Raw genomic sequence first — 144179 nt, forward strand, 5'->3', positions numbered from 1 at the left:
CCCTAGAGTCGCCCCTCTCCCGCAATTGCCCCCCAAGACTTCATAGGTGATATGTGGTAGACAGCCCGCCTGAGACCGACTGTCCTGCCGCTGTTTGGAGTATGGCTTGAAGCTGTATTCTAATCCACTCCCTCGGCGTTCCGGCCACCGGTATTGCGCCTCAGCAGGGTGCTGCCTCTTTCAACAAAACCCCTGCTGGTATTCTCCTTCTGCTTGATCTCGTTTCTCACTCAGCACAATCTATCTCGCTTCTAGTCCTTTCTTGAGTCCCGCCGCTTCCAGGAGCCTGCGCGGACCCGTTACGTTCTTTCAATGCCAAGCCTCTGCCAGGATCCCACCCCTGGCAGAGACCCTACAGTCTCTCCCTTCACAACACCCCCTGCCACAGGGTGTTGCTCCGTTCGATCCCGTCAGCGTTCTCTCTAACTTCCTGCCTGACCCCCAGTTTACCCACTATGGTGGGGAGTGGCCTAATGAATAGCACCCTTAGCTCCCCCCAGAGGCCCAGCTGTGAAATATATTGGTGTCTGTGATACCTGATTGGAGGAACTCCTTCGGTGCCATCGAACGTACCATGGCTCCCCTTAGCGGCGAAGCCACAGTACTGCAACGACCAGAACTCTGGGGCGCTGCACGATCATGCCGGATGTGTTAACTCTTCACATCCGGGATGATCGCTCTCTCCCATAGCGCCCTGTGATATGCCTTGCGGGGACGCTGCGTCCCCGCAAGGTGTACGGACATGCTGCGATCTGAAAAGACGCGCAGCATGTCCGGAGTCGCAGGGCCGCCGCGTGCGGGTTTCAACGCATAGTGGAGACGGGATTTCATAAAATCCCCTCCACTATGCTGGAACATCTGGACGCTGCTTGTTTGACGCTGCAGCTCTGCGCAGCGTCAAACAAGCAGCGTTTCCTGACCGTGGAAACATACCCTTAGGGTATGCTTCCACGGGCACAAACTGGCAGCGCTTTGGACACAGCACATGTCCCCTCCATCCAAAGCCATGCCGGCTTTTGTATGCGCGGTTATTCTGCATGTGTTCATTTAACCATGCGGAATCGCTGCATCCTATACATTGGACTGATTGACATTCTGCGGTCTAGAAAGACGCACCGCATGTGCGCATACGCAGGGAAGCTGGAGGCCTCCAGGCACGCATAGCGGAGATGGGATTTCATAAAATCCCATCCACTATGCTGTAACATCTGGCCGCTGCGGATTTGACGCTGTGGCTGTATGCAGCGTCCCATCTGCAGCATTTACTGACCGTGGGAACATACTCGTACCCTTGTGAAAAGCAAAAATTTGGGGCTAAAGCAACATTTTTGTAGAAAAAATGTATTTTTTTATTTACACGGCTCAACGTTATAAAATTCTGTGAAGTAGCTGTGGGTTCAAGATGCTCACCACACCTCTAGATAAATTCCTTGAGGGGGGATTTCCACTGTTTAGGTAGATGTGGGGCTCTCAAATCTGACAGGGCATCCGCTATCTATTCCAACCAAAATTGTGCTCTAAAAGTCAAACCACGCTCTTTCCCTTCCAAGCCCTGTCATGTGCCAAATAGTAGTTTTCCACCACATGTGGGATATCTGTGTACTTGGGAGAACAAATTTTGGATTCCATTTTCTTGTGTCACCCTTGTGAAAATGAAAAATTTGGGGCTAAAGCAACATTTTTGTGGGAAAAATTTGTTTTAATTTTTTCCTTAACCCCTTCTTGATATGCGCCATACATGAACTGTTCTGCGGGAACTGCGTACCCGCAAACAGCAGTACAGGTATGGCGCACCGATCGCATGCCATCACACTAAGTGCCGTGGCAATCGGGTGCGGATGTCAGCTCTGTGTGAGAGACACCCCACAGCAACACCTAGCACCGATCACGGGCATTTAACCCATCTGATGCCGCTGTCTGTAGTGACAGCGGCATAGATGAGCATCGCGCAGGGAATGTGTTCCCTAGGAGCTTCCATCAGGACAACGTAATGCGATCGTGTTGTCCTGATGGTCTCCACGGAGACCCCTGGCCACAAGATGGCCACGGGGTCCTTTGGGGTCCTGCAAGGAAGGTGGCTTGTTAGCGGTCTGACACCATACAGTGATACAGAAAAAAAGTTTTTAAAAAATATATTAAAAAGTGTAAAAATATTTTTTTTAAATCCACAAATAAAGAAAAAAGCTAATATTTTTCTAATAAATACATTTATTTATGTAAAAAAAAAGGTACACATATTTGGTATCTCCGCATCCATAATGACCCGCTCTATAAATCTGTCTCACTAGTTAACCCCTTTAGTGAACACGATAAAAAAAATAAATAACAATGCAAAACACAATGCTTTATCATCATGCCGCCGAACAAAAAGTGCAATAAAACGCAATCAAAAAGACGAGTGTAAATAAAAATGAACTGCTGAAAACGACATCTTGTCCTGCAAAAAACAAGCCATCATATAGCTCCATCAGCAGAAACATAAAAAAATTATAGCTTTCAGAATAAAGTGATGCAAAAATAATTTTTTCTATAAAATAGTTTTTATTGTGTAAGAGCGCCAAAACATTAAAATAAATATAAATTGGGTATCGCTGTAATCGTACTGACCCGAAGAATAAAGCTGCCTTACCAATTTTAACATACGTGGAACGGTATAAAAAAACAAAACAAAAAACAATTCTTGAATTGCAGGGTTTTTGCTCATTCTGTCTCCTAAAAATCGGAATAGATAGCGATCAAAAAATGTCATATGCCCAAAAATGAAAATATCAGCTCATCCCGCAAAAAACAAGCCCTCACATGGCTTTGTCAATCGAAATATCGAAAAATTATAGCTCTCAAAATGTGGTGATGCAAAAACTAGTTTTCGCAATAAAAAGCATCTTTTAGTGTGTGACAGCAACCAAACATAAAAACCCAATATAAATCTGGTATCGCTGTAATCGCACCGACCCAAAGAATAAAGAAACCTAATCACTTATACCTCATGAGGAATGGCGTAAAAAAAAAATAAACCAATTCTTCACATGCTGTTGATTTTTTCATTCTGCCTCCCAAAGATCGCAATAAGGCTCATTTATCCTGTGCTCTGCACTGAGCTTTTGCACCAGAGTTTCCATGTAAATCTCTGAAATACGTGATTCAGATGGAACCTCTGGCGGATGATATAATGAGGCAGATGTAGGCACTGTGGATGCCATAGGACCTGTGATCCGGCGGTGTCCGTCTTTTTAAGATTGCATAAAAGTGCCATTGGCCACAGTTTTGTGTACTTCTGAGAAGCCGAACAAAGGCCAGATGGAGTCCAAAGCAACTCATTATAGTGAATAGATCCATCAGGGGATTCATCTGTAACGTCACTTGGAGATTTAGATGGAAAACCCAATGTAAGTGCTCAGCGTAGAGCGCCAGATAAATGTGATCCTAAATGTTATTTAAAATGTTTCCAATAAAAGCTTCATCTCAAGCCACAAAAAAAAGCAAGTTCCCTCTCACATTTAGCGCTCACTTGTTTGGCATTTCTGTAGTGATGAGAACCCGCCTAATTTACAGGTGCAGAAGCATGAGCTGGGCATAATGTATTGGTCACTACAAAGGCAGTTTGCAATTTTCATTCAGCAACATCCACTGCTGCTTGTTTCTGGAAAACGCTATTGGAGTCAAAATCGTCACTATACCTGTAGATAAATTCCCAAAGGGGTATAATTTCCAAAATGGGGTCACTTGAAGCAGGATTCTACTTTTCTAGCACTTAGGGGCTCTGTATATGGAGTCTGAAAACTATTCTAGGAAAATCTGCGTTCCAGGAGGCAAATAGTGCTTCGTCTCTCCCGTGTCTGTACGTATGGCAAAGTAGTACTGTACAGCCACATATGGGGTATTTCTTCACTCAGCAGAAATTGTGGGGCAAATTTTGGAGCCATTTTTACCGTTTTCCCAGTATGAAAATGTAAAGTTTTGGGCTACCGCAATTTTGTGGTAAAGATGTAAATTATTCTGTCTTCACAGCTAAATGGTACACAATTCTGTGACACACCTGTGGTGTCAATATAATCACTGCATCCCTAGATGAATTCATTGAGAGGTGTAGTTTGTAAAATGAGGTCACATATGGGGTTTCTGCTATTCTGGCACCTCAGGGGCTCTGCCAATGTGACATGGCACCCTCAAACCAGTGCAGCAAAGTCTGTAAAGTAGTTTTCCCCCACATATGGGGTATCAGTGAATTCAGGAGATATTGCAAAACAATTTATGGGGTCCATTTTCTCCCTTTGCCCTTGTGAAAATACAAAATGTGGAGCTAAAAAAGATTTTTGCAAGAAAAATGTGATTTGTTATATTTTCACGGCTTAACATTATAAACTTCTGTGAAGCACCTGGGGGTTTAAGGTGTTCAATACACATCTAGATACATTCCCAAAGGGGTCTAGTTTCCAAAATGGTGTCACTTGTTGGGGGGTTCCACTCTTTAGACACATCAGGGGCTCTCCAAATGCAACATGACATCTGCTAATTATTTCAGTAAATTTAACATTCAAAAAGTCAAATGGCGCTCCTTTCCTTCTAAGCCCTGCCGTGTGCCCAAACAGTGGTTTTCCTCCACATGTTGGTTATCTGCGCACTCAGAAGAAATTGCACAACAAATTGTATGGAGCAATTTCTCCTTTTACCCTTATGAAAATGCAAAATTTGGAGCTAAAAAAGATTTATCTGGGAAAAATGTGATTTTTTTTTTTACGGCTCTGTTATAAACTTCTGTAAAGCACTTGTGGGTTGAAGGTGCTCTATAGACATCTAGATAAGTTCCCTAAGGGGTCTAGTTTCCAAAATGGGGTCACTTGTTGGGGAGTTTCCACTGTTTAGCCACATCAGGGGCTCTCCAAACATGGCAGGCCGTCTGCTAATTATGCCAACAGATTTCACATTCAAAAAGTCAAATGGCGCTCCTTCCCTTCCGAGCCCTGTTATGTGCCCAAACAGTAGATTTCCCCCACATATGGGTATCGGCATGTTCAGGAGAAATTGCACAATAAATTGTATGGTCCATTTTCTCCTGTTACCCTTTCAAAAGTGAAAAAAGTAGATCTAAAGGAAAATTTTTGTGAAAGATGAGTAAATGTTTATTATTTCCTTACACATTCCAAAAGTTCCTTTGAAGCACCTGAAGGGTTAATAAACTTCTTGAATGTGGTTTTAAGCACCATCGTGTCACTTTTGGGTATTTTCTGTCATATAGACCTTCAAAGTCACTTAAATGTGAGGTGGTCCCTAAAAAATGGTTTTGCAAATTTTGTTGTAAAAATTAGAAATTTCTGGTAAACTTTTAACCCTCATAACTTCCTAACAAAAAAAGTATGTTTAAAAAATTATGCTGATGTAAATTAGACAGGTGGGAAAAGTTACTTATTAACTATTTTGTGTGACTCTCTGATTTAAGGGCATAAAAATTGAAAGTTTGAAAATTGTGAAATTTGTAAAATTTTCTCCAAATTTCCATTTTTTTCACAAATAAATGCAAGTCATATCAAAGAAATATTACCACTATCATGAAGTACAATATGTACTGAGAAAAAAATCTCAAAATCAGTGGGATCCATTGAAGTGTTCCAGATTTATGACCTCATAAAGTGACAGTGGTCAGAATTGTAAAAATTGGCCTGCCAGTAAGGTGAAAGCAGGCTTCAGACCTAAGGAGTTAAAGGGAACCTGTCAGCAGTTTTGGCAGATATAAAATATGGCCACTGCCTTTCAGGGCTTATCTACGGCATTCTATAATGCTGTAGATAAGCCCCCAGTTTGTCCTGAAAGATAAGAGAAGTAAGTTTTAATATATTCACATGGGGGTGGTGGTCCTGTGCGGTCCGGTCCAATGGGAGTCGCAGGTCCGGGTCCTGCGCCTCCCATCTTCTTGCGACGACGCCCTCCTGCTTCTTCATCGCTCCCTGGCATCGCGCTCCTGCGCAGGCATACTTATCTGAGGGCAGACCAAAGTACTGCAGTGCGCAGGCGCTGAGAAAGGTCAGAGAGGCCGATCGGCTGATCGGCCGGCGCGATCCAGGAAGCCGGGTTTCCTCTGCAGCTTATTTGGCAAGCGTTATAGCTTGCCAAGTAAGAGGGAACCCGAGCAAATTCGCTCATCTCTACTCGAGAGGACACCGCAGCTGCCCTGCCTTGTGACCTAATGCACCTAATGCGAAGCCTAGTGTCCCTCGGGAGAAGGGTGAGAGTGTGGTGGCATTTCTCTATCCAAATTTGATTGCAGGACACTTGCCCTGCAAATATCCCCATTTTGCTTCCTTTTGAAGCCTCCTAACCCTTACTATGACCATTTTACAGCCATTTTAAAGCGCTGATATTAAGGTAGCCATTGACTTCTATTGGGTCTGGGGTCAAGTTCAGACACTAAACTGAACTTTTAACTCCAGTTGGTCGTAACCCGATGAACCCGACCATCCACAGGTCTGGTCATCCGTATAGGCTAACTCACATTTTAATATTGTTTGTGAAGGCTACTTAGTTTGCCCTAGTCATGGATGCAGGGCCGGTTTTAGACAAATTGGGGCCCTAGGCAAAATTCAAGGTGCGGCCCCCATGTCCATATAAAACGCGTGCATGTTACACTGATATCGGTGCCACCAGTGTTTTCAATTAGTGTGCCATCTATGTGCCATGTTTTCCGGTATGGATAATGGAATTGAAATTACAAAGCTTCTCATATACTTTCCATGTTAAACACAGACGGCACACGTACAGCACACGTATGGCATAAGGACGGCATGTTTACACAGACTCATAGACTTGTATTGGCCCTTGTCATCTGTGTTGCTGGGAAAACACGGACATAAGTACAGCACTGTAGGTCAAATAGGACACACGTGGCTTCTGTGAAAAACATGATACACGGTTGTGTGAAGGGGGCCGTACAGTCACATAATAGAAAACATTAGCAGAATTGCCATCTTTTTCTACATCCTACCTCACAAACAGCAGAATAAAAAGAGATTAAAAAAGCTTCTACATGTCCCCTAAACTACTCTGCTAAATCCCCTCTGGCTCCGTGGCCGATGGTTTGGGGTCCCTGAGGGTTATTATTCGCTTTGCTGCATAGTAGACTGCACTATTCCACACAATAGTATATTAAGCCTTGTTCACACTGTGCTTCTGCAGTGCGTCCGGGGGGCTCTGCCTGAATGCCCCTAAGATAGGATTCACATAAATCCCGGACAGGGCCTCAGACTGCACTGACACAAGCAGAGGTCAAAGGAATTTTGGGAGGGAAGGCAGTTCAGTCATATGGGAGAGAGGGTGGCTCAGTCATATGGGAGGGAGGGCGGCTCAGTCATATGGGAGGGAAGGCGGTTCAGTCATATGGGAGGGAGGGCAGATCAGTCTTAAGGGTCAAAGGGCAGCTCAGTCATATGGGAGAGAGGGCAGCTCAGTCATATGGGAGGGAGGGCGGCTCAGTCATATGAGAGGGAGGGCGGCTCAGTCATATGGGAGGGTGGGCGGCTCAGTCATATGGGATGGAGGGCGGCTCAGTCATATGGGAGGGAAGGCGGTTCAGTCATATGGGAGGGAGGGCAGATCAGTCATATGGGAGGGAGGGCGGCTCAGTCATATGAGAGGGAGGGCGGCTCAGTCATATGGGAGGGAGGGCGGCTCAGTCATATGGGAGGGAGGGCGGCTCAGTCATATGGGATGGAGGGCGGCTCAGTCATATGGGAGGGAAGGCGGTTCAGTCATATGGGAGGGAGGGCAGATCAGTCTTAAGGGTCAAAGGGCAGCTCAGTCATATGGGAGAGAGGGCAGCTCAGTCATATGGGAGGGAGGGCGGCTCAGTCATATGGGAGGGTGGGCGGCTCAGTCATATGGGATGGAGGGCGGCTCAGTCATATGGGAGGGAGGGCGGCTCAGTCATATGGGAGGGAGGGCGGCTCGGTTATAAAGGAGGGAGGGTGGCTCGGTCATATGGGAGAGACGGCAGCTCAGTCATATGGGAGAGACGGCAGCTCAGTCATATGGGAGGGAGGGCGGCTCAGTCATATGAGAGGGAGGGCGGCTCAGTCATATGGGAGGGTGGGCGGCTCAGTCATATGGGATGGAGGGCGGCTCAGTCATATGGGAGGGAGGGCGGCTCAGTCATATGGGAGGGAGGGCGGCTCGGTCATAAAGGAGGGAGGGTGGCTCGGTCATATGGGAGAGACGGCAGCTCAGTCATATGGGAGGGAGGGCGGCTCAGTCAAATGGGAGGGAGGGCGGCTCAGTCATATGGGGGGGAAGGCGGCTCAGTCATATGGGATGGAGGGTGGCTCGGTCATAAAGGAGGGAGGGTGGCTCGGTCATATGGGAGAGAGGGCAGCTCAGTCATGGGAGGGAGGGCAGCTCAATCAGTTTGTACAAGGGGAAGAGGCAGAACGAAACCAATTTTGTAGCATTAATTAGGGGACAAAGCCACCCTAATTCAAGTAGAGGGGAAAAGGTGGGTGGAACAGGAAGAAACCAACCCACCCATGGCTATAATAGGATACCAAGTGGACTGGCCAATCAGATGCAGAACACCCCTTGCTACCACCACAATATGCTTCTCCAAAATTAACCCCGCAATGATCAACCTCCCATAACCATGGGTGAGAGAATCAAAATAAGGGAGGGGCGTTTAACCCCAATATCCTCTGTATCCTGGGATCAGCAGTCAGGGACCCCTCTCCAATATGGCTTGTGGTCCTCAAAAATAATTGTTGTGCATGAAGCCTTCATGCTTTCTTCTTGTGCTGATGCACATATCTATTGAATTGCAAAATGCCTGATTTACAGACGTAGACATGAAAGATGGCCCCTTACTCTTTCTAAATAATAGATCAGGGAACATTAGTGCAGTAGTGAATTGATTCTCTGTTTTAGCATCTGACTGGTAAAGTGACATCAGCGTCCTGATTGATTGTCGATATTTATGCGCTTGAAGGATCAGCTCCGGAAATCTTTGGAAGACAGGCTGGTCAGCTTTTTTCTAGTGTTTCTTGAACCACACTTGATGGAACAAAAAGTTTCCATTAGATGGCGCTGCTACGTTAAGAGACAAGGAAGAGTAACCACAGTAGATATGGCCTGAATGTGGATCCGCGCAACCACGGAACAGCGACCTGGGACGCGAAATGATCCTGAGAACAGAACGTTCTGATGACAATATCCTGTATCAGGGCCGGTGTACCAGTAACGGGATATTAACACGTCGGAACATAACATAGGCTTCAGTACATAAATACTGTAATTACTCAGCACTGTGACATAGCAGGGCATAATGGTGTTTATTCTACGCGTGGCTCACCTGCTGTGATTTAGGTCCTGTTCACACTGCCATCATCAGTCTAATCTATCAGGTTTGTGTTGTATGTGATGGGCAGAATAACATAATCTACTGCAATGTTCTACTCCACCTAAAGGCCCTGGGCATCTTCATAATATTCTGCTTGGCAATGAATGAAATGTCAAATGTCATGAACAAAAGACCCAAATTATCATTGTCACGGCTGTCAGATAAAATAATAGTTCCAATACAGGGAACCATACGTAGATTTTTTATTAATTCAGTCATTGAGCTATATGAGGGCACCGCCAGATAGGAGAAAATAGTGGGAGCATACAATCCTCCAAAAGAGCTCCCACTCCCTCAATATAAGCATCTTCTTCTACATGTCCTAATAATAAAAAATAATGTTTGCAATTGGGCTTATTAAAACTTTAGCGTTTTTAATTTCCACAGGCTTTTTGTTGCCTTTTACATTCAGCTTTGATGTAGTCCGAGATTATAAATCAGCTATGATGAGCTTTAAAAATAGATAAGAAATAAGACAGATAGGAAATACAAATTCTCCCGAATGAGCTCCCTGATGGATCCTCAGTTACCTCATTCTGCAGCCAGCTACACAAAGTTACAAAAATGGTTTTAAGCTAAAAATGCATGAATTGAAGTAAGAAAAAATAAATAGTCCCTACGACTCTCAGCAGGATTTACCCTTACCGTGGGAACTTTTCTGAAAAGTTCCCAGGCTTGAGTTCATATGAGTTCATCCAGCAGAGGGTGCATCACCGCGACTCGAGGTAACTATAGGACATTCCCCTGCATTCCATTCATTCACCAAATTTTACAGACAGGAGCACAGCTGCATTAGCAGAGCTCCTGGGTGTAAAATGATTTAACCCCTTCAGATGGATTTACAGCGTGGGACAAGACTGATCGACGGAAGGTATGGAATATTGTTGTTTGTTTTGTTTAACTTTATTTCAGGTGACAAGGGTCTTCAGGTGGATTGAGAGTCTATTAAAATATTAAAACACCCTGTGTCTTTATTTCATTAAAATACTTTTTAATAATGTGTGTGTGTTTTATTAACCATTTCATACTATTGGATTAATAATGGATAGGTGTCATAATTGACGCCTCTCCATTATTAACCTGGCTTAATGTCACCATACAATAGCAAGGTGACATTAACTCTTCATTACCCCATATCCCACCGCTACACGGGAGTGGGAAGAGAGTGGCCAAGTGCCAGAATAGGTGCATCTTCCAGATGTGCCTTTTCTGGGGTGGCTGGGGGCAGATGTTTTTAGCCAGGGGGGGTCCTATAACCATGGTCCTTCTCTAGGCTATTAATATCTGCCCTCAGAGTGGCTTTCCCACTCTGGGGGAGAAAATTGCGCGGGAGCCCACCCAATTTTTTCCGGGATTTAACCCTTTAATTTAATAGCTAGAGCTTCAAAATTTTACACACAGACACTTGTTACATTACTAAAGAGGAATATGTAATAAAAAAAGGGATATGAGATGGTTTACTGTATGTAAACCATGTCTCATATCCTGGCGGGTTTGGGAAGGGGATAGCAAAAGCCGGCAATTGAATTACCGGCTTTTATGCTATCTTGCGCTGAATTAAATATATATATATATATATATATATATATATATATATATGTGTCACACTGACATATATATATATATATATATATATATATATATACCTATTCTATGTGTACACATTTATTCTACCTATTCTATTCTATTCTGTCAGTGTGATTTTATTGTACACCACAATGAATTACCGGCTTTTCTCTCTAACACCGCTGCATATTTCTCGCCAGTCACACGCATGGTCCGTGTGTAGTCCGTAATTTTCTCGCCCCCACAGACTTTCATTGGCGGATTTTTTGCGCAATAGGCTGACAAACGCAGCATGCTGCGATTTTCTACGGCCGTACAAGACCGTATAATACGGATCCGTAAAACTCGCTAGTGTGACGCCGGCCTAACAAGGAGCCGAAACGAAGAGATCCAGAATGAAATAAAATACAAAAAGCTTTATTGAACAGAAATAAATAGTAGTGCAACAAAGTGCACAAGCACCCTAACAAAAGGTGGGGAGCTGGATAACAGTGTATAGAGTAAATACAGCATAAAAAACATACATTGCAGAGTAGTAAACGTATTTATATATGTAGCCTGGTAACCCACTGGCTGCCTCAGCCTGCATAAAGTGCAATAGTAATACATTTACGAGTGTAACCAGAAGCAACAATGATGATATCTACCTGCAGCAGACCCTGCGTCCCACCTCACCCCAACGCACGTTTCATAACCAGCTTCTTCCGCTGGAAAAGGGCCTTGCTAATCATTATGCTCAATTTTATGGAAAACTCCATTAAGGCCGGGATCACACATACGAGAGATACGGCCGAGTCTCGCAGGTGAAAACCCAGCTCTGGCGCCGGCACTCCAGATCGGAGCGTGCAGCTCCATGTGTTGCTGTGCGGCTGCACGCTCCGCTCTGGAATGCCGACGCCAGAGCTGGGTTTTCACCTGCGAGACTCGGCCGTATCTCGCGTATGGGTGATCCCGGCCTAAATGTAAGGCTATATTCACATGCAAAATGTATTTTTTTTTTTCAGTCAAATTAAAAGCTGCTTTTACAGTACCAGCAAAACCTATGACACTTCACAATTCTCATTCACAATTTTTTTTCCTGACTGAATTTGAGAACTGCAGTTTTGTTTTTTTTTTTAAATCTGCTGCATGTCAACTCTTTCAGTGTTTTTGCAGTGTTTTTTTTTTCACCCACTAAAACCAATGTAAAGTGAGAAAATACAGCAAAAATGCATCAAATGTCTTTAAGTGTTTTAGGTAAATAAAATTAACTTTAATAAACATGTAATCTGCACCCAAAGTATGTGTGAACATAGCCGAAGTATCTCTCCTTAGCGGTTTCTCACTTTGAATGAGAGACCATTATATGTTGTGAAATGGGGACAGGGCAAGTGGTCGGGGACTGCATTATGTCCGCCAGGCATAAGTTTGGATGCAGGAAGTTTGTTGTAAATCTCATCCTGGAAAAGCTGGGTGAGGTATAAGGAATTGAAAAGCTGGACATCCCTAGCCAATGCCATGTATTGTTTAATAAATGCCTTGGTAACTGTTTTCAGGCCTGGACTTTTGTGGAATGCTAGGCAGCTTTGGTAGCCGGCCTGCCCTTCCCCTCATAGACTGGTTTTCCCTGTAGTCCTGGTGTCGCGCTGATGCATTACTGGATTTAGGTTAGTAATGGAGGAAAATTGTCTGAAGAGACAGAAGCCTTCTGTTCAAGAGACTAATTGATGACTGCCAGTCTCCAGTTCGTGCTGTTCGTGTGAGGTGAAACACAACCTTTCTGATCCTTTTTCGGGTGGTTGCTGGTCGGCCGCTTGTGTAGTCAGGGAAGCTGAAGCCTAGTTAGTGCTCACCCCAGTGGGGGCAAAGTGTGTTTTATTCCTTGATGTAAAGGTTTTACGCTTATTTTGTACACCAACAATAAAGAACAGGAGAAACCCTGTTAAAACCAAACTTCTGCGTCTGTAGCTACAATAACAGTGTATGTAAACTGACATAGTACAGCATATAGTGGACCTTATGGCAACTTCCTGGAAACCATTTTTGTACGTAAGACATAAAAAGGTAAGTATCAAACTGCTAAAAGCTTTGGAAATTAGCTAATTTGGGTCACATATACTTCTAATTTTATATATTCGAATACACATTTGATTGCATTATGATGCAGGGTAGGATCGAAGATTAAAATACATTTTCTTGTTTTCTTGATTTATTGTTCCTCTGGCGATGACCTTATTTTATTCTCGCTCTTCCTGTGAATATTCCAATTTTTTATCATTATTAAAATGCTCCAAATGGTACCAGAGATATGGGCTCTCTCACAAGATCCTCTGGGGCGTGTCATTAGACTGCTTTGCATTATAAGCCACGTCCCCTTAGTAAAGACCATAAAAATTTGCACTAAATAAAAAGACCCAAAACTCAAGTACTGATTGGAGAATTAAAGAAATAAGGAAACTGTATTTTATTCCTGCGGTATTCCTATAATAAAGCAAAAAAAAAGGCCACTTTTGACTTGTAGGGCTAGGTTGACACCAGCATTTTTCATGTGGGTTTCCTTTTCTGCAGCCAAAACCTGCTCTCTTGGCAGTAAAAACATTGCGTTCAAAACTCTCCTGTTTCGCTGCATTTTTGCCATGTTTACATGTGTGTTTTGTCTACAGTACATGCTTAAGAAAATTTGTTTTATTCACCAAGAACACTTTAAAAATGCTTGAAACGTAGAGAAAAACACAATTTCACTTTCTCATTGCTTTCAATAGGTGAAAAATGCTGAAAGAGTTGACAGCTACAAATTAAAAAAAAAACTGCAGTTCTCAGGCTATGTGCACACATTGCGGATTTTGCTGCGGATCTGCAGTCGTTTTGACGCTGCGGATCTGCAGCAGTTTTCCATGCGTTGTACAGTACCATGTAAACCTATGGAAAACAAAATCCGCAGTGCACATGCTGCGGAAAAAAATGCGTGGAAACGCAGCAGTGTTTTTTCCACAGCATGTCAATTTTTGTGCGGATTCTGCAGCGGTTATTGCTCCTCAATAGGAATCCGCATAAAAACCGCGGTAAATCCACGGCAAATCCGCGGGTAATCTGCAGTGTGATTTACCCGCGGATTTTGCAAAAACAGTGCATAAAAATCCGCACACCAATCCGCAACGTGTGCACATAGCCTTAAATTCAGTCGGGAAAAAAATATCAAGCCTGTGCATGAGATTTCTGAAATGTGAGAGCTTTTGCTGGTACTCTAAAAAGAAGTTTTTAAGGTACAGAAAAAAAACAAAAAACCTGCTGAATGTGAACATAGCCTTAAATGACTGTTTTAAGTTCTTATATTTTATGCGCAGAGAGATGGATAGAAGAGAAGTAGCGCATTTCACCATTCCCCTCCTGCACTGCTTAGGTTAGACCAGTCTTTCCCAGACTTCAGTGCCACCCCCACCAATAGATCATGTTTTCAGGATTTCCTTAGTATTGCACAGGTGATGAAATTATTATCAAGGCATCACAAATTGCCACGGATTTTCTCATTTGTGCAATACTAAGGAAATCCTGGAAACACAATCTGGTGGGTGGAGAGATGGGCACATAAGGGCTGGAGTTTAGGAAACACTGGTGCACAAGACCCTGTCTATAGTTAAAGCGGTATTCTCATCTTCAAAATACTGTCACAAAATGCAGTAGGTGCAATAATAATAATATTAACAAATACCTCCAATTAGTAATGCAGTATAGTTCTCCTGATAACCTATGTCCCTTACCATGTACATGGCATTGTAGTAGCTTAGGTATCCATGGTTACGACCACTTTCGACTGTCACTGTATGAGTGGTCATAACTAGGTAAGACCTCTCATGAGGTAATAGACATAGGTTATCAGGAGAACTATACTATTATTATAATTGGGGGTATTTGTTAATATTATTATTATTATCTACTAGATATTAGGATAGGATCTTGGAGTTGGGAATACCCCTTTGGGTATGTGCACACGTAGGAAAAGAGGTGCAGAATTTTCTGCACAAAATCCGCATCTCCTGGCAGAATCTGCAGCCGCGGATTTACCGCGGTTTTTATGCGGATTTTGTGCGTAATTGATGCGGATTTTGTGCAGATTTTTTGCGTTTTTTGCCTCTGCGGAATTTTAACATGGAAGGGTGCAGAAACGCTGCAGATCCGCACAAAAGAAGTGACATGCACTTCTTTGAAATCCGCAGCAATTCCGCACTGATTTTTCCGCACCATCTGCACATCTTTTTTTTTAGCCATTGAATAACATTATACTGTACACCACAGTGCGGATCCGCAGCAAACCCACATCGTGTGCACTGCACATAGCCTTTAACTACAAATCTATCAGTAAATATATGTGTGCTATATGACGGAAATCTATAGAAACAAAAAGAGGTAAAAACAATCTTAAAAAAATGCTCACTGAGCTAGAACAAATGTCTAATAAAATGTAAATGGCAATCCTTATCGAGTACAATAATACAACCAATCTCCATGAAACTATCTACTTCGTCCTATGCTGAACTTTTCACATTCAACTATTATATCTTAGCATTTATAGACACCAATGGGGAACTGTAACTCATAACTGATGGCCTACCATATACCCTTTTATGAAGTTGTCACAAATTCAAGGAATAAATACTACTCATCACGCCATAGATATCAATATGCTATAGAGAAAAGAGTTTTGTTTTTTGACAGAGGTCAAGATATATGATTAACTCACACCTATCAATATTATAAAAATGTCATCTGAGCACCTATATTAGCGCCATATAGTATAGGATATGTGACAATTCATGTAAATATATCAACATTATTGAAATGCAACTTTGTCGCAAATATCAGCGCCGAAAAAGTGCAGTGGTTAAAATACATTATCTATGTAAACTCATACACATATAGGCAACGACGCTGTTCATATGCGGTTTCATTAGCGCCATGTAAGCACAGCAGTTATTCTGGTAAAATTTCTTATTCTTGCTGCTCATATTCAAAAACAATCCGCCACTGCGAATACTCGTGCCAATGTAGACGTCGCAGCGGGCGACTCTAACCTTCATGTCCCAATAATAATGAACACACTCAATACTTCTTTTCCATGTTAGCATATTTAGACAGTAAATTTGTAAGTCCATAAAATAAGATTCAATATGTAATTTCAGATGTCAAGGCTCAAATATTCAGATGGCAGTTGTTTCCCAAATTGTAAAAAATGGCAATAATTAAGGTAATGTCCAATGAAAATCTTATTCACAACAACAAGGGGTTTTCTACTTTCAGGAAAGTGGACCTCAAATGCTCTAAAATAACAGAGAAGGTGCTCATCCTCCATGGATCTAGTGCCGGCTCCCCGCCGCTGCTTGGTCTCGGTGATTTTGATGTAGAGGTAACGTAATGTTGATAGCAGACGTCACCGCTGTAGCCAATCACTGAGCTCAGTGGCAGTGCTGAGGCAGACTGCATGAGCTGCTGAGCTCAGTGACAGGTTACAGGGGTGATATGTATGGTCTATGTAAGATAACAGATGTAGCCAATCACTGAGATAAGCAGCAGTGCTGAGGTAGACAGTATGAGCTGCTGAGCTCAGTGATTGGTTACAGGGGTGATGTGAATGGTCTATGTAAGATCACAGCTGTAGCCAATCACTGAGATAAGCAGCAGTGCTGAGGTAGACAGTATGAGCTGCTGAGCTCAGCGATAGGTTACAGGGGTGATGTGAATGGTCTATGTAAGATCACAGCTGTAGCCAATCACTGAGATAAGCAGCAGTGCTGAGGTAGAAAGTATGAGCTGCTGAGCTCAGCCATAGGTTACAGGGGTGATGTGAACGGTCTATGTAAGGTCACAGCTGTAGCCAATCACTGAGATAAGCAGCAGTGCTGAGGTAGACAGTATGAGCTGCTGAGCTCAGCGATAGGTTACAGGGGTGATGTGAATGGTCTATGTAAGATCACAGCTGTAGCCAATCACTGAGATAAGCAGCAGTGCTGAGGTAGAAAGTATGAGCTGCTGAGCTCAGCGATAGGTTACAGGGGTGATGTGAACGGTCTATGTAAGATCACAGCTGTAGCCAATCACTGAGATAAGCAGCAGTGCTGAGGTAGACAGTATGAGCTGCTGAGCTCAGTGATTGGTTACAGGGGTGATGTGAATGGTCTATGTAAGATCACAGCTGTAGTCAATCACTGAGATAAGCAGCAATGCTGAGGTAGACAGTATGAGCTGCTGAGCTCAGTGATTGGTTACAGGGGTGATGTGAACGGTCTATGTAAGGTCACCGCTGCAGCCAATCACTGAGATAAGCAGCAGTGCTGAGGCAGACTGCATGAGCTGCTGAGCTCAGTGATTGGTTACAGGGGTGATGTGAACGGTCTATGTAAGGTCACCGCTGCAGCCAATCACTGAGATAAGCAGCAGTGCTGAGGTAGAAAGTATGAGCTGATGAGCTCAGTGATTGGTTACAGGGGTGATGTGAACGGTCTATGTAAGGTCACAGATGTAGCCAATCAGGTATCACGACTTCGGACAAAATAATGATCAGGAGTAGGAAAGCAAAAGGATTTCTCACTAATGTGAAACTGTTCACCAGCTCTGTGAGACAACGGACACCAACAGAACTGATCAGATGAATTCACAACAATCAGAGTTTGTAAAGCCAATGGGAACAGATCCTGAGACGGTCTTGGGTGCAGGAATTCCTCCACCTTACTGGAGACACCACGGGGAACTGAGTCACCATTATTTGTCATATTAATCGGCAGCTTCATTCCATAATGATGACACATTTTGCTATTATCTATTAAATAGGGAGTAAACTACTGAGTCACACGTCTCCAATAATTACTGACGCTTTTATAGTAAAATGCATTAAGCATCTCACATTTCAACTCCATTTTCTGGCCGAGGAATTTATCATCTAGAAACATATGAATGGTACGGAGCAGTTTTCAGATACATCTATTTTTCCTTATACAGATTCAGATTGTTTTCCAAAGAATGAATTTAAAAATGTTCAAGTTCACATTATTAAAATTTGGAAAGTTTCTGTTTGAAGAAATATTATTATTGGCTATAAAGGAAAGTCTAGGACTGTTATATATTTGACCCCTGAAAAAGCCACGAGTGATGTGGCGATACATGGGACATACAGCACCAAAACTTCCCTTCAGTCTTTTGTCCTTTATGGTATTTATATTGCTTGATTTTATTATTATTGTATATTAGCTACGATATGTGCATCTGCTTTGTTACACTACCCAATTGCTCTTCTTGCTGTGTGGGATCTAGTCTTTGTACTGGGCAGGGACCTTTGTGTATAGGAAGCATAGGGTTGTTCTGGCCTTTATCATGGCAAACCAGTTTGAGTTCTGTATATAGCAGCTAGTGTTGAGCGATACCGTCCGATACTTGAAAGTATCGGTATCGGAAAGTATCGGCCGATACCGGCAAAGTATCGGATCCAATCCGATACCCGATACCAATACAAGTCAATGGGACTCAAGTATCGGACGGTATTCCTGATGGTTCCCAGGGTCTGAAGGAGAGGAAACTCTCCTTCAGGCCCTGGGAACCATATTAATGTGTAAAAAAAAGAATTAAAATAAAAAATATTGCTATACTCACCTCTCCGAGGGAACCGGCAGCGTTGTTTGCTTAAAATTCGCGCTTTTCTTTCCTTACGTGAAGTCCCGGCTTTGTGATTGGTTGCGTCGCAGTCACATGGGCGACGCAACCAATCACAGCAAGCCGTGACGTAATTTCAGGTCCTTAAGGATTTTAAAATTACGTCCCGGCTTTGTGATTGGTTGCGTCGCAGTCACATGGGCGACGCAACCAATCACAGCAAGCCGTGACGTAATTTCAGGCCCTTAAGGATTTTAAAATTACGTCCCGGCTTTGTGATTGGTTGCGTCGCAGTCACATGGGCGACGCAACCAATCACAAGCCGTGACGTCACGGGAGGCTGGACACGCGCGCATTTTAAAATGCGCGCTTGTCCAGCCTCCCGTGACGTCCCGGCTTGTGATTGGTTGCATCGCGGTCAACCAATCACAAGCCGGGAGGCTGGACACGCGCGCATTTTAAAATGCGCGCTTGTCCAGCCTCCCGTGACGTCCCGGCTTGTGATTGGTTGCGTCGCGGTCAACCAATCACAAGCTGGGAGGCTGGACAAGCGCGCATTTTAAAATGCGCGCGTGTTTAGCCTCCCGTGACGTCACGGCTTGTGATTGGTTGCGTCGCCCATGTGACTGCGACGCAACCAATCACAAAGCCGGGACGTAATTTTAAAATCCTTAAGGACCTGAAATTACGTCACGGCTTGCTGTGATTGGTTGCGTCGCCCATGTGACTGCGACGCAACCAATCACAAGCCGGGACTTCACGTAAAGGAAAGAAAAGCGCGAATTTTAAACAAAGAACGCTGCCGCTTCCCTCGGTAAGGTGCAGGCTGCGTCGGAGAGGTGAGTATAGCAATATTTTTTATTTTAATTCTCTCTTTTACACATTTTTACTTTAATGTTGTTTCGATACCGATATCCGATACCCGCAAGTATCGGCCGATACCCGATACTTGCGGTATCGGAATGCTCAACACTAATAGCAGCACATTGGTACTTTTTTTTTTATGTTTTGTGAAACCATTTCCTTAATATTTTAAGAGACAATGTAGCTGCATGCATAATCTGCCCATGGGATGAATAAGGCGAGGCCATGTCCTGTGCTTCCCTCAGATCCAGCCACATGTGGCATTGTTCTGGTCTGTTGTGCTCGTCTACACATCAGGCGCAGACATTGTCCCAAATGCAAGTTTTGTTTTTTTTTTATTTGGTCTTTGGGGGGGATGACGGGGGGATACTGAAGAGAAATGTTTTAACAACCATGTCCCCTTTTTACAGGTCACACATTGTATTCCACATTTCAAATCAGAATTAGTTACATTGAAGTGAAAGTTATACAAACAAATTAAATTGAAGGGGTTATCTGGGACATTTTTTACTATGGGCCTAAGAGCCAACAGGCAGGTAGTTACTAATTACCTGCCGGCACAGAGCGGTCACCGATAGCTCCTAGCGGCTTTCGCTGACCTCTCGTCAATAAAGCAGCTGTTTCTCTTCCACTCTGCTCGGTCAATGTGGCGCGACTGCCGATATCATGCCGATTGACTGTGACTAGTGATGAGCGAGTATACTCGTTGCTTGGGTTTTCCAGAGCACGCTTGGGTGGTCTCTGAGTATTTGTAACTGCTCGGAGATTTAATTTTCCTTGCCTCAGCTACATGAGTTACAGCTACTAGCCAGCTTGATTACATGTGGGGATTCCCTAGCAACCAGGAAACCCCCACATGTACTCAGGCTGGCTAGTAGCTGTAAATCATGCAGCGGAGACAACGGAAACTAAATCTCCGAGCAGTTACAAATACTTGGACGACACCCGAGCGTGCTCATCACTATCTGTGACCACTTTGAGCCGGCGCCGGATAGAACAGGCAATTGTATGGTAACTACCTTCCTGCTAGTTCTTGGGCCCATAATAAACACATTTCTGGAACCATTTTATTTTTTCAAGGCTGGAGTCACACTTAACGTTATATATATAAAAAAAAATCAGTCTTATTCTCACTGCTGAGCGTCACACCAGTGTTCTCCATATGGTAATCCGTGTGTAGTGTGTTTGCAATGTAATGATGCAATTTTTTTCATCCATTTGTCCGTATGACATATGTATGGCTTTACATTTCTCACATTTTCCCAATGTACCGTCCAATTAAATTAACTAGCTCAATGGTATGAAATTAATAAAAACCTAATCAAGGAGGCCAAACATTGGGTCCAAAAGAAATTTAGTCCTCAAATCTTTCAAGAGGCCCTACTGGTGTCTAGTTTGCCCTGGTTTGTGAACAACATGTATGACAGGCTAACCATAAACACAACTGAGCAGGTACTTTTACATTGCGTCTTGTCTCAACATTTTGAGGAGCCTTGCCCAGTGATTGTTGATCCTTGGAAGCGTGTTCCTGGAATTGTTATAGGTTGCCAGTACAAGCTGCATGCCAAGCTTCCTGTTCTTAGCTGATGCAATTTCCTGGCTTCAGGAAAATGTGTGCGTATTTGTCGCATGTTATACAGATTGTCCGCTTGGTGTCTAAGTTGTTATCGCACCCATAGGCTTGCATTAGTGAGTATCGGACGACATACGTGTTCAATCGCAGCATGCTCACATGCCAAATACGCCTGAGGGGAAAAACGCTGATCTGAATCGCCTCATTGAATAACATTAATCTGAGTGCAATGTGATCTTTTAGCGCATAGCACTCGACCATATTGTACAGTAGTGTGACTCCGGCCTAAAAGAGGGGCTCGCAACTTAATTAGCAAAATAAGCCTCTAAATCGTGGGGATATAGACCAAACCGTTTCTAGACACACTCATGACCAAGTCTACTCAATGTTACTTTCTAAAACAGTTGTCATTGGAGAATAAGCTTTAAAAATGAGAAATGGCTTCATAAACGTCACACAATTGCTCTATTTTTGGCACATATTCTACCATTGGAGTACATTTTTAATTATGCTCAGAATAACCATACCTTGTGATTGAGTTTAGAGAGAAAGGCTATAGATCACCCTACTCATACCAACACCACCACTTGTGCTGGCTATAAGCAGCATGCTGGTATGTGCGTCTATGAATATACAGGAGCTCTGGTCCTTCACAGGCTTCATGTGCCAGGCACAAGAAGCGCATCACACACAGAATGCCAGTGAACTAGTTTGTCTGCTTGCTAAGGAAGTAGGTTTAAAGGCTTGCACTGAAACTTCGCATTCAGCTATATTTACATACACACCTGGTATTCTCACATGCAAGTCATCTCTGGATGTCAAGCACATCTAATAATTACAGCCTAGGTTTAATTCTAATTTCCTGGGTGGCTCCTGAGTTCCACCACTCCCTATGACAGACAGCATTTAAGTTCTTGCACCGAAGGAGGAAAAGATTTTGTCCCCTTGTTTCTCAAATGGTGGACAACAGTGAAGACTCATCTTAGGGTATGTGCAGTTATTTTCAGGTAGATTCAACCTGAAAAGAACGAACATATGCACTGTAATGTCAAAATAAATTGCTTTGTTTTTGTTGTCTTTTTAAGATTCAACCACTGGAGGCTACAGAAGTTGTGAGGCCATTAAAAGTAGTGACCTGACCATTCTTGAGGCAGCCACCCGCCGGTGTATTCATGAAGTGCCTTCATAAGCTCTGCAGATATGACCGAGTCTAAAAGTCGTCATGTGCACATACCCTCATCGTGCAGAACTGCAGTTTCTAATTGTCCATTTTAGGACTATTTGGATTAATGACTCTAAGATTTTTTTTTAATTTTTTTTGCAATCTGCGCAAAGCTGGTGGATTTATAGAAAACTAAAGTTTGTGGGGTAGTTTTGGTGGTGGTAGACAATCCCTTCAATTTAAGAAAAGATTAACCACACTATTGACTTAATATTTTTATAGGCTTATTCCTGGGATGGCCTTCTACTCACTCCATGCCAAAAATAGGAAAATGGTGGAACCTTTAGGCCAAGGCTAGCAGGTGACACTGGTCATGCTATAGCATATGTTGCATAACCCAAAGAAATGTGTCCCTTAGTGTCCAGCAATAGATTGGCAGCCAAATAAAAAGCAAGTGGCACCCACATTGTGGTCTGATGTGAAACTCGAGTGAAACTTTTGTCCAAGTGGTTTTTTTTTGTTTTTTTTATAAGCTACATCAGATGTGTTATGCGTTATGTATATCAAATGCTACAACATAAAACCATGGAAAATTGGATGAAGGATGAAACTGATCTTCCTGTAGGGGCACTTATATAAACCACATCATTAATATTGTATAGGACCCCCTTATGCCATCAAAACACATTTTACCCATCAAGGAAAGGTGGATCCTAGTGTCAATCATATTCCACACAATGGAGCAGCACTCCAGAAGGTGGTGGTTATGCTTCATGTCATATCTGTTGGAACATTCAAATTAGAGCGTACAACTGGTGATATTGACTGCACAGCAACATTTCTGGTAAAATACCCTTCGTCAAGCTTGTGGCAGAATGGGCATGGTAGCTTAGCCAGTTGAAGCAATGTCCATGCACTCATCCATTCATTCTAAGCACGGTCTGTAGTCTCCAGGAGGTCTGCAAGAGAACTTACCAGTACAAAGCAAGCAGTAATGTGTTGGAAAGGGAAAATTCAGCACATTCATCTGATAAGAAGTCCTTTATTATAAATCCAATAAAATAAGTCCATACAGATATTAAATCAACGCATTTGTTTAATATGTCTGTATGGAGATACTCATTTTAAAGGATTTCTAATAAAAGGGCTCATCTTTCTGGTTCATGTGCCAAATGTCCCCATTCCAGTGTTTAATTGCTGTGCTGCACCAGCAGGATCAGGTACCCACAGGCTTAATATTCTCAGCTGTGCATCCCACAAACAAGTGAGGGGAGCTCCCATCGGCCACCATTACATTCTGTGGAATCTGACCAGACATGTCACTTTTCTCCCCACATGCAAAGATCCTTTGGTAGGTACTAAGTGTGGCATTCTTGAAACCGCTTAGATCATTTTGTGACTGTTTTCACCTTCTCTTCTAGCTATTGCAAAATGGACTTTGTTCACTTTGCCCATCTCCTGATCATGGCACTAGTTGTGGAGTGGAATGTATCAAACAGCAAGTGAACAGTGGGGGAAAAACAGGCAAACGAATATATATGAGCAACTGTGACAGTCTTCAATGGGAAAAAAAACAAAACAATTTTATGATGCTCAAAGTTAACATTTTATTAAACAACTGATTTTCTTTCAACACAGTGGGGTAACATTGGCTCAAAAATTTGCTAAAAATACCCCAAATCCATTTTACCATTGAGATTTTTAATACAGCATTGTCTGGAACATTTCAAAAAGTTACAATTTGTGCAGGGTCAACAGCAGTGGTAAAATGCAGTTACTCGAATGTATTGTTTTAACACATAGTGTCATTTGGAGCAACTCTGTAGAGACAAGCTTAATGATGTACATTTGGGAAAATGTGTCCAACAAAGAGCATAAAGGAATCCTTCATACAATGGAGTTCTTAAAACTCTTCTCAGGCTGTGTTTAAATGGGACATGGGTATTGAGAATGGATTTCTGTAAATGCAATCATCTGGTTGTAACTCTGCTTTGGCAAGGCAGCTCTTCGGAACAGAATGCAAAGCTGAACATGCTTGTGATACATTTGCCCGTGAATGGCATACTATATTCCTGTTTGGGGGGAATGGAAGTTCTGGGTCTCTCAATCCAATCACCTTTTTTGAGGCAACTGTATTCATTCCACATTGGTGCTACACAGGCAAATGTTCAAATGCAAGAGGATTTTATCAAAATCAGTTGCATGTTTGGAGGATCTTCACATTCATACTTAACAGAAGGGAACAATCAGATATTAATCCTTCCAAAATTACACATTCCCCTTAACATACAATAAAAAAAAAGTAAAATGGAAGGATAACAATGATTTACAAAACAATAAAAGGCAAGTACCCTCTATGACAGGGTAATACATAGAAACAAGTTAGATCTAACAGTAAACAGTTCAACTAGAACAATTGAGACCATCCGAGACTGGGGAGAAGGATATTTCCCAATTTCATTTGATAACTTCACATTTGTCAGTGGCAATGAGTTGTAAGATGCAGTTATACAATAAACTTATCCACAAAATGTCAATCTAGTTGGACTTCACACAACACCTGAAATAAACCATGCATTACCAACAGTCCTTGGTCTACTTGAAGACCCCAAGACATACCTAGAAAGACATGAAGTCTTCCAATTTTGTTATAAGTCACTTATGATATCAATACTGCAAAGGTCTCAGGGTATGTTTCCATGTGCCGGATTACATCCGGATTCGCTGCAGATTGAACGCTGCATACAGCCACAGCGTTCAACCCGCAGCGCCCAGATGTTACAGCATAGTGGAGGGGATTTTATGAAATCCCATCTCCACTATGCATGCAAACAAGCATCTAGTGGCCCTGCGTTTACCGACATGCGTTTACGGTCTTTTTACAGCGCTACATGTCTGTTTACTTATGGTAAAACACAGGGCCCTATGTGTGGGGTGCGGAGATTCCGGATGTGTGCAATGAACACATCCGGAATCACCGCGTGTACAGAAGGGGGCGGCGCTTTGGGCAGAGCCAGGTTTCCGCTCCATCCAAAGCACTGTGATTACGGACCGTGGACACATACCCTTAGGAGAATTGTTTGTTCAAAGTAGGAATGTGAGATACAAAGTATATTACTATAGCAAAAAAATGTTAAATTTTTTTTTTGTTTAAGACTAGGTGACAGTAGCTTTTGTGACATGTTGCCTGATGTAGAAGACTTGTTCTCCACCAAATTGCCTGTCACAGTAAAATTGGGGCATGATAGTTACTGGTGCTGCAACTTGCAAATGTTTTTGTATTGGAGAAGTTTCTTTGTGAACTTCTACCCATCACAAAAATCAGTCGGACATTTTGAGGTGAAGCTCTAGGGCAAACCCAAGGATGATTTTACCTGCTGCGCTTGCATCGCGCTGTAGTAGTCTTCAAATGAAGACAAGACATTAGACCATTATGCCATTCAGCTGCTAGTTGCAACATGTCCATAGTTCTACATCAGGCAAAAGTTAGTAGTAGCATTAAAGTTTACACCTTGCAGGCAGAGGACGCCAGAGGCCTAATACATTACATCTAATGGAGTATGGGACGGTTGCCTGCAGAAACACATTCAGAACTGGAAGCCGACTGATTGCTATAAACAATAGCTCCCTCTTATTGTTTTCATACATGACCTCACCCAGTTTGTGGATTAGGCCAACATGTATCACAAGAATGTAGAATCCATTCACTTAGAAATAATTACAGCATTTGCCACCAGAGACTTGATGCTTCAGGTAATATTGTTCCCACCCACAAAATTATTTGTCACATATTGAAGGCAGCTATAATTTAAGGACAATGCAGGGGATTCACTTTAATGCACATAAGTGTATCTTAATTCAGAAATTGCTTTCCAGCGTTGATAAATTGTCTTGTAAACCAGAAAGTGTGCCAAAAAAGTGGGATTGGATTAAAAAGGTATGGATACAGCCAACATCTACAGGACATTCATGGAGGGACTTTGTTCTTTTCCATACTGAATTTGGATGGGTGGGGATGGTAAAAAAAACAAACAAAAAAAAAAAAACAGAGGTAGGATGTTTTAAGATGTCTACACAGAAAATAACTTGCACTGTAAAGTAGGTAACAAGGCTATGTTTAATATTTGCTTTTATAATCTGTGTTCTAATCAATAGCCATTGTACAAATTTGTAAAATCAGCTGTCAACAAGGAAAACTTGGTTTTGGCATGACTTCTGATCATACAGGGAGATAAAGTGACAAAAGTGCATCTCCTTTACCCATTCTTTCTGGGGAGGTCTGTTGTATGTATGGACAGCTTAAAGAATTACTCCCCAAATCACAAGTTATCCCCTATCCAAGGGATAACTTGCAGATCACTATAAGGTCCCGGTGGTTGGATCAGCAAGTTTACCCATAGATGGAGGCTCTGCAGCAGCCCCATCTTGAACAGGGCAGAGGTGCGCATGCTTGACCTGCGCTCTATTCATGGTCTACGAGATTGCCATAGAATCAGAGCACTGTACTTGACCATTTCTGGCAGTCCCATTTAAAAGGAATCCTCATCTCAAAACTGAATGATGGCTTAGAAAGGGGACCTTTTTTAAAATGCAGCGTAAATGTAAACTCTGAAATGTAGTCAGGATTTGTAAAGCTTTTACTTGTGGATTAGAAATGCAAGAAATGTTATAACATCCCCTCCATGAAAGTGGTTTCTGACCTCTGAAGAGCTGCACAATGCCATCTCTTGTGCACCGCCAGTACCACACTGACGGCACATAAGACACGCTACATGGAGCCATCACATGGTCTTCATTTAGGATTCCTTAATAGCACAAACCTTCTGGTTTACAGAGACACGAGAGCAAGCACGTTTAATGCTGGAGGCAATTTTTATTACAGATACTGACAAGCATTTTTTTGGCAAATATTCCAATTATCACATCAGTAAACATTATATCTCCCTTTTTCATTGGCAGCACTTACGGAGGGGAAAAAAATGGATTTCAGTTTACCCAGAACGCAAAGAAAATCCAAATAAAGTGTTCCCACATGGACATTTTTTTTTTAGTTTTAATTAAAGTAAACTGATACATTGCATGAAATGCAACTTTGTGCTGTCTGATGATCACAGTATATCTTAAAATTAAATATATCTGTACTTTAGTTAAGCTCCTGGTTCACAGGAGGAAAAAGAAATCTTTAAATATACATGTAGGTAAATAGCTTCTTTGCATAATCTTTTTCAAAAATACTTTATATCCATATATAAATAAGTTACCTACATGGTTACATTTCTTAATGTGTCACCCAAAAATGTTTCTTGGTTACACCTCTTCACAAGAAGTAAACCTTCCCTCCTCTAACAGAAAGGGCCCCCGCTTGGTTTGATACCCGCTCCCTCATTAACCCTCCCTTCACTCCTTGATTTCAATAATGCTGAAATTCTTGAAATGGAAATTGTGATGTTTTCCACAATACAAGTAGCAAAGTCATAGGAAAAACCCATACAATAACACTCACCAGTTGTTTAAAACCTGAGCGTTTGGCCTATTACATAGCAGCTTTGTGATTTCATCATGCATGCTCACACCCACGCAATCCTTGCACACGTACAAGCACACTCCTAGACGCTGATAGGCCACAGTGTGCTTCCCGTTGCTTTAATAAGAGGGGAAGCGGTGTAGCTAATACTTAACTACACTACATATAAACAGGCAAACACCTTAAGGCATCCATTGAAGTGGGGGGAGGGTATGATTTCAAAGTTGAAGTTTAGGTTAAGGACAGATGTACTTTTTTTACGTAATTATTCTGTCTCTTAACCCTTAATGTTTTTTGTGTGTTTTTTTTTTTAAATACATTTTTGTGCAAATTTTTTTTAAACCTTCAACCATTTAAAGTTGAAAAGCTTGCATTTAAGAAAGGTCAGAAGACAGACATTTATCCAAAAAGCACATTATGCTACATAAAACTTGCGCAGTTTATCAAGTATAGTCACTGGGGTGCCAGGAGGTATACCGATTTCCACAGATAAATGAGAGTCCAGAGGAGGAGGAAGAGCAGAAAGCAGCTTTTAAATAAGCGGGATAAAAGGTAAGGTTGGGCAACAGGAGAACGAAAGGAAATGAAAAAAAAAACAAAAAAAAAAACCTCAGTCTTGCTAATACTGAAACTCTTGAAAAAAAAGTTTCTTTGCTTTATCCTAGCGTAACACATCTGGAATTTTAAATAAATAACGTTAAGTATTCACATCTTGTTTAAGCAGAGCTTTAGTGCCAGGACTCTGCCCGTTGTTGGTCAAATTCTCCTATTAGTCTTTTGATGTGGGCAAGCTTGTTGTGCAGGTATGAACATCGATATTTTTCTTCATAATAGTTCGGACTTGCCTGGAAAGAAAAGAGAACATATGTCAGCTTCCAATTAAAGTATCCCCAGGTGCAGAATGGTAGCCGTCAGGCTGTACGGCAGACCATTATGTTCCCTACTCCCCCTATACACGAGTGCTCTGTCAAGCACAGACGTTGGAAACTGAGAAAGGAGAAGATCTCTGTAGCGACCTCTCATTCCAATTACCTGATTGTTCTCTAATGAACCCTTAAAGGGAGTTTCCATGCCAATGATAAATAAAACAAGGAAAATAACTTAAATAGCAAGATACCCTACTAATATATCTGTCTGGCGCTGTTTCAATGGTTGATGCTCTAGACCTGTGTCTTCTACGGCACTTCTGGTCCTGTCCTTGAACAGCGTACCTCTAACCCCTTTATGACGTATGATATATAGGTACGTCATAGGTCACCTCCTTCTGATGCGGGCTCTGACGCTGAGCCCACATCTTTTCAGTATGACCGCTGATATGATCAGCTGTAATGTGCCTTTAACAGCCATGGGTGGAACTGCAACCCATATGCGTTAGTCAACATGTTAAATGCCACTGTCGATCACTGATAGCGGCATTTACTGTAACTTGCGCTTACCGGAAGTGCGTCACAAAGGTGCCCATCGGTGCCCCTGTGACATTATCGTGGGGTATTGATGGACTGGCATAACAGCTGAGGGTCTGTAAAAGACCCCCGTGCCTATCATTGCAGATCTTTGGATGCCGACCCATGGCCGGCATACATAGGAGTTCATTTTGGACACACATAGAAGGGCTGAAGCCTTGCTATGAGTAGCACAAACAGTCGGATGATCACAGATTCAAGTCTCCCAAGGGGACTATTGAAGGAAGTAAAAAGTGTAAAAAAAAAGTTTTAAAAAATTAAATATAAAAAGTTCAAATCACTCCTTTGCCCCATTCAAGAAGAAATAATAATAATAAAAAAAATACATGTTTGGCATCACGGAGTTCAGAAACGCCCAATAAAAATCTAAACTAATCAGATCGGTAAATGGCATACAGAGAACAAAATCAAGAAGCCAGAATTACACTTTCTTTGGTTGCCGCAACATTGCAATAAAATGCAACAGGTGATCAAAACATCGCATCTACCCCCAAAATGGTATCAAAAACCGCAGCGCACAAAAAATGAGCCCTCACCCAGCTCCAAATGACAGAAAAAAAATAAATAAAAAATAATAGAGAACCTACGGGTCTTGGATTTTTTTGCAAACTAATCTTTTCACTACCCAAGTAAAAAAAACCTGTAGACGTTTGGCATCTACAACTTCATAATTACCTGGAGTATCATAATGGCAGGTTAGTTTTAGCACTTCGTAAAGATGGTAAAAAAAAACAAAAAAAAAACCTCTGGAATTGCACTTGTTTTGCAATTTCACCGCACTTGGAATTTTATCCCCCATTTTCCAGTACAGGATATGGTAAAATCAATGGTGTGTCAAAAGTACACCTCGTCCCTCAAAAAAACAAGCCCTCACATGGCCATTTTGTCATTGCCGTCTCTGGAAACCGCAAAAAAAATTAAAACTCAAATATGGAAAATCCCAAGGCTGTGAAGGGGTTAAATGGGCATGCAACCGATTGAAGGGACCAGGCTCACTGTTCATTTCAATATTAAAACCAGCCTCATTTGTCCCAATTCATACAAAAGTGGGCTGACTTCGCAATTAAATTAGTAGTCTGCTGGGCTCAGATGTCAGCACAGGAAGGACAGCAGGGGCAGGGAACAAGTATCAGAGCACTGACCAGCAGATCGGAGCACTGGGGTTAATTGAAACATTAGTAAGGTATTGAACTTTAAAGATCAAGTTTTTATTGGCTGGAAAAGCATGTAATGTCTGAAGCTCTATGCCTTGATAAGCAGACAGGTGTACCTTGCAATGTGCTATTATACATACTCATGTATGTACACACACACCGCGAGCTCTGCAAAAAAACAGAACTGTGGACGTAAACCAAGTGGTACATCAATGGAGTAAGGGTCTCTTCCTACATCAGGCTGCTCTATGATTAGGTAGCAAAAACCTGCTGACAAATTCCCTTTAAGGTAACTACATTGATCTGAAGTAGTCTATCAAAATAAAACCTATAAGTACAAAATGTATTTGATTTGTTATATTATTATGGTAGAAATTCTTACCGCTTTAAATTTGTTGTACTCCTTAATAACCTCTTGTTGCACAATCTGCAAAGAGAAATACAAATGTTAAAACAATCCCGACAAAAAAACAAACAAAAAACTTTCAAGATAGATAACCCCTTCACGACATGCGCCGTACATTTACGCATGTTGTGTCGCTCCCTTTGATGTGGGCTCAGACGGTGAGCCCACATCTTTACTGGCACATGTCAGCTGTTTTGAACAGCTGACATATGCCCCTAACAGCCTTGGGTGGAATTGCAATCCACCCGTGGCTGTTCCTGTTAAATGCCGCTGTCAATCTGACAGCAGCATTTAATATGATCATGACGGAAGCGCCATCACTAATCCTGCCCATCGGCGTTCGTGTCACATGACCGCAGGTCGCCGATGGGTTGGCATTACACTCCAGGGACTGCAGCAGACCCCTGTGGTGGTCATTGCCAGTTTGCTTTGAGCACCGCCCAATGGTCGGCGCTCATAGCAAGTAAACACAAGTAAACAAAGCGATCTAGTCTCCCGTAGAGACTATTGGAGATAGTGAGAATTCAAAGACAAAACGTCAGAATTATATTTTTTGGTCGCCGCAACATTGCATTTTAATGCAGTAACGGGCGATCAAAAGTTTGTATCCACACCAAAATGGTATCATTAAAAGTCAGCTCAGCACGCAAAAATTAAGCCTCATCCAGTCCAAGATCATGAAAAATGGAGACTACAGGTCTCAAAAGATGACGCAACAAAAAAAAAAAAAAAGGGATTTTTTCCACCACTTAACCTATACATTTTCTACAAACTCGTAATGACCTGGAGAATCATAATGGCAGATCATTAGCATCTGGTGAACATTGTAAAAAAAAAAAAAAAATCTAAAAAATTGTGGAATTGCACTTTTTTTGCAATTTTACTGTACTTGGATTTTGTTTCCCTGTTTTCCAGTACACAATATGGTAAAACCAATGGTGTCGTTCAAAAGTACAATTTAATTCACAGGAGACTTCAATAATATTAGACATTTAATCCATCCAACGTCTTTGCAACATTGCCTTTATCAATGATATCTGTGGGTGAGTCTGTAGGCGGGCAAACTGCAACTTTTTGAAATACGATTACATCTGACTTATTGAGTGCCGAAGGTTTTCATCTTATAATGCCTTGATTTTTCCTTCAGAGCAGCATTCTTTCATTTTTTACTAACTAGTTCAAAAGTACAACTCGTCCCATGAGAAACAAGCCCTCCCATGGCCATATTGACGGAAAAGAGTTATGGCTCTGGGAAGGAGCGAAAAACAAAAACGAAAAAAGGCTGCAGCGTGAAGGGGTTAAAGTAGGTGACCATGAATATTGGAGGACTTTGTGCTACAGAGCAGTTACAATTTACTGAAACAATTCACTTTAAGGCACAATAAAAGTTATTCTACCATGTCACGCTTACCTGATATTCCTTAGAGCCAGGGGTAACACGCTTCCTCTGTGCATCCAGATGCATAAATTTTCTAGTGATTTTGTCTATTCGGGCATGCAGTTTGCGATATTCGTCATATTCAGAGTTGAAGTCCTCTTTGTAGCTCTGCCTCTGCTCTTTGGACACAACAACTGTGTATTTTCTACAAAAACAGTTGAAAGTTACAGTGAGCCGCTCATGAAGACAACCGCACTTATCAAGCTTCATCATAAAGTTTCTCGGGATTAGGAAGCCCATTTTTAAAAATATGAAGATTGGGAACTAGCTGGAGAGAGTTAGAAGGGCGCATCCATATAATCTCGTCTCCACTGAGACAACTTCACAGGTAGCAAATGTGAGGTGTCCTCAACCAATAAAAGCCCTTTAGGGTTTCTGTTTGAATGTCTGTATGGCTTGATTTTTTTTTTTATCAGATAGAACACAGACCAGGACATCCCAATTGTGATGCTCAACATCGGTTCAGAATAGGACCTGCTTTGAGTTTCAAGGATCTCCTATACTCGGATGTGTGAGACTATGGGACCAAGCGCTGTATGACGAAGGAGGGGGGTGTGGGAGATGAACAACAGCTGGACATTTCACACAGAGGTGTGAATACACCCTTAAAGGGAATCTGTCAGTAGGATCAACCCTTCTAAGCAGTCTATAAGACATGTAGGTCATAGGAAGCTGACTAACATGACACAGCCGGGACCTGTCTCCACCCATGACTGTTAACTTGTTACATGCCATTAGCAGTGATCGGCGTAGGGACTACTCATTTTATGTGCCCGTGTGATGCGATTGCAGGGTACTGATGAGCTGCTATAACAGCAGGGGTCTGCTGGAGACCTCCGTACTGTGTATGGTACAAGCAATCAGGTAACAGGTTCAAGTGCCCAAGAACCTTGTAGTGTCCACACATTGTGCCCAGCTTGTGCTTCTGGAGATACACACCCCAGAAACTAAGTGGGCCAACTAAGTGGGCCTTCCTCGCCAGGTTAATATCAAATATCTGGGCACTAACTGCAATTCTGGCACACAGTTGGCCTCAGGAGGAGAGGGCATTTGGATATGGGCGTGCTGATTTTGCTGGATTTCTTTTGGAGATTGCCATGTCGCTTTTCCAAAGGCTTTGAGCTACAAGTGATTTACATTTATGTTAACAGAGGGCCCTCAGTGGGGACTTTTTCTGTGGATTGAGTAGAAGCTTCAATTGATGCCATTTTGGGGTATAGAACATTTTTTTTTTATCAGTTCATATTTATCCTGTGCACTACCTTGAGTGCTTACAATGAGTTTTCCATATAAATGAAATACATATCAAATACGTGATTTAGATGAAACCCCCGAGGGATACACTCACAATGAGGAAGGAGAGTTTTTCCTTACTCCGATTGGCCTCTGTTCAGCACTAGCGGACCTCGCTTTTGTACATGCCTAAAAGGACTGACACAGCAGGATCATAGGCCAGATGGCGCCAACAGTGCCTCAATCTGCCTCGGAGAATCTTCCGATTTTCGAGAGGCAGAATGATCAAAAATCGGCAATTCAGGAATAATTTTTTTTATGTCAATCGCCATGTGGTTAAAGTAATGAGGCAACTTTATTCCTCAGGTCAGTACAATTACAGCGATACCCTATTTATATTTTGCAGTTTTTAGACAATATAAGCAATTATATAGACATTATTTTGTGTCGCTTTATTCTGAGAGTCGAGAGTTCCCCCCCCCCCACCGATAAGCCGCCATACAGCTCAGTTTTAGATTATGAAAAATTCCCCCAAAAAAATGTCAGAATTGCTTTTTCTTTGTTTCACAATTTTACAGCACATGGAATTTTTTTTTGTTTTCCAGTGCACTATTAGATTAACTGAATTGTCATTTAAAATTACAACTCCTCCCACAAGAAACAAGCCCTCATACGTCTAAGTGGACAGAAAAATAAAAGTTATGGCTCTTGGAAAGGAGAAGAGAAAAGGCTACTTACATCATATAATCTGGGGGCTCGGATGTAGATGAAGGGTCTGATGTTGTGCAGGTTTCTTGAACGTCTGAATATGAAAAAAATATATATTCTATTTATAATAAAGTTATAACCTAAAAATAATGGACATTAGAGTTATTACATTAGTTTGAAAGTATATTTATACCCTCACCTAAACTGTTTTTATGGACTACCACCATCTTTTATGTCATAGTTTAGAAGGTAAAAATTATAATTCTACACTGGTTTAGATAGATACAACTGGAATTGAATGCAGACTAGATTGACAGATTTCTACTGAAAAATACACAACTATTTACACTTTACCATGCCTACGTCTACAAGGACGTATATAACCATTATAGCAGGATATACAATTTATGAACGTTTATAAACCAAAGTTCTACCACCACACTGGAGAGAAAAAAAATATAATACATTACACTGCAGAATCCTATAAACTTCCATCAGAGACAACACCCTGTAAGGACACCAAGATAAGCCATCCTGCATGACTCTGCAGAAAGACTAATTACTCAGCTTTTTAGCTTTGAAAGATATGTTAAAGGTTCCACATTGTGCTGGGGTAAAAACATATGTTCCTGACTTTTTTCTAGTGATTGAAACAAATACACCACAAGTCTGCTGTACAAGTGATCAGAACATTCACAAATCTAACATGAGAATAGTACTTGTGAGAATTCAGGGAATCTCATGGAATATCCTATACACCTATATCCCATATATCATTGCATCCCTCTGAGAAGAGAATGAATAGACTGACCATTATCCTAGTAAATCCAGTAGGTCTCTACATAGTATGACACTTCGCACGGCTCTGCTCGGCAGTAAGGGACTACTAACTTCATTGCTGGACCAAGGTTGTGTAATCTCTGCTCAACCCTAGAGACCAGTCATCTTTACTTTAGTTATTACCAAGACCACCCGATATTGCAAACACATTTTCTCACTCCAACACGTGTATAACTTGGTGCAGAGTACTGTAATTTTACCTTTCTTTTCATCTGGCTTGGGGCTTATTTCCATCTTCACAATTTCATCTTTTTTCAGGAGAGCTGGCTTTTCTTCCACGGGTTCAGTATCCAGTTTTTTCCGGTCCTTGTCCTTGGGTTTTTTGGATCTTTTTGTTTTTTTGTGCAATGTGCCATTTTTATTGTCCGTGGGTTCAGATTTTCCCAACTTAATTGGCATGGATATAGAATTATTTAAAGTAGTCCTAGAGGTATATTTATTTTGCTGGTCCTCGTAGGTGCTGCTATTTTGACTGTCCATGGGCAGATCCTGTGTCCCCCTACCCTCAGGGGTACTGGGAGAGTTGGAGTTAGAGTTTATATTTTGTGGATTTGAAGCTGGAAGGCGTGCAGGCGGAAGTGTAGGAAGTGCAGGGGTGGCAGCAGCGGGCGGAGGTGGTGGCGGTGCTGGTTTCTCATTGGCTAAACCTAAATGTCCATTTAAAGTTGGCTGCACCCTATTTGTAATATGAGAAATCCTTGGCTTCTTATTCATTAATGGATCAATGAAATCAGTATCCAGAAGACGTTTCTAGGAATAATTAAATATGCATGCATTTTAGAAATGAAAATGGCATAAAACAGTTAACTACTGATGGCTAGGTCTTTATAAAGAAAAAGCATAGACAAACGCTCAGAGGAAGGCCTCAGATACTGGATAGAGAAGTAGTTATTTATGATGACCTACTCAGCATTAGCTTGTTAAAATGCTGCAATGCTGAGAGTCCACTAAGTAATGACAAGTCACAGACACGTTATGTTATTGAGTACAAAGATGTCTTGACAAAATGTAAGCACTGCCATCAAAAACAAACACCAGCCATCATACACTTACTAAGTGTATTTAGGTCTCTGGTTATTTATCATACGCAGCAGGTTAAATTCATCTGCAGTTGAATCGCATAACCCCTTCATGATTATTTTCATTCCTTTGCTCTTCCCAGAACCGATATGACATTTTAATTGATATTTTTGGGTAGATACGATGTTTTTGATAGACTGTTAATCAAAAACAAAAAAAAAAAATTCCAGCAATTCTGTAATTTTGATTTTTCTCATTATGTAGTTTACTGATTGGATTAATAATTTTTATATTTTGATAGATCAGGAGATTCTGAACACCGCAATACCAAATGTGTATTTTTTTATTGTTTTATTTTAAATGGGGCAAAAGGGTGGAGCGACTATTTTTTTTTTAAATTTTTAAACTCTAACTTTTTACTTGCCTCAATAGTCTCCTTGGGAGACTTGAAGCTGTGATCTTTTATCTCTTGTAGTAACATTTTTTCCATAAACATTGATCCACGGCGGTGGTGGTTTTCTGCAGTCCCCTGTATGTCAAGCCAACCCATAGGCGCCCCACAGTCATGTGACAGGGGTGCCAATGGGCGGGGTTTGTGATATGCTTATGCTGCCATCATGTTAAATGCTGCTATCAGATTGACAGTGGCATTTAACATGTTAACAGCAGCAGGTGTATTGCTAATAGCATATCAAATCAGCTGTCATGTGCCGGAAAAGAGGTGGGCTCCGCGCTGGAGCCAGCTTCAAAGGGGAATACACAACCTACAACATACCTATAAGTCATAGGTTGTGACACTGTTAAAATTGCAGCCAGGCGGTTACCGAAAGCATGAATATCAGGAGGACATTAACCTGTAACTTCCCATAAGTCATCTGTTTTTGGTCATAGGGGAGCATGGAGCGGTTACAATCACTATACTGTGAGCGTGGTTGTAATCACTTGGCACACGCTGCAGCGACTATGTGCCATCACATTTGGTCACATGAAAACATCATTTACTCAAGCAGACATTTCCATAGGCATATACAATACCTGGGCAGGAGATGTAGATGCAGCACTTAAAGGCGGAGAGTCTGATTGACTGGAGCTGGTAGCATTCTGATTAAGCTTTCTGTTAAAAATGAAACCACATGAGATTACAACATGACAAAATATCAGTAACCAACCTTATCAATATGGTTGACTAATGTACAAATCTAGAGAGAATGTGCTCTGAGGTCTGAAAAAGTGCCAACATAATGAAGGTTGCTTTTCTGTAACTCTGGACAAATACCATATACAACTAGCAATAACCGCTCATGCAAAAGTAAAATAAAGGAGGACAAAGCTACAATACAAGACACATGCGCTACTACAAGTACAGCAATGACAGGCACAACAGTAGCAGAAGCAGCCTCACAAGGCTATATCTGAGCTCCCACCATCCTAACTGATGGCCATAACCCCTTTTAATGCTAGAACAAGAACTAGTGACATCAAGAATGCAGACTTACTAGCTAGATGGGAATTTACTAAGTAAATGAGAATAACTGCACAAGTCTCAGAATGTCAACAACAATTTCACAACAGGCACGCACCTGGAAAGGACTTTGTCTAATAACTGTTTGTCAAGCTCCGAGTAACCAGGCCAATCTCGCTGGATTTCCTTGTAAACATAGTCTTTAAGGGTATATGAATTGTCCTTGGAGTTCAAATTGGCAACCTAGTGAGGAAAGAAAAGAAAAAAAGGCTTTCACATTAGCTGAAAGGCACAACTGTTCATATATACAATTTTGCTTAAATAATTGTTGGTGACAAACAGGACTAGCAAGGGCCACATTAATAATACAGCCATTAGCTGGAGTTCGATTTGGTCTACTGAAGCCAATCCTTAAATCAGAATTCAAAGTTACATAACCAAAAAGGTCATAATCATGTATTTTTTGTTTAATTTAAGATGCAAGGATACAATCTCAGCTACAGATAGTTTAATCCACATATACCTTGAAATTAGTGCACTACACATTGCTAACTTATTGGCACCCTGCAGCTATAAATCAGATGCATTTCTTCCCCAAATGTGTTCATGTGTATCTATTAATACACATCATACTATACTTAGTCCATCACTTACTACTACTCCACAAGACCCGGAGCGCTCCACAACCGGGCATGAAAGTTCCGAGCACATATTGGATTACTCCACAACACAGCCTTCTACAGTCTTCAGCTGGTCCAGGTCCTTTAAAAGGCCATGCTAAATAAGCCAAAGCCCACAGTGCAACAGTATAGCCCTTCAGCATGCGTCTATTAATCCTCAATACAACCAATATTTAGAAACATTTATAACAATACGACAACATTTCTTTTGGAATGCAATGTAATGAACGTTCTGTCTGAACTGGAGCAACAGACTGAGAAACTATGCGGCAAAGTTGTATGCATAGCTGCATGTCCTACACAAGTAGCAGCCACATATCAATTGCAAAGCAGTGTGGGATAGATTAAGAAATACTGGGTTTAAGATATATTCCTTTCAAGATTCAGGTCGACTATCATTTAATGGCAATGCAAAAAGTCACTCGAGGTTTTACTCTTGAAAGTGTATCCTTGCAGGGCACGCCACTAAACTGGGTGCACAAGTGTGCATAAGCTATCAATATATAGCAGCATCTATAAATAGGTGATGAAGGTTATTATACTGGAGGTCCCTTCTGGAGCCCACACAACCTTCTACAATATATCCTAGAGCTTCATACTGGATGTAGAAACCATAGGGTTACAGATGTTTCCTCTTCTAGGCACTGAAAGCCACATAAGACGGCCCTCTTCTCAGTACTGCGGGTGTTTGGCTCACTGGCAGGGAAGAGTACAGGGTTGCACTGTTTCAGACGTTGCAGAGCACAAAGACTCAGCTTGTGCCATTTAACCCACTACTGAGATTACAGTTAGACTACAAGAAGGCACAAAAAGCATTGGGGTTTGCATATGGAATCCAAAGGGAAAAAATAGAAAGCATTCCATGCCTTCGAAATGTTTGCATTAAAATGCAAAGTTCTGGAAAATGAAATGTATACAGGAGACAATATAGTGCTAACCAGAAATTCCCAAACATCCAGCTAGTGCAGCGCCCAAGGTGTAGCACTGCCCAATAAGGGTGTGCAGGCATTCTGTAACAAACCCTCAGCTCCCTGCAGCTAAATATAGAGCCCAGTATGCCAGTGCGGATGATGAGCTAGCACTGTACGCCTGCTGACAGCTGAAATGGAATGTAACAAAGAACGCACTTTCCCCTTGTGTAAGGGGTTGCAGAATTAACCCTTATGGAGGGAACTTTCTATACCATCTTGGAGTAGCAAAGTCAGTAAAAACGTCAATATTCTTAAAATATGATAAATACTTCATTTTATCCAAACTACCTTATAGTGCAAGTGTGGACAGTGACAGCTCAAATACAGTCACATTGTGGGACAGAGATGGACCTACTGTAATCTGTCAGACAATCCATCAGGCACAGCAGTCATGGGGGTGCAGGAACTGGAAGCCATGATGCTACTGTGGACAGAACCTAATGGACAGAGCGTGTACATAGAGGAGCTCAAAAATGACACGTAGGTCACTACATTAGGGAACATTTACTGTTTCTTGGTGGAGCCAAGCAAAAAAGCTGCAAGAAACGAGGACAATAAAGAGCTGTGATCCGAGACTAAACTTTACCTGTGTCTGCAGGGAGTCTGAGACACACCCCCTGTCTCACATTGGTAGAGGCTGCTGCATTCTCCCGCCCCCTGCAGATCTCTCCCCACAGATTGGCTTGTGTTTATATACATCAGCCAATCACACTCAGCAGGAAGTCTGAGCATGGCGAAATTATAGTCTCACAAGCACAGATTACGAAGTGACCCATAAGATGAGTAGAGAACTGCCACAATTACTGAAGCTGGGTTCACACTACACGATCTGCACCTGAAAACCACCACCAATGTCTGCACAGGTTCATACAGGTCAGCAGTGCTGGTGATGTGCACATAATCTACTATATAATTGTCTAAGGGTCACTTCCGTCTTCCTGTCTGTCCTTCTGTCTGTCTTTCTTTCTGTCTGTCACGAATATTCATTGGTCGCGGCCTGTCTGTCATGGAATCCAAGTCGCTGATTGGTTGCGGCAGCCATGACAGGCAGCTGGCGAGACCAATCAGCGACTGCCACAGTCCGATTAGTCCCTCCCTACTCCCCTGCAGTCCGTGCCCGGCGCCCGCTCCTTACTCCCCGCAGTCACTGCTCACACAGGGTTAATGCCAGTGGTAAGGGACCGCGTTATGCCGCAGGTAACTCACTCCGTTACCGCCGCTATTAACCATGTGTGACCAAGTTTTTACTATTGATGTTGCCTATGCAATAGTAAAAACATCTAATGTTAAAAATAATAATAAAAAATTATATACTAACCTTCCGCCGCCTTTCCCGCTCCTCGCGACGCTCCGGTGACCGCTCCATGCAAGCGGCAGGTTCCGGTGGCAAGGATGGTATGCGAGAAGGACCTGCCATGACGTCACGGTCATGTGACCACGACGTCATCACACCCCGGGACCGGAAGCTGCCGCCTGCACTGCACACAGGCGACAGAACTACAAGGGGCCCTCAGAAGGTGGGTATATGTTTATTTTTTAACCTGTGACATACGTGGCTGGGCAATATACTACGTGGGCTGGGCAATATACTACGTGGGCTGGGCAATATACTACGTGGGCTGGGCAATATACTACGTGGGCTGGGCAATATACTACGTGGGCTGGGCAATATACTACGTGGGCTGGGCAATATACTACGTGGGCTGGGCAATATACTACGTGGGCATGCATATTCTAGAATACCCGATGCGTTAGAATCGGGCCACCATCTAGTTAGTAATAGTTGTGTGCATAGACTGACATTGTTCTCAGCAGCAAGTATCCGGTTTATACAAGGCATTTGCTGCCAAGAACAATTATTTTTATGCAAGCTTAAAGAAGCACTCAAGAACTAAACCTAAGTGTGTTGTGTAAGTACAATACTCATCGATTGCAGTCTTCCCCAGTTTCCAACGCCGCTCTAATCCTTTTATTACTCGTGACCGAAATTCCAACTTGCCACATCACACCAGGGTTGGGTTTGTGCGAGAGGGAGTCACTTTTACAGGGCAAGACTATGAAGTGTCAGAACGAGACCACAGACGTGCATTGTAGAAATGACTTCCGGCTCATACAAACCCCCGGCTCATACAAACCCCAGTGTGATCCGGCAAGTCCGAAATTCAGTCAGGAGATAAGAGGGACCACAGCTGGAAACCAGGGAAGACTGCCATCGGCAGGTGTTTTATTGCACTTGCATTACACAACAAATCTAGACAGTTTATCAGCTCTTCTTTAAAGATCATTTCACAAAGCGTTTTGTTCGTTGGTCAGGCGATCAGCAGTTTGTTTACACTGCATGATTATCAGGAAACCGGCTTCCCTAGGAACGCTTATTCAGGATACTTGTGTAAATGAGCTTTAAAGGGAACCTGTCACCCCGTTTTTTCCGTATGAGATAAAAATACCGTTAAATAGGGCCTGAGCTGTGCATTGCAATAGTGTATTTTGTGGACCCCGATTCCCCACCTATGCTGCCGAAATACGTTACCAAAGTCGCCGTTTTCGCCTGTCAATCAGGCTGGTCTGGTCAGATGGGTGTGGTGTCTTCCCCCAGATCTTGCTTAGTTTTCCGTTGGTGGCGTAGTGGTGTGCGCATGTCCAAGGTCCCGAATCCACTGCACAGGGGAGTGAAAAGAGCGCGATGTGCGCTATTTCATTGGTGATCGGTGGGGGCGGCCATCTTCCTTTGGCCGCGCATGCGCAGAAGCGGCGCTCTGCTGGCCGCGGCTTCAGGAAAATGGCCGCGGGATGCCGCGCGTGCGCAGATGGAGATCGCGACGGCCATCTTTTTGAAGCAGAGTTCGCATCTCTGCTTCAGGAAAATGGCCGCCGCGATCTCCATCTGCGCACGCGCGGCATCCCGCGGCCTTTTTCCTGAAGCTGCGGCCAGCAGAGCGCCGCTTCTGCGCACGCGCGGCCAAAGGAAGATGGCCGCCCCCACCGATAACCAATGAAATAGCGCACATCGCGCTCTTTTCACTCCCCTGTGCAGTGGATTCGGGACCTTGGACATGCGCACACCACTACGCCACCAACGGAAGACTAAGCAAGACCTGGGGGAAGACACCATGCCCATCTGACCAGACCAGCCTGATTGACAGGCGAAAACGACTACTTTGGTAACGTATTTCGGCAGCATAGGTGGGGAATCGGGGTCCACAAAATACACTATTGTAATGCACAGCTCAGGCCCTATTTAACAGTATTTTTATCTCATACGGAAAAAACGGGGTGACAGGTTCCCTTTAAGGGAAGAAGAGTCTTGGTAAAGTCTCATTCAGAAGGCCTTTGTTTCACACACAAGATCTACCCAAGGTTTAATGGATAGAACCTGTGACTATTACGGTTGCACAGGAGTGGTCGACACCCAAACATGACAGATTTGAATCATAGTAATGTATCAATGTCTCCAAAGTAAAACAAGTTTTCAGGAGTGGCCAAGTCCTTCAGACATCACAACATTTACTGAGCTCAGACTGTACAGATAGCTACAAGCAGATAATCTGCCAACCGTGCAATATCATGTCCAATGAACATCAATGAAAAGTATGGAAAGTAGCTAAACAAACCATAAGGACCACAAGAGTCCTGAAACCCCAGAAGATGGAGAACAATGAAGAGGCAATTTAAAAAAAAAAAGTCATCCACAAAAATGGAAAAGATGTAAAAATTGCACTTATCTAAAAGCATGTGTGAAAGGCACAGTCCAAATGTACTACTACTTTGCATGAACTATTCTCACCTGTGGCAGGATAACACCAAGAGAGTTCTTGTCTTTTTGATTAACACCATCTTTATGTAAACGAGCAAGTATCTCTGGTTTTTTATATGGCTTCAGTGCCAGCAGATGAATCACCCTCTCCCTGTACGGCCGCTGTGCAATACTGTTGCCGATATTTGTCTTTCGAATGGTGTTTGCTGGATTAATTGGCGTGGACCTTTTCCGTTCTGGTGCTGTATCTAAAATACTATTTGCTGGTTTACGAATCTGGACCCTCTTCCCTATAAGATCAGCAAAAAAAACAAATACAAGTTAAAAAAAAAAAAAAAAAAAAAAGTCCAGAAGTAGCCAAATTCCATTACCAGCTTATTTCTATACTCCAGCTGTGTTCAGTGATCACATGGCCCCTGCACACGTGCGCGGCCCGCACATCTTACAACACTGGCACAATTAGGTTTGTCAAAGTTAAATAGTTTCTTTCTTTTGGACGCTGGCATTCATTGCCAGGACTTGTGCAGGAAGAAGGGCACGGCAGGAGCACTTAAGGTTACTATGTGTCACGGGCATATTTCCAGTATAAAAATGAAAGCTTCCCATTCAGATCCTATATTTTATTTATGCAATTTTTTACAGGAAATGTCTGTAGATGACCAACTGAAAATAGGAGAAAAAAAAGGGACTAAATATGCCCAAAAGACTAGGTGTTTAACCAAATCCCCCCTCCCCCCCCAAAAAAAAAAAATTTTTTTTTTTGCAAGACGAGGGTTAGGGCAGCTTAATTTAACAATTGACCCTTTTGTTATTCAGAAGTCACTAGTGGGGGCATTTGACATTTTCTTTAATCTCCCCTTCTAAAAACACATGAATGTAAAAAACATTCAGGAGCCGGGAGAGATGGCCGACAGCTAAGGAAGGCTTGGCCATCAGTGATCATATGCGTGCAGCCAGTAGTTCTACATGGGATACATTAACGTTATTTATGGATTATTGGGCAACAGTATTGTATTAGCCTCATTTATTGTGTAACCAGCAGAAATTGTGCATAAAGACCAAAAACCTTTAACCAATACATACCTAAAAACGGGCCGCCAGGTTTTATAACCTTTGTACTACGGCTTCGAGTTTCTTCTTCTGCTTGGGTCATGCGGTCTCTTGTAAGCTGGTAGGAGTCATTCGTGGCACACACAGTTATCTTATCTTGAATGAATCCCAGACAATTTAGTTTTGATACGCCATTGCTTAAAAACAAAACAAAGTATTGGTCAATGGGAGAAATGGAAGCCGGTCCAGAAAATCACTAATCACATTACAGTTGCTACAGACACATGTGATTAGTTTAATAAGTGGAGGACACTAACATTTGTCCACATCTCTACAGGCTGCTGCACCACAGATCAATGCTGTGCCAATGACCAGTCTTATTTCGAGTTGTGACTGTTTATAGTTGCAAAAATATCAAAATGAGGACGATACATTTAGTATATAATGAGCACAAGATTTTTAGGAGAATTTTTTTGTGTTATATTTAGGAAAAATATAATAATTCAGCCCAAGTTATATGCAGGTGGCTGTTCTACAGCTTACTGTCAGGGAAAAACAGGCAGTAAAAATATTAATCGCTGTCCATGTAATACAAGGACCACTGGATTCTGCCAAAAATAGACCAGATCTCACTGGAAACGCTGTGTCTCCTGGCAGTCCTGAGTGGTGGCTTCCCTCTAATGGTCAGGGCTGTAACGAATAGGTGTAGGAGAAGCAATCACACAAGAGTACGGAAAATTAGGGTAGGCCAAAAGGTTTTTTTGGTTTTTTTTTTTACTCAAAATGGAAAGTCTATTGCTATTAGAGACCTGGTCTTAGTTGGGGGCCCTGCTCGAGGTTTTGCAGTGGGGCTCATAAGATTCACGTTAAGCCACTAGCAGCAGTTGTCGTCATGAGTCAAACCCTCTTAATGACCCAATGTTGGACTCATGTTTTTGTGACACTTTTTAAAAAAAAAAAAAAAAATGGCAGTGATTTTCTTCATATGTTCTTTTGAAAAAAAAACAACCCCAAAAACTAAAAAAAAAACAACCTGACTTCGTTTTTTTCTGATGGCTTACTTTTGAATTTTGCCCAGCCACCCCCATCAAATAAGTTTACTGTGCCAAACAAAAAAAGCCCATTTGAAAACACAAGGACAATGCCAATATAAACCAAAGGAACAGCAATAAATAAATAAAAAGAAAAACTGCAAACAACCAAAAATTTCTTTACCAACATCACAGACTATATACCGCTAAGTCGGTCCATAGAATAGATTAATATTGGCTGTAGGTTTGTCTTACCTTGACACCGTTTGCTGGATACAATCAAAGCTGCCTTGGGGGTTATCTTTTCCTACATTTGACAGATAGAAGTTAAAGTTGTGCATTTCATTGTGGCAGTCTGACTTTGGAATCTTGATATTCTAGAAACAGAAAGGAGAAAATGTTTAATAAATGTCCAGAAATGACCAGTAAAATATCAGCTTGGAAAGGCAGTATAGTGATGAAATGCTTATTTATTTGATTCACTTATATAGCGCCATTAATTCCACAGCTCTTTACAGACATCAGTGTCCCCATTGGGGTTCACAATCTAAATTCACTTTTAATGTCTTTGGAGTGTGGGAGGAAACCCACGCAAACACCGGGGAACATACAAACTCCTTGCATGACCCCATAACACCAGAAAAATGTGTTTCATCTATGCAAAAAATTATGTGGTGAATATAATAATCTCATTGCTAGTTTGTAATTTATCTGGAGGAATTGTGTGCGGCCATAAGAAGAATGGCTAAATACGGTATGTCTGAAAGATCAGTAATTCTTAAGGCTTATTCACATTATGTTTCAGGTTTACATTTAGCACGTATGCAGCAAAGGCACCAAGCAGGATCCCAGGCTACATTCAGAAAAGTCTTTCTGGCTTCAATCAAGTCCTTATACATAGATTGTATTATTTCAGCCTTCAGAGTCCAGTAAAAAATTACATTAAACCTTTTTTTAATAGGGAAGTTTGTGAAGAAAGCCACTGTATCCAACCAAAATGTTCAATACTTTTTCGTGTTTGTTATATGTATGCCATTATATCTTATGGATGATGGCTGCTCTAACTGCTGAATCAGTCCCCACTGACTAATGGCATTTGTGTGCACGATGAACTTTTCATATTCCTTAAAGAGATCCTGTCAGCAGGATTGTGCTCAGTAACCTACAGACACTGCCAGGCCGCACCGTTATACTGATTACAATGATACCTTGGTGAAATCAGTCTTGTGGCTGTTTAATTTGTATTTGCAGCTTTGACCTGACTCTAAATTTACATACCGTATATACTCGAGTATAAGCCGACCCGAGTATAAGCCGACCCCCCTAATTTTGCCACAAAAAACTGGGAAAACTTGTTGACTCGAGTATAAGCCTAGTGTGGAAAATGCAGCAGCTACCGGTGAATTTCAAAAATAAAAATAGATGCTCCATACCATTCATTATTGCCCCATAGATGCTCCATATAAAGCTGTGCCATATATGCTCTGCACCGTTCAGTTTGGCCCCATAGATGCTCCTTATATAGCTGTGCCCTATATGCTCTGCACCGTTCAGTTTGGCCCCATAGATGCTCCTTATATAGCTGTGCCATATATGCTCTGCACCATTCAGTTTGGCCCCAGAGATGCTCATTATAAAGCTGTGCCATATATGCTCTGCACCGTTCATTATGGCCCCATAGATGCTCCACATAAATCTGTGCCATATATAACGCTGCTGCTGCAATAAAAATAATAAAACACATACTCACCTTTCTTGCTTGCAGCTCCCCAGCGTCCGGTCCCGGCGTCTCTCTGCACTGACTGATCAGGCAGAGGGCGGCGCGCACACTATATGAGTCATCGCGCCCTCTGACCTGCACAGTCAGAGCGGAGAGACGCCGGGAAGATGGAGCAGCGTGTGGATCGTGGACAGGAGAATATGCGATACTTACCTGCTCCCGGCGTCCCGCTCCTTCCCCCGGACAGCTGGTCTCCGGTGCCGCAGCTCTTCCTCTGTCAGCGGTCACCGGCACCGCGCTGATTAGAGAAATGAATAGGCGGCTCTGCCCATATGGGAGTGGAGTCCATATTCATTTCTCAAATGAGCGCGGTGCCGGTGACCGCTGACCGAGGAAGAGCTGTGGCACCCGGAGACCGTGTGACAGGCAGGGGAGCGTCAGGATCGCCAGGACTAGGTAAGTATGCCTCAGCGCCCTCTCCCCCTCACCCGCCGACCCTGCCACAGACCGTGACTCGAGTATAAGCCGAGAGGGGCACTTTCAGCCCAAAAATTTGGGCTGAAAATCTCGGCTTATACTCGAGTATATACGGTAATTATATTGTAAAAACCAAATAATATAAAATATATAATATATATCAGAATATATGTATATATAAATACCTGCGCTAGACAATGCTTAAATAAGATTGCATGGCTATTTACCTTTAGAAAAAGAAGGGAAGGAGAATGAAATAGTAGATAATGAATCTGTATATTGACCCGTAGGTGTATTAACCAGGATTTTCCAAACTCTGGGGACAGGAAGTAAATACACAAAATAGTAAGCAACAATATAAGCAGCAAATATTTAAAGCTAAAAGTAACAACTACACATATAGAACAGGATTTGCGAAGCTGTGCTTAAAATTGCTATATTAAAATTGCACGCTGAAAAGAGGAGTTAGTTACATACTGTTTAGCGTGCGGACTCTTGAGACTGGAGAGAGCCGGCAACAAACGGCACAGGTAACTCTATCCGGATGGTAGCAAGTAGATTATTTCCTTGGTTGATAAGCACCGATGTGCAAAGATATTAGTTCCTTTGGCGTACTGTCCCGGCCGGTGACAGCCGCCCGTGCAGGGAAAAAAATATACCTATGAATGCGCGCTCGAGAAACGTTGCAGCTGACAGGACCTTCGGAGTATTCGGGTCACGTGACCAAAGCGTCACGTGGTGCCCCGGCTTGAAGGTACGGAGCACTGCAGGAGCCAGAAAACCAACGCGTTTCGGAATAAACACGGATTCCTTCTTCACCCGTGTTTATTCCGAAACGCGTTGGTTTTCTGGCTCCTGCAGTGCTCCGTACCTTCAAGCCGGGGCACCACGTGACGCTTTGGTCACGTGACCCGAATACTCCGAAGGTCCTGTCAGCTGCAACGTTTCTCGAGCGCGCATTCATAGGTATATTTTTTTCCCTGCACGGGCGGCTGTCACCGGCCGGGACAGTACGCCAAAGGAACTAATATCTTTGCACATCGGTGCTTATCAACCAAGGAAATAATCTACTTACTACCATCCGGATAGAGTTACCTGTGCCGTTTGTTGCCGGCTCTCTCCAGTCTCAAGAGTCCGCACGCTAAACAGTATGTAACTAACTCCTCTTTTCAGCGTGCAATTTTAATATAGCAATTTTAAGCACAGCTTCGCAAATCCTGTTCTATATGTGTAGTTGTTACTTTTAGCTTTAAATATTTGCTGCTTATATTGTTGCTTACTATTTTGTGTATTTACTTCCTGTCCCCAGAGTTTGGAAAATCCTGGTTAATACACCTACGGGTCAATATACAGATTCATTATCTACTATTTCATTCTCCTTCCCTTCTTTTTCTAAAGGTAAATAGCCATGCAATCTTATTTAAGCATTGTCTAGCGCAGGTATTTATATATACATATATTCTGATATATATTATATATTTTATATTTATTAGTTCAATCCCTTGCCCCTTTATGGTTTAGGGGCCATACCAGCTGCTATCAATGCACTTCATCTTCTTTCTTCTTTTTTCATTAGCGCCGCTACACCATTTATCCATATTGTAAAAACCTTCTGAAGGCAGGCGCCAGCTGTGACACCAGCGCTGCAGCATAATCGCATAAGTACTGTGCATAGACTGAATATTTTTGAAGTAATCCGGATATTCAAAAAAAAAAAAAAAATCCATTTGAAAATGGTACCCGCTGCACCTGCACAGTAGCATCTATCAGTGATCTGAAAGCTGCTACTATGCAGGCACCATCTTGATAGAGGAAAAAAAAAAAGATTTCCTCCTTAAAGATGGCGTTGGCGGCGCCTGCACAGTAGCATCTCTATCAGATCACCAGTAGATGCTACTGCACAGGCACCATCTTAGTGGAGCTTTTTTTTTTTTTTTTTCACTCTAACAAGATGGCGCCACACACAGGGGGCAAGGGCACCTTCTTGGAAGCTTTATTTTTCTTTTTTTTTAAAGAACTTCTATCAAATAAAACTACGCATGTCCCCATGTATCCAATGTTAAAGATAGGTACGCAGGATGCATGCGGAAGTAGGCGGAGCTAAGGAAAGAAGTCCGCAGTGCCACGCTGCGGACTCGAATGCTAATGTGAACTTGGCCTTACTGAGCACAATCTTGCAGACCGCTTCCCTTTCAGGTATGTGCACATGATCAGCAGGTACAGGTGAAATTTATTTTATGGAAGCTCACGTCTCCACAAGATAAATAGACATACTTTGGTCTAGTAACGCCATGTTTGTCTCCACGGGTGAGCGGCGGGAGTCCTTGGATGCATAGTGGGCATGGGGTTTCTTGAAATCCCATGCACTATCAGCTGGCCGCTGCCCAAATACGCAGCATCCAACCCACAGCGTTTACTGATCGTGCGCACCTACCCTTAAAGTAAAGCCTGTCACATTGGGTGTGGGATACCACTGAGCAGTCAGCCTCCATTTAACATGCATGAGGTTTTTTTTTTTTTATGTATATGCTAGAAAGGATAAAAAAATTATAAAAAAAACATGCTGTGGGCAGGACCTTAGAAGATCTAAAAAAAAAAAAAAAATTAAGTTTCAGCTCACCCTTTCATGACGTAAAATCCAGTTTAATGAGCAATGTGGTGCACAGAATGAAGGAAGATGTAGAAGAGATTTATCCAGCCTCATCCCATGCTTTAATAAAGAACCCATGGACTAGAGCTTGTAACAGTACACATTTATGTTTTACATGTTTGTATTTAAGGAATCTAAAAAGCAATTTTATTGAACATTGGGATGATTGCGGAAAACCTCTTATGCATCCTTAGCAGATCTAGTTACCGGTAATTACAGATAATGAAGCCAAGTTAAGATTTCAGTCTGCTTGCTACACCCTTCACCGTCTTTCCACCTGGAACCTTCCGCATACTACTGTATTACAGCTCTGTATAATCTCTGAACTGCAGGCACCCCCCCATGCACATAGTCTAAGGACCCAATGCTCTCTGGCATCAATCAAATAAAAATGAACAGGGCGAGTAATGGTTTATTATAAGGTATACTGTATTTAGAAAAGAAAAAAAAAAAAAAATGGGCATAGGTTTAATTGTGCCAGAAGCCCAGCAATCTGTCAGTGATGAAAGTCTACAGGTAAATGTTCAGTTGACATTCTTACACAAGCTCCAGCATTGGTCAATATCACCTAGGCAAAGATTAACTTCCAAACATAAGGTAGCTGAACCAGCTGGACAGGTTCAGGACGACATGACTGCTGGAAATACCAGCTGTGGTTTTGCCCAGCACAACATATGTAAGGTGACAATGTCTAACAGTTTGTAGAAATCTGGAGAGTTACCACTCAGTCACAACACAAAATGACTGTTCAAACCAAGCCCAGGTATTCTGTGTACATGACCCAGCAGGGCAGTTCAGTGCCCTTCCCACCTTGATTGGATTCTCTCTGCCGCTTGTACTGACAGCTGTGTCCTGGCAGGAGCCAAGGAAGAGCAGAGAAACAAGGCATACAGTGAACGTCTGCACCGCATCATGGGTGCGCGGAGCATCTGTGTATGATTAGTTTATCAACTGCCCTTATTCTTTTAACTCCATATATAAAAAAGACTAACAGGATATGGCCAGGAAAAAAAAAAAAAAAAAAGAGTGGAAAACTGTATTTAGCATGAGGCATCAAGCAACGAGTTAGGAAGATAGTGACATGTATGCATTTGTATTTAAATAGCTCAAATTATTTGCTCCAATTACTTTGGTTAGGAAGGTTTTTAACAAGACCAACCGATTTGCCCCCCACTGGGAATCTGGCTGTAGCGACATTCCCAGATAATCTCCACAAGCCTCAACCCTTCTGCAAGGAAAAAGGAAGGGGGAGTGGAGGTGCTTAGTCTGGAAAGATTAAATGGAAAAAAAAAAAAAAAAGAAAATCTAGAAAGCAAAGTCACAATGTTTTACAGGAAATAAAGCCACATTTCACAGTATTGATAGGCAGGACCTGCTGTGGCCGCCTTCCAAGGCAATCATGAAAAATGCACTAACAGTTATCAGTCTGGCAACCACACCAGGCCTTTCCAAGAAAAGGAGTGCGTCACAGAAAGCAAATAGGGTTTGTTTTTTTTCTTTTTTAATTAGAAACTTGCAATGCATGGTTATTCAGGCATAACACCCCATTATAAAGGACATGCTGTGGTTGTGTGGCCAACGCAGTGTTCCATGTCTGGAAATATGATGTGGCACTACAGCAAACGCTGCACATTTCACCCTCAATGCCACCAGCTGTCACAGATTTCATCCAGACTAAACCAAGGTTTTCCTGGCGAGAGCTGTTGGCACAAGTGCCCGGTGTTTCCAGCTTTAGACCAAAGGTACTGCCTAGCTTTCCTCTGCTAATGCTACATGGAATTTTAGAGCCACTTTTCATTCCAGCAATGATTCTTGTCCCTGTTGTGCGTGGAGATTTTTGGCGATTAATGGCATATCTTGTGGCTACAGACATCTTTACACTGCAATTCCATGATATCACTGACCAATGTCCAATCTATAGAGATCACAGGAGGCAGTGTCTGGTAATGCAGGGAAGCCCTCTCTAAGGCTAGCTTCACATTTGCATCTGTGTGCAGCGTATCATCCACCGCCGCATGCAAAAACGCATGCTAACGCAGCGTTTATCTGCATCATCTTACGCATGACAGCAAAAACACTGCGTGTGCATGTTTTGCCTGCGTTTGCGTTTATGCGCATGCGTTCGATATTTCCAGGACGGCGTGTCTCAATCGGTTCCTGGACATGAGCAGTCTGAAGTACGCAAGCGTTCCCATAGACAGTAATGCGATTTTTTAACACTCATCCGCCTGCGCATATTTGACAATTTTTTTACGCTTCCAAAAATGCAACGTGTTCACCAGACCACACCACACGACGCATGCGTAAGCAAACGCAGGCGAACGCATGCAAACACATGTACCTGCGTCCACAATGTAAAAGATGACGAACATGACGCATGTGGATGTATGCGTCAGAAATACTGCAGACAACCGCAAATGTGAAATTGGCCTAAGTACTGCAAAACCAGGCGCAACTCATGGGAAAAAGTGGCACCTTTTCTGGAGGCATGCAGACCATTATACATACGTCACCTTATCAATTTTTGATTGGAAGCAGTTGCTGGACGGAATCGCAAACTCACTGTCGACTCCACCAGGCAGAGGCAGAAAGGATAGTTTGCTTCCATTTTGCAATAAAACCCCATGGACACATGCAGCGTGTGTAATATGTTAGGCGCCATCTTATCTCATGCACTGAACAGGAAATGTACAGGATGTGCAAAAGGTCTAAGGCTTCGTGTCCACTGTCCGGATTACATCCAGATTAGCTGCGAATTGAACGCTGCGTACAACCGCAGCGTTCAATCCGCAGCGTCCAGATGTTACAGCATAGTAGAGGGGATTTTATGAAATCCCGTCTCCACTATGCGTGCGAACACGCACCCGACGGCCCTGCGTTTCCAGACATGCGGCGCGTCTTTTTAGAAAGCAGCATGTCCGTTTACCTTGCGGCGATGCTGCGTTGCTGCAAGGTAAATCACAGGGCCCTATGTACGAGGTGCGGAGATTCCGGATATGTGCAATGAACACATCCGGAATCACCGCGCGTATAGAAGGGGGTGGCGCTTTGGGCGGAGCGAGTTTTTTGCTCCGTCCAAAGAGCCGGCAATCCGGAACGTGGAACCTTACCCTAACAGATCTTGCATGAACTAATGTTTAGGGCCAAGGTAAAACTGTTTTTCCAAACAATTCACATTTATGGGGGAAAAAAAAAAAAAGAAAAACTGGAAAATTAAAGCGCGGCGGGGGTTTTAAATCTGCAGCATGCTCATTCTTGTGCGGTAGTTCAATGCAGGTTTATTCCCAATGTTTAGTATTATCGGAGTAGGGAGAAATTCACAGCCAAACCTGCAACAAAATCAGCAAGGAATCTGTGTGCATTCTGTCTGCAAATTTGTTAAACCCAAAACTGAAATTTTACGAAACATGCAAGCGCCATCAGTTGAAAACAGCAACTTTTCAGCACAAGACAAATCAAATGTTTGTACATCCGTTGGCATTAAGCCCACCCTGACAATATTAAGCATGGCACAACATAAGAAGGATGCTGGAGAATAAGATAGTCATCCATAGGATTCGCGTCCATAGTATAGAAATGTGTGGAATGAGACTGCCACTATGTGGATCGCCCCAAATCTGCACTCCATGTTACTGTAAGAACCATATGTGCTTGTTTAGCTGCAAACTTGGGAAGTTTATGTAAAAACCAAAACTGGCCTGTGTGAATGCAGGCATGACGTTTACATCTACTTTGGACAAATCATGCTTGTTACAAGGTCCATGGCAATGAGCTCGGTGTCCCCCTGCAGCGACCCCAACAGTCACTTAAGTGTTGAGTATCCCTGCAGCACCATGACCGGACATTATGGATCGGCCACTTTACAGCCAATCTGCGCGTGTGTGTGCGTGTGCATTTATGCAACTTACTAACATACAAGAACCACAAAGTTCTTTATTACGATGAGAAAGAAACAAAGTCATTCAGCCTCCTCCATTGAGAAAATATGCAGGTTATAGGAGGTGCTAACATTGAGTTATGTTTCCAAGGAGGCGGTTAAACATGTGGATGGGACAAAAAAAAAACAATTGCTGAGAAAGGAGCTGGGCTTCAGTAATAATGAAAGCTGCGCAGAACTTCAATAAAAAGGACATATGAGTAAGTTGCATTAATATATTTAAGACTTGTTATAAATGTGGACAGTCCTTTTAAAAGGGAACCAGTCACCAGAAATATGCAGTTTAATACGGTATGCAGGCACCTTGTTATAGAGCAGGGGACCCAAGCAGATTGATACAGTATATACAGTTCTGAGTGTAGAAATTAAGAATTATCTGTGTTTTAACCATTTACTCCTCTGCTCTCTGGGATTTTTGGCTCAGTGGGCGGTCCCATCAGTGATTGCTCTACATACACTCACCGGCCACTTTATTAGGTACACCATGCTAGTAACGGGTTGGACCCCCTTTTGCCTTCAGAACTGCCTCAATTCTTCGTGGCATAGATTCAACAAGGTGCTGGAAGCATTCCTCAGAGATTTTGGTCCATATTGACATGATGGCATCACACAGTTGCCGCAGATTTGTCGGCTGCACATCCCAAAGATGCTCCATACAAGGCAGGATGGATCCATGCTTTCATGTTGTTTACGCCAAATTCTGACCCTACCATCCGAATGTCGCAGCAGAAATCGAGACTCATCAGACCAAGCAACGTTTTTCCAATCTTCTACTGTCCAATTTCGATGAGCTTGTACAAATTGTAGCCTCAGTTTCCTGTTCTTAGCTGAAAGGAGTGGTACCCGGTGTGGTCTTCTGCTGCTGTAGCCCATCTGCCTCAAAGTTCGACGCACTGTGCGTTCAGAGATGCTCTTAGGCCTACCTTGGTTGTAACGGGTGGCGATTTGAGTCACTGTTGCCTTTCTATCAGCTCGAACCAGTCTGCCCATTCTCCTCTGACCTCTGGCATCAACAAGGCATTTCCGCCCACAGAACTGCCGCTCACTGGATTTTTCTTTCTTTTTCGGACCATTCTCTGTAAACCCTAGAGATGGTTGTGCGTGAAAATCCCAGTAGATCAGCAGTTTCTGAAATACTCAGACCAGCCCTTCTGGCACCAACAACCATGCCACGTTCAAAGGCACTCAAATCACCTTTCTTCCCCATACTAATGCTCGGTTTGAACTGCAGGAGATTGTCTTGACCATGTCTACATGCCTAAATGCACTGAGTTGCCGCCATGTGATTGGCTGATTAGAAATTAAGTGTTAACAAGAAGTTGGACAGGTGTACCTAATAAAGTGGCCGGTGAGTGTACACTTCTATAAAGCAAGCTGTCAGCGATGGGACCACCCACTGGACCGAAAATCCCAGAAAGTGCAAAGGTTTAAATAGCTAGACTACTCAGTTTAATAATTCTACCTGCTCCGCTCTATACCATGAAGGCTTCAGTTTGGACTGCATTTTCTCAGTGACAGGTTCCCTTTAAGCATTACATAATGCCAAATCAGTAGCTTGTCTAATGCTGGACAGGTCAACCATGGCAAGACATGCTGTATGATCTTCCAGACTTCAGTGTGGGGGAGAACACAAATGATCCCCATTTTAGCCCTAAAGGGACATTACCAACATTGAAAGCTACTACCTACCCACAGGAAAAATCAGCCATCTGATTGGTGAAGGTCAGACCATTGGGACCCCCAACAATCCAGAGAAAGGGCCATTGAAATGACCGAATGGAAGGGAGCTAGGCAGAAAAAAATATTTAAAGGAGCAGAGCATTTTTTATTTTTTTTTAACGCAAGACTAAAACCAAGCAGAGGGGACTGTTCACATACCTTATAGCCACATTAAAATCCATTATAAAAATCTAATACTTGTATTTTACATCTCTGCATCCAACTAGAGAGCAATTCTCAAAACTGCATGTGACAAGAGAAGATACTGTATCTTTAAATTGCTATAAACATGGCTGACATATCAGACTTGTGGGTGTACGTAGGCTTGTGTTCTTGGACAGGGGGGCTTTGATCAAACTAAAAAGGGCCAAAAAGAGCAGAAACCATGTGAGCAAAAAAAAAATCTTGACACGAAGCATGAAAAATGTGAACTAAAAGTTTCTGATGTCAGGAGGAATTAAATGCTTACACATTGTACAGTGAGCCAGGACACCCATTTACCATAAAGCTGTCACATAAAAGCATTTCACGCACAAGAGCTCTAAATACACCCAAGAAGCTGTGAATACTTACTCCTTGGAGTCCCTGAAATTGAATGGATGGTCGTGCAGGCATAGAGTTCTAGAAAAACAAAAAATGAAATTATTAGAAGTGAAGAAGTTTCATTTATTTGAAATATACAGTCCCATAAGACCCCCCTTTAAGAAGAACACAGAGGACCATACAGACCATCATTGGATCAGCAGAGATCCAGGCTGAAATTGCACGCTCCAACCCCCACATCAGTACCACCATTTTCCCTTAAGGGCATGCGCTCAAAGATCATATTCTCAGAAAAAATTTCTACTATCAAATTGTTTAGTTAAAAACCGGATTTGTTGCACATCTCACTATTGCAAAGGATGAAATCCGAGGCAATCTGTGGCATGTACCGACAGCCCACCGAAACGCAAGCAGTCAATTCATGCTACAGGCACTGCAAAGACAGCGCGGAATCTCAGGGCACTATTCTAATTTGCAGCGGAAAATCCTGCCCATAAGCCTAAGGCAGAAATCACATGATCATTTGGTACGGCTTTACCACACAAAACCACATCACTAAAATACCAGCAAAGTAGACGAGTTCACTTAATCTCATCCAGTTTGCTTTAGGGATTTTTTTTTTTGTGAAATTGGGTTTTTAAAATAACCACCATGCAAATTCCTATCTCAGAAATGCCTTATTCGGCTGTGGATTTTACCTATTCATTTCTATGGGGACACCAAATCCACATTACACTGCTGGTCTGGCATTGATGTGAATTTTAGTACGTTTTTGCACAAAATTTTTTTTTTAAAAAAAATGTAAAACCACCAACATGAATATGTGCAGGAATTATGTACAGAATTTAGATGCAGTGTATTTTATGTGGATTTCTAAACTGAAATAAGCAGTGTGCACATATAGGGGTTCTCAAATGAAGAAAAAGGACTGAAACCTTGGAAGTACTGACCATTGTGACCAGACGAGACCACACATCCTGTGCCAGCTGAGGAACCAAAGGTCTAGCAACAGGGGCGGTGATGGCAGCACAGACCGTAAACATCAGCTCAGGGTATGGGCTCAATAGCAATGAACAAAGCCAACTAAACATCTTAAAATCCAAAAGTGCTCTTGGATAATCTCATTGAGGCCAAATTATTAAAACAAGAAGGTCCAATAAAATGGTTCCCAGTGCAAATTTCACATGGACTAGAAAGGGTGCTCCTTCTGGATGATCAGTGCATAGAAGAATGTCTAATATGCGGGCGAGCAAAACGTCATTTACGCCTCGCGATGACAAACAAGCAATATAGACTAGCCCTAATGAGCTCAGCATGCGACTCAATTTGCAACTTGGAACTTTGCTAATCAGATTCTTTCACAGATCCTACTAAAGTCTAATAAGAAAATCTAGCTCCCTGCACAGACTCCAGATACTCTAGCCTATAGGGCGATTTAGTAGCGAGTACTGCGTGTGGACGGCTGCTATATGTTGGTAAGATGCAGCACATCATACTAACTTGTCTGGTAGCCTGATAAAAGCGAAGAACTTCCATTCCATATATTACCCATCCCATCTATTACCATGAAACATGGTGTTAACATTGACAATGGGGCTAATCGCTGTGCAGATCTCCCTGTGTAACTGAAATGTGCAGACAGCAATATATTATACATTTTTATAGCACCATTTATTCCATGGCGCTTTACATGTGAAAAGGGGCAAATATAGACAAATACATTAAACATGAGCAAAAACAAGGCACACCGGTACATAAAGAGGGAGGACCCTGCCCACGAGGGCTCACAGTCTGCAGGGGATGGGTGAGGATATACTAGGAGAGGGTAGAGCTCGTTGTGCGATGGTTCAGTAAGTTGAGGATCACTGCAGGCTTGTCGGAAGAGGTGAGTCTTCAGGTTCTTTTTGAAGGTTTCTATGGTAGGCGAGAGTCTGATGTGTTGAGGTAGAGAGTTCCAGAGTATGGGGGAAGCATGGGAGAAGTCTTGGATGCGGTTGTGGGAAGAAGAGATGAGAGGGGAGTAGAGAAGGAGGTCTTGAGAGGATCGGAGGTTGCGTGTAGGTAAGTACCGGGAGACAATGTCCCAGATGTAAGGAGGAGACAGGTTGTGGATGGCTTTGTAGGTCACTGTAAGGCCATGTGCACACGTTCAGGATTTTTCGCTATAAAATCGTGATAACGCGAAAAAAACGCTTACATATGCCTCCTATTATTTACAGGGTATTCCGCATTTTTTGTGCAAATGTTGATGCGATTTTTTCGCGGAAAAAAATCGCATCGCGGAAAAAAAAGCAACATGTTCATTAAAAATGCGGAATTGCGTGGATTCCGCACACCTAGGAGCCCATTGATCTGCTTACTTCCCGCACGGGGCTGTGCACACCATGCGGGAAGTAAGCAGATTATGTGCGGTTGGTACCCAGGGTGGAGGAGAGGAGACTCTCCTCCACGGACTGGGCACCATATAATTGGTAAAAAAAAAAAAAGAATTAAAATAAAAAATAGTCCTATACTCACCCTCTGATGGCCCCCGCAGTGTTCGTGCCTCTCCGGTGCAGCTTTCTCTTCCGTTTCTATAGATGGTGTGGTTCAGGACCTGTGATGACGTCGCTGTCTTGTGATTGGTCGCGTGACCGCTCATGTGACTCACGCGACCAATCACAAGCCGCGACATCATCGAAGGTCCTGAACCACACCGGCATCTATAGGAACGGACGACGCTGAGGAGATTGGCTGTGTGCAGAGGGTGAGTATAACCATTTTTTTATTTTTTTTATTATTTTTAAACATTCTATCTTTTACTATAGATGCTGCATAAGCAGCATCTATAGTAAAAAGTTGGTCACACTTGTCAAACACTATGTTTGACAAGTGTGACCAACTTGTCAGTCAGTTTTCCAAGCGATGCTACAGATCGCTTGGAAAACTTTAGCATTCTGCAAGCTAATTACACTTGCAAAATGCTAAAAAAGCGAAAAAAACGGAAAAAAAACGCAAAAAAAAAAGCGGATTTCTTGCAGAAAATTTCCGGTTTTCTTCAGGAAATTTCTGCAAGAAATCCGGACGTGTGCACATACCCTAAGGGTTTTGAACTGGAGTCTCTGGGCAATAGGAAGCCAGGGAAGGGCTTGGCATAGGGGAGAGGCTGGGGAATAGTGGGGAGACAGATAGATTAGTCAGGCAGCAGAGTGTAGGATGGATTGGAGTGGTGCCAGAGTGCTAGAGGGGAGGCCAGAGAGTAGGAGGTTGCAGTAGTCAAGGCGGGAGATAAGGGCATGCACTAGTGTTTTTGTGGTGTCGCGGTCAAGGAATGCGCGGATCCGGGAAATGTTTTTGAGAAGGCAGGAGGAGGCAAAGGCTTGGATATGTGGCTTGAAAGGGAGGACAGAGTCAAGCACCACCCCGAGGCACCAGGCGTGTGGGACTGGGGAAAGTGAGCAGCCACTGACTTTGATGGATAGGTCTGGTGGAGGGGTAGAGTGAGATGGGGGAATATGCAAACTGTATGGGAACAATCGATTATATTAAAAGGGGTTTTCTAGGCTCCACAAATAGTTAACATAGTCAAACTACAGACTGACGAATCCTGACACTCCAATATGCACACATCGACTGGCAGCTTATCTATGGGGAAAACAATGCTATTGGTAGTCAGATATACGCAATCAACATCTTCCTATCAGTCGGGCGCCTCCATACACCTTAGCCCATTGGCTGAACCTGTTGATATCAGTTCAGCCAACAATCTAATAATGTCTATGGGGGGCTTTTAATCTCTATTCAGAGGGTCCCAAACCATATTAAGCAATTTGAACCAGATTATATTCCTTATCGGCAACTACAAGGTAACCCTGGTAACTCACAGTCACAAGCGGTCATTCTCTATTTGAGGCCATAAACACAGATCATAGAACAATTTCTGCTTTCTAGAACAAATGCACTCTGCGACTGCTGCCAAAACCTTTATGTCTATGCAGGACTTGATACTTCTGACCGAATATCAGGCTCCTTGGCAAACCACACACCAGCAAACTTGCAGGAACTAGCAGTTGTTCCAATCAGCAGATTCAGTGAGTAAACCAGATCTTCTGATAAAATAGGATTATCAACATAGCAGCCAAACAAGTCTGCTCAGCGAAGCTAGGAAAATATTGTCTCTACAAAGTTAATTTGGTTTGGGTAATCCCATTTAACGGGTCATCCGTGAAAATCGGTATGATTGGACAGCAAGTCTCCCGACCAGAGAGCGAGCCTCGGATACATACGAAGCGGTCACTCTGGTTGGGAGAGCTGCAGCCAGTCCGCACATTGAAGTCTGAGGCTGGACTGATTTGCATGAGCCCTAAATGTGTGCTGAAAAGAACAAAACTAAAAAGGCCTTTTAGACCGTGAAGAGCTTTTCATGAACCAATCAACCCAACTGCAACAGGACAATAAGGGCTTGTTCACACACTGCGTTTATGCTGCACTTTACTGTACCAGTGAATGAGCCTTCTGATATCTCATGCTGCTTGTTTCACCTTACAGATTTGAACAAAATCTTTTTTGACCAAATCTGCAGCATGTCAATACTTTCAGAGTGTTTCCCCAAAAAAGTGAAGCATAAAATTCAAGCAAAAACGCATAAAAGAAAATGCTGATTTTACAGAGAATTATTCCTGCCAAAAATGGGTTTGCAGCAGAATAATTGGCCACAAATGCCAAATGCACGCACATACCAACATCGCCATGCATGACAGTGGGTTACATCCTCCATTACATGTGCTAAGAGGAGCCATAACTTTACTTTGGTTATGTCAACATGTTATTTCTGCACTTTTCACCCAAGCAGGAGAAACCGTACTTCGCTAGAAAACCACAGAACAAATGTCACTGTAAATTGTGCATCTGATTTTGAAGCAGATTGTGCGCGGACAAAACGGCTTTTTCCACCTATCTCAATGGAAGAAAAAATGCAGCAAGTCTGCCATAAAACATGACAGTATTGACATGCTGTGGCAGAAAAAGCTACTTTGGTAAACTTACATGAGAAAACATTTGAAGGAAATCTCACTTTTCTGAATCTAAAATACTTTAAATTTTTCTAGAATGAAAGCCCTCAGCAGAGAGCTACATATGACAGTCAAGTCCTCCACACTACAAGCATGGAGGTCGGAGTACCAAGGATGGGCTGCACTGTTCGGAGCAGCAATCAATGCAGTGGGGATAGAGTCGACCAAGATCCACAAATCTGCACTTGCTGCATTGTGGATATAGAAATACCCAAATCACCTCAGAATGTTTATAGTAAACATTAAATAGCTCAGGATGCCATTCGGCACATCCTTGCCAGTTTATCCAGGTGATGCACGTGGAACCAACCCAAAATTAATTGAAGAAAGTAAAAGTTTAGCTATTGGCCCACAACATCTGGGTGTCATGAAGAACAGATTTTGTCTTGATCTGTTGGGTTCATTGAATTAGATAATCATCATGGGGTTCAGTCACACTCGCAATTATCCCATACACCTACTCCACACACTGGGAAGCAGGATCTGCCTCCATGTAACCTGATCAGTGGCACGGCTCCTGCATGACCTTTCCACACTACAGAAGACTCCCGTCATTTCACCAGGAAGAAATGCTCAAGCGGCATCCAACAGGGGAAACACTACCAGCGTAAGCTGCCATGTTATAAAGCAATATCACGTGATGCCCCTAGACATGGTACGCGGTCATAAGACCGCATCATTCCAACCCTTCCCGTATGGGATCACTGTACATGAACCCGTGCTACAGCACAGTATAAGGCATCATTCAGATGTCCGAGAATCTCGTGTTGTCAGCAATTTTCATGGACAGGACAGAGACCCTTTATAGTCTGTGGGGCTATTTAGTTTATAGCTTATGAGTCCGTGTTTTTTTGTAGACTAAGTGGTCCTCAAAAATAATCACCGAAACATGTCCATTTTTTTTATGGGCATCACAGATCAAAATCACCCTTAGGTCTATGAGTCCATTAAAATCACAGACATTAGTGTGCAAGCCATCTGTTGTCACTATTAACATGACAATGAATAAACGTTTTGACCACAGATAAAACTTTGACCCAAAACACTGATGAACAGGTTTGAGGGGAAATTGCCATCCAGAAGGAAAAGGACCATACAAGGTGCCCATTCACATCAGTCACCTGAATAACCAGTCTGAACCACTTTAAGAGCCAATATGGACTAATATGTGTATGGCTGGGCTGGCATGGTGAACATTCACCAGATGGTATTTCAACCATAAAGCTACTTTATTAACTTATACATGAATTCAAAGGGCTGGAAATCCCCCTCTCCTTCAAAAAAATAAAAATAAATGTGTAGTCTATATTGCTGGGATGCTTGGTGTATGTGATCTTGGTGGGCCGGGATGCTTGGTGTACGTGATCTTGGTTGGACGGGATGCTTGGTGTATGCGATGCTTGGTTTACGTGATCTTGGTGGGACAGGATGCTTGGTGTATGCGATCTTGGTGGGACAGGATGCTTGGTGTATGCGATCTTGGTGGGATGGGATGCTTGGTGTACGTGATCTTGGTGGGCCAGGATGCTTGGTGTACGTGATCTTGGTGGGATGGGATGCTTTGTGTATGTGATCTTGGTGGGACGGGAGGCTTGGTGTATGTGATCTTGGTGTACGTGATCTTGGTGGGATGGGATGCTTTGTGTATGTGATCTTGGTGGGACGGGAGGCTTGGTGTATGGGATCTTGGTGGGATGTGATGCTTGGTGGGATGGGATGCTTGGTGTATGTGATCTTGGTGGGCCGGGATGCTTGGTGTACGTGATCTTGGTGGGCCGGGATGCTTGGTGTACGTGATCTTGGTGGGACGGGAAAAACTTCACATTGTGAAATTAAAAAACCCAAGCTGATGTAACAAAGCCTAAGGCCTAGAGTTCTCGCCCATGAATGGCACTCTTAAAGGGGCTTTCCTCTTAAATTTTATTGCATAGCCTTGCGGATGTTGAAACTAAGCACAGCAATAGACACTTCCCTGCTCCCAGTGATTGGCTGCAGCCTGTAAGAAATCATTGGGCTCAACAGCTCATACAATCTAAAGCAGAAAAAGCGTTTTGAATACATTTTTTTAGTAGAGAAAAACGGATTCTACACAATTGCATTTTTTACATGCAGTTTTTCAGAATTCCCATAGGAGCCTACAGTAAAAAAAAAAAAAAAAACAAAGCGCACAGATCTCCAGCGTGCTTAAAATAGGCAGGAGTTCATAAAATCACAACCACTTTGCTTGGACAGTTTAAAAAGAAAATTTTCCAAACAAAAAACAGTAAAAACATGTCTTTAGTTTTACCCAGAGACGTGCTAGTCACTGCAAAGCCAAAGAGGATCCAAAAGTAGGAAGAGAGGAAATACTGCTGCTTGTAACTTCTACCAATTCCTGGGCTATGCTCATAAAACTGCTACAAAAATTGGCAAGCAAATAAAATGCCAACTTATGACTTTTCCCATGGATTCTGCCCAGTCTATTGCTTTATTGGCATCGCAGCTCTCTACGTCATATCACACAATTAGCCAGACACTTGCAGAAGGCATACTCTAATTTATTAATGAGGCCTTAGGGGGTCCGGCTCTCCTGTTATTTGTTCACAAGATCTCATAATGCAGACGCTGACAAGGTAGCCCTCATACATAGCTATGCAACATTAATTCACAGCAGCAGCAGACACATGCATACAGATTGCTGGGGTTAATCTATCAAGCGCCTGACATTTAGCATTGCTTAATATTTATAGAGGCACACTGGAGTAAAGACCAGCTGGATTTCCTGAACAGATCCATCAGATGAGGTGGGGGGGTGGAGGGCACGAACAAAAGCAGCATTGCTGAAAGGCAGTGACGCAAGATCCCTGACGAGAAGATAAATAAATGCTGGCTGTGGATTTTCAGCTGATGTTTATCACTTACAAGAAAGTAGCTGCCCCCTTTATAGGAACGGTAATATGTAGCGCATCGGCGGCACGACTTACTGGCTGCACATGCTGTTATACTCCCCAGAGGCAGCTACAGAATTCCCTGCTAGTAAGAAATGAATCACATACATGGAATCGTGCAGAAAAATAAGTGCCTGTGTACTTACCAAACCAATCATAGGATGATTGTAACCCAATAGCGCCAAGTCTAACAGGAAACCATTGCTTTCGTCCCTGTGCACACCGCGTACACCCCAAGGCTATATGCCCATGATTCGGATCTAGCAGAGCAAGTTTGCTGCATCCAAAGCGCTGCCGTCTATTGAACGCAGGTAAGTCCGCTTGTGTTCACTGAACCGTGCGGATTTACTGCATCCAATACATTCTATTGATTATGTTTCTGTTGCCGAGACTAGCGTGTCCGCAAGAGAAATGAACATGCTGCGGTCCTGAAAACGCACCACATGTCAGTCTCTGAGGGCGATCCGCAGGTTCACATGCACACAGTGGACCTGGGGTTTCTAGAAATCCCATCCGCCATGCTGTCACATCTAGCCGCTGCGGTTTTGGCAATGCATAAATACGAAGAGTCAAAACTGCAGCAGCTCCTGATCATGGGCACGTACCTTTAGGCTATGTTCACACGTTGCATTTCTGCTGTGTTTTCTGCAGGCAAAACCTGCTCTCTTGGCAGTAAAGAAGCGGCTTACAAAAAGCATGTTTTGCTGCTTTTTGTTACCTCTTGTGCATGCTGATAAAATTTAGTGCACCCAAAGCAATCATGATGCAACTTCCTTAAAGGTTTTTGCACCAAAAACGTAGCAAAACCTGATACCTGAATTTTTCGCTGTTTCTTTCACTTACCCATTGCTTTCTGTGTTCTGTGGCTGCAGTGACATGCTGCAGTTTGCAAAAACAGCAGTTTTCAAAATCAGTCATGTGTGCATGAGATTCCTGAAATCTCATCACTTGCCGGTACTGTAAAACAGCTTAGAATTTGCAAAAAAAGCAGCAAAAACATGTGAACATAGCCTTAGATTAACATTGTATCACAGATTAAAAGTGAGTACTTTTACGTACACATTTATACTATGCATAATTTGCACATGGCAGTTTCCCATTTGCCTGCACAGAAGTCATTGAAAACTGTGGTATGGTCAGCACCATTTACAAGGGGCACCAGAAACTTGAAAACTACCATACTTTCAATTTGTTTAAAGATGCCTTTAATAGGGTATTGAGAAAGGCTGCCCTGTAAGAACATAAGCAGAGGCTTTAGAAGTTGTGCTTCCTCATGGGCTAGGGGATAACATTCCAATCACTGGGAGTTTGATTGGTGGGATCCCAAGAACCAGAACTGTGCAAAGCTTGGTTCATTGATTCTTATGGTTGAGCAGAAGAGCTACCAGGTTAAGCCATCCCCAGCGGTCCGATTAAGAACACACCACTTCAGTCACATGGAGCTCTATGGAGGCCCAGTTCTCAGGAACGGCGAGTATCCCAGTGGGCAAAGCCCCAGCAATTGGAAAGGGTTCCACTATGGATCGAAGATAAATGCCAAACTTGAAAATACCCCATATGCACACATACATACCATGATTCCGACCACTAGTGCAGACTGATTAGTGTGTGGTCTTTTATTAAACTGGAGTACAGGTTTATATAGTGTGGAAAAACAGAATTGGATAACTGCGTGATCTGAAAATTACTAGTCACATGAGAGGCGAGCTGTGCACATAAAACTAAACCCACAGCCCCTGTGTAACCTTTACCCTGCTTGACCTCACACATCCTAGACTCCTGCACATGGTCGCATTAGGGAATGTGCACACGTAGGTTGGATCTCTGCGGATTTTTCCGCACCCGTTTTTATAAATCCGCAGTTAAACTGCACTGCGGAATTACCGCGGTTTTTGTGCAGATTCCACCTGTGGATTTCTATTGAGGAGCAGGGGTTAACCGCTGCGGAATCCGCACAAAGAATTGACATGCTGCAGAATAAAGAACGCATTTTCCGCATGTGCACTGCGGATTTTGTTTTCCATAGGTTTACATTGTGCTGTAAACTCATGTAAAACAGCTGCGAATCCGCAACGTCAAAACCACTGCGGATCCGCAGTAAAATCCGCAGCGTGTGCACATAGCCTTACGGTCAATTCAGTTCTTCAGAGTTTGGAGCAGAAACCCCCAAAACCACAAGGAGCTCAAAAACCAGAGCCGATTAGAATTCAGCCGTAAGACAGACATTGCTTTTCTTGCAAAACTCTGTAGTTGCATAAACATTGTGACTGACGTTTTCATCCCAATCCCAGCCGGCTTTGCCAAAAGGGGCAGCACATTGGCAGGATGGGGCAAGGCAAGGCTAGGCTTGCCCCCCTATATGAAAATATGTACACTTTAGAAATTAACGGCACATCTTCCTCCTATCATTTACAATGCCGGTCTTAAAAGGGAACCCACCAGCATGAAATCGAATTGCAATCTGCAGGTCTCATGTTATAAAGCCGGGGGAGCCAAGTAGATTAAGTTTTGTGAGAAAAGATTCAGTAGAACGTTTTATTCATTTATTCCTCCTCTGTGGGATTTTTGGTCCAGTGGGCAGTCCTATCCATGATTGACAGGTATCTGCATTCAGAGAGCTGTCAGTCACTGATAGGACCCCACACTGGATTAAAAATCCCACAAGGAGCAGAGAAACAGGTATACAGAATCTTCTCACAAAACTAGAATTATGTATAATATATTCTATTAACCTACTCACCCCCTCCTATATATGCAGATTAGGCTACGTTCACATTTGCGTTGTGCGCCGCAGCGTCGGCGACGCAACGCACAACGCAAACAAAAACGCATGCACAACGCTGCGTTTTGCGCCGCATGCGTCCTTTTTTTGGTTGATTTTGGACGCAGCAAAAATGCAACTTACTGCGTCCTCTGCGCCCGGACGCGTGCGCCGCAGTGCCGCATGCGGCGCAAAACGCAAGTGCAACGCATGTCCATGCGCCCCCATGTTAAATATAGGGGCGCATGACGCATGCGGCGACGCTGCGGCGCCCGACCGCAAATGTGAACGTAGACTTAGTCTGCATTTTCATGGGATTTTTTTTAATAAATCAGCCCCTCCATGTGTGTTTTGAAAGTTAAGAGATTCTGCTAAAAAAACTCCTATATAAAAACTACAATGAATACACCCTTCGTTCTCTCTGCAATTCCCCAGCACTATAATTATAAATGATCATACTTGTGATCCATATTTTCTTTCCTGGACACTGGGGCTGCCTGTATCACTGCTGCCTGAAGCACAGTATACAGCACAGGGACTTGGCATACAGCAACTTCCAGTGTGTAGAAATCCTTGTAACTACACAGTCAAAAACAGGTTTGCCAATATTGTGGATGTGCTGCATATTCAGGTGGATTTGCAATTTGATAAACTGGGCAAATTACAAAGCAGATGTCAGAAAGTGTATCAGCAGAAAGAACTGATCGAGTCGTCCTTGTACATTCAGAATGAATAAACCTCGAGCAGAACACGTCAGGTTTTTTCAAGTACAGGCGCAGGGCACATCAGAGACGTCACGTTGGTGTGGTTGGCGAGTTCATTGGCCCGAGTCAATGCAAATGAGTATGTGCGCTGGTGAATGTTTGGGTGATCCGTTCAATCTGACCTTTCCTTGGTGGGTAAAGTCTACAGCGTTTTGATAAGTGAATACATAATCTGAGTGAGGAATACACACAAGGACAGAACTATATCAACAGCTACAGAGAAAACCAGCGACATGACATCACCAGGATTTCACTGAACTGCAGCATTTTACAGACTCCAATGTATGATTTCAAGTTCACAATGTAAAACGTACGCCAAGGAAAATGTTCCAGAAGGACAGTGGAAAGTGCAGTCTGTGCTGTGCTCCCAAAAATAAATGCTTGCAGCTCACAGACCCAAGTAGATGAAGAGTTAACAGAAGGGGAAAGACCTCTGGGTGAATGTGCGCTATGCCCAAAACAAGCCATGCAAGGAACTTTTGGAAAAAAGCATTTGTAGAGCTCAACACAACAGGTAATTAATAGAGGAATGAAGGATAACTAGCTGAGAGCATGACCCCTTATCCTGAAATAGGATCACATACTACAAAAGTGGTGTGAAGGTGGACAGGTTACCCCGACTGTACAACAGGCTGCACAAGCAGTTCGGACCAATTTACACATCCAATTTGGAAGCACAGACTGTGAACCAAACTAAAAGAGGTACATACAAGTAATATGGTAAGTGCATAGGTGTCACCAAGTGAAAAGTTGGCAATTTTTGCACTGCTTTCATTCCTGCTGACCGAGTTTTTTTTTCTTTAACCAGCCATACAGCTCCACAGATGTGGGCCTTTTCATTCAGTCCAGGATTCTCTTTGACCACTTAAAGTTGTCCACTACTTGGCCAACTTCTCATACCCCTCGCCTGGTCCCCATAACACAAACCTCATACTCTCCTCCCATGTGGGCAACATTCCCACGGTGTCGGCACTTTGTCTCCGGGGCTAGCGTGCGGTTGTTGTGACACTTGATGCCGGTACCCAATCAACGCCGGCTGTTACTATCCCTGCCTCCTGTCGAATTGGTTAATTTGTCCAAAGACTGAGACCGATGCCTGTGCTGATTAGGTGCTGGCATCACAACCGCACGCGAGCCCTGGGACCACAAGTGCCAATACCGCAAGAATCGTACCGGCACAGGAGGAGAGTATAGGTTTTATTATTTTATGGGGCCAAACATTTTGATCAAGAAGAGGTTGTTTTAGTTGTGGACAACCTTTGTAATAAAAAAAAAAAAAAAACACAACTCATATCTCTGAAACCATATGGTGGATATAGAAAATCCATCATATGGGTATAACTTAGAGAATAAAAGCAAAGACTAGCCACTTGACCTGGTGCAGGGCTCTTTGATGGGTTATAGCCCCACAACCAAATTTGTTCTAGGGGTGAACATGATCTATGCCGGATACTTGATAGTTGCACTAGGCCTTATCTGCAGGCGTTTTGTGCTGAATAAAGACAAGCGATAGTAACAATTGCCAAAAGTATTTTTCAGACTTACCAGAGCTCCTGCCTGACAAATACAATCACATTCACGTGTGAACAGTCTAGTAAGCTCATGCAGTGAGCCTGAATTATCTGTGCTGCATTGGAAAGATGGGAAGCAGTGAAGAGGCGCACACTGTGAAGACCGCCTCAGTAGTCAGACGCACACTGTGGTACACTGTGTACCCAACATGTACGTTTCTCTGCCGGTCAGGTGGATACCTGTGCCAACTTTGTTGTAATGCCATTTAAAAAAAAATAAATAAATTGCTGGTTCTGTGTATTAAATCAGTGAAGTTAATGAGAGCAGATATTTTAATGACTGAACTTTTTTTCCCCCCATTTTTAACTACCGTAATCTATTTCAAACAGATGATAACCAGACGTGCGTTTGGAGTTAAGGTTAATTTACATGGATCAATCGGCGGCACGATATAATCTGTGATCATTTGAATGGCTGTTCAATGCGCACTGAGCACATATACTAGATCGCTCGGTGCACACATGCTGCCATTAATCTCAGCAGATGCATTGCCGAGAACGATCACCTTTTACAATGCAAAAAATAATTTCACCCGATAAACGAATTTCATCAGGTGATAGACAGCCTGTTTACACAGCAAGAAAATTGTGAAACGAAAACCTTTAATAATGTTCGTTCACAAAAATCTGTAAGAGTCAATGGCCCTTTAAGCTGACATGGTTACAGTATAACTGATTGTCTGCTAAAGACAGGGACAACGTGTTCATTCTGTGAGTAATCTGATCCGCCTGCATTAAGTGGGGAAAATTTGAGCTATGCAAGTTTTCTTTCAGGCCACGCTGGACGATCTAACAGCAGGGGCCTTTAAACTGCTCGCTTTCACACTGCCGATTATGTGAGTGAATCACTCTTCACAAATTCTTCCTCAAGTCCCAGCTGACTGTGTGTAAACAAGAGCCAAGAAGAACAAAAGTGAGCAGTGGCACAAGGGGTCACTAGGCCAAGCCCAGAGTGACGCTGTGTACTCTGCAGAGTACACCATGGCTTGTGTCCATGCACCATTTCCTTCTCAGTTAATAGTCTGGTAAAATGAGAGACCAGATCCTCCTGGCATTTTAGGTGTTCTTATACATTCAGACTGATAGATCTTACAATTCAGTAATGCTGAAGAAGAATGCGGCCTGTAGTTTGGATATGTTACATATTTAGATTATGGTGGAAAAATCCCCATGAACAAGATTTTTCCAGTTGAGAATTGAGGCCGCCGGTGAATAAAAAAAAAACCTGCAGGCGTTTCAGACTGACACCTAATACCAGGAACAGTAGATCCCTTTTATAGAAAACAAGAATTGCACAATAAGCAGTTTCCTGTGTGGGATGTTTGGGGCATTAGGTCTCTTTTCTTTTCATTAAAGCCTCCCTAATCAAGGCAGGCAGCACTCAGAGCAGGAGCAGTACTTAGCTTACGACGTCATGTGATCACATTTAAAGGGAAAAAAATGGTGGAAGTGTCAGGACACGTTGTTACCTGCAGTAAAAGCAGCAAATGTTCTGTGGCAAATGTACTTTGTACAGGTAACAGAGTGCTGCGCGACCAGCTGATCTAGTCTGCAAGCTCTGACCATTCAAGAACCAACCACAACACAAGCAGTAAATGCTAATAAATCTTAAGATATTGGGACATACACCTTACAGGGGTTGTCCGGTCAAAACTGACAAGTTTGTGACTGCAGACTTATGAATCCCCCCAGAGCACGAGTGGTGCTGTGATGATTCTCAGCCAGTGGGTGCAGTCTTGTTCGCCATCGACTTGCATGGAACAAGGTTGCACCTTCTAGTTGTCCACTTCACTGGTCAGGATGTGACCTCAGCTCTATACAAGTGAATGGGGCAAGGCCACGCTCACTGGCCGGGAGTATGCAAAATGCCTACATACCCCTCTGTTCCCAAGCCTGAACCCAGCAAATCCCTGCACACACTGGGGGAATTCACACACTGACTGCAGACTTATCGGTTTTGACCGAACAACCCCTTTAAGGGCTTATTTAGATGTCAGATTTTTTTTTCTCACGTATAAGAAAAGATGGACCATGAATACCGATAAAGTTTTATCAAAATCAAATACTTGGAAGTATCAAAAACCACTACTTAAAATATGACCTCAAGGAAAAACTGCAGCATCAAAAACAAGATAAATACTCCTGTTAATGCAATAAAAAAAAGTAAAAAACGCCAGCAACTACGGTAAATTTATCTAAGAGAAATGCTACAGAAAATCTGCAGCATCAAGAACCAACCAAATATTTCTCATGAGAACATAGCCTTAAAAAAAAAAAAAAAAAAAACCCTGACAGCTGCAAGGGACAGAGACCATGCGACTAGTCAGACAGGTGGGACCCCTTGTAACTTTTTCACGCCCACTTCCCTGGATTGACAAGTCTCCTATATGTGCATATTAGGAAGAGACCAGTTAATAGAGGGCGGCTATTAGGCTATGTCTCCACATTCAGGATTCTCTGCGCTTTGGACGCAGCGGATACCCCACTCTGCCCAAAGCGCCGCCTCCTGTTGTACACACCCGTGATTCCGCATGTGTTCATTGAACACATCCAGAATCACCACATCGCATTCGTAGACTGGGTTATTTATCTTGCGGAGACGGAGCGTCTCCGCAAGATACATAGACGTGCTGCAGTCTGGAAAGACAAGCTGAAAAATACTCGGTTTTGCAGGGCCACCGGATACTGCCCTGCACGCATCGTGAAGACGAGATTTCATAATATCACATCCACTTTTAGTGCGGATCCGCAACGGATTTTTCCACGCAGAAACACTGCAGATCCGCACTGTGGTTTACAGTACAATGTAAATCAATGTGAAAAAAAAAAAGCTGCGCAGATGGTGCGGAAAATCCACGTGGAAACGCTGTGGATTTAAAAGAAGTGCATGTCACTACTTTTGTGCGGATCTGCAGCGTTTCTGCACCCTTCCATTATAGAAATCCGCAGTGGTAAAAACCGCACAAAATCCGTGGCAAATCTGCACCTGCGGGTTTCTGCCAGGAGCTGTGGATTTTGTGCAGAAAATTCTGCACCCCAATCTGCAACGTGTGCACATAGCCTTAATTTGTTTTTTCTGAAACACACCTGACTGGAATACATACAGTGCTTGATCGTGCTGCACACAAATTAGGTAACATGTATACAATGGGGAAAATAAGTACGGTATTTGATACACTGCCGATTTTGCAAGTTAACCCACCTCCAAAAAAATTTGAGAGATCTGTAATTTTTATCATAGTTACACTTCAACTGTGAGACAGTCTAAAAATTAAACCACAAAAGAAAAAAAAAAGAAAAAAAACACAACACAAACTCACTGATTTTTTTTTTTAATTGCATGAAAAGTATTTGATCACCTACTAACCATCAAGAATTCACAGACCTGTTAGTCTTTCTTAATGAAGCCCTCCTACTCTGCATTCATTACCTGTATTAATTGCACCTGTTTCCTGTATAAAAGACAGATTCACACAATCACACACCGACCTCTCCACCATGGCCAAGACCATAGAGCTGTCCAAGGACAGACACAGTTACAGACCTGCCAAGGCTGGGATAGGTTACAGACATACAGATAGGGAATTTAGATTGTGAGCCACAATGGGAACAGCGATGATAATGTGTGCAAACTGTAAAGCACTGCGGAATATGTTGGCGCTATATAAATAAGATTATTATTGTTGCTGTTAAAGGACAATAGGCAAGAAGCTTGGTAAGAAGGCACCAACTGAGGTCACAATTATTAGAAAATGGAAGAAACACAAGATGACTTAATCTTCCTCAGTCTAGGGCTCCATACAAGATCTCGCCTCATGGGGAATGGATGAGTCTGAGAAAGGTCAGGGACCAGCCCAGAACTAAACGGGAGGAATGGGACCACAGTCTCAAACATTAGTGTTAATACCCTACGCAATCATTGATGAAACTCCTGCAGGGCATGAAAGGCCCCCCTGCTCACGCCAGCACATGCCCAAGCCCATTTGAAGTTAGCCAATGACCATCTGATTGATTCAGAGGAAGCATTGGAGAAGTTCATGTGGTCAGATGAGACAAAAGGATGCCATCCCAACATGAAGCATGTTGGGGGAAACCTCATACTTTAGGGTTGCTTTACTGCAAAGGGGAATGGACTACTGCACCATATTGAAGGGAGGATTGATGGGGGTCATGCATCGTTAGATTTTGGCCAACAACCTCTTTCCCGCAATAAAAACATTGAAGACGAGTCATGGCTGGGACTTCAAGCATCACTATGACTATGACCTGAAATACAACAAGGGCAACTAAGGCTGCTTTCACACTAGCGTCGGTACGGGGCCGTCGCGCTAAATCGGCCCAACGTACCGACGCATACTGTGAAAAAAAATCCCCGACGTTGGCAGCGGAAGCAGTCTTAAGACGCTTCCGCTGCTTCATTGTAAGGTCCGGGGAGGAGGGGGCAGACTAGATGCACAAAAAAACATTACATGTAACTTTTTTGTGGCGGCGGTGCGCCAAAACACAAAGCAACCGTCGCACGACGGTTGCGACGTGTGGCAATACGTCGGTAATGTTAGTCTATGGGGAAAAAAACGCATCCTGCAGACAACTTTGCAGGATGCGTTTTTTCTCCTAAACGACGCATTGCGACGTGCAGCCAAAAACGCTAGTGTGAAAGTAACCTAAGGAGAGGCTTCTTAAAGAAAACCTGTCAGCAGGATTGTGCACAGAATGTACAGTGTCAGGACGGCACCGCTATACTGATTAAAATATCTTGGTTGATGAAATCAGCCTTGTGGTTCTTTAACCCCTTAGTGATGGAGACAAATTTTTGAAATCTGACCAGTGTCACTTTGTGGTAACTCTGCAACGCTTCAACAAATCCCAGTGATTTTGAGATTGTTTTCTCGTGACACATTATACTTTATGATAATGGTAAATTTAGGTCAATATGTTGTGTTTATTTATAAAAAATATCAAAAATTTGAGAAGAATGTTAAAAAAATTAGCAATTTTCAAAATTTTAATGATTTTCCCTTTAATCCAGATGGTCATACAACAGCAAACCATTAATAAACAACATTTCCCACATGTCTGATTTACATCAGCACCATTTGTAAAATGTTAGTTTATTTTGTTAGCATTTTAGGAGATTTAAAAGTGTAGCAGCAATTTTTCATGGAAAATTACAAAATTTATTTTTTTTAGGAAACTATCCATGTTTGAAGTGACTTTAGGGGTCTCATATTGGGAAACCCCCAAAAGTGATACCATTTTAAAAACCGCACCCCCTGACATTGAAAACTGCAGTCAGGTAGTTTATTAACCCTTCAGGTGCTTTACAGGAATTAATGCAAAGTGGTACGACAAATGAAAATGTGTATTTTTACCACCTAAATGTCAGTAACTTCTGAACAGATTACTACAGCTGTCAGACTAAGTGTATGTGTCCACTTTCAGGATGGCTGGCGGTTTGCACAAAGCAGCAAACTCGCTCCGCCCAAAGCTCGGCCCCCTTCTGGAGAGGCGATGATGCCGGATGTGTTCATTGCACACATCCGGAATCATCGCACCCCACATGTGGTGCTCTGATTAGGTATTCATAATGCAGACTGCTGGCAAGTCGCTGATCCCTCATTGACCCGCCCCCTAATTTGCATAATGAATATATATATATATATATATATATATATATATATATATATATTCCAAACCGCAGCACTTACTGCCCGTGGGAACATACCCTAATTGCAAACAAGGGTTTCTGCACCAAATATTCAGTTCTGTTTTTCCACTGTATCAAATACTTATTCAATGCGGAAAAAAAAGTAAAAAAAAAAATCCAGAAAATCACATTGTATGATTCTGTCTCAGTTGAAGTGTACCTACGACGATAAAAATTAGACCTCTATTCTTTGTAGGTGGAAAAACTTGCAAAATCGGCAGTGTATCAAATATTTCCCCCCCACTATCAGCTGTCAGGTTAACTTTAAGCCAGCTTGATGAGACAATAGTTGAATTTTTTATTTACCACAGAACTCCTTTTTGCAATATGTTGATAAACATTTTACACTTTACTGTTCAGTAACATATGGCAGATTAAGCAGTCCTTGTGCCTGTAATAAATCAATTTCTACTTTAATTACCAAGATAATCTTGCTAAAATTCATTATGCAGATAATATCAGCAGATAAAAGTGGTGACACATCTTGGCCAACGCCTGTGCAGCATATGGATTATTGTACAGCTATGGCTGTGCTAAATGTGAGCCATTTCCAAAGAAGCTGCAACCACTTCAGTGAAAAGCTCTGGGGCCTGATAGCCACAAGGAGGATTTAAAGCCTTATCAGTCCATGTGAACGAGTCGACAATGACCCGAAAAGTGAGCAAATGCTGATTCACCGAGTGATCCTGTTTTTACGGTAAAAAGTCAGTTAGCAGCAACACATCACCCCCATGTAGGTTGGAGGTTACACCAAGCGACTGGCTGTGTCAAACAATGGCTACAACTTCATAGATTGGTGACTGTATAATAGACAACTAAAACAGGCTGGCCTCACTTGCCATGCACACAGAACGATCAATAATAGATCGTTCTGTGCACGTAGACTCATTGTTCTCAGCAGTGCATGTACAGGACAATGCAGCAGAGAACAGCGATATTCAGGTTGCATTCACACAGTCATGCTAACCGCATTAAATCTTCCATTTCACCTGCAAGACCGCATGACAGTCATAATGGCTGCATCGTTTAGCAGTTGAATCAGCTGTTTCCCCACAAGATTAAGGGCAACCGTAAAAGGAAGACAGTAGCCCTGGGACTCTGCATGACCGCTTCATGTGAACGCAGCCTCAAGCTTATACCGTATATACTCGAGTATAAGCCGACCCGAGTATAAGCCGACCCCCCTAATTTTGCCACAAAAAACTGGGAAAACTTATTGACTCGAGTATAAGCCTAGGGTGGAAAATGCAGCAGCTACCGGTGAATTTCAAAAATAAAAATAGATGCTCCATACCGTTCATTATTGCCCCATAGCTGTGCCATATAGTGCTCTGCACCATTATTGCCCCATAGCTGTGCCATATAGTGCTCTGCACCATTATTGTCCCATAGCTGTGCCATATAGTGCTCTGCACCATTATTGCCCCATAGCTGTGCCATATAGTGCTCTGCACCGTCCATTATTGCCCCATAGCTGTGCCATATAGTGCTCTGCACCATTATTGCCCCATAGCTGTGCCATATAGTGCTCTGCACCATTATTGCCCCATAGCTGTGCCATATAGTGCTCTGCACCATTATTGCCCCATAGCTGTGCCATATAGTGCTCTGCACCATTATTGCCCCATAGCTGTGCCATATAGTGCTCTGCACCATTATTGCCCCATAGCTGTGCCATATAGTGCTCTGCACCGTTGCCCCATAGCTGTGCCATACAGTGCTCTGCACCGTACATTATTGCCCCATAGCTGTTGCTGCTGCTGCAATAAAAATAATAAAACACATACTCACCTGTCTTGCTTGCAGCTCCTCGGCGCCATCTTCCCGGCGTCTCTCCGCACTGACTGATCAGGCAGAGGGCGGCGCGCACACTATATGCGTCATCGCGCCCTCTGACCTGCACAGTCAGTGCGGAGAGAGAGACGCCGGGAAGATGGAGACAGCGCCCGGCGTGTGGAACGAGGGAAGGTAAATATGTAATACTTACCTGCTCCCGGCGTCCCGCTCCTTCCCCTGCCTGTCTTCGGTGCCGCAGCCTCTTTCTCTGTCAGCGGTCACCGGCACCGCTTCATTAGAGAAATGAATAGGCGGCTCCGCCCCTATGGGAGGTGGAGCAGCCTATTCATTTCTCTAATGAGCGGTCCCACGTGACCGCTCAGGGGAAGAGGCTGCGGCACCCGGAGACCGTGGGACGGGCAGGGGGAGCGACAGGATCGCCGGGACTAGGTAAGTATGCCTCAGCGCCCTCTCCCCCTCACCCGCCGACCCTGCCACAGACCGTGACTCGAGTATAAGCCGAGGGGGCACTTTCAGCCCAAAAATTTGGGCTGAAAATCTCGGCTTATACTCGAGTATATACGGTAATTCATTTTACCAGAGATAGGAGCATCGCATTTTCCACATTGGTTCCCAATTGCAAGACCCGTTTATAATGAGTATGGAAAAACAAGCATTTTAACTGGCCAGTCTAAATGCACCCTAAGCAGTAGATGTGCTGCCAATAAAGATGTGGGGCAGTGATTGTATTCATTTTCCCCCCATACATTTTTGTTGGCCCATGTGAATGGGACAGTATAAGGCTATGTGCACACGACGCGGATTTAGTGCGGATCCGCAGCGGATTTTTCCGCGCAGAAACGCTGCAGATCCGCACTGTGATTTACAGTGCAATGTAAATCAATGAAAAAAACAGCTGTGCAGATGGTGCAGAAAAATCCACACGGAAACGCTGCGGATTTTAAAGAAGTGCATGTCACTTTTGTGCGGATCTGCAGCGTTTCTGCACCCTTCCATTATAGAAATCCTCAGTGGTAAAAACCGCAGAACATCCGCACAAAAACTGCACAAAATCCGCAGCAAATCTGCACCTGCAGATCCTGCCAGGAGATGCGGATTTTGTGCAGAAAATTCTGCACCCCGTTCCGCAACATGTGCACATAGCCTAACGTCTGATAGACCTATACAGTAGATAGGTACACTGACAAGTTGACACCCTGAAGAGCCTACCAGCACCTACAGGAAATTGCTTAGTTAACAATTCCTTACTCAGATAGCTGCTGTGGTAAATGTACACATGCAGCAGTATGGAGACACCAGATTCCATATGGTGGCCCTATAAGCCAGTAACAAACTGCATTAAAGCCGCCACCAACATAAGGTCAATCAACACTTTGCATGGGTAACAGGATCTACACTGAATGACTAAGATGCAATTTAAGCATTTATGCGGCAATTTCATTGCAGGTGAATGTACATAGTGATCAATCCAGCAAGTGAATAATACTGTAGTTACTTTTAGTTTAATTAAACCACTCAAGACAATAATACTCAAAATAAAGTAATAATTCTCATCAGTCTTGTCCGCACAGAGAAAAGCTGCAAAAAACGCCTCACAGGCCCAAGGCTAGAGAAAAGTGACAGCTCAGCAGAACTCCACAGACTGAATGAATGCGAGACCAGCTGGCACCGTGGCAAGGACAGCAGAGCTGTATATGCATTGGAAGCCGCACTGCTATTTAAAAGCTGTCACCCTGAAATACTGCTCCAAATAAAGCAATATTATCGGAAATGCCACCCATGTCCAGCCAGCCCCAACCATGCTCATACTTGCCACATATACAGAATTTCATGGCAGCAACCTCCCCCCTATAGATAACACTAGTTACCAGCAGACAGCAAGTTACAAAACAGCGTGAAGACACATTAGTGATATTACTATAAATAAATAGAAATCGTAATTTAATTTACACCATAAACATTCATTTTAAGGGAAGTTCCAGAAAGCTGGAAAGTGGATTATCAGCTCTGGTAGTGGCCAGCGAGTGTAAGCCATAGGAGGTGGCCACATTAAAACACATATAGGCAGTATTAACCCCCACCCCCACAATCCCAAACCAAGGGGGGGGGATGGTGTGAATAGGACTAACAACACTGCATTATGAGCCACCCTCCAGCTTTCACAGAAGCTTACTCAGCTCTTCTATACAGGTACAAGTATAACGCCCATGCAGATACATAGTCACAGCCACCAGATAAAAATCCCATCCCAATAATGGCCAGGATAGGACAGGGCCGCTACAAGGGAGGACAGGGCCGCTACAAGGGAGGACAGGGCCGCTACAAGGGAGGACAGGGCCATGGGGGTCAGCGCCACGACGAAGCAGTACGGGGCAATGGGCGGAGGGGGCCGCTGCCGGGGCACGTCACCCGGGAGGGGGCCGCTGCCGGGGCACGTCACCCGGGAGGGGGCAGCTGCCGGGGCACGTCACCCGGGAGGGGGCAGCTGCCGGGGCACGTCACCCGGGAGGGGGCAGCTCCCGGGGCACGTCACCCGGGAGGGGGCAGCTACCGGGGCACGTCACCCGGGAGGGGGCAGCTACCGGGGCACGTCACCCGGGAGGGGGCAGCTACCGGGGCACGTCACCCGGGAGGGGGCAGCTACCGGGGCACGTCACCCGGGAGGGGGCAGCTACCGGGGCACGTCACCCGGGAGGGGGCAGCTACCGGGGCACGTCACCCGGGAGGGGGCAGCTACCGGGGCACGTCACCCGGGAGGGGGCAGCTACCGGGGCACGTCACCCGGGAGGGGGCAGCTACCGGGGCACGTCACCCGGGAGGGGGCAGCTACCGGGGCACGTCACCCGGGAGGGGGCAGCTACCGGGGCACGTCACGGATGGCTCTCTGCCCTGTGCACTTGGAGACCAGGGACCAGCTGGTTCACAGACCCGGCAGCCACGTCCGCCCTCACCTGTAGCCGGAGCCGTTCCGGGGAACTTTCCAGACTTTCCCGGACTCCAGCACTAACTTCTGTCACCGTACTGTCATTACAGGGGGTGGGTGACCAGAGCGCCCCACTTCTATCCTGTCCGCCATGTCACTTACCTTAGTGTTCTGGTAGTTCTCCAAGGCTCTGAAGGCGGTCTCAGTGAGTTTAACGTGAAGCACGGTGGTCTGGTCCTGTGTCCCCCTCTCGCAGGACAGCCCGTACCTCCCCTCCTCACTAAGAGCCGCCATCTTCCTCGCTCACTCCCTCGTCCCCTCCCGACTTGTAGCTGAGCAGTGGGTTTTGTATCTCGCAGCCTAACTTGCTTTCGAGTGAACGAAACGGAACATGCAGCGCTGATTGGCTCCCGGCTCCTCCACTCCGCGCACGTATAGGCCTGCGGTGCACATCTCCCAGGCTCTTTATACAGGGGGAGGCGGCTTTTCCTTGTCTTGTGCTAATTCAATGACTGTTGTGACGTTGAGCGGTGGGCGGGGCTATCCGTGACGTGCGAGTGACAAGCGAGTGTTTTCTGACATTGCCGGTGACGTGGGCTCCCTGCTGAGCAGGGGGCTCCTGTGCGTCCGCTGCCGCCTGCCAGTGTGCGCTGCGCCGAGGAGCAGCAGCGTGCACGTCCGTGGTCCCGAGCCACTGTGCGACCAGGAAGTGACGCTGTGCACTCAGGGTAGTGATGTTAGGGGAGAGTCCCGTAGCAGGGAGTGTTAGGCCATGTTCACACCTGCAGTATTTGGTCAGTATTTTACCTCAGTATTTGTAAGCCAAATAGTAACTTGTTCCATCGTACAGAGCATGTTGTATATAGGGCTCCATAGACCGGCGTGTCTCCATAGTAACGTCCACAGTGTGTGTTCGGGGTTGCAGTTGCTGACGTCCCCCCACTTCTTGGTGACCCACCATTTGTGGTAGTGATAGCGCTGATCCGAGCTCTTCAATGTGCACTCAGCTAAGGTCCATTTCCGAATATCGAGAGCGACGTTCCCACTTTGCAAAACAAGGTCATCGTTCTCGGCAGCGCAGCGTCTTCCGTAATCCGGACCTGTGCTGCCGAGAGCAGTGGCAGCGTCTGTGCGCTGAGTGTTACGGATGGATCAGTGCGTAACAGCGGAGGGTCGGGCAGCGAGCGCCTAACCCCAAGTATATCAGCACTCTGCGCTTCGTGCACAGGTCTACGGCCTCGGGGCTGGGATTGCGGATCCTCACATCAATGCTGGATGTTTTGTAATTAAATGTAGAAATCGTGTGCCAATGCAATGTCTCGATGGTTCGTGCCGGTCACCTGCGTGCCACAGCTGCCGAAATAAGGCCGTGTTCCCACATGGCAATGCTTTTTATTCTGCAGAATGTCCTCATCAAAGCACACAATTGTTGATCTGCTGTGATTATTGCCGGGTTTTCTGCATATTTTCTGATTTTGGTACAGATTTTCTGCTTTGTTTTTAAATGCTTTTTTTTAGAACAAAAATTCTGGGGTTCTACACTTAAAAACACTGCACAATGCACACGTAGATGGAACCTCTGCGGATTTTTCCGCACCTGTTTTGGTAAATCAGCAGGTAAACCACACTGCGGAATTACCGCAGATTTACCACGTTTTCTTTGCGGATTTTGTGCAGATTCCACCTGCCTTTTTACACCTGCGGATTCCTATTATGGAGCAAGTGTAAACCGCTGTGGAATCCGCACAAAGAATTGACATGATGCGGAATAAAAAACGCAGCGTTTCCGCACGTTTTTTTCCGCAACATGTGCACTGCGGATTTTGTTTTCCATAGGTTTACATTGTACTGTAAACGCATGGGAAACTGCTGCAAATCCTCAGCGTGTGAAATACAGGAGGAAAAAATGCAGCATTTACACTAGGAACAAGGCCTTATAGCTGCAGCTTCTCTGGCTGACGCTTCCGCTAGTATCCAATGCCCTCATTATGGTGCAACATACTCCACAATGCAGTGGAGTTTCCTTACGTCCACCAGCATGTTCCCTTACGTCCACCAGCATGTTCCCTTACGTCCACCAGCATGTTCCCTTACGTCCACCAGCATGTTCCCTTACGTCCACCAGCATGTTCCACTACGTCCACCAGCATGTTCCACTACGTCCACCAGCATGTTCCACTAAGTCCACCAGCACGTTCCACTACGCCCACCAGCACATTCCACTACGTCCACCATCACGTTCCACTACGTCCACCAGCATGTTCCCTTATGTCCACCAGCACGTTCCACTACGTCCACCAGCATGTTCCACTACGTCCACCAGCATGTTCCACTACATCCACCAGCACATTCCCCTACGTCCACCAGCATGTTCCCTTATGTCCACCAGCACGTTCCCCTACGCCCACCAGCACATTCCACTACGTCCACCATCACGTTCCACTACGTCCACCATCACGTTCCACTACGTCCACCATCACGTTCCACTACGTCCACCAGCACGTTCCACTACGTCCACCAGCACGTTCCACTACGTCCACCAGCATGTTTCCCTACGTCCACCAGCACATTCCACTATTTCCACCATCACGTTCCACTACATCCACCATCACGTTCCACTATGTCCACCAGCATGTTCCACTACGTCCACCAGCATGTTCCCCTACGTCCACCACCATGTTCCCCTACGTCCACCAGCACGTTCCACTACGTCCACCTGCACGTTCCATTACGTCCACCAGCACGTTCCACTACGTCCACCAGCACGTTCCACTACGTTCACCAGCACGTTCCATTATGTCCACCAGCACGTTCCACTACGTCCACCAACACGTTCCACTACGTCCACCAACACGTTCCACTACGTCCACCAGCACGTTCCACTACGTCCACCAGCACGTTCCACTACGTTCACCAGCACGTTCCACTACGTGCACCAGAACATTCCATACAATATAATACAAAGGAAGTGTGCCAAAGTCATGTACTGGGGTACTCGGTACAGTGATACTGGAATACTGGACATACTGGTAGTGGTACTGGGGTATTGGGCTCAGTGGTAGTAGGAAACAGAGCATTGTGATACTGGGGTACTGGGCATAGTGGTATTGGGTTACTGGATACAGTGGTGCAAGGGTACTTGGCGTAATGGTACTGGTGTACTGGATACCATGGTACTGGGCATAGTGATAGTAGGGTGATGGGCACACTGGTAATATGGTACTGGGCGCAGTGGTGCAAATACCAAAGGGGTAACGATGTATTTGCTCAGAGAAAAACCTGTGTTTCTAGGATGTGATGACGGCCATGGCCGCCAATGATTTAGAGAAGAAAGTCTGAACTGCATGGATGTAAGTGCACAATATATAAAGTAGTGCAGAGTATTATAGACGATCAGGAAGGGGTGCAGTAGGATAAAAAGTTTTTCATTAAGGTTTGTTTGTTGTCAGGAACCTATCTATGGAGTATGGTGCTCAGTTTATAATGGACCATGATTTACATTTTTTTGCAAATAGAATCTTGTCTCTTATAGAAATAAATGTGCTAATCTGTAAAAAATGAAGTCTCTTCAAAGCCAGAATTGCATTATAACATAAAGTAGACTTTTTATGAATTATTTTCAGACAACTGATTATTTGAAGCCTCTTGTCTATGTGTCTGAAATCTCCTAACTGATTTTTTTTTAGTTGAGAAAGAGACTTGTGAAAGCCACAATACCCAGGAAACATGAGTCAGTTATTACAGAAAAGATGCACAAAGATTACATTTTGAAAACATTAGTTCAGCTGACTTAGCGCTTGCCATGCTCATGTAATAGTTGTCAGTCTACGGCCATTCTTAATTTAAGTCCCCATACACTTACACCGTGGTTTCCGGCAAGAGCTCATAAGTTAAGAGGAGAAAGACAGACACCGCAAATCAAATAATCAAGTTGAAATTCAACATGCACTATCGTTTTTCTTCAACCTGCTCCAAACATCCAATACACATTTGCCGGTTGGCCGAAATCTAAAGGCCCCCATACACTTTACACTTTAGACTAATGTCTGCTGCACCCGCCAATATTGATGGCCGACGCTCTAATGTGTATGGGGGAACCGGTCAACTGATTGTTGGTGGAGATGTCAGTTGAAAATATCTGATTTTTACAGCCGATCACTTTGTTCTCTCGATGGTAAGCCTTGAGAAAAGATGTCTGTTGGCAGCTTTCAATGGGAACACACGAACCCTCGGCCAAATAACCGCTCCTATATATAAGAGCAAGATGGAACCATCATTCGGCTGGCAGCCATCTAATGTTATGGGAACCTTCATATTATACATTTAACTAATTTCCATTTGGATCCTTGCTATTTCCACCAACTCCCTCATACAGACTAAGATCTACCAAGCATGACGTTTTCTGCTGTCAATTTCCCTTAACCATCTCTAGAAGCTTCTGTCTTTGGCTTCCCTAATGCTAGCCATACATATTCAATAGGTATCTTCTTGGGGGAGATGAGGTTGAACATTTTGAAATCCCTCATGCTCAATCTATGTGTTCCCCACTATCCGCCCTTGGAGACAGGCTGTCTCCATATATTGGATTATTGGCAAATTCTGATGAAATTTTCAAGACCTGTCATACTGTAATACAGGGGTGGGCAATTAATTTTCCAGAGGGGCCACGTGAGAGACCGTGACTGTTGTGGAGGGCCGAACCAATAGGCCGAAATTAATTCTACTCAATATTAATTTCGATATATTATAATTATTATATTATAATAATAATTATATTAATATTAATTGTATCACTTAATATTGAGCAGAATTAAGTATGCTTACATCCCTCTATATATATATCATTTGACCCCGAGAACAGCCCCTTCTGTATATCGTATGAGCCCCCCCACAGCCCCCCCATATGTGTCATGAGCCCCACAAGGCCTCGCTCATATGCGGCATGAGCCCGACACCAGGCTCCCCCATATGCGGCATGAGCCCCTATTCCACCAATGCCTATGGAGACAGCGAGTGGGCAGGCATGGTGCGGACCGTGGTCCTCTGGTTTCCAGTCCAACAGCTGTCTCGGTCCGCGGGCTGGACTGAGACAGCCAGAGGGCTGGATGTTGCCTGCGGGCCGCACTTTGCCCAGGTCTGCTGTAATACATACAGCAGGCTACAACGGCTTTGTTCTACCTTCTTCTGTATTAGCATCGCATCAATGATTAACCCTGGAATAACATAAGTGGAACAGATATAAAAGGACACCCACCAATTAATCTTTCTACTCCCAACACATTCATCATTGCCTCAGGCTTTTCTCATCTTGCTGGGAATCCAGACTACAATAGTTAACATGAAAGGTCTATTTTTCCACAAGATGCCCATGGATGCCCGACAGTCCTGTATAGATCGGATACCGGATGGCCCGCATCACCGAGATATGTCAGATGATAAAAGTGTGTGCCATGATTTTTTATGGACATGCAGACATCCCCATATGATTGATGAAACTTACACCACTACATTTATAGAAACTATTATAAACCTATCATTTTACTGCTCCACGACAAGACAGGGCCTCATATGGGAATTACACAATGGCAGAGTGTTTGTGAAAGATTATCTTTAATTATCCTCTTGTTGCTTTATGCAATCAGCTTGACAGATCTCTGACAGTCTGATGAGTCCAAAGCTCAGTAGCAGACATGTCCTAGTATGTATGAGCGTGTCAATGATTCTGCTGTAAAGGGAGACTCCGCTGATCATTGACATTAGAAAGCTCAGACATCTCTGTTGGGATGGGAACCAAAATGCCCTCAGGCCTCCTCTACATATGTTTTTTCTGTTTCTTTTTGGCTTTAAAAAACCTCAATGATATATACTTTTTTCTTGTTTTTTTGTCTTCTGATACTACAAACATACAAGAAAAGTTTTTCCATAAAAGGGCTATGGGAAAGAATAATAAAACATCTATCATAGTTTACTACGCACTTCTATACCCATGTGTGCCTCTAATTTAATGCATAGCAAATAGATAATGGCTGCACTCAAGTTTATTGTGCTAAAGCAAGGAAATGTGCAATACATGAAATGTGAACAGCATAATGGCTTGTGAAATTTATGAAAAAACACATGAGATTTTTAGCACAAATTTTGGCCAAAAGTTGTGAGCCCATTCACCAAACGTCAAGGTAATCTCAGATCGAATGGGTAACTAACTGTTCACACTAGGCAGACAGGTTAGTTACCCATTCGATCTGAGATTACCTTGACGTTTGGTGAATGGGCTCACAACTTTTGGCCAAAATTTGTGCTAAAAATCTCATGTGTTTTTTCATAAATTTCACAAGCCATTATGCTGTTCACATTTCATGTATTGCACATTTCCTTGCTTTAGCACAATAAACTTGAGTGCAGCCATTATCTATTTGCTATGTAAGACTTTTTGGTTATGCACCAGTTCAGACTTTATGGCTGTTCGGTCAGTTTTTCTATATTTACTATGTATTGCTTTTTCTGACTTGAACGCCCCGCCCTTCACCATGCTGTGATTTTAATTACATCCAAACACAGTTGGTTCTAACCTCCTCTATAAATGCAGGCTTTACCATTTTATTAGCCATAGGTAAGTGTTCACACTAGGCAGACAGGTTAGTTACCCATTCGATCTGAGATTACCTTGACGTTTGGTGAATGGGCTCACAACTTTTGGCCAAAATTTGTGCTAAAAATCTCATGTGTTTTTTCATAAATTTCACAAGCCATTATGCTGTTCACATTTCATGTATTGCACATTTCCTTGCTTTAGCACAATAAACTTGAGTGCAGCCATTATCTATTTGCTATGTAAGACTTTTTGGTTATGCACCAGTTCAGACTTTATGGCTGTTCGGTCAGTTTTTCTATATTTTCTAATTTAATGCAGGCACTTATTTATTTTTATTACGTCAGATTCCATCATGCCATATTTAAGAGATGTTTCCTTTAAAACATTCATATGAGGAAGAATACCTCCATTAGCCAGTGCTGTACATAGGTTTCATATGGCAAGGCAGTGAGTAGCTATGACTGCATTAGATGTACATGGTAAGCCCATACACAGGGTTGCCGCAGTGAGTAGCTATGGCTCTGCAGTAGTTTTACATGGTAAGCCCATACACAGGGTTGCCGCAGTGAGTAGCTATGGCTCTGCAGTAGGTGTACATGGTGAGCCCATACACAGGGTTGCCGCAGTGAGTAGCTATGGCTCTGCAGTAGGTTACATGGTGAGCAAATACACAGGTTTGCCGCAGTGAGTAGCTATGGCTCTGCAGTAGGTGTACATGGTGTGCCCATGCAGAGTTACCGCAGTGAGTAGCTATGGCTCTACAGTAGGTGTACATGGTGAGCCCATACACAGGGTTGTCGCAGTGAGTAGCTGTGGCTCTGCTGTAGGTGTACATGGGGAGCCCATACACAAGGTTGTCGCAGTCCGTGAGTAGCTATGGCTCTGCAGTAGGTGTACATGGGGAGCCCATACACAAGGTTGCCAACTATCCAGAAATTCCAGGACAGTCCGTAAAAATAGGGCACATTTTTTCCTCTGTGCGTAAAAAAAACTGTTAAAGCTGATTATCTTGAAGCTGAAGACACTTATGCAGATTAGTCTATTATTCTGACTGTAATTATCATCAGTTTACAGATTACAGTGGATGCAGCTGATGTCTTCGTATCAGAATTATGGGCTCTAGTCATGGATCACTTATAATCATAGTGATTTATTATGGTTTCCCAATGTATCTATAAAAAATATTGTCTGTCCATGATTTTTTTATAAGCCGTCCAGAAAAAATTAAGAGTCAAGTTGTCAACCCTGCTCATAAACACTAGATAAAACTGAAAAGAAACAGTCTATTTTAACCATAATGAACGGTTATTGGCTGGTTCAGTGAAACAAACAATTCTTTGCTTCAACCAATGACTGACGAGTGAACTTTCATAATTGTGTTGGATTTTTTTCAGCTGATGGTAATTTTTCTGTTCATTTTTATCCAATGGAAATTATGTTTTTTAAGCTTTTTGGTATAGGATGTTAATGGTGACTATATCATCCACTAACGATTGACCTGTCATAAATCATGACTATCTTAATGCAAGTGAGGAGCAATCATAGACTACTTGCTTCCCTGTAGCCGTACACGTGCCCTAAATACCGGGCATGCAGAGGGCACTGGGACTTGTTCCCCACCACAAGTGCTACCATACAGCACTGATGGCACTAATTGAATAGGTTGCATTTGTAATAGATCAGGTTTACTGAACGCACATCAGGTCTATTGTGGCTCCCATGTACATAACTGCTGATTACAATGATTTGGCGTTGGAATGTGGATCTCATTTTAGCAAAAATGTTTTCAGCAAAATATTTTTGACTCATATAGAAAATCCTCTCCTAAATCATGCTATAATCTACAACTATAAGGCTATGTTCACATGTCCCCACCAAAAGAATGGATCCAGCAGCAATCCATTGGCAAAAAAGTTGTGCAGACACATCTTTTTTGTCCGTTTTTTAAAAATGTTGATTTCAGCTTGATCCGTTTTAACATTGAAGTTTGTGGAAAACGGATCCGTTAAATAAACATCTGTTCTTCTTTCATTTGAAAAGGATTTGTTTTTTTCCTTACTGGATTCATTTCAAATTGAAGAAAATAGATGCCTATCTAACAGATCCGTTTTGCATAGGCTTCATTGTTAAAAAAGAAAATCGATCCAGCTGAAATCAGTTTTTTAAAAACAGACAAAAAAGTTGTTTTTTCACAACTTTTTTGCCAACTGATTGCTGCTGGATCTGATCTAACAGATGATTACTGGACATGTGAACATTAATCGGAGAGAAATTCTTCATCAGATACTACGGTAACAATTGGTTGGAGCCATTTCTGTTGTTTGATCTTTATGCATATGTCCAAGACCATCCCATAAAGATTAGACTGTAGGCAGACATCAGGCTAATCCCTTTGGGTGCCTGCCGTCAGGCCATTGTCATGATTTTCATCTCATGTTTGTGGTTGGCTTTCTAGTGAAACTTTGCAGACAGTAGGTGTAATGATATGTTTAGGGAACACAGAGTATTCTTCCAAAATTAAGCTTATTGGAACAGCGCCTGCCCTGTCTGAGCAGAATAACCACAATGTTTGCAGACTTTTTTATTTTGATGCTAATGAGACACAGGAAAAGCCTGTAAATTGCTGTCCATAAATCCCTATCTTGTGTTACCCATTTCTTGGCTTTGTGCCTTTGAAAATAAGTAAGCCTTTATTCCACAAGGACTGTCACTTGCAGAGGTGTGACCTTCAGGTATTGATCTTTGCTTTCTTCATGCACAGCCAGGAAGTTCTTCTCTCTTCTGACTCTTGGACTACCTGGGATTTAGCTCCCATCCCCCCAGCTAGTCACAACAGCCTCCTACCTTAGAACTTTGTGAAATCACCCAGCAGGTCTTTAGAAATTTCCACATCAGGCGTAAATTTTAACCAAGGCCGACATCTTTCCAGACGATGATCGTGTGTCATTAACCCGGCTAAAACTATCTGATGTAAATTCCATCTCACAAACTATTATTATTATTGGAAATGTCAGTTTTGATCAACTTTAGGCAAATGTGTATGAGAACATTAAGATTTATTCTCCAAAAAATATGAAGGCAAGGATCAGTACTTTATGTAAGAATGCTCATTGTAGCTTCAGCAATTCTGGTGCAAACCAGAATAAAACTGTTATCAGTAGATAAGAATGGAGAACCCCTTCAAACAGGATGTCTAGCTCTGGGACTGCCATTACAACCTGAAGGACAATATTTGCAGGACTAAAACCCGCCATACACACTCCCGTACACAAGAGCTCTCATTCGGCGGTGTCCTCTATGAGAGAGGCCAAATGACATGTCAGCTTATCTCCAAAAGAGCAATGCAATCGTCAGTCTGAGATCGGATATGTGCCATCAATATGTCCCCATCTGTCCCCATACACATTAGACTGTCAGCTTGACGAGTCGATGTCAGCGAATTCACCAATGTGTATGGTGGCCTCGAGAATAAGTTTATACACCACCATTAAAAAGCTTAGTGCCTACTCTGCAAGTTACCACTTGTCTACTGAATAGGCAACAATTTTCTAATCGCGGGGGGTCTGACCAGTGGGACCCCCTCTGATAGTCAGAGCATAGCTCTGAAATCACCTTTTAGATTATAATGGTGTAACATATAGGCACCATTGCTCAAATTATTGTCTATGAGACTGGCAGCTTAATATGTTTGGTTACCTCCCAGTTATTGGAATCAGTGGGGGTCCCAGCGATCAGACTCACAGCTATCACCTATTCAGAATGCTGAGCTGGAATAAGGCTTCTTTCACACTTCCGTCGTTTGGCCTCCATCGCAATGTCGTTTTGGGAAAAAAAACGCATCTTGCAAATGTGCTTGCAGGATGTGTTTTTTTCCCATAGACTTGTATTGCCGACGGATCGCGACGTATGGCCATACGTCGCGTCCGTCGTGCACTGGATGTGTCGTGTTTTGGCGGACCGTTGTCATGAAAAAACTTTCAAGGGAACGTTTTTTTGTACGTCGGGTCCAAATTTCCTACCGCGCATGCGCGGCCGGAACTCGGACCCCTCCTCCCCGGGACTTTAAAATGGGCAGCGGATGCATTGAAAACCTCTATCCGCTGCCCATGTTGTGCCGAATTTTCACAACGTCCATCGGTTAGTCGCACTGATGCTTAGCGACGGCCCCGTACCGACGGAAGTGTGAAAGAAGCCTAACCTCTTTAATCCTATTTGTTTCTTGTATCCTGCTTAGCATTCATTTTTGTTTGCAAATTAAAGAACATACAAATGTCTAGCCTCCCAATTTTAAGCAATGATCAGTTTAGTAAAGGAAGTCGTATTATTTTCAATCCCCAGAATATGGTGAAGTGACACAGAATATGGTGAAGTGACACAGGGTTACATAATAACATAGTTAGCAAGGCCGAAAAAAGACATTTGTCCATCCAGTTCAGCCTATATTCCGTCAGAATAAATGCCCAGATAGATAATGGTTCATAATAACCATTTAGTATATAAATGTTAATATAGTCATACATGGGTCACTACTCCTCTTTGGTCAGACCTCATCTGAAATACTGTTTTCTAGTTTTGGGCACCACATTTTAAAAAAGACATCAACAAACTGGAGAAAGTTCAGATAAGAGCGACCAGAATGGTGACCGGTCTGCAAACCATGTCCTATGAGGAACGGTTACAGGATTTGGGAATGTTTAGCTTGCAAAAAAGAAGACTGACAGGAACTTAATAGGTGTCTACAAATATCTCAAGGGCTGTCACATTTTAGAAGGATCATCTTTATTCTCATTTGCACAAGGAAAGACTACAAGCAATGGGATGAAACTGAATGGGAGGAGACACAGATTAGATATTAGAAAAAACTTTTTGACAGGGTGATCAATGAGTGGAACAGGGTGCCACGAGAGGTGGTGAGTTCTCCTTCCATGGAAGTCTTCAAACAGAGGCTGGACAGACATCTGTCTGGGATGATTTAGTGAATCCTGCTTAGAGCAGGGGGTTGGACCAGATGACCCAGGAGGTCCCTTCCAACTCTACCATTCTATGATTCTATGAACCAATCTAAAGGCGTCCATACACATTAGAAGAAAGTTGTCTGAACCCGCAGATTTCGGTGGGACCAGATGACCATCTATTCTGTATGGCAGCCTTCCTACTCTCCCAGAAACTGATGATGTCAAAGAAGTGAAGGGTCGGGTAGTTGAAATTTCAACACCTGATCCCTTTTTGTCTCCACTTGGCTGACTACTCACATGTATGGGGGAGTCAAGAGAGATGGCTGTCAACCAACTGTTTGGCAGACAACTGTCTCCAGTGTATGGCCAACTTAACCTCTGTCCCTTTATCTAGTTATATAAAGGTTTTTGGAGACTTTTTGAAGAGGAGAACCACTCAAAATCACTAAAATAGGTTGTCCAACATGTTGGAAAATATATATTTTATGAAAAATTCTTCCTTTTTACTATGTGTTCCAGCTCAGCCAGAGTTTAGAGAATCATCAGATGCCCCATCTTCCATAGTTGTTAGCTTGCAAAGTGGACAGGTTAGCATGGTAGTAGTTCTGTACTGGTCGTTTGAAAGCAGCAGCAGTGCTGAAATGAGTGAGTGAGAATTTGATTCCATTTTCTAGTCTTTCCATGGTGAGACTATGTGGCAGTGAGGCCCACATTGGGTGACTCTGGGAAACACTGCAAGTATTGATATTTGTAGGCTAAGTGGGGAAATTAATAGAACTGCATTCTCATATAGAAACTTGGAAAAAAGACAATTCATGATCTTACATTTTATTAATAGGAGGCGTTATACAGTAAGCAGAATAACAAAAAGAAAAGGAGAAAAACACATTTATGAGTGAATGAGTTTACAGCTGTATGAAAATTAAAATGAAAACTTGAAAACTCCCCCATTCAGTCTCGAAAAAGAAAGATTGTGCATGTTTGATTTCAGTATTCCTGAACATTTTTTCTGAAGAGCTCATTCATATATATATTCATATATATATATTCATATATATGCATATTCATATGCATGTGCTATCTATGTATTTCACGGACAGCACTCGTACCTGTGAGTTTATGGGTCTGTTCCCATGTCAGTGACTCTTTCCGGACTGAGTGGTTTGTGCAAAATCGCAGAGACATGTCCGATTTTGATCTGAGTGTTGGGTCAAACTGAATATCTATGGGTCCGTGAAAGAACATCGAACAGTACTCGGGTGCCATCTGGGTGCAATCTGTTTTTCACCGACTGATAGATAGGAAAAGGTGGAGAAATGTTTTTTGTTTTCTCATCAGTGAAAAATAATTGCTAAAACTCTGATGACACTGATCCAAATCACTGATGATGTTTTCTTGCATGAGAAAAATCACTCAGGTTTGAATGAGGCCTAATTGTGCCTGCAGGAGAGCGTGTAAAAAGGAAATCTGCTATCCGATTTTTAGGCCACGTTCACACATTCGGTATTTGGTCAGTATTTTACATCAGTATTTGAAAGCTAAAACCAGAAGTGGAGCAATCAGAGGAAAAGTATAATAGAAAAACGTCACCAGACTCACCACTTCTGTATATTTCACCCACTCTGGTTTTGGCTTACAAATATTGATGTAAAATACTGACCAAATACTGATAGTGTAAATGTGGCCAAAATCTAGTAGCACATGGACAATACACTGACCCATACTATTCAATAGGGCTGTTCAGATGAATTATTTTTTCCTTGGTTCGAGCATCTATGAAAAAGAAATCACAACATGCACTACTTTTATCCGAGTCTTAGTTGAGACTCACTCATTCAAGTCTATGGGTGCAAAGTAAAAAATCTGATCCCACACAGACGATCAGAGTGTCATCCAATTGTACAGATTTCTATTATAATTATGTGATCATGTACATTTAAAAACTGAAAGATATGGAGTCAAAACAGTCTGTCTATAGTAGGTGCAAATATCTTTATTGTTACATAATACATTTTTTTTAAATTATTTTCAAACAAAATGAATAGTGCAAAGGCATTAAGGCTGATCATGAAAGACTCAGGTAAAGCAAGTCTGCTGTCAACACATAGCAATATAGTGTAAGGATCCGGGAAATCATGTTCCTGAAAAAGTGTACCCAGATTAATAATTATGTTAGTACGCCTTTAAGAGGTCGAGACTAAAGTAACTGATTCAGGAGTAGTTCTTATCCATGTGAATTCCGGTGAGACACCAGACTCCTAGCCCCGACGCGCGTTTCGTCCTGTTGTAATGTGCTTGTATGAAACTGGTTTGCACACGGACGTGACAGGGATGTCATAAAAATGTAAAAAACGGACACATGGATGAAAATCTGATGAAAATGATAAAAAAATCGAATTTAATGAATGAAAATCAGAAGCTTTTTTATACACTTGTATGTAGGCACACCACAGGTGTCTGCTCACATTGTGAATACATGGACACTTAGATGATTGTGCATGTGTATGGATAAGTCTAAGGAGACATGGTTTCATGACCTTTTATTGCCACATTTATATTCTCAAAGTTATCAAATGTACTTATGATATCAGGCTCCTTTTCTGCCTGTCTGTGCTCAATACATGATTTGTAGTTGATGTGATATTTGAGATTAAAATATAAAAGAATAACAATTTCTAATTTGGCGAAAAATCTGTGCATGCATTATTTCCGTTTGAGTTAAAAAAGTAGAAGGATGAGATCTGCAATGATCCAGTAGCGTGATGGACATTATGAAAGGGGTCTGAGAATGAAGGGATGTTTCACTCATTATGGCCCAGTGTGTATTTTGCCCTGGCTGTAAATGTAAAAATTACAACAGGCCTGAACTGGCTGTAGACTTGATTTTTCCCAGTAAATGGTCGGCACCGATTGTCTGGGAGTTAATTATTCTTTTGTTCCTTTGGGCTAAAAAATGGTGTCTAGGCCCCAGTTACCTAAAGTGTATCATTAACTTCATATGGTGAGTAAATAAAGAGTGTTTATACTAATAATCTGTACTTCTAGGTGAACAATATCTGCTGGTTAGAAAATGTATTTAACATGTAAATGATAGCCTTTCTGGCAGGAACCATTGTATTGTTTTGTGACTACACCCTTATTCTAATTGCGTAGCATAAAAGACACATGGTCCATATGCATACACATGGTCCAAAAACAAAATTCAATGGTTGATGATGGTCTGAAATAATTCCAACTGTGTTGGCCTGAAGTTTCCCACAATGAATAAATCTAAATAACAATCCAACTGTAGTTTACGTAAATTGTAGATGCAATTAGGTCTCCTGCTACACTGACAAGCCCAAACTTTCTTGAGCTATCCATAGACAAAGCACCAAACAAACAAACAAGGTTTTGATTTTCAAAGGGTTTGTGCAGTAGCTTTCTCCTCCGCCCAGTCGAATTAATTAGAATCTGAAACATGCTTGATACCTGCCGGGCGTTGGCTGTTTCTTGTTCTGCCTGATATGGAGAAGTGTCCCACCTTCCTCCTCTAAGGCTTCATTTAGATGTCAGTTTTTCACACGCATGGGAAAAAATGACTACCGTAATTATTTTCATCAGACTCTGATTAGAGTTTGGTCTAAGTATCATCAGTTTTTCTAGCACATGGAGAAGAAAAAAGTCTCTTCACCTTCTCCTTTTTGATTGTCTGTTAAAATCAGACCGAACTCAGATGTCATCCCATTTTTTCTCAAATCCATAGCTTTGCATTTCTGATTTTGATCCGACATTCAGAGCAATATCAGACATGTCTGCACGATTTTCCGCGGTTTGCTCAGACCACAAAAAAATCACGGACATGTGAATGGCCCCATAGACTATCATAGGCACAAGTGCTATCCGCAAAAACCATGGATAGCACTCGTAAGCGAAAATCGGATGTCTGCATGCAGCCTAAGTCCTCATTCAAACCTCTGTGGTTTTTCACGTTGGCAAAAAAATGGTCAAAGTGTCTTCAGTGTTTTGGATCTGAGTTTCAGCATTATTTAGTCAGTGTATAGTTTTTACCATTAATTTCATAAGGAATTTTCAAAACTTCTCAGATTAATTACAATATTAATCACAGACGCACACAGGCTGCTCACTGATGCCATTCGTGTGCTGTCTGTGATTTACATGGACCATAGACTGGTATTTGTATAGGTATCAAGAATGGCTACAGCTCAGTAATTTTTTTGTTGTGGATACACGGGTCACAAAAAAACTCACAGATATGTGAATAGGACCATAGACTTCATTGGGTAAGTCTAAATGATGCCTTAGGCTAAGTTCTCATGAGTGTATATTTGGTCCTTGGGCTATACCTGTGTGCTCACCTGGCTAACAATGGTCCATGTGCTGTCCAGAAGTGGTCCACTCATGGACAGCACCTGACCATTGTTAGCCAATGCTAGTGCACATATGCCTTTTACCGCTCTAACCTTATGACAATGTGGGTAAGCTTGTAGTATTTTGGTCCTGCCAAACTAGTGCACACGGACCAGACTAGAGCATGTAAATAGGAGGTAGCTCCCGCACTCATCTACTATGCAGATAAGCACGCAACGACAGTCACATCCGCAATTTGCCGACATGTCTGGTCTGCAGAGTTCAATGCATTGCTCAGGTGACTTATTTTTCAGGCTTCCAAGATTTTTCATATTTTATTTCCTTTTTACTTCCCACTGTGTTTCATAGTACTAAACCGTATTGCTTAAAAGACATCACAATGGACACATGGGCCACGATTCATCAAGACCAGCGATTTTCATACCAGTCTTGATGAGGGGGCGTACTAGAGTCAGATGCTTCCGATTCATTCAAGGTGCTTGCCTCTCACTGAATCCAGTACGTCTGAAAAATGGTGTGCATCACAGTGAGTGCTTTGCCTCAAATCTTACCCCTGTTGGGGACTGGAATAAGATTTCTGGCATAATTAATGCTGTTGCTGGTCATGAGTTTGACAAGCGTGGGTTGTGTTGCCCCAGCTCCGTCCACTTTTTTGGAGCTGGCCGAAAATGGCATGGGGACGTCATAAGTCACAACATTTTATGGCAGCCTCGCGTTGCACCAAACTTTTGTGACTTTTAAAAGCTTTTTACGTAAAAGTGTTGATGATTCAGGGCCATCGTCTTTGACTTTAATAATGCCACCAGAGATAATCTATGTTCTACATACATAATGAGACATGGTTCAAAATGTTTTGAACCAGGTTGACGCCTCAACCTTGTCACCAGTATAATAAAGACTCATCGTTGCCAGATGGAACCGTAACGTGACAACTTTTGTAGACTTTACTAATCTTTGCAAACTGATATTAAAACATTGTGATCTTATTTACTTTATGAGTGTGGAAAGATCAAGCTTGTCTCCTTATCAGCATTTGTAGAGTAGACCTCTTCCCTCCCTTTTATGTCATGTTCTATAAATGACAATAAAAATGATATCATCAGAAAAACACATTATGGCAAGATTTGCACATCTGTCAGCAACTTTGGACATTTGGTATTTGGCCACATTAGGTTATTTTCAATAAGATGCCTTAAAGAGTTATTTCATTGGAGTTTAGGTGGTTAGATAATTTTGGCTGATCCTACAAGTAGTTTTCTAAACTGAATGCATATTTTATAATTTGCAGATCATTAGTAATAACTGGCAGATATCATACTTGTATGGCTAGCTGGTAATCTCCATCTTTGGGCTCAGTTGTCTCATCTGAGAGAATCGGGACGATTATGCTATTGATATTGATCAAACGCTGATCAGTGTCAGCTTACTGTGATCCTATTCTCTCAGATGAGGGAACCGTAGCACACTGCGAGGAGAAGGTGGAGAATGAAATTTCTCCATCTTCTCCATTATGTGAAAAAAGACTAATAAATAAAGGAAGTTCAGTATTAATAAAGCATGTTTTGCATATGTTTATTGAGCTTGAACTTCCTTTATTTATTGATCTTTGTTGGAGTTTAGAAGTGCCCGTAGTACCTTTAATAGTACCTTTATTTTTGGTTCATTCTCCATTATGTGAGTCTGCGGATAGTCCGAGTGCAGTCCAATGCTTTCCACGCACCTATAGACTTGAATGGGTGAGTGGCATCTGTTTTCAAAGTGAAATTTTAGCCTGCGGCACTTTTTTTTTCACTGACAGAAAATCGGACATCAGCACTGCCCCATTGAATAACATTGGTCCAAGTGCTATTCGATAAAACATCGGATAGCACTTGTCTGATGTATGCACTCCTGAGAGCGAGCACTTCTAGTAAAACTGTGAACGTCAGTGTTTTATTTGGCAGTGTAGAAAGTAACATCTATGCTAATGAAGATTCACTCCTGCAGCAACTGTGTATGCAGAAGATTGTATATACAGAGCCTCCTCTAGCCAGAAGAGGCTCAGGAATGTGTGCAGTGGCGGAGACATCACTGTGCTGGCATTGTGCACTGCTCACTTCTCAATGTAGACCTCTCTGTTTCTTTGGAATGTAAATCACTATATGGGAAGCCCTTCTGCTCTATGCACTTCCTCTGACTTAACTCCTTTAGTGCCATTTATGACTCAAAAATCCCAGGTACTCTGCTACCAACAACATTTTATTCTTATTTTAAACTTTTTTTTGGCAACACTAGATTGTGTCATTTCAGATGTATTATTGTCCTCCTCTGTGATTCCAAACTAAGAAATGTTTGCTAAAGACACATCTGCAAACACCAATGAATGAATGAAGGAAAAGATCAGCAATAAAAGTATTTCAATGGTTTATCCCGATTTGATGATTTGATGTCACTGTTAAAAAAAACACATTGCAGCAGAGTGTGACACATTGCGTCCTAGACTCCTAGTACACATGTCTCCTGGGAGGTAACAGTGAGTCTCCTTACCTAGAGTCTCCTTACCTAGAGTCTCCTTACCTAGAGTCTCCTTACCTAGTTTTAAAGAAACTGTTGTCTGTCAACTATCTGGAAACAGCCTTTAGATGAGGGGTCTCCAACTCGGCTGGGTATATGGCCCGCATATAGAAAAAACCGTAATTAGGGGGGCCTCATTCTTTGAAGGACAAAGTGACATTTTTAGTGATATCATTTTTTTCTATACATCTTTTGAACATTTTTGCCGTGTTTTATAAAGTTTTTTAGAGCTTGGGTCATTATCGATGTGGTGATAGCAAATGCGCACTCATATTGTATTTATGCCCCCATATTGTAGTTACAGTATGTCCCTATCCAGGTCCCCATATTGTAGATATGTCCCCATCCAGGTTCTCATATTGTAGTCATGTCCTCATATCCAAGTCCCCATATTGTAGATATGTGCCCATCCATGTCCCCATATTGTACAGGTGTTCCCATCCAGGTCCCCATATTGTCGTTATATCCCCATCCAGATTCTCATATTGTAGTCATGTCCCCATATCCAAGTCTCCATATTGTAAATATGTCCCCATCCAGGTCCCTATATTGTAGATATGTCCCCATCCAAGTCCCCATATTGTCATTATATCCCCATCCAGGTTCTCATATTGTAGTCATGTCCTCATACCCAAGACTCCATATTGTAGATATGTCCCCATCCATGTTCCCATATTGTACATATGTTCCCATCCATGTCCCCATATTGTAGATATGTCCCCATTCATGTCCCTATATTGTACATATGTTCCCATCCATGTCTCCATATTGTACAGGTGTTCCCATCCAGGTCCCCATATCGTCGTTATATCCCCATCCTGGTTCTCATATTGTAGTCATCTCTACATATCCAGGTCTGTTGTGGATTCTGTTTGCGGGCTCCCTCTGGTGGTTACTGCTGGTACTGGGTGACTTTGGTGGGTTGCGGCCTTTGGTTTCCATCTGTCCATCAGAGGCTGGGTGTTTCCTATTTTACCTGGCCTCTCTGTCATTTCCCTTGCCGGCTATCAATGTGTTCAGATGTGCTCTGTTTGGTTCCTGCCTACCTGCTCCCAGATCTTTCAGGATAAGCTAAGTGCTGATTTTCAGTTGTTTGGTTTTTTTGTCCAGCTTGCTTAGAATGTCTCTTTGTTAGCTGGTTGCTCTAGTGGACTGAGGTTCTCCCCATGTGCCATGAGTTGGCACATGGGTTCTTGTAATCTCAGGATTTTTTTTTTGATTAGGGTTTTTTGCTGACCGCTCAGTCCCCTTTTGTGTCATTCTGCTTTCTAGTTTTCAGCGGGCCTCTATTTGCTAAAGCTATATACATCATCTCTATGTGTGTGCCTTCCTCTCATTTCACCGTCAATACATGTGGGGGGCAACTATATCTTTGGGGTTAATTCCTCTGGAGGCAAGTGAGGTCTTTGTTTTCTCTGCAGTACTAGTTAGCTCTTAGGCTGGTGCGTGGCGTCTAGAACCAACGTAGGCACGCTCCCTGGCTATCTCTAGTTGCGTTTGTCAGGCGTAGGGCAGCGGTCAGCCCAGGTTCCATCACCCTAGAGCTCGTCCGATATTTATTATACTCATCCTGTGCTATCCCTAGCCATTGGGGATTCATGACAGTATAGCCGGCCCACAAAGTGTTAATTGTTTGGGCTGAAGCAGGAGAAAAAGAAGTGTTCAAGGAAAATTTTTTTTTTTTTTTTTTTTCCTTCAGAGTTTTGCTGCCTAGCCCTTAATTGCTGTCTAGCTGCTTCTTACCTCCTCTTAACCCTTGAATGGCTCTGATCTTAGCTGTTTATCATGGATGTCCAGAGTTTGGCTTCCAGCCTGAGTAATCTCGCGGCAAAGGTTCAAAACATACAGGATTTCGTTGTTCACACTCCCATGTCTGAACCTAGAATTCCTATTCCAGAGTTTTTTTCTGGAGATAGATCTACCTTCCAGAATTTCAGGAACAATTGTAAATTGTTTCTCTCTTTGAAATCTCGCTCCTCTGGAGACCCTGCTCAACAGGTCAAGATTGTTATATCGTTCCTACGGGGCGACCCTCAGAATTGGGCATTTGCATTGGCACCAGGGGATCCTGCATTGCTCAGTGTGGATGCGTTTTTTCTGGCATTGGGATTGCTCTATGAGGAACCTAACCTAGAGATTCAGGCTGAAAAGGCTTTATTAGCCCTCTCTCAGGGGCATGATGAAGCGGAAATATATTGTCAGAAATTTCGGAAATGGTCGGTGCTTACTCAGTGGAATGAGTGCGCCCTGGCTGCAAACTTCAGAAATGGTCTTTCTGAGGCCATTAAGGATATTATGGTGGGGTTCCCTGCGCCTACAGGTCTGAATGAGTCTATGGCTATGGCCATTCAGATTGATCGGCGTTTACGGGAGCGCAAACCCGTGCACCAGTTGGCGGTGTCTTCTGAACAGGCACCTGAGACTATGCAATGTGATAGAATTCAGTCCAGAAGTGAACGGCAAAATTATAGGCGGAAAAATGGTTTGTGTTTTTATTGTGGTGATTCAGCTCATGTTATATCAGCATGCTCTAAACGCACAAAAAGGGTTGATAAATCTTTTGCCATTGATACTCTGCAGTCTAAGTTCATTTTGTCTGTGACTCTGATTTTTTCACTGTCTTCCATTTCCGTCGATGCCTATGTGGATTCAGGCGCTGCCCTGAGTCTTATGGATTGGTCATTTGCTAAACGCTGCGGTTTTAGTCTAGAGCCTCTGGAAGTTCCTATTCCTCTGAAAGGAATTGATTCTACACCATTGGCTATGAATAAACCGCAGTATTGGACACAAGTGACCATGCGCATGACTCCCGTTCATCAGGAGGTGATTCGCTTCCTTGTACTGTATAATTTACATGATGTACTAGTGCTTGGTCTGCCATGGTTACAAACTCATAATCCTGTCCTGGACTGGAAAACAATGTCTGTGCTAAGCTGGGGATGTCACGGGGTTCATGATGATGCACCTCCGATTTCTATAGCTTCATCTACTCCTTCGGAGATCCCTGCGTTTTTGTCGGATTATAGGGATGTTTTTGAGGAGCCTAAGCTCAATTCGCTCCCTCCCCATAGAGAGTGTGACTGTGCTATAGAATTGATTCCTGGCAGTAAGTTCCCTAAGGGTCGTTTATTTAATCTGTCACTGCCAGAGCATACTGCTATGCGGAATTATATTAAGGAGTCCTTGGAAAAGGGACATATTCGTCCATCTTCGTCCCCTCTGGGAGCAGGTTTTTTTTTCGTGGCAAAAAAAGATGGTTCCCTGAGGCCTTGTATAGATTATCGCCTTCTGAATAAGATTACAGTCAAATACCAGTATCCATTGCCATTATTTACTGATTTGTTTGCTCGCATTAAGGGGGCTAGGTGGTTCACTAAAATAGATCTTCGTGGTGCGTATAATCTGGTGCGGATAAAACAGGGTGATGAGTGGAAAACCGCATTTAATACGCCTGAGGGCCATTTTGAGTATTTGGTAATGCCTTTTGGACTCTCCAATGCTCCGTCAGTCTTTCAGTCCTTTATGCACAATATTTTCCGTGAATATCTGGATAAGTTTATGATTGTGTATTTGGATGATATTTTGGTGTTTTCTGATGACTGGGAGTCTCATGTTCTACAGGTCAGGAAGGTGTTTCAAGTTTTGCGGGCCAATTCTCTGTTTGTGAAGGGCTCAAAGTGTCTCTTCAGAGTCCAGAAGATTTCTTTTTTGGGGTACATTTTTTCTCCTTCTACTATTGAGATGGATCCCGTTAAGGTTCAGGCTATTTGTGACTGGACACAACCTACATCTGTTAAGAGCCTTCAGAAGTTCTTGGGGCTTGCTAATTTTTATCGTCGGTTCATTGCTAATTTTTCCAGTATTGTTAAACCTTTGACTGATTTGACTAAAAAGGGTGCTGATGTTGCTGATTGGTCTCCTGCGGCTGTGGAGGCCTTTCGGGAACTTAAGCGCCGGTTTTCTTCTGCTCCTGTGTTGTGTCAACCAGATGTTTCACTTCCTTTCCAGGTGGAGGTTGATGCTTCCGAGATTGGAGCGGGGGCGGTTTTGTCACAGAGAAGTTCTAATGGCTCGGTGATGAAGCCATGTGCTTTCTTCTCTAGAAAATTCTCGCCCACTGAGCGCAATTATGATGTGGGTAATCGGGAGCTTTTGGCCATGAAGTGGGCATTTGAGGAGTGGCGTCATTGGCTTGAGGGTGCTAAACATCGCGTGGTGGTCTTGACTGATCACAAGAATCTCACTTACCTTGAGTCTGCCAGGCGTTTGAATCCTAGACAGGCTCGTTGGTCGTTATTTTTTTCTCGTTTCAATTTCTTGGTTTCATACCTGCCAGGTTCAAAGAATGTGAAGGCAGATGCTCTTTCCAGGAGTTTTGTGCCTGACTCCCCTGGAGACACTGGGCCTGCTGGTATCCTTAGGGATGGGGTAATATTGTCCGCCGTATCCCCAGACTTGCGACGCGCATTGCAGGAGTTTCAGGTGGATAAACCGGATCGATGTCCACCAGAAAGACTGTTTGTTCCGGATGATTGGACCAGTAGAGTCATCTCCGAGGTCCATTCTTCTGTGTTGGCTGGTCATCCTGGAATATTTGGTACAAGAGACTTGGTGGCCAGGTCTTTTTGGTGGCCTTCCTTGTCTAGGGATGTGCGTACCTTTGTGCAGTCTTGTGAAGTGTGTGCTCGAGCTAAGCCTTGCTGTTCACGGGCTAGTGGGTTGTTGTTATCCTTGCCCATCCCGAAGAGGCCTTGGACGCACATTTCCATGGATTTTATTTCTGATCTCCCGGTTTCACAGAAAATGTCCGTTATCTGGGTTGTGTGTGACCGCTTTTCTAAGATGGTTCATTTGGTGCCCTTGCCTAAGTTGCCCTCCTCCTCTGAGTTGGTTCCTTTGTTTTTTCAGAACGTGGTTCGTTTGCATGGGATTCCGGAGAATATCGTTTCTGACAGGGGATCCCAGTTTGTGTCTAGATTTTGGCGGACGTTTTGTGCCAAGATGGGCATTGATTTGTCTTTCTCGTCTGCATTCCATCCTCAGACGAATGGCCAGACGGAGCGAACTAATCAGACCTTGGAAACTTATTTGAGGTGTTTTGTTTCTGCTGATCAGGATGACTGGGTTGCTTTTTTGCCACTGGCCGAATTTGCTCTTAATAATCGGGCTAGTTCGGCCACGTTGGTCTCTCCTTTTTTTTGTAATTCGGGGTTTCATCCTCGTTTTTCCTCTGGTCAGGTGGAGTCTTCGGATTGTCCTGGAGTGGACGTGGTGGTGGACAGGCTACATCACATTTGGAATCAGGTGGTGGACAATTTGAAGTTATCTCAGGAGAAGACTCAGCAGTTTGCTAATCGCCGTCGCCGCGTGGGTCCCCGACTTCTTGTTGGGGACTTGGTGTGGTTGTCTTCTCGTTTTGTCCCTATGAAGGTCTCTTCTCCTAAGTTCAAGCCTCGGTTCATCGGTCCTTATAGGATCTCGGAGATTCTTAACCCTGTATCTTTCCGTTTGGATCTTCCAGCATCGTTCGCTATTCATAATGTGTTCCATCGGTCGTTGTTGCGGAGGTATGAGGTGCCTGTTGTTCCTTCGGTCGAGCCTCCTGCTCCGGTGCTGGTGGAGGGAGAATTGGAGTATGTTGTTGAAAAGATCTTGGATTCTCGTGTTTCCAGACGCAAACTCCAGTATTTGGTTAAGTGGAAGGGTTATGGTCAGGAGGACAATTCCTGGGTGGTCGCCTCCGATGTTCATGCGACTGATTTGGTCCGCGCCTTCCATAGAGCTCACCCTGATCGCCCTGGGGGTTCTCGTGAGGGTTCGGTGACCCCTCCTCAAGGGGGGGGGTACTGTTGTGGATTCTGTTTGCGGGCTCCCTCTGGTGGTTACTGCTGGTACTGGGTGACTTTGGTGGGTTGCGGCCTTTGGTTTCCATCTGTCCATCAGAGGCTGGGTGTTTCCTATTTTACCTGGCCTCTCTGTCATTTCCCTTGCCGGCTATCAATGTGTTCAGATGTGCTCTGTTTGGTTCCTGCCTACCTGCTCCCAGATCTTTCAGGATAAGCTAAGTGCTGATTTTCAGTTGTTTGGTTTTTTTGTCCAGCTTGCTTAGAATGTCTCTTTGTTAGCTGGTTGCTCTAGTGGACTGAGGTTCTCCCCATGTGCCATGAGTTGGCACATGGGTTCTTGTAATCTCAGGATGGTTTTTTTGATTAGGGTTTTTTGCTGACCGCTCAGTCCCCTTTTGTGTCATTCTGCTTTCTAGTTTTCAGCGGGCCTCTATTTGCTAAAGCTATATACATCATCTCTATGTGTGTGCCTTCCTCTCATTTCACCGTCAATACATGTGGGGGGCAACTATATATTTGGGGTTAATTCCTCTGGAGGCAAGTGAGGTCTTTGTTTTCTCTGCAGTACTAGTTAGCTCTTAGGCTGGTGCGTGGCGTCTAGAACCAACGTAGGCACGCTCCCTGGCTATCTCTAGTTGCGTTTGTCAGGCGTAGGGCAGCGGTCAGCCCAGGTTCCATCACCCTAGAGCTCGTCCGATATTTATTATACTTTGCTCATCCTGTGCTATCCCTAGCCATTGGGGATTCATGACACAGGTCCTCATATTGTAATTATGTCCCCATATTGTAGTTATGTCTCCATCCAGGTCCCCATATTGTAGTTATGTCCCCATCCAGGTTCTCATATTGTAGTCATGTCCCCATATCCAAGTCTCCATATTGTAGATATGTCTCCATCCATGTCCCCATATTGTACATGTGTTCCCATCCATGTCCCCATATTGTAGATATGTCCCCATCCATGTCCCCATATTGTACATATGTTCCCATCCATGTCCTCATATTGTACAGGTATTCCCATCCAGGTCCCCATATCGTCGTTATATCCCCATCCAGGTTCTCATATTGTAGTCATGTCTACATATCCAGGTCCTCATATTGTAGTTATGTCCCTATATTGTAGTTATGTCTCCATCCAGGTCCCCATATTGTAGTTATGTCCCCATCCAGGTCCCCATATTGTAGTTATGTCCCCATATCCATGTCCCCATATTGTAGTCATGTCCCCATCTAGGTCCTCAGATTGTAGTTAAGTCCCTAGGTTTTAGAGGAAAATAGAAAAAAAAGTGAAGCAAAAAATGTGCTCAATTCTATGGTCCTCATATTGTAGATATGTCCCCATATTGTAGTCATGTCCCCATATCTAGGTCCCCATATTGTAGTCATGTCCCGATCCAGGTCCTCATATTGTAGTTATGTCCCTAAGTTTTAGAGGAGGAAAATAGAAAAAAAGTGAAGCAAAAAATGTGGTCAATTATGTACTAATATTCCCCATCTTGGTTTATATTTGTCCCCAATCCAGGTATACATGGCTCCCTCGTCCCTATCATGGTATGCATGGTCTCCTCATCCCTATCCTGGTATGCATGGCCCCCTCATCCTTATCCTGGTATGCATGCTCCCTCATCCCTATCCTGGTATGCATGGCCCCCTGTTCCCTATCCTGGTATGCTTGGCCCCCTCATCCCTATCCTGGTATGCATGGCCCCCTCCTCCCTATCCTGGTATGCGTGACCCTCTCATCCCTATCCTGGTATGCATGCCCCCTCATCCCTATCCTGGTATGCATGGCCCCCTCTTCCCTATCCTGGTATGCATGACCCTCTCATCCCTATCCTGGTATGCATGCCCCCTCATCCCTATCCTGGTATGCATGGCCCCCTCTTCCCTATCCTGGTATGCATGACCCTCTCATCCCTATCCTGGTATGCATGCCCCCTCATCCCTATCCTGGTATGCATGGCCCTCTCATCCCTATCTTGGTAGACATGGCCTCCTCATTCCTATACTTGTATGCATGGTCCCCTCAATTCCCAATGCTGGTATGCATGTGAAGGGTTCTAGTAGGAATGCGGGATGCCATGGCGGACGGGAGGCAGAGCAAGGGTTAACAGGTTTATTTACACTGGAATACTCCACGAAGGGAGGTAAAGAGTAAAACAATACTAATGGTAAAGTGAAGCCTACTCATCCTTATCCTGGTATACATGGTGCCCATCCCTATTCTAGTATGCATGTATGCATGGCCCTCTCTTCCCTATCTTGGTATACATGGTCCCCATCCCCATTATACTGGTATGCATGGCCTCCTCATCCCTATAAAGGGTATGCATGGCCTCCTCATCCCTATAAAGGGCATGCATGGCCTCCTCATCCCTATCCTGGTATGCATGGCTCCCTCATCCCTATCCTGGAATGCATGGTCCCCTCATCCCTATCCTGGTATACATGGCCTCCATCTCTATCCTAGTATGCATGGCCCCCTCTTCCTTATCCTGGTATACATGGTCCCTCATCCACATCCCTATCCGGGTATGCATGGCCCCATCAGAAAAACATTAAAATACATAAACCATTATACTTAACTTCCCGTGCTCCCTTGCAGCATCATGTTCTGTTGCCAGCTGCTGATTTATGCTTGTAAGCAGCGCATGGCAGTGACGTCATGTGCTGCCAACAAGCAGAGGACAGCTGCCAGAATACTCACTGCTCTCCACGCCACTATAGGAGTGGAGAGCAGTGAATATTCATTGATCTTTAACAGCAGGCACAGTAGCTGGCTTCCTGCGGCCAGGCGATCACGTGTGCACGCTACTTTAGGGGAATGAACATTCACTGTTCCCCACTCCCATAGGTGTGGAGAGCAGTGAATATTCATTCTCTTTAGTAGTGGGCACAGTAATCGCCCAGCTGCAGCAGGAAGCCGGCGGCTGCTCTTACTGTGCCTGCTATTAAGGAGAAATTAATATTCACTCTTCTCCACTCCCATGAGCTTGGAGAGTTGTGAATATTCATTTCTCTTTAGCAGCAGGCACAGGGGTTAGCTGCGGCAGCAGACTCTTGCTTCCTGTGACCAGCAGTTCCTCTGCTTACACTCCCTCATCTCCCCATCCACAGCAGGTACATCATTTCAATTGGATGTGCGTATAATGATGCACATTCAGCTGAAATAAAACGCTGCCTTCGGTGGCCCCCTGAAGCGAATGCCAAGGGGTCTACAGTGCCTGTGGGCCGCATGAAACAGCCTCAGGGGCCGTGTGCTTGAGACCCCTGCTTTACATCCTTAGCAACGACTTTCTTTATATGTATATATATATATATATATATATATATATATATATATATATATACATAAATATATACATAAATATTTTGGTTAATCTTTCACTCGGCTGCACATAAATGTAGGCACAGGAACTTTGGTTCTTTAAATCTTCCACTGGTTTATTAAAGGTACTGCATAAACCCAGTGCAGCATTATCAAAACAAATATGGCCTTTCTGGCCTAATAGCAAAACAAAAAAACATAATGTATGGTACAGTCCATGTTCCTGGGGTGATCCGCCCGCTCAGGAATAAACAACAAAAAATTCAGCTCAGTTCACTCAATCTAGCCCTAAACATGGCCGATTAATCAGTCTCAGCACTTAATGTGCTGGAGCATTTTCCTAGGTTCATATCACTGAAGCTAACAACCGCAGTGATACAAATCTCGCCTCCAGTACTTTGCCAGTGACTTTGTCACAAAATATATGCAAATATATATTTTTTTGTTAAGATTTTTATAATACAATCATTTTTATAAAAGAAAACAATAAGAACACATATTATAACTGATGTGATGAGTCCATCAGTAATTGTAAAAAAACCCCAGTAAGCATAAATACAATATAATACAATATAATACTGTTTCTAGTTCAGCAACAATTTTTCAACCTACAGATTGTTTGTTACAATTTAGAATGACACATGCAATTTCTTGGGGTAGTTTTTGAGCCAAAGTCGGAAGAGGATCCATTAACCCCTTTCTGACACTGGGCGTAATATGTCCCTGTGCCCTGGGCCTTATTGACAAGGGATGGATTGTTATGTCATTGCTATTTTGAGCGCACACAGGTTGTGTGTGCAGTCACTGCCAGCTGTCAGCTGATTCTGGCACTAAGTGCCAGGAGTGGTCCTGCACCACTTCCGGCGCTTTAACCCCCTAAATGCTGCAATCGAGTTCCGGGAACCAATAGAGCGATGACAGCCCCTCTGCCTTTGGATCGGAGATTCCGCGGTCCCGATCATTGCCATGTTTACCCGATGTCATCATGACGACATACTTGTCGCCAGAGCTCAGTGCATGATAAGCAACTTTCCCTGTCAGTGCAGAGCTGACAGTTTGTACAGCATGGGTACGTGACCAGGATCCAGACGGGACATTTTGAGACATATGGGTAATTAGCCTCCTTACTTAATCTCACATGTTGCAGTCTGTTTATTTATGATGTATGGCGATCCTATTAGTATAGGCTGTGCAACTGTACCATTTGTTTAATTGCTATGCATCGGACCTACTAGCACTCATGTGTAGGCAATAAATACTTTGTCATGGTATTAAATTCACTATTGTCCTGCCTTGTGAACCTGGATCATTGGTTGTATCCATGGATATAGTCACAATATATTTTTCATAAACTATTATTCACTATATACTATACGTATGTTTTTAGGTGAAAATTGATGATATGAATTTTCAATAAATGTGATTCTTTGTTACCTTTTGGCCAGTTTTGACTCTTGTTTCTCCGGTGTAATAAATTGGTAATTGAGTCGCCGTATATATTTAGATAACTGACATTTATAATTTTTCTATACAAGCAATCAGCCTGCAAAAAATGATAGTTCCATAGTGGAACAAAGTAAAAAAAAAACTGAAAAAAGTAAAAGCATTTTTATTAATAATTGTAAAAATATTAAAAATAAATAAAAAAAATAATAATATAACATCAAATAATATTGTACCCATAAATAATATTTGTATGAAAAAATATATAAACGATAAAAGTACACATATTTGGTATCGCCACGCCCCAAATGACCCGACCTATAAAACTGTCACACTAATTAACCCCTTTATAGAACACCATAAAAAATAAATAAAAAACAAGACGATCATACCAGCGAACAAAAAGTGGAATAAAACGTGATAAAAAAGAGATATAAATAAACATGGTACCACTGAAAACAACATCTTGTCCTGCAAATAACAAGCCACCATACTGCTTCATCAGCAGAAAAATAAAAAAGTTATAGCTCCCAGAATAAAGCGATACAAAAATAATAATTTTTTCTATAAAATAGTTTTTATTGTGTAAAAGCACCAAAACATAAAAAAATTATATAAATGCGGTATTGCTGTAATCGTACTGGCAGAAGAATAAAACTGCCTTATCAATTTTACCACACACTGAACTACATTAACCCTCCAAAAATTCCTGAATTGCTGTTTTTTTGTTCATTCTGCCTCCCAAAAATCATGTTAAGCAATCAAAAAAGTCATGTCTCTGAAAATGGTACCAATAGAAATGTCAACTTGTCCTGCAAAAAACAAGTCCTGAGATGACTCTATGGGCCAAAATATGGAAAAATTATAGCTCTCAAAATATGGTGATGCAAAAATTATTTTTTACAATAAAAAGCGTTTTTTAATGTGTGACAGCTGTCAAACATAAAAACCAGATATAAATCAGGTATCACTGTAATCACACCGAGCCGAAGAATAAAGTTGTCTAATCACTTATACTGCATGAGGAACGGCATAAAAAATAATCAAAATAAATTCTTCACCTGCTGGTGATTTTTTCATTCTGCCTCCCAAAGATCGCAGTAAGGCTCGGCACACATTTATCCTGGGCTGTGTGTTGAACACTTACACAGGGGTTTCCGTGTAAATCTCTGAAATATGTGATTCAGACATAACCTCTGGCAGAAGATTCCCTATAATGAGACAACAGATGGAGGAGCTGTGGATGCCGTCTAACCTGTGATTTGGCTATGTCCATCTTTGTAGAATTGCATAAAAGTTGCCATCGGCCACCGCTGAACAGAGGCCAGACGGACTCCAGAGTAACTCTGCTGTCTCATTATAGTGAATGGATCCCTCAGGGATTCATCTGAATCATGTCACTCAGACATTTACATGGAAACCCCAAAGTAAGTGCTCAGCGTAGAGCGCTCGATAACTGTGATCCCAAACATTATGTAAAATGTTCCCAATAAAAGCTTCAACTAAATTCACAAAAAAGCAAGTCCCCAATCAGATCTGTCATCTGTTAACGGAAATATAGGGGGCTTGTACATTACTGATAATATAAAGGCTCTGGAAAAACAAAATGGCTCCTCATTCTCTAAACGAAATTCAGCAAATTCTGTGCTCCCATATCCAAATGCCCCCTCCCTTCTGATCCCCACAGTGTACCTAAACCACATATAGTGTTCATATGTATGGCATTTCTGAAGCGATGAGAGCCCACCTAACTTACAGGTGCGTGTCTCCAGAAGCACAGGCTTGGCTTAATGTACTGGTGACTGCAACGCTATTGGTATAAAATTCTGTGACACACCTGTGGTGTCAATATGATCGCTGCACTGCTATACAAATTCATTGAGAGGTGTAGTTTGTAAAATGCGGTCACTTATGGGGGGTTCTGCTGTTGTTGCACCTCATGTGCTCTCCCAGTGGGTCATTGTACCTGCAAACCATGACAGTAAAATTTGGTGCTCCTTGCTTTCTGAGCTTTGCTTTGTGCCTGAAATATATTTCCCGATTTCAGGAAGGGTATTGGCACACTCGGAAAAAAATGGACCTCACTTTGTTGTAAAAAAATGTCCTATTAGCCCTTAGAAAAATTAAAAACTTGGGTCTAAATCAACATTTTTGTGGAAAAAATTGTATTTATTCTTTCTTCACTGCTCAATGGTATGAAATTATCTGAGACACATTTGGTGTCAATATGATCACTGCACCACTTGATGAATTCATTGGGGAGTATAGTTTGTAAAATGAGTTCACATATAGGGGATTTCTGTTATTCTGGCACCTCAGGGGCTCTGCCAATGTGACATGGCACCCTCAAACCATTCCAGCAAAATCTAAACTCCAATATGGCACCTCTTCCATTCTGAGCTTTGCATTGTGTCTCAAAAGTATTATTCCCCCACATATGAGATATTGGTGTACTCAGGAGAAATTGCACAACAAATTGTATGGTGCAATTTCTCCTGTTCTCTTGAGGCTAAAATAACATTTTTGTGGGGAAAATGTGATTTTATTATTTTCACGGCTCATCGTTATAAACTTCTGTGAAGCACTTTGGGGTTCAAGGTGCTCACCACACATCTAAGTACATTCCATTAGGGGTTTCATTACCAAAATGGGGTCACTTGTGGAGGGTTTCCACTGTTTAGGCACATTAGAGGCTCTCCAAATGGGACATGACATCCGCTAATGATTCCAGAAAATTTTACATTCAAAAAGTCAAATCACGTTCCTTCCCTTCCGAGCCCTGCCATGCGCACAAACAGTAGTTTTCTCCCTCATATGGGGTATCGTCGTACTCAGGAGAAGTTGCAAAACAAATTGTATGGATCAATTTCTCCTGTCCCTTTATGAAAATGCAACATTTGGGTCTAAAAGCATTTTTGTGGGAAAAATTTGATTTTTTTTTATTATTTTCATGGCTCAATGGTTATAAATGTCTATGAAGCATCTGAGGGTTCAGTGAAGTTAGAAAAGTGCACGCCAGGTATTCACACCAATGGTACATACTAGATGAATAGCTCTTACTGGATGACTTAAGGTACCTTCACACTCAGCAACTTTACAACGAGAACGACAACGATCCGTGACGTTGCAGCCTCCTGGATAGCGATCTCGTTGTGTTTGACACGCAGCAGCGATCTGGATCCCGCTGTGATATCGCTGGTCGGAGCTAGAAGTCCAGAACTTTATTTGGTCGTCAGGTCGGCGTGTATCGTCGTGTTTGACAGCAAAAGCAACGATGCCAGCAATGTTTTACATGGAGCTAACGACCTTTGAGAACGATAAGTGAGTCACCGTTACGTCACAGGATCGCTCCTGCATCGTTCTGGAGCTGCTGTGTTTGACGTCTCTACAGCGACCTAAACAGCGACGCTGCAACGATCGGCTCGTTGTCTATATCGCTGCAGCGTCGCTGAGTGTGACGGTACCTTTACACAGTAGACATAAAGTCTACTTTATTACCCTGCTGTGCTGCTGAATGCAACCTATTATTTTTTGGAGCAGCCAATTAAGGTATTGTAGACTTGTTGCCTGTTCTGGTTGTCAATAGGATTACTGACAAGGAGACAGGTTGACCTTATTAATCCTTTTATATTGATAAGTGTGTTATGAAACTCAATCAATTTGAACTATATGAGCAGTATTTTTTCTGGTTGAGGCGACCATGTTTTATAGTCGTTATACGGACCAGAATGTCTGGTCTTACTTATGCCCTAATTTCTAGGCACATACAGTGGGGCAAAAAAGTATTTAGTCATTCAGCAATAGTGCAAGTTCCACCACTTAAAAAGATGAGAGGCGTCTGTAATTTACATCATAGGTAGACCTCAACTATGGGAGACAAACTGAGAAATAAAAATCCAGAAAATCACATTGTCTGTTTTTTATCATTTTATTTGCATATTATGGTGGAAAATAAGTATTTGGTCAGAAACAAACAATCAAGATTTCTGGCTCTCACAGACCTGTAACTTCTTCTTTAAGAGTCTCCTCTTTCCTCCACTCATTACCTGTAGTAATGGCACCTGTTTAAACTTGTTATCAGTATAAAAAGACACCTGTGCACACCCTCAAACAGTCTGACTCCAAACTCCACTATGGTGAAGACCAAAGAGCTGTCAAAGGACACCAGAAACAAAATTGTAGCCCTGCACCAGGCTGGGAAGACTGAATCTGCAATAGCCAACCAGCTTGAAGTGAAGAAATCAACAGTGGGAGCAATAATTAGAAAATGGAAGACATTCAAGACCACTGATAATCTCCCTCGATCTGGGGCTCCACGCAAAATCCCACCCCGTGGGGTCAGAATGATCACAAGAACGGTGAGCAAAAATCCCAGAACCACGCGGGGGGACCTAGTGAATGAACTGCAGAGAGCTGGGACCAATGTAACAAGGCCTACCATAAGTAACACACTACGCCACCATGGACTCAGATCCTGCAGTGCCAGACGTGTCCCACTGCTTAAGCCAGTACATGTCTGGGCCCGTCTGAAGTTTGCTAGAGAGCATTTGGATGATCCAGAGGAGTTTTGGGAGAATGTCCTATGGTCTGATGAAACCAAACTGGAACTGTTTGGTAGAAACACAACTTGTCGTGTTTGGAGGAAAAAGAATACTGAGTTGCATCCATCAAACACCATACCTACTGTAAAGCATGGTGGTGGAAACATCATGCTTTGGGGCTGTTTCTCTGCAAAGGGGCCAGGACGACTGATCCGGGTACATGAAAGAATGAATGGGGCCATGTATGGTAAGATTTTGAGTGCAAACCTCCTTCCATCAGCAAGGGCATTGAAGATGAAACGTGGCTGGGTCTTTCAACATGACAATGATCCAAAGCACACCACCAGGGCAACGAAGGAGTGGCTTCGTAAGAAGCATTTCAAGGTCCTGGAGTGGCCTAGCTAGTCTCCAGATCTCAACCCTATAGAAAACCTTTGGAGGGAGTTGCAAGTCCGTGTGGCCAAGCGAAAAGCCAAAAACATCACTGCTCTAGAGGAGATCTGCATGGAGGAATGGGCCAACATACCAACAACAGTGTGTGGCAACCTTGTGAAGACTTACAGAAAACGTTTGACCTCTGTCATTGCCAACAAAGGATATATTACAAAGTATTGAGATGAAATTTTGTTTCTGACCAAATACTTATTTTCCACCATAATATGCAAATAAAATGATAAAAAAACAGACAATGTGATTTTCTGGGGTTTTTTTTCTCAGTTTGTCTCCCATAGTTGAGGTCTACCTATGATGTAAATTACAGACGCCTCTCATCTTTTTAAGTGGTGGAACTTGCACTATTGCTGAATGACTAAATACTTTTTTGCCCCACTGTATATAGCTATAAGTTTAGGTCGGGAAACTCACGGTCAGTCCAGGCAAATTAAATATGCCCATCTGCATGCGCCACTTTCTTTTTGCTGGAATCAGAAACATTTTCCAAAATTATTTATGCAACAGTGATAATTATCTTGTGCCAATACAGGATGCTGCTGATAAATGTGTCATAATAATGATTTGTATGATTTGTATCAGAGATCATTCTTAGGCCACGTTCACATCCCAGTATTTGGTCAGTATTTTACATCAGTATTTGTAAGCTGAAACCTGTGGTGAAATGCAGCGCCCCAGAGTCCTGGTCGTTGCAGTAACGTCGCTCTGCCGCTAAGGGGAGTGATGTTACGTCTGATTGCACTAAAGGAGTTCACCTGATCAGGTAACACTCACATTACACTTCACACTCCGGCCACCAGGGGGAGTGGTTCTATCTAGTAGGCCACTCCTCACACTCTGGTAAAACTGGGGGTTGGACAGGAAGACTGGGAGAGAAGTAACTGGGAAGAGCTAGTGAGAGGACCTGTCAAGGATGGGATCCTGGCAGACTCCTAAGAATAGCACAAACCAGTGAGTAACGGAGATACAGCAAAGAAGTGATAGAACCAGAAGGAGTCGTGCTGTAAGATCGAGGCAACATCCTTCTGAGGGGCAACAGTCGGTGGCCGGAACGCCGAGCAAGTAAGAGACTACAAGCATTACTTCAAACCACGGCTGGACAGCCAATTATAGGTTGGCTGTCTCACTAAAACACCTAAGCAGACAACGGAGGCAGCTGTGGGAGAGGGGCGACTCTAGAGTCCCGGAAGAACTCCAGGCCTACCCCGTCATACGGGTGCGTCCTAGCCATATCATCTGGGGGACAGAGAGAACGAGCATCAGAGACAGACAGAAGCAGTTGTGAGGACTATCCTGGGGTGCTCAGCAAGGAAGGACTACAACACATAAGCGCTAGAAGGTAGACGCTGATTCCCATCTGTGAAGGGGACTCCTGATGTGTCTTCGGACCGGCCGGTCTCAGACAGCCCGGTTAACAGTGCCCTGGATTGGACACCTGAAGTCTTCAGTAAAGAGGTAAAGAGACTGCAACCTGGTGTCCTCGTTATTAACTGCGGACCGGCGCTGCACCGCACCATCCACATCTATTATTTACTGTACGCCCCTCAGCAGGGTCACGGACCGGGCCTAGCCACCATGACAACCCCAGAGCAGAGACTCAGAGGCCCGGTACCGGGTACCCCTCGGCCCTGCGGCAGTGGAGGCGCTACACTATCCTGCGGCCTCTGCTTGCACCCATAGAAAGTCAGTTTAATTTCGGTAGCAGTGCGGGTATCAAAGGTGGCTTTAAGCTTTGCAAAAACCTGCAAGTTTTGTAGCGGAGGGGAGTTTGATTCTGAGTGCTGCGCGTGGACCTTCGCAGCGCAGGGGTTGCTACTGGCCTAGCCGGGCCCACTATGCTTGCTACCGCTGGTGTAGTGTACTGCCTCCTAGCTACACTTCTAGTGAGTCTGGGTAGCACGGGCAGGCTAGAGCTCTCAGGGCTGCTACTAGCAACAGTGGGTACGGCAGGCTCGCCGATAGCAGAGGGAGGATCCGCCAGTTCAACGGTCGGCACAGCATCTTCAGGTAGGGCTTGTTGAGGTTGCGGGGCCGGATGATCTGGTACCACCATTGTTTCTGGTGGGTCCGGCTGTTGAAACGTTAGAACAGGTACCACGATGGCCTGATTTATCTGAGTCCAGGACTGGGGAAAGTCACCAAGGACGGTATGGATCATCTTCTCCTTTTCCACCGGCGGGGAGATTCCTGGGGCCGTGTCCCTCTCTCTCAACTTATCGGGGCAGACCTTAAGGTGATCCCTGGATACCGCTGTCGAGGTCTCCCCTCTGTCCTTGCTGATGAGACAGACCTTCGTGTTGTCGAAATCAGAGGCAGGATGGTATACGGTTCTGCTTCCCATTGGTCATCGAGCTTGTGTAGTCTCCTCTTTCGTTTAAGTACTTGCTCACCAGGTGACAGGGGAATTGCAGGAGCGTGCTGGTTGTAGTCCCTTTCTTGTTTTTGCCTAGCCTGGGCGAGACTTCTTTCCACGCACTCCTGTACTTTGCGGTACCTTCGCTGCCTTTCTGCATCCCAATCTGCATCCGGCGAGGTATCTTCAGGGACTAGGACCCCCATGTCCAGATCAACGGGTAACTGGCTAGGCCTTCCCCTCATTAGGTACGCTGGAGTACAGTTGGTGGAATTTACTGGGATGTGATTGTAGATATCCACCAAGTCAGGCAACTTAGTCAGCCACAGGTTCCGTTCCTCTACGGGCAAGGTCTTCAATAAGTCGATCACCACCTGGTTCATCTTTTCGCACATCCCATTGGTTTGAGGGTGGTACGGCGTGGTTCGGATCTTCTTACACCCGTACAGTTGGCAGAACTCTTGGAACACTTCTGCTTCGAATGCTGGTCCCTGATCAGTCAGTACCTTCTCCGGGTAGCCATGGGGCCTACAAAAGTACTGCTGGAAGGCCTTGGCGGCAGTCCTGGCCGTTACATCCTTGACAGGTACAACCACCAGAAATCTGGAGTAGTGATCTACGATGGTAAGAGCATAGATATAGCCGGACCGGCTAGGTGTCAGCTTCACATGATCCAGCGCGACCAGTTCGAGCGGCCGTTTGGTGATGATAGGCTGCAGGGGAGCCCGTTGGCTGCCACGGTCCTTCCTGCGCAGGCCACATGGACCGCACTCCCGACACCACTTCTCAATGGCTCTCTTCATGCCAATCCAATAGAACCTCCCTCGGAGTAGCCTCTCTAGCTTCCTCCATCCGAAGTGTCCGGCTCCATCGTGGTAGGCTCCCAGAACCATGGGCGCATCTCGCCTTGGCACCACTATCTGCCACACCAATTCATGAGTACGTGGGTCGATGCTCCTCCTGCACAGCTTGCCATCATGGATAAACAGTTTGCTTCTCCCCTTCCACAGCTGTTGGGTTTCCTGTGGATCATCTGGGCCGGGATGCAACCCTGCCTGCGTCAAGAGCTCTTTCACCCGACGGACCGCGGGGTCACCATCCTGAGTTTCCGCCCATCCATGATGGGGCAGGGGATTCAGCGTGGCATCCGGTTGGTTCCTGTGCCTGTTCTTCACATGATGAGCGTTCTGAGTGGCTTTGGGGCGATGGAATGCAGGCAGCTCCACCTCTTCAAGTGCCTCCTGGTCTTCTCCCGTTTCTGGCAAATTGGGCATTCGGGACAAGGCATCGGCATTGGCATTCTTGTGCCCTGCCCGGTACTTGATGGTGAAATCGTAGTTGGACAGCCGGGCCATCCACCGATGTTCCAAGGCCCCGAGTTTGGCAGTATCCAGATGCGTTAGCGGATTGTTATCCGTGAAGACGGTGAATTTCGCGGAGGCCAAGTAGTGTTTGAACCTCTCTGTCACTGCCCAGACGATGGCAAGGAATTCCAGCTTAAAGGAACTGTAGTTATCAGGGTTTCTTTCCGTGGGACGGAGTTTCCTGCTGGCGTAAGCGATCACCCTTTCTTTGCCTTTCTGGACCTGGGACAGCACGGCTCCTAATCCCACATTGCTGGCATCTGTGTACAGCACAAACGGTTGGTCGTATTTGGGGTAAGCCAGTACCTATTCTCCCGTCAGTGCCGACTTCAAACAAGTGAAGGATCCCTCCAGCTCCTCGTTCCAATCAAAGGGGGTGCTCCTCCCCTTGGTCCTTTTTCGTTGGCCCACCAACAGGTTTTGCAAGGGTGCGGCCTTCTTGGTAAAGTCCTTAATGAACCTCCGGTAATAGCCTACCAGCCCGAGGAACTGCCGGACTTCGTGAAGGTCACTGGGCTTTGGCCAGTCCTTGATCACCGTGACCTTGTCGGGGTCTGGGGCCACTCCTTCAGCGCTCACCACATGGCCCAGGTACTGCACTTTAGGTTTCAGCAGATGACACTTGGACGGTTTCACCTTTAAGCCAAAGTTGGACAGGGCTTCAAACACCTCGGCCAGGTGCTTCAGATGGTCTTCGTAGGTCTTCGAGAAGACAATGACATCATCCAAATACAGCAGCACGGTTTCGAAGTTCATGTGTCCCAGGCAGCACTCCATCATCCTCTGGAACGTCCCCGGGGCATTGCACAATCCGAAGGGCATGTAGTTGAATTCGCAGAGTCCCATCGGCGTTGTGAAGGCTGTCTTCTCTTTGTCCGCCTCCGCCACGGGAACCTGCCAGTACCCACTGGTGAGATCTAAGGTAGAGAAGTAGTTAGCGGATTTTAAAGCAGCCAGAGACTCCTCTATCCTGGGCAGTGGGTATGCATCTTTATGTGTAATGCGGTTCAACTGCCTGTAATCAACGCACATCCTCATGGTGCCATCTTTCTTTTTAACAAGGACTAACGGAGCTGCCCAGGGGCTACAACTGTCTCTCACCACCCCAGCCTCCTTCATTTCTCGCAACATGTCCTTGGCACACTGGTAATGAGCTGGGGGTACAGGGCGGTATCTCTCTTTTATGGGCCGGTGATCTCCCGTGGGGATGTGATGTTGGATCCCTTTCACTTGTCCAAAATCTAGGGGGTGTTTGCTAAATACCCGCTCGTACTCGTGAACCACCCTGTAGGCCCCCTGTTTCTGATGGGATGGGGTGGAGTCAGTGCCCACGTGCAATTGCCGACACCAATCTTTCGAGTGCCCTGCAGAACCGTTGCCCTCCGCCACGTCTGACGGGACCAAGGGTTCAGGTGTCTGTATCACACTATTATTGACAGTAAACAGTTTGGCGAGCGTGGCATACTTGGTGAGATGAACCTCTTCCTCCCCGCAATTGAGGACACGGACGGGCACCCTCCCCTGGCGGACGTCGACCACCCCCCGGGCCGTCAGAATAGTAGGCCTATTGTCTGAATATATGGGTTCTACCAAGGCCTGGTAATCCTTTCCCCTGAGGCCTATGGCTGCCCGACACCATATTAACATTTCACTCCTGGGGGGTATCGCGATGGGGTTTGAATCACGCACAGTGACACGACCAATCTCACCACCAGTCAGCTCTACCTGCTGTCTCTGCATCAGAGCTTTGATTTATTTTTGCAGGGCACGTTGTTCGCTGCGGCCAGCGGTTTCTGCCACCTGTTGCAACAAAACAATAACTTCTGCAAGACAATTTTCTATAACATTAGTACCAAGAGTCATCATGGGATTACATTCTCGGCGATCAATATCAACAATCACAATCCCTTGGGCTTTCAATTCCACCCGCCCCACTTTGATAGTGGCCTCTTTATACCCCACTTGTGGCAATGGCTGACCATTACTGGCTATTATGGTGAAATCGTCATCGGGGCCACGAGTAATATCGGTGTCCTCCCAATACCGTTTATAGAGGACATAAGGCATAGTCGTCACCTGAGAACCGGTGTCCAGCAAAGCATTCAGGGGGATGCCGTCAACCACCACAGGAAGAACTGGTCGCCCTCCAATGTATTTGGCTCTCCAATGCTGAGGGCCTGACCATCCTACTCCTGGGGGTTGGCCCTTCGCCCCAGGGGTTGCTCGTTTAAAGGACAGTACCTTGCAAAGTGGCCCACCTGATGACAGCGGCGGCAGATGGGTTGTCCATCCTCATGGAAGCGATCATTGGATCGGCCTCTGGTTGGCGGGGTCCTCCTCTGTCGCGTCCAAGGAACATTCTCCGGTCTGGAGGTCAGCTGGATCTTCTCCTTGGGGGCCTCCTGTAGGGACTGCACCGTCCGGGCCAGGGCAGCAACGCTCTTGGTTAGCTCCTGCATCTGGAGGCGGAGTCCTGCAGGGGAGTCGTCCTCTAGGCTCTGGCCGTCGGCCTCGGCCGCAACTGGGGCATCCGACGCCACCTCCTGGTGGTATGTGAGAGCGGGTCGCCTGGGAGGTGCTGCACGGCTAGGCTGTCGCTCCTGCCATGCCTGGATAGCTTTATCCTTGAATTGCGCAAAAGTCAAGTCTGGATTTTGCATGGCCAGGAAGTGCAGTTGAACCCTTTGGTGGCTGCACAGGAGCCCTTCAATGAACCGTTCTTTCAGGAGTTTATCCTCATCTTGCACGCTGTCGGGGTCACTCTGCTTAATGGCCCGCAGCGCCTCCTGGAGATTAAGGGCATAGTCCCGTAAGCTATCCTGCGGTCTCGGTTTGCATCCATAGAAAGTCAATTTAATCTCTGTAGCAGTGCGGGTATCAAAGGTGGCTTTAAGCTTTGCAAAAACCTGCTGTGCCGTTTCCTTATCGCGGCGGGCCAGGACTTCATTTCTCTCAGAGCCGCCCCAAAGAGTTGGCCGGTTATCATATGAACCTTCTGAGGCTCTGTCAGGGGATAGAACTCGATCAGGCTGCAGATTCCTTCTTTAAAGTCAGTGAATGTATGTGACTCCCCGGAATATCGTGGGAGCCAGGCCGCTCCGGGCAGGTACGGCATAGAGAAGGGCATTATGGCTTTTGTGTTAGCGGCAGCGTCCGACTGGCTGAGGGGGGCAGCGGGTTCTGCGGCAACCGGTGGTTGTATTAGGGCCGCGGCTTCGCCCGCAGCGGGGCCCGGAGGTGCCCCTGCGTCCCCGGCTGCGGCCTCCTCCTCCGCTCCTCCCGACTCGGACATGACTGGCCCCTCCTCTACTAACCTGCTGGAGTTCAGAGTTCCTCTTCCGGGATTGGCACGTTACCGCGCTTTCTCGTTCCGCGCTTCTTTTGGCCGGTTCCGCCCACGAAGCTAAGGCTCCTCCCTCCGTGCACGGCAATGCGAATCGTGGCGGGAACTCTTGGCGGCAATTGGCAACACACAGTCTTTACAATAAAGTACAGTCCAAGCACAGTAAATCACAGTTCCAAGGCACACATGACCTGATTCTTCAGGCTTAAGTAGATCCTGTTCGTGACGCCAAGTTGTAGCGCCTCCACTGCCGCAGGGCCGAGGGGTACCCGGTACCGGGCCTCTGAGTCTCTGCTCTGGGGTTGTCACGGTGGCTAGGCCCGGTCCGTGACCCTGCTGAGGGGCGTACAGTAAATAATAGATGTGGATGGTGCGGTGTAGCGCCGGTCCGCAGTTAATAACGAGGACACCAGGTTGCAGTCTCTTTACCGAAGGCTTCAGGTGTCCAATCCAGGGCACTGTTAACCGGGCTGTCTGAGACCGGCCGGTCCAAAGACACATCAGGAGTCCCCTTCACAGATGGGAATCAGCGTCTACCTTCTAGCGCTTATGTGTTGTAGTCCTTCCCTGCTGAGCACCCCGGGATAGTCCTCACAACTGCTTCTGTCTGTCTCTGATGCTCGTTCTCTCCGTCCCCCAGATGATATGGCTAGGACGCACCCGTATGACGGGGTAGGCCTGGAGGTATTCTGGGACTCTAGAGTCGCCCCTCTCCCACAGCTGCCTCCGTTGTCTGCTTAGGTGTTTTAGTGAGACAGCCAACCTATAATTGGCTGTCCGGCCGTGTTTTGAAGTAATGCTTGTAGTCTCTTACTTGCTCGGCGTTCTGGCCACCGACTGTTGCCCCTCAGAAGGATGTTGCCTCGATCTTACAGCACGACTCCTTCTGGTTCTATCACTTCTTTGCTGTATCCCCGTTGCTCACTGGTTTGTGCTATTCTTAGGAGTCTGCCAGGATCCCATCCCTGACAGGTCCTCTTACTAGCTCTTCCCAGTTACTTCTCCCTGTCTTCCTGTCCAACCCCCAGTTTTACCAGAGTGTGAGGAGTGGCCTACTAGATAGAACCACTCCCCCTGGTGGCCGGAGTGTGAAGTGTAATGTGAGTGTTACCTGATCAGGTGAACTCCTTTAGTGCAATCAGACGTAACATCACTCCCCTTAGCGGCAGAGCGACGTTACTGCAACGACCAGGACTCTGGGGCGCTGCAATAGCTTACGGGATTATGCCCTTAATCTTCAGGAGGCGATGCGGGCCATTAAGCAGAGTGACCCTGACAGCATGCAGGATGAGGATAAACTCCTGAAGGAGCGGTTCATTGAGGGGCTCCTGTGCAGCCACCAAAGGGGTCAACTGCACTTCCTGGCCATGCAAAATCCAGACTTGACTTTTGCGCAATTCAAGGATAAAGCTATCCAGGCATGGCAGGAGCGACAGCCTAGCCGTGCAACACCTCCCAGGCGTCCCGCTCTCACATACCACCAGGAGGTGGTGTCGGATGTTCCAGTCGCCGCCGAGGCCGATGCCCAGAGCCTAGAAGACGACTGCCCTGCAGGACTCCGCCTCCAGATGCAGGAGCTGACCAAGAGCGTTGCTGCCCTGGCCCGGACGGTGCGGTCCCTACAGGAGGCCCCCAAGGAGAAGATCCAGCTCGCCACCAGACCGGAAGATGTTCCTTGGATGCAACAGAGGAGGACCCCGCCGACCAGAGGCTGGTCCGACGATCGCTTCCATGAGGATGGACGACCCATCTGCCGCCGCTGTCATCAGGTGGGCCACCTTGCAAGGTACTGTTCTTTAAACGAGCAACCCCTGGGGCAAAGGGCCAACCCCCAGGAATAGGACGGTCAGGCCCACAGCATTGGAGAGCCAAATACATTGGAGGGCGACCAGTTCTTCCTGTAGTGGTTGACGGCATCCCCCTGAATGCTTTGCTGGACACCGGTTCTCAGGTGACGACTATGCCTTATGTACTCTATAAACGGTATTGGGAGGACACCGATATTACTCGTGGCCCCGATTACGATTTCACCATAATAGCCAGTAATGGTCAGCCATTGCCACAAGTGGGGTATAAAGAGGCCACTATCAAAGTGGGGCGGGTGGAGTTGAAAGCCCAGGGGATTGTGATTGTTGATATTGACCGCCGAGAATGTAATCCCATGATGACTATCGGTACCAATGTTATAGAAAATTGTCTTGCAGAAGTTATTGTTTTGTTGCAACAGGTAGCCAAGACCGCTGGCCACAGCAAACAACGTGCCTTGCAAAAAGAAATCAAAGCTCTGATGCAGAGGCAGCAGGTAGAGCTGACTGTTATGGTTTCCAATGGCAAGGAAACATCAGAAGCATAGAATAAACGGACAAGCTCTCGGGTGATGGAAACTAGAGCTGACCGCGATGCTAAACCTACACACCACACTAGAAGTAGCCAGGGGGCATTCCTGCGTTGTCTCTAGATGCCGCGCGCCAGCCGGAGAACTAACTACCCCTGGTAGAAGAAAACACAGTCCTGGCTTGCCTCCAGAGAATGTCCCCACAGGAGATAGCAGCCCCCCACATATAATAACGGTGAGAGCAGATGAAAAGACACACGTAGTATGAAAGCAGATTTAGCACAGAGAGGCCCGCTAACTAAATAGCAGAAAGATACAACAGAAGACTTCGCGGTCAGCTGCAAAACCCTTCAAAACACCATCCTGAAATTACCTTAACTCATGTGACAACTCATGCCACTGGAGTGGTAATTTCAGCCCAACAAGAGCTTCCAGCTGCAGAGATTCACATAAGTGCAAACTGGACAAAACATACAAAAATAGACTTAAGGACTAAAGTGTCCAACTTAGCTGAGCAGAAATCTGGGAGCAGGAACATGCAACAGAATCACTCTGGATACATTGATGGCCAGCATTAGAATGACTGAGGAGCAAGGTTAAATAGGATACTCCCACATCCTGATAGGAACAGGTGAACTGAGAAGGCAAAGCTTGCAGGACACCAGTACCACAAGAGACCACCGGGGGAGCCCACAAACCGAATCACAACAGTACCCCCCCCTTAAGGAGGGGGCACCGAACCCTCACAAGAACCACCAGGGCGATCTGGATGAGCCCTATGAAAGGCACGGACCAAATCAGAAGCATGAACATCAGAAGCTGTAACCCAAGAATTATCCTCTTGACCGTAGCCCTTCCATTTCACCAGATATTGAAGTCTCCGTCTGGAAACACGGGAGTCCAAGATTTTCTCCACCACGTACTCCAATTCACCCTCAACCAGCACAGGAGCAGGAGGCTCAACAGAAGGCACAAGTGGTACCTCATACCTCCGCAATAATGACCGATGGAAGACATTTGACAGACCAAAAGGCATCACCAAATACTCAAAATGGCCCTCGGGCGTATTAAATGCGGTTTTCCACTCATCCCCCTGCTTAATTCGCACCAAATTATACGCACCGCGAAGATCAATCTTAGAGAACCACTTCGCCCCCTCAATGCGAGCAAATAAATCTGTCAGCAATGGCAAAGGATACTGATACTTGACTGTGATCTTATTCAAGAGTCTATAATCAATACAAGGTCTCAAAGAACCATCACTTTTAGCTACGAAAAAGAACCCCGCTCCAAGAGGAGACGAAGAAGGACGAATATGTCCCTTTTCCAAGGACTCCCTAATATACTCTCGCATAGCAGCATGTTCAGGTACAGACAGATTGAATAGACGACCCTTAGGAAATTTACTGCCAGGGATCAAATCTATGGCGCAATCGCAATCTCTGTGAGGAGGAAGAGAATTAAGAGTAGATTCCTCAAAAACCTCACGATAATCAGACAAAAACTCAGGAATTTCAGAGGGAATAGATGAAGCAATGGAGACCAAAGATGTGTCCCCATGATTTCCCTGACATCCCCAGCTTAGTACAGACATTGTTTTCCAGTCAAGGACTGGGTTATGAGTTTGCAACCATGGCAATCCCAGCACCAACACATCATGTAGATTATACAGTACAAGGAAGCGAATCACCTCTTGATGGTCTGGAGTCATACGCATAGTCACTTGTGTCCAGTATTGTGGTTTATTACTAGCCAATGGTGTAGAATCAATACCCTTTAAAGGTATAGGAACTTCCAGAGGCTCTAGATCAAACCCACAGCGCCTGGCAAAGGACCAATCCATAAGACTCAAAGCGGCGCCAGAATCCACATACGCATCCGCAACAATAGAAGATAACGAACAAATTAGAGTTACAGACAAAATAAACTTGGACTGCAAAGTGCCAATAGCAGAGGATTTATCAACTTTCTTTGTTCGTTTAGAGCATGCTGATATAACATGAGTAGAATTTCCACAATAGAAGCACAAATGATTTTTGCGCCTATAAATCTGTCGTTCGCTTCTGGACAGAAAGCTATCACATTGCATACTCTGTGGTGCCTCTTCAGAAGACACCGCCAACTGGTGCACAGGTTTGCGTTCCCGTAAACGCCGATCAATCTGAATTGCCATTGTCATGGACTCATTCAGACCAGTAGGCGCAGGAAACCCCACCATGACGTCTTTTACAGCATCAGAGAGACCTTCTCTGAAAATTGCCGCCAGAGCGCACTCATTCCACTGAGTAAGCACAGACCATTTTCGAAATTTTTGGCAATATATTTCGGCTTCATCTTGCCCCTGAGAGAGGGCTATTAGGGCTTTCTCAGCCTGAATCTCCAAATTTGGTTCCTCATAAAGCAACCCCAAAGCCAGAAAAAACGCATCCACATTGAGCAACGCAGGATCCCCTGGTGCCAATGAAAATGCCCAATTTTGGGGGTCACCCCGCAGTAAAGAAATAACAATTTTTACTTGCTGGGCAGGATCTCCAGCAGAATGAGATCTCAGCGAAAGAAACAATTTACAATTGTATTTAAAATTTAGAAAACAAGATCGATCTCCAGAAAAAAACTCCGGTATAGGAATTTTAGGTTCAGACCGAGGAGCATGTAACAAAAAATCTTGTATATTCTGAACTTTAGAGGCAAGATTATTCAAATTGGTAGCCAGACGCTGGAGATCAATATTTCAACAGATAAAGTCTGAGCCATTCAGGGGTTAAGAGGAGAGGAAAACAGGAGACTGCAATTAGAGCTGGAGTGCAACTTCAGAGGAAAAAAAAAAAAAGGTTTCACACAGTTCCTTTTCTCTCCTGCTTCAGCCTATAGATTAAACATTTTTGGCTGGCCATACTGTTATGGTTTCCAATGGCAAGGAAACATCAGAAGCATAGAATAAACGGACAAGCTCTCGGGTGATGGAAACTAGAGCTGACCGCGATGCTAAACCTACACACCACACTAGAAGTAGCCAGGGGGCATTCCTGCGTTGTCTCTAGATGCCGCGTGCCAGCCGGAGAACTAACTACCCCTGGTAGAAGAAAACACAGTCCTGGCTTGCCTCCAGAGAATGTCCCCACAGGAGATAGCAGCCCCCCACATATAATAACGGTGAGAGCAGATGAAAAGACACACGTAGTATGAAAGCAGATTTAGCACAGAGAGGCCCGCTAACTAAATAGCAGAAAGATACAACAGAGGACTTCGCGGTCAGCTGCAAAACCTGTCATGATCTCAATGGCAAGAGATCATAGCATAAGCATATATAGGAACTAGCTCTTGGAAGATGGGAACTGAGCTGACCATGAACTAAACCTAACGCACAACTAGCAGTGGCCGGGTAGCATGCCTACGTTGGTTCTAGATGCCCAGCCCAGCCGGAGGACTAAATAAAGCTAGCAGAGGAAAATATTAGTCCTAGCTCACCTCTAGAGAAATACCCCGAAAGGAGACAGAGGCCCCCCACATGTATTGGCGGTGAGTTGAGATGAAATAACAAACGTAGTATGAAAATAGGTTTAGCAAATTTGAGGTCCACTTACTACATAGCAGAAGACAGAAAGGACACTTTCATGGTCAGCTGAAAACCCTATCAAAAAACACCATCCAGAAATTACTTTAAAACTCTGGCATTAACTCATAACACCAGAGTGGCAATTCCCGTTCACAAGAGCTTTCCAGACACAGTAACGAAACTACAGCTGTGAACTGGAACAAAATGCAAAAACAAACATGGACAAGAGTCCAACTTATCTAGTAGTTGTCTAGGAGCAGGAACAAGCACAGAGAGGCTTCTGATAACATTGTTGACCGGCAAGCAACTAACAGAGCAGCAAGGTTATATAGCGACTCCCACATCTTGATGGGAACAGGTGAACAGAGAAGATGAAGACACCAGTTCAATTCCACCAGTAGCCACCGGGGGAGCCCAGAATCCAAATTCACAACAGTACCCCCCCCTCAAGGAGGGGGCACCGAACCCTCACCAGAACCACCAGGGCGATCAGGATGGGCCCTATGAAAGGCACGAACCAGAACGGAGGCATGAACATCAGATGCATTCACCCAAGAATTATCCTCCTGGCCGTATCCCTTCCACTTGACCAGATACTGGAGTCTCCGTCTGGAAACACGAGAGTCCAAAATTTTCTCCACAACGTACTCCAACTCACCCTCAACCAACACCGGAGCAGGAGGCTCAACGGAAGGCACAACCGGTACCTCATACCTGCGCAATAATGACCGATGAAAAACGTTATGAATAGAAAAGGATGCAGGGAGGTCCAAACGGAAGGAAACAGGGTTAAGAATCTCCAATATCTTATACGGGCCGATAAACCGAGGCTTAAACTTAGGAGAAGAGACCCTCATAGGGACAAAACGAGAAGACAACCACACCAAATCCCCAACAGAAAGCCGAGGACCAACACGACGGTGGCGGTTGGCAAAAAGCTGAGTCTTCTCCTGGGACAACCTCAAATTGTCCACCACCTGCCCCCAGATCTGATGCAATCTCTCCACCACAGCATCCACTCCAGGACAATCCGAAGATTCCACCTGACCAGAGGAAAATCGAGGATGAAACCCCGAATTACAGAAAAACGGGGACACCAAAGTGGCAGAGCTGGCCCGATTATTGAGAGCGAACTCCGCCAATGGCAAAAAAGCAACCCAATCATCCTGGTCAGCAGACACAAAACACCTCAGATATGTCTCCAGGGTCTGATTAATCCGCTCGGTCTGGCCATTCGTCTGAGGATGGAAAGCGGACGAAAAAGACAAATCTATGCCCATCCTAGCACAGAATGCCCGCCAAAATCTAGACACGAATTGGGTCCCTCTGTCAGAAACGATATTCTCAGGAATACCATGCAAACGAACAACATTTTGAAAAAACAGAGGAACCAACTCGGAAGAAGAAGGTAACTTGGGCAGAGGAACCAAATGGACCATCTTAGAAAAACGGTCACACACCACCCAGATGACAGACATCTTCTGAGAAACAGGCAGATCTGAAATAAAATCCATCGAGATGTGCGTCCAAGGCCTCTTAGGAATAGGCAAGGGCAACAATAATCCACTAGCCCGAGAACAACAAGGCTTGGCCCGAGCACAAACGTCACAAGACTGCACAAAGCCTCGCACATCTCGTGACAGGGAAGGCCACCAGAAGGACCTTGCCACCAAATCCCTGGTACCAAAAATGCCAGGATGACCTGCCAACGCAGAAGAATGAACCTCAGAGATGACTCTACTGGTCCAATCATCAGGAACAAACAGTTTATCAGGTGGGCAACGATCAGGTCTCTCCGCCTGAAACTCCTGCAAGGCCCGCCGCAGGTCTGGAGAAACGGCTGACAATACCACTCCATCCTTAAGGATACCTGTGGGCTCAGAGTTACCAGGCGAGTCAGGCTCAAAACTCCTAGAAAGGGCATCCGCCTTAACATTCTTAGAACCCGGTAGGTATGACACCACAAAATTAAACCGAGAGAAAAATAATGACCAGCGCGCCTGTCTAGGATTCAGGCGCCTGGCGGTCTCAAGATAAATCAAATTTTTGTGGTCAGTCAATACCACCACCTGATGTCTGGCCCCCTCAAGCCAATGGCGCCACTCCTCAAAAGCCCACTTCATGGCCAAAAGCTCCCGATTCCCAACATCATAATTCCGCTCAGCGGGCGAAAATTTACGGGAAAAGAAGGCACAAGGCCTCATCACGGAGCAGTCAGAACTTTTCTGCGACAACACTGCCCCAGCTCCGATCTCAGAAGCGTCGACCTCAACCTGAAAAGGTAGAGCAACATCAGGCTGACGCAACACAGGGGCAGAGGAAAAACGGCGCTTAAGCTCCCGAAAGGCCTCCACAGCATCAGGGGACCAATCAGCAACATCAGCACCCTTCTTAGTCAAATCGGTCAATGGCTTAGCAATATCCGAAAAACCAGCAATAAATCGACGATAAAAGTTAGCAAAGCCCAAAAATTTCTGAAGACTCTTAAGAGAAGAGGGCTGCGTCCAATCACAAATAGCCTGAACCTTGACAGGATCCATTTCAATGGAAGAGGGGGAAAAAATATATCCCAAAAAGGAAATCCTCTGTACCCCAAAAACACACTTAGAACCCTTCACACACAAAGAATTAGACCGCAAAACCTGAAAAACCCTCCTGACTTGCTGGACATGAGAGTCCCAGTCATCCGAAAAAATCAGAATATCATCCAGATACACAATCATAAATTTATCCAAATAATCGCGAAAAATATCATGCATAAAGGACTGGAAAACTGACGGAGCATTAGAAAGACCAAAAGGCATCACTAAATACTCAAAGTGGCCCTCGGGCGTATTAAATGCGGTTTTCCACTCATCCCCCTGCCTGATTCGCACCAAATTATACGCCCCACGAAGGTCAATCTTAGAGAACCACTTGGCCCCCTTTATGCGAGCAAACAAATCAGTCAGCAACGGCAATGGGTATTGATATTTAACAGTGATTTTATTCAAAAGCCGATAATCAATACATGGTCTCAAAGAGCCGTCTTTTTTTGACACAAAGAAAAAACCGGCTCCTAAGGGAGATGACGATGGACGAATATGTCCCTTTTCCAAGGACTCCTTTATATATTCTCGCATAGCAGCATGTTCAGGCACAGACAGATTAAATAAACGACCCTTTGGGTATTTACTACCCGGGATTAAATCTATGGCACAATCGCACTCTCGGTGCGGAGGTAACGAACCAAGCTTGGATTCTTCAAAGACGTCACGATAGTCAGACAGGAACTCAGGAATTTCAGAGGGAATGGATGATGAAATGGAAACCACAGGTACATCCCCATGAGCCCCCTTACATCCCCAGCTCAACACAGACATAGCTCTCCAGTCGAGGACTGGGTTGTGAGATTGCAGCCAAGGCAATCCTAGCACCAAATCATCATGTAGATTATACAGCACCAGAAAGCGAATAATCTCCTGGTGATCCGGATTAATACGCATAGTTACTTGTGTCCAGTATTGTGGTTTATTATTAGCCAATGGGGTGGAGTCAATCCCCTTCAGAGGAATAGGAGTCTCCAAAGGCTCTAAATCATACCCACAGCGTTTGGCAAAGGACCAATCCATAAGACTCAAAGCGGCGCCAGAGTCGACATAGGCGTCCGTGGTAATAGATGACAAAGAGCAAATCAGGGTCACAGATAGAATAAATTTAGACGGTAAGGTGCAAATGGAAACAGATTTACCAAGCTTTTTAGTGCGCTTAGAGCATGCTGATATAACATGAGTAGAATCACCACAATAGAAACACAACCCATTTTTCCGTCTAAAATTCTGCCGCTCGCTTCGGGACAGAATTCTATCACACTGCATACTCTCTGGCGACTTCTCAGTGGACACCGCCAGATGGTGCACTGGTTTGCGCTCCCGCAAACGCCTATCGATCTGAATAGCCATTGTCATGGACTCATTCAGACCCGCAGGCACAGGGAACCCCACCATAACATCCTTAATGGCATCAGAGAGACCCTCTCTGAAAGTCGCCGCCAGGGCGCACTCATTCCACTGAGTAAGCACAGACCATTTACGGAATCTTTGGCAGTAAATTTCCGCTTCATCTTGCCCCTGAGATAGGGACATCAAAGTTTTTTCTGCCTGAAGCTCCAAATGAGGTTCGTCATAAAGCAACCCCAAGGCCAGAAAAAACGCATCCACATTGAGCAACGCAGGATCCCCTGGTGTCAATGAAAAAGCCCAGTCTTGAGGGTCGCCCCGGAGCAAGGAAATCACAATCCTGACCTGCTGTGCAGGGTCTCCGGCAGAGCGAAATTTCAGAGACAAAAATAATTTGCAATTATTTCGAAAATTCTGAAACCCGGATCTATTCCCCGAGAAAAATTCCGGCAAAGGAATTCTCGGCTCAGATACAGGTGCATGACAAACAAAATCTTGCAAATTTTGTACCTTCGTGGCGAGATTATTCAAACCTGCAGTTACACTCTGAAGATCCATTACAAACAGGTGGACACAGAGCCATTCAAGGGTTAAGAGGAGGTAAGAAGCAGCTAGACAGCAATTAAGGGCTAGGCAGCAAAACTCTGAGGGGAAAAAAAAAAAAAAAATTTCCCTTCAACACTTCTTTTTCTCCTGCTTCAGCCCAAACAATTAACACTTTGCGGGCCGGTCAAACTGTCATGATCTCAATGGCAAGAGATCATAGCATAAGCATATATAGGAACTAGCTCTTGGAAGATGGGAACTGAGCTGACCATGAACTAAACCTAACGCACAACTAGCAGTGGCCGGGTAGCATGCCTACGTTGGTTCTAGATGCCCAGCCCAGCCGGAGGACTAAATAAAGCTAGCAGAGGAAAATATTAGTCCTAGCTCACCTCTAGAGAAATACCCCGAAAGGAGACAGAGGCCCCCCACATGTATTGGCGGTGAGTTGAGATGAAATAACAAACGTAGTATGAAAATAGGTTTAGCAAATTTGAGGTCCACTTACTACATAGCAGAAGACAGAAAGGACACTTTCATGGTCAGCTGAAAACCCTATCAAAAAACACCATCCAGAAATTACTTTAAAACTCTGGCATTAACTCATAACACCAGAGTGGCAATTCCCGTTCACAAGAGCTTTCCAGACACAGTAACGAAACTACAGCTGTGAACTGGAACAAAATGCAAAAACAAACATGGACAAGAGTCCAACTTATCTAGTAGTTGTCTAGGAGCAGGAACAAGCACAGAGAGGCTTCTGATAACATTGTTGACCGGCAAGCAACTAACAGAGCAGCAAGGTTATATAGCGACTCCCACATCTTGATGGGAACAGGTGAACAGAGAAGATGAAGACACCAGTTCAATTCCACCAGTAGCCACCGGGGGAGCCCAGAATCCAAATTCACAACAAAAACCCTTCAAAACACCATCCTGAAATTACCTTAACTCATGTGACAACTCATGCCACTGGAGTGGTAATTTCAGCCCAACAAGAGCTTCCAGCTGCAGAGATTCACATAAGTGCAAACTGGACAAAACATACAAAAATAGACTTAAGGACTAAAGTGTCCAACTTAGCTGAGCAGAAATCTGGGAGCAGGAACATGCAACAGAATCACTCTGGATACATTGATGGCCAGCATTAGAATGACTGAGGAGCAAGGTTAAATAGGATACTCCCACATCCTGATAGGAACAGGTGAACTGAGAAGGCAAAGCTTGCAGGACACCAGTACCACAAGAGACCACCGGGGGAGCCCACGAACCGAATCACAACAGCTGACTGGTGGTGAGATTGGCCGTGTCACTGTGAGTGATTCAAACCCCATTGCGATACCCCCCAGGAGTGAAATGTTAATATGGTGTCGGGCAGCCATAGGCCTCAGGGGAAAGGACTACCAGGCCTTGGTAGAACCCGTGTATTCAGACAATAGGCCTACTATTCTGACAGCCCGGGGGGTGGTCGATGTGCGCCAGGGGAGGGTGCCCGTACGTGTCCTCAATTGTGGGGAGGAAGAGGTTCATCTCACCAAGTATGCCACGCTCGCCAAACTGTTCACTGTCAACAATAGTGTGATACGGACACCAGAACCCTTGGTCCCGTCAGACGTGACGGAGGACAATGGTTCTGCAGGGCACACGAAAGATTGGTGTCGGGAATTGCATGTGGGCACTGACTCCACCCCATCCCATCAGAAACAGGGGGCGTACAGGGTGGTTCACGAGTACGAGCGGGTATTTAGCAAACACCCCTTAGATTTTGGACAAGTGAAGGGGATCCAACATCACATCCCCACGGGAGACCATCGGCCCATAAAAGAGAGGTATCGCCCTGTACCCCCAGCTCATTACCAGTGTGCCAAGGACATGTTGCGAGAAATGAAGGAGGCTGGGGTGGTGAGAGACAGTTGTAGCCTCTGGGCAGCTCCATTAGTCCTGGTTAAAAAGAAGGATGGTACAATGAGGATGTGTGTTGATTACAGACAGTTGAATCGTATTACACATAAGGACGCATACCCACTGCCCAGGATAGAAGAGTCTCTGGCTGCCTTAAAATCTGCTAACTACTTCTCTACCTTAGATCTCACCAGTGGGTACTGGCAGGTTCCCGTGGCGGAGGCGGACAAAGAGAAGACGACCTTCACGACACCGATGGGTCTCTGCGAATTCAACTACATGCCCTTTTGATTGTGCAATGCCCTGGGGACGTTCCAGAAGATGATGGAGTGCTGTCTGGGGCACAAGAACTTTGAAACCGTACTGCTGTATTTGGATGATGTCATTGTCTTCTCCAAGACCTACGAAGACCATTTGAAACACCTGGCTGAGGTGTTTGAAGCCCTGTCCAACTTTGGCTTAAAGGTGAAGCCGTCCAAATGTCATCTGCTGAAACCTAAAGTGCAGTACCTGGGCCATGTGGTGAGCGCTGAAGGAGTGGCCCCAGATCCCGACAAGGTCACGGTGATCCAGGATTGGCCGAAGCCCAGCAACCTCCACGAAGTCCGGCAATTCCTCGGGCTGGTAGGCTATTACCGGAGGTTCATTAAGGACTTCACCAAGAAGGCCGCGCCCTTGCAAGACCTGTTGGTGGGCCAATCGAAGAAGACCAAGGGGAAGAACACCCCATTTGATTGGAACGAGGGGCTGGAAGGATCCTTCACTTGCTTGAAGTCGGCACTGACGGGAGAAGAGGTACTGGCCTACCCCGAATACGACCAACCGTTTGTGCTGTACACGGATGCCAGCAATGTAGGATTGGGAGCCGTGCTGTCCCAGGTCCAGAAGGGCAAGGAGAGGGTAATCGCTTACGCCAGCAGGAAACTTCGTCCCACGGAAAGGAACCCTGACAACTACAGTTCCTTTAAGCTGGAATTCCTTGCCATTGTCTGGGCCGTGACAGAGAGGTTCAAACACTACCTGGCCTCAGCGAAATTCACTGTGTTCACGGATAACAATCCGTTAACACATCTGGACACCGCCAAGCTCGGGGCCTTGGAACAGCGATGGATGGCCCGGCTGTCCAACTACAACTTCACCATCAAGTACCGGGCAGGACACAATAATGCAAATGCTGATGCCTTGTCTCGAATGCCCAATTTGCCGGAAGCAGAGGAAGACCCGGAGGCACTTGAAGAGGTGGAGCTACCTGCATTCCATCGCCCTAAAGCCACTCAGAACTCCCATCATGTAAGGAACAGGCACAAAAACCAACCGGGTGCCACGCTGAACCCCCTGCCCCACCACGGGTGGGCGGAAACCCAGGATGGTGACCCCGCGGTCCGTCGGGTGAAAGAGCTCTTGACGCAGGCAGGGTTGCATCCCGGCCCAGATGATCCACAGGAGACCCAACAGCTGTGGCGGGGGAGAAGCAAACTGTTTATCCATGATGGCAAGCTGTGCCGGAGGAGCATCAACCCACGTACTCATGAATTGGTGTGGCAGATAGTGGTACCGATGCGGGATGCGCCCATGGTTCTGGGAGCCTACCACGATGGAGCCGGACACTTCGGATGGAGGAAGCTAGAGAGGCTGCTCCGAGGGAGGTTCTATTGGATTGGCATGAAGAGAGCCATTGAGAAGTGGTGTCGGGAGTGCGGTCCATGTAGCCTACGCCGGAAGGACCGTGACAGCCAACGGGCTCCCCTGCGGCCTATCATCACCAAACGGCCGCTCGAACTGGTCGCGCTGGATCATGTGAAGCTGACACCTAGCCGGTCAGGCTATATCTACGCTCTTACCATCGTAGATCACTACTCCAGATTTTTGGTGGTTGTACCTGTCAAGGATCTAACGGCCAGGACTGCCGCCAAGGCCTTCCAGCAGTACTTTTGTAGGCCCCATGGCTACCCAGAGAAGGTACTGACCGATCAGGGACCAGCCTTCGAAGCAGAAGTGTTCCAAGAGTTCTGACAACTGTACGGGTGTAAGAAGATCAGAACCACACCGTACCATCCTCAAACCAATGGGATGTGCGAAAAGATGAACCAAGTGGTGATTGACTTATTGAAGACCTTGCCCGTAGAGGAACGGAACCTGTGGCCGACAAAGTTGCCTGACTTGGTGGATATATACAATCACATCCCAGTAAATTCTACCAACTGCACTCCAGCGTACCTGATGCGAGGAAGGTCTAGCCAGTTACCCGTTGATCTGGGTCCTAGTCCCTGAAGATACCTCACCGGATGCAGATTGGGATGTAGAGAGGCAGCAAAGGTACCGCAAAGTACAGGAGTGCGTAGAAAGAAGTCTCGCCCAGGCTAGGCAAAAACAAGAAAGGGACTACAACCAGCACGCTCCTGCGATTCCCCTGTCACCTGGTGAGCAAGTACTCAAACGAAAGAGGAGACTACACAAGCTCGATGACCAATGGGAAGCGGAACCGTATACCATCCTGCCATCTGATTTCGACAACACGAAGGTCTGTCTCATCAGCAAGGACGGAGGGGAGACCTCGACAGCGATATCCAGGGATCACCTTAAGATCTGCCCTGATAAATTGAGAGAGGGGGAAACGGCTCCAGGAATCTCCCCGCCTGTGGAAGAAGAGAAGATGATCCACACTGTCCTTGGTGATTTTCCCCAGTCCTGGACTCAGATAAATCAGGCCATCGTGGTACCTGTTCTAATGTTCCAACAGCCGGACCCACCAGAAACAATGGTGGTACCAGATCATCCGGTCCCGCAGCCTCAGCAAGCTCAGCAGATCCGACCTGAAGATGCCATGCCAACTGTTGAACCGGCAAGTCCTCCCTCTGCTATCGGCGAATCTGTCGTACCCACTGTTGGTAACAGCAGCCCTGAGAGCTCTAGCCTGCCAGTGCTACCCAGACTCACTAGAAGTGTAGCCAGAAGACAGTGCACTACACCAGCGGTAGCAAGCATAGCGGGCCCTGTTAGGCCAGTAGCAACCCCTGCGCTGTGAAGGTCTACGCGCAGCACTCAGAATCAAACTCCCCTCCGCTACAAAACGTGGAGGTATTAATGAGGGCTGCTATTTAGTTGAAAATGTTTGTGTGCATATCTTCTGTTACAGGTTTTAAAAATGGACCACGGAGTAATGGACAGTGAATTGCTCCAAAAACTTCTAAAAGGGGACCCCTTTGTTTACCCGGGGTCCCCGCTGTTTCAACCGCTGAACTGAGAGTCATAAACTGTGCATGACCTAACTTTCGTAACGTTCAAGAAGTCCTCCCCTCCCATAAAGGGAAGCACTGTTATGTTTAATTGTTTATAATCTTTCAAATTGTTGTGTGTTTCCTGTTAACATGTATTGTTGTTCTTGTTTTCCCAGTCCGGGAGTACTGGATTTAACCGGGGGGGAGTGCAGCGCCCCAGAGTCCTGGTCGTTGCAGTAATGTCGCTCTGCCGCTAAGGGGAGTGATGTTACGTCTGACTGCACTAAAGGAGTTCACCTGATCAGGTAACACTCACATTACACTTCACACTCCGGCCACCAGGGGGGGTGGTTCTATCTAGTAGGCCACTCCTCACACTCTGGTAAAACTGGGGGTTGGACAGGAAGACTGGGAGAGAAGTAACTGGGAAGAGCTAGTGAGAGGACCTGTCAGGGATGGGATCCTGGCAGACTCCTAAGAATAGCACAAACCAGTGAGTAACGGAGATACAGCAAAGAAGAGATAGAACCAGAAGGAGTCGTGCTGTAAGATCGAGGCAACATCCTTCTGAGGGGCAACAGTCGGTGGCCGGAACGCCGAGCAAGTAAGAGACTACAAGCATTACTTCAAACCACGGCCGGACAGCCAATTATAGGTTGGCTGTCTCACTAAAACACCTAAGCAGACAACGGAGGCAGCTGTGGGAGAGGGGCGACTCTAGAGTCCCGGAAGAACTCCAGGCCTACCCCGTCATACGGGTGTGTCCTAGCCATATCATCTGGGGGACAGAGAGAATGAGCATCAGAGACAGACAGAAGCAGTTGTGAGGACTATCCCGGGGTGCTCAGCAGGGAAGTACTACAACACACAGGCGCTAGAAGGTAGACGCTGATTCCCACCTGTGAAGGGGACTCCTGATGTGCCTTCGGACCGGCCGGTCTCAGACAGCCCGGTTAACAGTGCCCTGGATTGGACACCTGAAGCCTTCAGTAAAGAGGTAAAGAGACTGCAACCTGGTGTCCTCGTTATTTACTGCACCGCACCACCACCACCATGCACATCTATTATCGTACGCCCCTCAGCAGGGTCACGGACCGGGTCTAGCCACCGTGACAACCCCAGAATAGAGACTCAGAGGCCCGGTACCGGGTACCCCTCGGCCCTGCGGCAGTGGGGGCGCTACAGAAACAAAGAAGAAAATGATAAGGACTCGCTCACACTGGCGAATAACATGGTTGCGTGCAATCCGATGTTATACTTTGAGGAAGTGCAGTTATACTTTGCTTCATACAGTATTATTGGCACCACATAGTTCTCCACAATAATGAGCCCCATATATTGCTCCATACAGTGTAATGAGCCCCATATATTGCTCCATACAGTATTATGGGCACCACATAATGCTCCATATAATATTATGGGCACCACATAATGCTCCATACAGTATAATGATCCCTATATAAAATAACGGACCCCATATATTACTCCATACAGTGTATGATAGGCCTCATATAATGCTCCAGTATATAATGTGCCCCATATATTGCTCCAAACAGAATGGGCCCCATAAAATGCTCCGTATATAATGGGTCCCATATAGTGTTCCATATATAATGGGCCCCATATGATGCTCCATATGTAATTAGCCCCATATGATGTTCCAGTATATAATGGGCCCCTTATATTGCTCCAAACATAAAAAATGAAATAATCACCACTTCTCACTGGCTGCTGCTCTGCTCCAGACTCCTCAGCGTCGGCGTCTTCCGGCTCTGTTCACAATATATACTGTGTTAAAGAGTATAGAGTAGAGCTCTGTATATAGTATATAGTGTAGAGATGTGCCAGTGTATGTAGAGTGAATTCCACTCTATATACTATATACACAGCAGCATACTATATAAACAGCTGTACATTATATACTATATGTACACAACAATATATACATAAGTATCACCTATGTATTGTAGTTATGGCAGTCACAGTATCACCTATATAATATTTACAGACTGCTGTATATACATTATATAGGTGATACTGTGATTATATACAGCAGTAGCAGTATCACTTATGTATTGTATATACAGCAGTCTGTATACATTATACAGATGGTACTGCAAGTGCTGTATATACAGAAAGCAAATTGTCCATATTGGGACTCACCCAGGTCCCTGAGATGGGGGAGGATGCAGAGCTGAGGTGGGTCCATGGTCGGGAGTGCAGGGGAGCTGATCCCTGCCTGGGACTGGTGAGTAGAGCAGGAAACAAAAAAGATGCTCTGAGGCTGCTACTCCCAGTGTCAGACAGAAGAGCCCTGCGCGCGCCTCGGTGGCCCTTTCAAACTTGTGAATGAAGGCTCTCGTGCTTGCACACACTGACGGGCCGCAGCCATGCGCATGCACGCGCTGACAAGGGCCGCAGCCATGTGCACGCACTGACATGGGCCGCGACGGCCCTTTCAGCACGTGCAAGCGAGAGAGCGCGAGCACACAGGACCTTTAGTAAGACCTTTTAAAGGGCCGGCGACTCACTTTGTAGTGCAGAGCCGTCAGCCCACCAGGCACCTGCCTCGGCACAGTGATAAATGTGGTGAGACTAAGTTCACTTGTCCAGTGATCATCAGTTAGAACAGATTCAGCTGCAATCTGTTGACAAAGAAGTTGTGCATCTCTACAACTTTTTTGTCCGTCTGAAAAATACTAATTTCAACTGGATCTGTTTTTCTAACATTGAAGTCTATGGAAAACAGGTAGCCATACATTTTCTTTCAATTGAAACATCTGTTTTTTGCAAACTGGATGTCGAAAATTAAAAATATTAAACATATACTACTGGACATGGGAACCTTCATGTGAACCTTCAAGTAACCATTTATTTGAAACTGATCCAGTAAGCAAAAAATGGATCCTTTTCATACGGGAGAAAAACAGATGGAAATTTATTCGATCTGTTTTCCATAGACTTAAAAGTAAATCGTTTTTTTCAGGCAGATACAAAAGTTGTTCCTGCACAAATCCTTTGTCATCAGATTGCTGCTGGATCCATTCTAGTGGATGATTACTGGACATGTGAACATTGCCTACATTTGTAGCATTAGAATAAATTTGTGCGCTTGTAGAAACAAATACATTTAGCAGTGATAACGATATGCGTTATTAGCCGCTGACACTTTTTTTGCTCAAGGCTTCTGATGTAGTTGGTGATTTGTTCTCCAGCTTACCGACATATGTTGCCTCATGCAAAATAAATATATTTGTGGCCATAAAAGAGGCACACGGATCTGCTCACTGTCACTTTCACATTGTCCGCCATTGACTACTTTTTTTTTGTCTTTTTGGCCTTTTTCTCTCCACAGCTTTCTATGTGCCAGTAACTCATTGCTCCCTCTGTGACCTCATGCTGATGACATGTGAACACTCAGTGGCCTCTTCTGATTTATCATCGCAGGATCACACCAGAGTCCAAAAGCAGATAATACCCTGAATCCACATGTCACCACTGGCTCCCTGATCTGTCATCATCTGGGCTCTTTAGGGTTGAATAAAATACAATCTACCATACGTAAAACCCGTACTAATAACATTCTGAAAACTCTCTATAAAACTGCCTGAAACGTTTCACAAACAGACGTGCACCAGCATATACTGATGGTTTTATTGCATCCTGTATATGCTACGACACAGAAAATGACATATACTAGAGCATTGTTTGGCTTATTATGCATTTGCCTTTTTCTGCAGTTTTTTTTCCAATATTACAAAAAATACCTTTTTATAGCCAGATCCAAATACATGTGCTGTATAGACTAGCTCACAAAAACGAGTTAATCGAGTGTTGAAATGCACAGTTTGATAAAATTGAAGTCTGTCCTTAGCTCCAGCACTCATTACCGTGTTCCTGACTGCCGAAGAAAGCCTCTTCACCGCAAGAACTGTTTGTCTGGAGCGAAAAATAGCAAATGTCCAAACTCACTTGCAGAACACCAAGTACCTTCAGGATCAACGAGACTCTTGCATGCATCAATGAAACTTCAAAATCTCATACTGTGGAAAATATGGTGCAAAATGGTTCTTCAATTAAGTAAACTTCATAACCACAATATCTATATTCACATTTGGCACAAAAAGACACCAGTAACCTTTTTAACCATAATGTATAAGTATATAGTCAGCACTAGTGATGAGCGAATATACTCGTAGCTTGGGTTTTCCCGAGCACGCTCGGGTGGTCTCCGAGTATTTGTTAGTGTTTGGAGATTTAGTTTTTATCACGGCAGCTGAATGATTTATAGCTACTAGCCAGCCTGAGTACATGTGGGGGTTGCCTGGTTGCTAGGGAATCCCCACATGTAATCAAGCAGGCTAGTAGCTGTAAATCATTCAGCTGCCGCAATGAAAACTAAATCTCCAAGCAGTCATAAATACTCAGAGGTCACCCGAGTGTGCTCAGGAAAACCCGAGCAACAAGTACACTCGCTCATCACTAGTCAGCACCCTATTCAGAGTGCTATAGAAAGACAGTCCACGATTATGCAGACTGGAATCCCTGGGGAATGGTGGACTGTGCCGAATATGAGCATGTACATAATGTACATAATGGCTGTGAATTTTTGCTATATGAAAAATACTTTGCATCATGCATACCACAGTGTGTTTTTCTCCCCATTTGTCTTGGATCTCATGGATGATGAGGAAGATCTCCATGCACAATGCCAGTCAGATCGGTAGAAAGCACGCTATGGGCTCATGCACACCACCGTAGTTTAGATCCGAGTGTTATCCATTCTAAAAACTGGATCACACTCAAACCAATATTATTCAATAGGGCAGATGACCATTTTTTTCAATGACTTAATGAGTGTTTTTTTAAAAAAAATCGCAGCATGCACGATTTGCCTCTGTAAGGCCAGTCTCACACGTCCAGATAATTCCGGTACTGGAAAAATCGGTATTGGAGTTATCCGTGTCTGTGTGCTCACGTGGCACATCAGTGTGGCACACGTGCGGCAGACGTGTGCCGCCCGTGTGCCGACTGGGTACCACATGGACCATGCAGGAGACAGCGCTACAGTAAGCGCTGTCCCCTGCTTTGGGTGCTGAAGCCGCCATTCATTTTTTCTCTCCAGCAGCTTTCGCTGGAGAGAAGGAATGAAAAATCATTGTATTTTTTATTTTTGTTGTTGTTAAAATAATGTTCCCGGTAACCAACCCCCTCCCACCCTCTCCCACCCCCTGTGCGCCCGGGAACATTATTTTAACAACAAAAAAAATAAAAAAACAATGATTTTTCATTCCTTCTCTCCAGCGAACGCTGCTGGAGAGAAGAAATGAATGGCGGCTTCAGCACCACAAGCTGGGGGGACAGCGCTTACTGTAGCGCTGTCTCCTGCACGGCACACGGACGGCACACGGACAGCATCCGTGTGCGGTACGTGTTTTACACGGACCCATTGACTTTAATGGGTCCGTGTGATCCGTGCGCTCCCACGAACACTGACATGTCTCCGTGTTTTTCAAACGGACACACGGTCCGTGAAAACACGCTGACATGTGCAGAGACACATTGATTTTAATGTGTCTACTTGAGTCAGTGTCTCCAGGACATGAGAAAACTGTCACCACACATACCGGAGCCACTAACGTGTGAAACAGGCCTAAATTGGAAGAAACTCACCCATGCAAGTCTGGGGGAGCACCAAAAAATTCAGATGTCATAGTATACAAGTAGCATCCAATTTTCACGGATACATTGCAATTCTGTAACATAGGAAACTATAAATGGTCCTGTACATGATCAATAGCTGCTGCTGGAAAAAAACGGATCTTGTATGGACAGCACACGGATGACAAGTGAGGGAAAAAATCATCCAACTTTTCTGGATGAAATGCTGAAGATTTTTGATACATTGATGTGAACCTAACCTCTCATTGGACTCTGGAGAAAGGAGCCGTCATGCAGTTTTGCTTAATATTCTTCCACCTGTAACGTTTGTACCCAAGGGTACGTGCACACATTTAGTATTTGCAGCAGAGCGACAGGAAAAATACTGCGTAGAATATGCACGTTTTTGCCTTGTTTTTTGTGTGTTTTTTAATACGTTTTAACTTGCGTATTGTTTCCAGATTCATTTGAATAGGTGAGAAATGCTACAAAATACTAAGGGTATGTGCACATGTTGCGGAAAGGTGTGCGGATTTTTCCGCACTGATTTTGGTAAATCCGCATGAAATCCGCACTGCGGATGTTTGTGTATTTTTTAACCCTTTACTACTATTGGATTAATAATGGATAGGTGTCTTATTGACATCTCTCCATTATTAACCAGGCTTAATGTCACCTTACAATAGCAAGGTGACATTAACCCCTTATTACCCCATATCCCACCGGAGTGGGAAGAGAGTAGCTAGGTGACAGAATAGGCGCATCTTACAGATGTGCCTTTTCTGGGGTGGCTGGGGGCAGATGTTTTTACCCAGGGGGGCCAATAACCATGGTCCCTCTCTAGGCTATTAATATCTGCCCTCAGTCACTGGCTTTCCCACTCTGGTGGAAAAAATTGCGCGGGAGCCCACACCAGTTTTTTCTGTGATTTAACCCTTTATTTTAACACCTAGAGTTCCCAAATTTTGCACACACACACTAATAACATTATTATTGAGGGATATATAAAAATATAATGGATATGCAATGGTTTACTGTATGTAAGCCATGTCTCATATCCTGTTGGGTTTGGTAAGGTCTTAGCAAAAGACGGCAATTGAATTACCGGCTTTTATGCTATCTAGCCCTGTATGAAATATACAGTATATATATATATATATATATATATACATACACATATATACATACAGTACAGACCAAACGTTTGGACACATCATCTCATTTAAAGATTTTTCTCTATTTTCATGACTATGAAAATTGTACATTCACACTGAAGGCATCAAAACTATGAATTAACACATGTGGAATTATATACTTAACAAAAAAGTGTGAAACAATCTCGGCCGTAAAAAAACGGATCACTTTTTTTTTTTACGTTAGGTGTGACCCTGGCCTTCTACTTTTCCTCTGATTGTTCCACTACTGGTTTTTGCACAAGTCTGGACAGACTTGTGCATGGCCCCATAGAATAGCATTGATCCGAGTGCGATTCAATGTTTTGTCGAGTGGCACTCGTCGTTTGCACGAGCCCAGATTAAATTGTCCCATTAAAGCCTTTATTTATATTGTGCAATTGTAAGTCGAAACAGGCAAAGCTCAACTGATGTGTTGTGTTTTTCTTTCTTTTTATCATGTACATCTGCTATTGTCAAAAACATTGGAGAATACTAACTGACATAACTATATTTGCTAAACTGCAAAGGAAAAAAAAAAACACTCTTCAAAATGCCACATCTTTTGCAGTGTCTTTTTTTTGCGTTTGTGAAAAGAACGATGGTCAGATGCTAGCTGTAAGCCATTAGAAAAATTTAAATTACAATACAAAAGCTAGTATTTTTCAAGAATTGTCTTACTTTTTTTAAATCATTGACATTTTTTAACATGATATCAAATGAAGCAGTAGAATTGCCATAAGGAGAGGTACTGCTCTTTGCTGGCAGAGAACAACGTTGTGCAGAACAGGAAGTTACGTAATTAGTAACTACCTGCTTGGCAGATTTTAGCCTCATAAGGAAAAATAAACAAAGTTCAGGATAATCCCTTTAAGAAATTTGCATTATATGGAATGCTCAAACTGATTGCCTCAGGGAGCATAGTCAGGTCACCAAGCAGATCACAAATCATTCTATTCATAGTTAGTGTTGTCTGGAACAATACTCAACAGACAAAAAACTGTGAATTCATTGAGATATCAAACAGCTAAAGTCTCCATTGTATGGGCAGCTAATGTTTTAGTGACACCTCTAAATAAACACATAATCAACACTACAACAGTGAACCAGAAAAAAACAAGTCCAATAGTGTAGTTGAAAAAAATGTACAACTTCATTTGGTCAAATACATAAAAGATATGGGGGGGTGGGGGGGGGGAAGACTGGTGGTACAACGGACGCAATTTCAAGGCAACACTCACAAAAGAATTAATGTGGACATATACTTGATCATGAT

The 144179-nt window shown here is 44.2% G+C and overlaps 1 protein-coding gene across 1 annotated transcript; it reads right to left on the minus strand.

Moving 5' to 3' along the window:
- Window positions 1-23737: 23737 nt before the first annotated feature.
- On the minus strand, window positions 23738-79984 carry ELL2 (elongation factor for RNA polymerase II 2). Its single transcript, XM_077289452.1, has 12 exons — window positions 79599-79984; window positions 55966-56013; window positions 45145-45266; window positions 43892-44055; window positions 42839-43098; window positions 37522-37646; window positions 36977-37055; window positions 35122-35671; window positions 34112-34175; window positions 32114-32285; window positions 30679-30723; window positions 23738-28524 (listed from the first exon to the last, which is right to left on the minus strand). Exons 1-12 carry the CDS (start codon window positions 79728-79730, stop codon window positions 28408-28410), a joined length of 1878 nt encoding a protein of 625 aa, XP_077145567.1. The 5' UTR covers window positions 79731-79984; the 3' UTR covers window positions 23738-28407.
- Between the last annotated feature and the right edge of the window lie 64195 nt (window positions 79985-144179).

The sequence above is a fragment of the Ranitomeya variabilis genome, chromosome 1 (assembly GCF_051348905.1).
Source record: "Ranitomeya variabilis isolate aRanVar5 chromosome 1, aRanVar5.hap1, whole genome shotgun sequence".
NCBI lineage: Eukaryota > Metazoa > Chordata > Amphibia > Anura > Dendrobatidae > Ranitomeya > Ranitomeya variabilis.

Bases quoted from the DNA above. Each gene is read 5' to 3' on its own strand.
- ELL2 (XM_077289452.1), bottom strand. From the start codon at position 79,730: ATGGCGGCTCTTAGTGAGGAGGGGAGGTACGGGCTGTCCTGCGAGAGG. The intron at 35,672-36,976 runs GTATTGTATATG...AATTATTCCTAG, and splicing joins CATCTACATCTCCTGCCCAG to AAACGTCTTCTGGATACTGA. The intron at 30,724-32,113 runs GTAAGCGTGACA...TTCTCTTTGCAG, and splicing joins CTGGCTCTAAGGAATATCAG to ATTGTGCAACAAGAGGTTAT.